General features: G+C 41.2%; 4 protein-coding genes and 1 long non-coding RNA gene across 10 annotated transcripts; 4 read left to right on the forward strand and 1 right to left on the reverse strand.

Moving 5' to 3' along the window:
• Positions 1-3,918: 3,918 nt before the first annotated feature.
• Positions 3,919-17,654, forward strand: FGF3 (fibroblast growth factor 3). The gene is made up of 3 exons (XM_006111464.4): positions 3,919-4,555; positions 7,459-7,562; positions 12,887-17,654. Exons 1-3 carry the CDS (start codon positions 4,285-4,287, stop codon positions 13,217-13,219), a joined length of 708 nt encoding a protein of 235 aa, XP_006111526.1. The 5' UTR covers positions 3,919-4,284; the 3' UTR covers positions 13,220-17,654.
• On the reverse strand, positions 4,399-98,497 carry LOC142829170 (uncharacterized). 6 transcript variants are annotated; one of them, XR_012903553.1, is made up of 10 exons: positions 48,834-49,331; positions 38,406-38,490; positions 27,916-27,990; positions 22,847-23,207; positions 22,432-22,527; positions 20,834-20,904; positions 18,422-18,468; positions 17,654-17,756; positions 5,932-6,054; positions 4,399-4,533 (listed from the first exon to the last, which is right to left on the reverse strand). It is a non-coding gene; the product is annotated as an uncharacterized LOC142829170 (long non-coding RNA). The 6 variants fall into 6 exon arrangements; XR_012903552.1 differs by having other exon boundaries at positions 17,654-17,759; XR_012903555.1 differs by lacking the exon at positions 48,834-49,331 and adding an exon at positions 98,189-98,497 and having other exon boundaries at positions 17,654-18,468.
• Positions 62,546-68,804, forward strand: FGF4 (fibroblast growth factor 4). Its single transcript, XM_006111466.4, has 3 exons — positions 62,546-63,235; positions 64,691-64,794; positions 66,284-68,804. The coding sequence occupies exons 1-3, from the start codon at positions 62,938-62,940 to the stop codon at positions 66,458-66,460; spliced, it is 579 nt and encodes a 192-aa protein (XP_006111528.1). The 5' UTR covers positions 62,546-62,937; the 3' UTR covers positions 66,461-68,804.
• A 12,305-nt stretch (positions 98,498-110,802) lies between the features above and the next one.
• On the forward strand, positions 110,803-116,350 carry FGF19 (fibroblast growth factor 19). Its single transcript, XM_006111467.4, has 3 exons — positions 110,803-111,226; positions 111,676-111,779; positions 116,018-116,350. The coding sequence occupies exons 1-3, from the start codon at positions 110,992-110,994 to the stop codon at positions 116,348-116,350; spliced, it is 672 nt and encodes a 223-aa protein (XP_006111529.1). The 5' UTR covers positions 110,803-110,991.
• Positions 116,351-129,878: 13,528 nt separating this feature from the next.
• On the forward strand, positions 129,879-142,052 carry LTO1 (LTO1 maturation factor of ABCE1). The gene is made up of 5 exons (XM_006111468.4): positions 129,879-130,188; positions 131,150-131,255; positions 133,663-133,733; positions 139,757-139,874; positions 140,252-142,052. Exons 1-5 carry the CDS (start codon positions 129,905-129,907, stop codon positions 140,318-140,320), a joined length of 648 nt encoding a protein of 215 aa, XP_006111530.1. The 5' UTR covers positions 129,879-129,904; the 3' UTR covers positions 140,321-142,052.
• Positions 142,053-144,179: the final 2,127 nt, after the last annotated feature.

A 144,179-nucleotide genomic window follows, 5' to 3' on the forward strand; every position in this document is an offset into this window, starting at 1 on the left:
AGGGAAATTTTATTATCTATATTTAATCAATGCATGATTAACTAACGCTTACATTATGCATCTGAAAATGTATACTAAACTTTAAAAAATACACCTCACAAGAAACTGTATGTCCAACACTTCATAAGTAACTATATTTAACATATAAACAATATTACTTACATGTATGGGACAGAGTAATGTGATGCTATTTTGTTTGGAAAGCATTGTAAGCAGTTATATTGATCACAAAGAACATAACTTCCCCACTAGAGAAACCACAAAGAAACTAAAACTAGTTGAGTAAAATAGAATAGAATTGAATAAGCTCTGTACAACAGCAGCAGGTGTGATCTAGCTGGATCTTAGGGAAAAATAATATATAGAGTAAGATTATTAACTGAGATGCAAACAAACACCTAATAATCACTTTGAATATGTTTTCTTTGAGAACTTCCCACGGTCCATGTTTGAACTAGTAATGGATTTTTAATTGGGGGAGGAAAGGCAATTTTTCTACTGGGGGCTCCGCCTACCGCTTTGGTATTTATTGCTCTACAAATTGTAACTTCCTTCTTGCATTAGACTAACAGCTTCAGTTGTAAATCACTGATGTATGTTAAAAGAAACATAATGTGTACCCTGGAGAATAGATGAATCAGACCAGTAATAGAACCAAACTGCAGATCATTCAGTATTAAAACAGTATCACTACATCTGTGAAAAATGGGTATTTGTAGAATTTATTACCATCTATCACAGTATTTTAGGACCAATTTATTTGCTCTTAGATTTGTTTAATACGTATATGTATGTATTTAAACAGAATTAATAATATAAGGCAGTGTTAGTCATAATATATTATATATCTGCACATATACATATTCATATATATATATATGAATATGATATATATACATATTCATATGATATATATATCAGTAATTCTGTGGTTGCAAATTGGAAATATATATCAGAAATTTATTATTAAATTGAAGCACACCGCTAATAAAATAATCTGCCTCAAATACTTAACATAGTGATTTGGTAGGAGAATTATTCTCTGAATGACATTTACATATAAGAACATTTAGAAACATTTAGCTAACAAGATCAGTATAAAAAGTAACCGCATTTAATGTGGTCCACTTAAAATTACACATTCCAAGTGAATTAATAGGTCATTATAGGTTGTAATTCTAATTTAGGTGCATGCTGTCTAGAACTTTTTCTCCCTTTTACATTAAATAACAGACTCAAACTGCTCCCTGATTATTACTTTGAGACTACAAGAAGCTTTGGGGCATAATTAAAAATATTTCTAGAAAGAATCGGTAGACCACATCTGACGTCCCACCCTCTGTTAGAATTAGACCACATCAAAAGGACCTTTTTTGTTTTCAGAAATGGTCACCAGACAACTTACAATGTACAAGAGTAGGCTTATGTTTTATTGTATAGATGTCTGACTAGGGCAAAACGACTTAAGGTTGCTTGCTATTCAATGTTGCACCAAGTGAGACAAGGTAGCTATATAACCCTTTGATATTTCACTGGAGGTCGTATTCATTTCATTTGAAAGGGAACCATTAATGACAGACTTATAAGTGTTCTTTTCCCTAATAAGTAGAATACACATCGTTTGGGAACCATGTCTGTGTTAGATGCCCAAGGCAGAAAGATTTGTAGATGATGGTGCTAATTATGAAAATGGTAACCATAATGTGATCAAGATGGAAGCAATTTGAGCAAAAGTCATTAATGTGTTACTCTTCTACCCACTAGCCTTTTTGGTTTACTATTGTAGGAGGGAAGAAGTATCTTGTGGGATTTTTTTCCGGAGTACTAATGAAAAACTGTCCAGAAATCTAAAGCTGTAGATTGTCAATTTCACATCTTTAGGGGGATCCGACAATCTTAGTGATAACCCTGACTTTATCTATGAAAGGGCTTACATCATATTTATACATAACAATTATATTTCTTGTCCTTTTATAATAGCTATCTGTTTATATAGCCTCAAAGTATTTTCCACATCATCTTAGTACCTAGGTGCTATTTTGTGCAGTAGTTTGTGGGTGGTAAAGAATACATAAAACCCAAAGTACGATTATTGTCCTTCAGAAAAAGTTTGTTTCAGGGAGGACTTTTGTTTGAGTGTTAGCTGAAGGATTTGGCCGTTATGTAATGCTCCTGGGCATTTTTGTTCGATTGTTTGTTTTTTAAGTTTAGTGCCTTCTGTGTTTATAGGTTCGTTTTTTCATGAGCTATTATATTTTATCATATTTGAATACCTTTAAAATATTGTAAATACGTTTTCAAGTACACTGTGCCTGCATAATTGCATGTGTGTACCCTTGCACAAAACAACACTAAAGAATTACTTATCCAAACATTCATCAGTTCTAACATCAACTCTCCTCGTGAGGCTGGGACAAAACTTGTGGAAAGAAGAGGCAGGATTCCTGGTACTGGTGGGAAGAGTCGCGCCTGGTTCCTTCATGTATTTGCTTTTCTTCCAGACACCTACAGGGTGAGAAGCCTTTTAGCGTTGGAGGGCTACTAAGTTTTAAGACCATCTAAAAGGGAATCGCTTTCTAGATCATGTTGTGCGCCTGCCATTCCTTTTAGAAAAAGATCGCTCCTCTTCGGTTGTTTTTCCGTCCAGGAGAAGCTTATTTTCTTCTGCGTTGCTTTCAAATGTAAGAAGCTCTTCTTAGCCTCCGAAGGAAAGCCTTATTTTATCTATTTTCTTATAACCGACAGTAAATAAAACATCCTATTGGTCAAGGTCAAATGCTCCATTTTTGACACGGCTCCCTTCCAAGCCGCATTTGAGTGGCCTTCAGACACTAATTTTCTCTCAAACACGTCTATGAAATTTGTAATTATTGACTTGCTTTAGATGCAAATGTAATAAATTAGCTTCTTTCGAGTTACATACCTGGGCAGTACATATCTATATTTGACGTTGGATACCCTTTTGCGATCCTTTTTAATTATAGGTAACTCCCCTAGAAGGGGGAAGGGAGTTGATGTAGTTGTGTGAAGCTACATACTAGCAACTGGAGAAGTCCTAGCGAAACCTAACTGTTTTGCCTGATGTAATTTACCAGTGAACAACAATGATAAGTTAAGGAAAAAAGATTAACACGAATGTCTTGCAAATATATGCAAGAACACACACACACACACACACACACACACACACACACACACACACACACACACACTTTCTCTCTCACTGGGAGTAGTTTGCATCATTAATTAATTTAGAAATGCGTCCGTCTTAAAAGACACATCCAAATATTGCTTACTAGCAACCGTGAATTGATTGATTTACTAATAACTGTTTTCCTTCAGCATTCAGGACAAAGGGAAGAAAGAAGTTGAAGTCACTAAAGACTGACAGTGAAATCCTTTAATACGTATTTTCCTTTTAGCCTGTGTGTGAACCCCTTTTATTATGCTCCCCTTTTAAAATGTGCATTTGTAAAAGCTACTTCCCCACGTTGTTTTATTTGGACGTCAGTCATCCCAGTTGTCATGTATTGTCATCTGCGATGCGGAGTAGCCAGGGCGAAGTGACAGACCCCACAGAGGAGCGCCTCGCAGTATAATTTTCAGATGCATAATTGTTTTATTTTGGATCTTTCAAAGCAGGGCAAGCCAAGGCAGTAACAGTGCTGCGCCCCTCAGATGTGCTGTGGCTGGCTGCTACTGCCCCCCCTGCCTTCTCCCCCATGCGGTTACCCGCAAGAAGCCACCGTGTGTGCCTCGCTCTGTGTGTGTGATGCTGTGTAATTTTATCCAGGCTGCACTCTGGGAGTTCACACAAGACTGATACCTTTGCCTCCCTGCTTTGTATCAATTGGTCGCAGATCAGGCTATTGTTGCAGGAAGCGTCTTTTATTTCTATGCTCCGTCGATCAACGAATCCCCCCCCCCCCCCCCCCCCGTCTTTTCCTGAAATTCAGTGGCGCTCTCTCTTTCTCTCTCTCATGCATTCAGTCTGTCTAGCTGGAGACCCAAGGAGAACTCTGATCACTGCAGCTCCATCTAATCCAAACAGCTGGGACTCCTCGGTGGCCCCGGCCCGTGTCTATTGATTTAAGTAGCGCTAAGACAGATAAAAGGGACAGATCGAGGCAGATACAATCTTGCCAATGCGTCACGAGTTGAGCCAGTGTGCGCTTTGCAACTGTGGAGGGCTGCTAGCAAGACTTCTTTGATGGGACCCCTGGTGTCATCTGCTCCAAGCCTTGCTCTCCCCAGCAGACTAAGCGCTGCGGCCATCATGCCACGATGGTTATAATCTGGATCTTGCTGCTGCTGAGTTTGTTGCGGGAATCTTGGTCCCAAGGGCTGGCCGCGGAGGTGCTCAAGGTACCTTCTTGTGCCAAAGGCCAGGCGTGTGACCTAAGGCTACGCAGAGATGCTGGGGGGCGCGGCGGGGTCTATGAGCATCTCGGGGGAGCGCCCAGGCTCAGGAAGCTCTACTGTGCCACTAAGTATCACCTCCAGATCCACCCCAATGGGAAAATCAACGGCAGCCTGGAGAAAAACAGCGTCTTCAGTAAGTACCATGCGTGCTTCTCCCCTGCCCATTTCCTCCTCTATTAGCTTTGCAGGGGGCTTCCAATTACCAGCTGAATTGTCCTTCAGGTCTAACCTTAGAAACCAAAGCGATGAACAAGCCTGGGGATATTTAGAGTGAAGTGACAGTGAAACAGACACACGGGGGGTGGGGGTGGGGGCAGATTTGGACACCTTTGCTCTCAGCAGTGCCTTGCTCCAGCGTCAATCCTAACTAAGGTGCTACTAGTGGGGGAGGAGGGGGCAGGGTTAAGGGAGCAGAATATGCCCCGTTATTATTAGGATGTTTGTATTCAGATTCAGCCGGATTTTGCCCTGGGTTTCTTTGCAGCCCCCATGTGCCCCTCCAGAAAGCAAGGAGTTCCGAAGTTGCTGAGAGCCGTTAGAGGAACAGCGCTTCTGCCCCGGAGTGTGGGTTTTGTTTGATCACACTGGGTCCATCTCTTTCCTCCCCCCTGCCCTTTTCGTACACAGTATTAGCCCGACTCCTTTCCCCACGGGCAAGGCACAGACGGGAGAAATCCAGATGGGGACCCAGAGCAGAATTATGGCTGAGATGAACCGGGGGCAGGTTCGGGTCCTCGGTTTTCTCCAGAATCGGTGCCCCTATTAAATGACTAGTTCAAGTTAAACCAACTTCCAGGATCCCCCTCAGGGAATTGCCCCCAGCTCGGACAGAAAGCAGCCGGGGCAATGGGCAATAAATCCACCCCCACCTCCGCTTTCTAAAAAAGTCAAACCAGCGTTGTTTCCCTCCCGTTGCCTCTGGTTTGGAGACAGGAGGGGGCCTATAGACCCAATCTCTCCCTCTCCCTCTTCTCTTGCAGCTCAGGTGTAAGATGCACCAACTTACGCCCCGAGCCCCCTTTTCTTTGGGCATCTTCTTTGCCTCCCCCCGCCCTCCGCTGAGTCCCTCAGGTCGCAGGAAGCAGCTTGTCGGGGGGAACGCACTCGCGGGGATCGAGCGGCTGCCTGCCCCCAGCTGTCACTCCGATCCGCCGCAGGCATCGCTCCTCACCTTCCCTTGCAAGGCTCCCGGCCACCCCGCCAGGACCAGGGCCAATGTCTGAGGAGCCTTTGGGCAGCCAATGGCTTTCAGATGAGCTCTCCCGCGTCCGGCTGTGGGCTGCCTCCCGGCCCCCACCCCCGGCTGTTGGGTTGTCTCCTCCTAGGGGGATGCGAGGTGGGAGAGGCTTTTACCCCGGAGGACCCTGCTGGCAACCAGCCGGAATTAAGCCGAAACGGGGTGTGCCAGGAGCAAAGGGCGCTGTGCCCACGACACGACGGGATTTTAGAACACCAGGCTGCACAGGCCAGCGCCCGGCGGTGCGAAGCAGCGGTTCGAACAGGACTTACCCGACTGGGTGGAGATTGAGGGCAGAGCAAGCGGTTAACTCAGCACAATAGGAAACAGCGCCTCCTCTAATGGGCAGGAGACAGGCCTGGCTTGAAACGCCAGGGATCTTACCATTTCGGCTTCTGTGGAGTTACAGAGAGCTTATGTAACCCGCACACTAGTGTGGTTCCCACTGGCTGTGTGGGTTACACTTGTAAACCAGAAGTGCCGAAGTGGGAGCTTCAGAAAGGAGACACACATTTGCAGGGGTATCACAACTCCCCCTTCAGCATCTTCCCTCACACAGTTCTGTCATGATTTGCCTCTTAGCATCTTTTGGCTGGGTGTAACCGCTTTGGGGGGCTGGGTTTCCCTCCCCCCCCCCCACACACACACTCTCTTGTTTAGTGCATTAGACCTGATCTTCTGTGGGCTGAAATATCTTCTTTTATTGTCATAGGGCAGGTCTACACAGCAGGGCTAAAGCTGAAATAAGCTATGCAACCTGAGCTACATTAATTACCAGGCTCATACGCACAAATTACTTTGGATGCCTGCATGCTTTTTTGGTAAATGTGGACTGCAAGGGTGTGAATGCACCCTCATGGTTCCCCAAGTAAGCAGAGAAATCAGCCCCAATCTTTGGCTGGCCAGAGCATAAGGGAGGGAGGCTTGGGCAGCATACTGCTCCTGCCCTCCCCCAACCATCCAGAGCATGCTTACTTGGGAGATCATGGGGAGTACATTCACACATCGCCCCTCCCCCATACAGTTCTGATTGTGTAGCTTAAGTCGAAATAGCTTAGTTTGGCTTTTGGCACTGTCTACACAGCAGGAAGTCTGAGGTGGAGAACTGTTCCTCTAACTTCCCTTACGCCTCATAAAATGAAGATTACAGGAGTCGGAGTAAGAAGTCCTCCAGCTCCACATTATGTTGAAATAACTGCTCATAGTGTAGACACAGACATATGTTATTTTGGAATAAAGTTAGTTATTTCAAATAACACTGCTGTGTAGATGTGCTCATACAGTCCTTGTTTCAAGCACTCCATCAACTTTCTGGATGACAAGTTCCTTTCATGACTCTGTATACATCTCTAAGAATCAGCCATCTTACTCCACTTTATGCTGGATACCTCAGAAAGAGCATTGTCCTGAAATGGGTACCTTTGTGACCAGTTTCAATAAGTCAAGTGCTCTGGTGTCCCAAGAAAAGCATTAAAGGGGATTTGAACTTTTTTATATATACATATAGGATTAGGTGAACCTGTAGTTCAACGTTTGGTCTTTCCTTCTCAAAATAATTAAATTTCAATCAAACAAGTAGGGATTTGCTGTCAGCTTCAAACACTTTCCTTCTAGTTATTTTATTTTTATTGTCTGATTTTGTTAGAGTCCTGTTTTGTGTACATGATTGCAGTATCTCTTCTTGCATGTGTTAGTGTAAGTGTGAACTCGTATTCTGGAGGTAAGTGGCTATTCAGATGTATTTCAGAAAGTTACATATGAAGGGGAACAGCCCATTTCTCTTCTGTTTCTTTTTCTAGGTATTCTAGAGATAACTGCAGTTGATGTTGGAGTTGTTGCCATCAAAGGTTTGTTCTCTGGCAGCTACCTGGCAATGAACAAAAGGGGCAGACTTTATGCTTCAGTAAGTTTCTCTTTGAGACTGGGGTACCTTAACTATTGTATTTAAATGTTCTATACGGGACAAGGGAGAGAGGAAGCACTGTTATCCTGAGTGGACAGGGTTTATCTACTATGCATAAACAGAAAAAAGATTAAATGCCATACCAGCTTTATCTTTGAGTTTGTTCTAGGAAATCAGTTACAGTTTGCAAAATGATTTAAGAGCCACAGAGGACTGGTGTTATAAAAGTGCTGCATATTCTAACTTTTCTGGATACCTCTACATCCAATGAGACAAAAATATTTTTTCTGGAAAAGGCTAATATTATCTTGTCAAGTTTTTGGGTTATATAGAATTAAGCATGAAAAATACATCAGAAGCGAGCCTCTGAAATATATCAATATCTATTCACAATGGCCCAAATTGTACATTTGACACCAGAAGTAGGGCAAAGTGTAAGATGGAACTTGAAAATTAGAAAATCCTTCACTGATGTCAATGGGAGTTTCTCTTTACAGAGTACAAAATTGGGCTCCATGCAAATGTAAGAAAACTAAAGCTGTTGCCAGAAAACAGAGCTATAGGGGGAAAAGCAACTACAAAAAGTCATAAGAAGGTGTAAATAGCACCTCAATCCATTAATTTACGTTTACTCTTTCTTCCAGACTTTTAGGGTGAAATCCAGGCTCCTGTCAAGTCAATAGGAGTTTGCCATTGACTTCAGTTTGGCCAGAATATCACTTCTGGTGTGTAAAATACCTCAGCTTAGTCACCTTTACATTCCCTTAGGTACCAGAAACTATTTACCAACATGTAACTTACACCACTTTATTATCCATCAACTTTGAATTTGGTCCAATGTCTTTGATTGTTCTCTGGCAACCTTGGCATTAAACTGTTATTATGTAGCAATGATACTGTACAAATTCTCAGGAATCCTGAAACATGAAAGCAGATTTTAAAAGAAAAAAAATGCAGGGTAAAATATAGTTACCTGAAACTTGCTTCCCACACCTAGTTATTATATGTAATTCTATTGATTGAGCAATATGATACCTTCTCAAGCTAGGAGAGGTTTTCCATGCACATATGGCATGCATAACTCAATCTTAAAAAGTGAGTTCTCAGCTAACCTAATATATTTATGTATTTCTATCACCTCCAAAGTATTTTCTGTTTGTTTTATAGGAATCTTTCTGTAGTGTCAAGAGGGACTTGAAAAAGGGGTGGTACATACAGATGATGGTCCTTTGTTTGAATAGTGGACTTCTGTCAAAAGTAGCTTCACCAAAGGAACACTGCTGAAGTGGAATGTACCTTTTGTTGGCTCTGTTATGTGGCACCAGAGACAGGGGCTATCCCTGTGCTCCCAACTAGACCTATTGACTGAGCATCCCTTTTCCAGAATGGTGTTCTTCCACCAGCTCAGAAAAGTAGTCCATCCCAAATGAACGATGGAGGTTAAAGTAAATTCTTACTTTACCTTGTTCAGATTAGATATTTTCCCCCAGGTCATTTAGGCTGAATTTAAATGCTGGTAACAGACTCCTAAGAAAAAAGGTTCACCTCTCATGAGGGAGAGAAGCAAGAGATGGGCCTAAGGCTATGTCTACACAGCAGCATTATTTCAGAATAACTGACATTATTCTGAAAGAACATAGTCTGCATCTACACAGCAAGTAGTTATTTCAACTTAATGTCAAAATAATGTCAAGCAGGAGGACTTCTGACACCTGTAACCCTCATTATATGAGGTATAAGGGAATTCAGAGGAAGTGACTTCCTGCTGTGTAGACAGCACCAAAAGCCGAAATAAGTTATTTCAACTTAAGTTACACAACTGGCATAGCTCAAGTTGCGTAGCTTATTTTGGCTTTAGCCCTGCTGTATAGACATCCCTTGAAAGACCTTCCCTCCTGGAACTCTCCCTTCAGTGCAAGAAAGAGGTTCAGGCCACTTTGTGGCTGCAGAAATTGGTCTCAGCTTCAGTTGGAGAGGAATCAGCTGCAAAAGGGTCCTTTGAATTATGAAAAATTGTCTTTGCTACTCCTGCTAATGTTCAAAACTTCTCCTCTGGAGGGGAAGGGACCAGAGTGGGAAAAGCTGTTCTGTTCTCAATTCTTTTGCATGGGGAAAATAACAGGCAACAATTCACACCAGGAGAGAATATACCATGGACTTGTTATACATGAGGAAATGTATTAGATTGAGTCACCGCCTCTGGACTATACACAAGTCTAGAGCCAGTCACTTGGGTGTGCACCATTAGTGTACTGAACCCCAAGGGTTCACACAGGCCCACAGTAGCAGGCCCATGTTTTCTGACTCCAACACCGGGCTTTCAGGTGTCAATGATTCCTGTCTCTTTCTGACTCCCAGCAGCAGGGGGCTGTTAGGGGTATTGTACTGTGCCCCTTCAGGCAGGGCACAATGCTCTCAGTTAGTATTTGCCATGACGGCAGGCAGCCTGTACCAAAACAGCATTCCAATTTATTAGTCAGTTGGCACACAGAATCTGAAAGTCCTTAGGCTACCAAAGAGAGACAAACCCTAAAATACAGGCATTCCCGATCAAGCCAATACAATCAGCCAGCTAAGCTGTTATGGACTTCCTTGCTGGTTCTGCCTCACTCCCTTTGCCCTTAGTCCCAGGTAAGAACTGTCAAGTCTCTCCATAAACCAACCCATATCCCCATTGTTCTATTATGCAATAACTATTCCACTAAAGCGGGGGGGGGGGGAATCTAAGGCCCAGGGGCTGGATGCAGCCCTTGACTTGCCTGGATCCAGCCCCCAAGCTCCCCTCCCCCAGTATTGGGGAGTCTGTGGTGGTGCTCCAGCCCTCCCACCATCACCCCCAGAAGCTGGAGCACACAAGGCTTTGGTATGTGAGGGGAATGTGGGGAGTGTCGTTCTGCTTCTCAGATGGGGACCACATCAGTGAGTGATTCTTTTTCTTTTCACATGTGTGAGGCCCCCAACTGGTTTTTCTATGGGTCAGCAGCCCTCAAACCCCCCCCCCCCCCCCAAATTCCCCACCCCTGAATTAGAGCTATTCTGGAATAACTCCCACTGTGGACACCCTAGTCAAAATAAAAGTGACTTTATTCTGAAGTAATAACTCTGTAAGGCCTGGTCTACACTACATGGGAAGGTCAAAGTAAGATATGCAACTCCAGCTACGTAAATTACGATCAACGTATCTGGAGTCGACATATCTTACATTGCGTTTCTGCACCATCCCATAGCAGGAGGCCGATGGGAGCAAATGCAGAAGTGCAGAAGGAAAACTGCCTATGCCTCCCATCAAGATGGTATCTGATAACCACATATATTTGTCTTTTACAACATTCCTGTGAGATAGGGCAGCGATAACAGTCCCATTTTACAGATGGGGAATAGATGCACAGAGAAACGTACAGCCAGATTTTTAAAGGCAGTTAGCTGTCTAAAGATGCAGCTGTCTAGTGGGATATTCAAAATGTCTAATGGGCACATATCTTCATCTTCAGGCACATAAATGCCTTTAAAAATGGCCTTTAATGACTTGTCCGAGGTCACATAAGAAGCCAGTGCAGGGGCAAGATACTGAACTCATTGCCTCATGTGGGAGTTCTCAAACCTCATTTTCATCCGAGGGACAAAACTGGGTGTCTCACATGAAAAGTGAGCATACATTAAAGTGAGCAGCAAGTATGGGGTTTGATGAAAATGAATTTGTCATGGTTATAGGAGGGGAATGGCATAAAGGAGCATGTTTGTCCCACGAAGGATGTGTGTGGGGAACAAGGTAGTGGAGACACCTTACTTAATCCCTCCCACTGATTAGGTTTTCTACCCCTATATTTATACTCAACTTGGTCATTCTAGTAATATCTACTGATCAATTATGTTTTGCATAAGATACTTATTATGCCAATATCTAGGATACATTTTGCTATGCCAAAATATTGCAAAAGCACGTAATAGTTTTTCATCTGTCTCTGGTATTTTTCTCTTATAAAAAATGGGATGTACTAGTTAGTACCAGGTTGTTTCTGGTCTTCTTGGCCTGGTCTTGCTGTCCTTTACAAGTTATGCATAATTGAGCAAGCACTTCTGACTCTCCCCCACCCTTTTTGGCTTTGCCTGCGTGCACCAGACTTGAGTCAGGCCTAGGGTTTGCTTTGTTAGCGATCCATACTTTGGACAAGGCCTAGTAATGCAGACATTGTTGTTCTGGTCAAGGGAGGGCCATCCAGGCTCCCCTACAAGAGATCATTCAGGATGAAGTTTATGCCCACCTTTTTAACCTCCAACCAGATATTGAGGAAGTTTAAAGGCAACCATTACTTAGGACTTAGATCACTGTAATAGTCCATAGGTGAATTGCATCTATCTATTAATATGCAGTTCATCGTCAAGATACACAATTTTGCCTCCTTAATGGTTTCAAAATGGTCATAGTAGGTAGACACCCAGGAAATTGAAATTATATTTTCAGTGTGCAGACATACAGTTATAGGTCTGTAAATGCAAGCACACTAATATTTTCCTCTTGGTTGGACAAACTGTAATGATACTCCTGAGTACTTATTCACCACTTTCCATCTTCAATGTGATTTTTCAGACATTAATTAATAAATCCTCATATCGCTATAGTTCCCATTTTCCAGATGGGAAATTGAACTCAAGAGATTAGGCAATTTGCCCAAATTAACACAGTGATTTAGTAACAATGCTGGGGCTAGAATTTAGAAAGTCTGTGTTCCCAGTTCCATGTTCAAGCCAATGTAAGGTTTTTCTTATTAATTTGCATTGCGGTAACACTTTGAAGTCAGTGATCAGGCCTGTGTCAGTGATCAGGCTCCACTGTGATGGAGTCATATACACATGCACAAAGGAACAGAGCATGTGATCCAAGTACCAGAAAAGAGAAAACAGGTGGATACAACAAACAGATCTAGGGGAGTACAAAGTAATAGTGAGGTGGTTTTGATTAGTGGTAAGTCAATAAAGATCATCTACAGAGGGAAATATCCATAGACACATATAGCAATTTTAAAAGTAACAGTTTGGATTACTGTCCCTTTATTTCAGATTAGTTTGTGAATTGTTAACAATTCTGATACTGTGGGACCTTGTTAATAGATGGAAAGGTAGATAGAGGCTGTTAGTCTTCTCTGAATCCCTTTTATACCACCTTTCTTTCATTCTAATCTTAGGTTGCTTCTTCTATATGATGCAGTCCTTAGTTTAATAACCAATGAAGCCCTCTGTACATCCTGTCCCTGCACTAGTCAGGATGCTGAACTATTGTCTGTGCTGTCTTTCTGGAGCTGATGGCTGTTGTATTTGCTTTACAGGAAACTTACAATGCAGAGTGTGAGTTCGTGGAAAGGATCCATGAGCTAGGGTACAACACTTATGCATCTCGCCTGCACCGGACAGTGCCCAATGGAGCCAACCCCAAACGCAAAGCCAGTGCCGAGAGACTATGGTACGTCTCCATCAATGGGAAAGGCCGACCAAGAAGGGGTTTTAAAACCCGCAGGACACAGAAATCCTCTCTCTTTCTGCCCAGGGTTCTGGATAACAAAGATCATGAAATGGTCCGCGTATTTCACACAAATGTTAAATCCAGAGAGAGTCTACTGAAACCTCCAAGTAAGAATCAGAGAAGAAGGAGAGGACACTAGTGGATTCTTTGGGGAGGCTGGGATGGGGACTGAAAGCAAACAAGAGTTTTTGAAGTGTGCCTAGAAAACAAACAGCAGTGATTGTATGATATAGAAACAGGGACATTTTTGATACACTGTGTATATCTATATATATATATTTGATGTCACATTAAACCTATTTACTTTTAGATATTTTAGAATTATTACTGTGGCAAAAACAAGGGACATAAATTGAGGCACATTCAAATGTAAATTAGATGGATGTAATAATTTTGTCAATGGCCTTTAACATTTTTCTTTTCCTTAATTTTATTTTTTTTAAACTTACTTTAAGATGTTCTCTTATTGGTGTATTCTCCCAGTGAACCATTCTCCACTCGGAACATTTTACACCTATCACCTGTTTCTTGAAAGAAAGCATAGCACTTTTTTAATCCTTTCAGCGGTTTTCCAGTACAGGATTACATTCAAGTTATAATGGAGTACAGAAATATCAGAACTGGTTTATTTTGTAATTTACCTGTATTTATTTTTACCTTTGTTTTGACAAAGTCAATATCATTCTTTTTATCTCCCTTGAAACTAACTTAACCTGAAATTGTAAGGTTACTTTGAATTTAAACATTTCAACAGTGCTCTATGTTGCTAAGGTGTTCTAGAATTTTTTTAAATTAAAACATGAGGTCATCTCATCTAGTTATTTAATGGATTTCTGTGACGCTTGATAAAGCATTAAGCTTTATTAATATAAAGTACTGGAAGATCACATAAACCAGTTTATTAAACATTGATCACTTGCCCACCGACACTTGATTACTTGTCCTGTTCTTTCCCTCTGGAGCACCTGGCATAGGCTACTATCAGAAGACAGGATAGTGGGCTAGATCAGGGGAGGGAAATAATTTTTGATGTGGGGTCCACTCCAAGATTTTGGTAAGTGGTCAAGGGCTGCACTTTCCTATGGAGGGTATTTGAGTCTGGGACAGAGGTTGGGTGCAGAAAGGAGCTCAGAGTAGCAGATTGGGGTGTAGGAGAGCATGTGGGATCTGAGAGCAAGTTTGGGTGAAGGAGGGGGTTCACAATGTGCAAAGCTTTTCCTCCTCCCCCAACACAGAGAGGCAGATGGAACAGCCAACTGCTCTGAGCCCTGGGGCTGCTCCCTGCCTGTGGATCCAGTGGGATGAGCTGTGGGTCAGATTGAAAGGTTTGGTGGGCCGGATCCAGCCCCTGGGCCATTTCTTGCCTGCCCCCCTGCGCTAGATGGATCTTTAGTCTGAGCCAGTGTGGCCATTCTTATGAATCTTATTCATTGCTTTAAGACTAAAATATTAGGAAATAGGAACTCAGGGTCTGCCACTGCTATCCCAATCTCCTACTTGAAGTCAATAACTCAACTGGAAGTTGTATCTTGGGAAAATTAGCCTTCAGGAGAGGACCCTTGATCAAACATTCTCTTTGGGTTGTGTTTTATATATATATATATAAAAAATCTTAGTTCTGGGACTTAATACATTTTAACCTACAGAGAAAAGAAAAAAAAAGATTTGGTTATGATAAAACAGATTCAAGATGGTTTTTTCTATTATTAATTATTATTATTTTAAATGCTTGCTTTTAAATAGAGAGAGAACCAAGTTGCAAAGTTCAAATCCAGATCTGGATCAGTGAGCTTAGACTTTTTTGGTTCAATGCCTTATAGAAATGGGGTCAGTTGCAATTTTTTATTTGAATCCAGAAGCAAACTTTTGCTAAGTTAAGAGTGTGTGTGTGTGTGTCATCCTATTCTGAATGTGTATCTAGTTTTGAAAAGTGGAACTTAACATTCAGTTTATGTGATCATATTAACAGAGCAATATCTGATTTAGAAGTGGTATACATAGACACTCATCATATCAATCAGTATGTTAGTATGAGAGTCAAGGTGATCAGCACCTTGGCAAATCAAGTCCACATATAGCACAGCTAAGTGCAAAAGAGGCTGCAATGGATGCAGGACAGGCAGTAAAGCAGATTCAGCTATGATGTGTGCTTTCAAGGGCTCCTCTCTATGGTCATGTCTCACTGCCTCCCCCCTAACGTAGTGGGCACATGCTTTCTCGTGCTCTGGCTGCCCTTGAATTTGTTGTAATTATCTCTTTGGAATCAAATTCTACTCTTAATTACATCTGTGCAATCCTGAGTGAAGTCAGCAGACAGAAAACACATTTAAAGAATATGCCCCATTTATGTGGCAATTCAATTCACCACCATAAACATCAGTGTATCAACTATAATTTCTTTGTGCCCATATAACTCCTGAGGGCAATGAGGGCTTTTCCCTTATTTCCAATTGGAATTGGATTGTTCCCTTTGAGAATAGTCTTGCAGCAATGTTCTAGAGTGATGACGCACAGTTCAGGGGACAATGGGGATTTCAAAAAAATGGATGCAATAGGGAGTAAAGGAGGGTACCAGAGTAAAATTGTTAATTTTCTACCATTATCAAGGCCTGTAGGCTTTTGGATATTGGGCCAGTGGTGTTGCTATCAATTTCCATGTGTCACTAGATCAGAACCTTGCCTATAACTTTGAGGACATTCTAGTCAAGCTCATTCCTTGCAGCCGGGCAAAGCAAAAAGGCAAGCAGAGAGAATTAGACAACAGATATACTGACTCCTTAGAGAAATGTGTACTCATGAAATTTTGCTGTGCCACAAGACTATGAGCATAACACAACTGAAGAGCTTTAGTAAGGCTGCAATTTCTTCTTTAATGCTACATATTTACTTCCTTTTCTATTATGGAGGGTTTGTATTCTTCTTTTCCGTATTTTCACTGGCAAAATGCTTTCCATATGAAAAAAAAAGTACTGAACTCAGACCTTTATTTTAAGCTATTTTAAATAGGCCTTTGAAGCTTTCAGCAGAGCTCAAGTTCAGATGTCTCCAGTTTCCTTTCAGAAGGTTTGAAGGATTTGGGAAGGTGAACAAGCAGATCTATAATTAAAGAACAGTTGATGGTAACTGTCCCGCTTTGTTAGCATTCTCAAGCCACCTCCAAATTTAGATAGTTAAAGAAAACTCTGTCCCGTTTTAGTTCTGCAATAGTTCAGATGCCACCGTTGCATAGCAGAAGAGGAGCCTTTCTGAAACCCAAAGAATATCCCCTTTCTGGATGCAGACCACAAAAAGAAATGCAGTGATATTCATAATCTTCCCTTTATAAAAATACTTCTGTACTAATCCCAAACACATCACTATTACTGTTGTAATCTGTACTTTTTTGGGAACAAGGGTTTGTTTGTGGAATTCCCACAGCGGGAAGCGGGGAAGGTAGTTACACAAATCTTGATGCTGCGTGTAGAGGTAAACAGCGAACTGCAATATACTTTGCAAATCATATCAAACATATAGAATTGGATGGAAAAAATAAATGTTCTGGACAAGAAGTTATCGATCATTTAGAGCAAGGAAAAAATGATCATGTGTGTGCTCGGAAGAGTTAAGTTCCCTAGTTTACACCATACTGATCAGTCACTGGTCAGGAAAAGGGAAATTAGAGACGTGCCTAATACTGTATTTCAAAGGGGAATAAATGTGAATACAGGGAATAGACTTTCTAAATCTATGTTTTAATGCTCAATTATTTAATGCAATTGTAAGTAGAGAACACTCAGGCCAGCAACCCAGCTAAATCTCTTAATCTGAAATGTGTAGAGGGTAATTATGTGATGCTGGATGAATTCAAAGAAACTTTGAGATAGATCTTTTTAAAAGCAGCAGCCACCAGAGAGATGAATGCATTGCCCTGCCTTTCAATAGAGGACTCCGGAGGGCTGTACGTATAGTGCATACAAACTGGAACAGACCCCCTTCAAAGCATTGGGCCACGGGGATTGTATACACCTCAGAGAATCAGACTATAAAAGGTCCTCATGCGGTAGCTTTTTCTTTAAAAAAAAAGCCACTGCCAACCACATGTCAGGCCAAGACCCTGATCTATTATCCTGCATTTTACTGCCATTAGTCCCTATGTTAAAATTGTTATTACAAAAACATCAGTATCATGCAATAAATGAGAAACAGGGATACAAACAGGAGAGGTATCATGTAGCCCTCATGCTTCTACTCTCTTCTCTGTCACAGAGAGATGCTAGTGATAGCATGCCAAAGGTCTGAAAAACATAGCTAATTAGAGAAATTTTGGCAGGGCCATATGCAGTTCCAACAAAACTGAAATTCTTCCCTCAAATCAGGCTGATTTTGTCAGAATTTCATAGGAAGAAAACTAGGGAGACTGGCAACATCAACATGTCCTGCTTCCATATTTCTGGAATAAAATGTTTCAAGTTGGTTTTGAAATGACTGTTTTGGTTGAGAATGGTTTTCAATTTGCATTACACTATAATGTAAAATTATAAGTGTTTACATTAATTTTAAAAATTTAAACTAGCATTGAAACATTTTGATCTACCTGCAGAGAAAACCTGGAGTTTTTCTTGATGGAGAATTTCAATTTTTTCAGTTTTCATTGCCATTCAAAATCTTGAAATTCTTCATAAAAATTCCTCAGAGCTCTACTGGAAAAAACATCGAAAATAGGTAAGAGCTCTTCTTTCCCTTTTAAGTTCCTGCTGAAAAATGGCAATGGCATATTACTTTCTGAAGTCAGATATGAGCTAGAAGGAAAGAATTCTGCTAGGGTTCTCAGAGATGGTTATGCTATATAGGTGGTATATATATTACTTAGTGCAGCATAGTGAGAATACAGTAATGTATACATGGCTTACATTACTCAGTCCATGGTGTACAGCAAGCATGTGCTACTCAGACAATGGAAGCAATCTGAAAATTATTCTTGAATTTTTAGACATTTCTTAATGGCAATGCAGTTCTAAAACTCCAGCAGTAGAAACAGAGTTTATTTGCGTCCCGCAGTCTGTCTGCTTAGTGAGTCTGATATCCATATTCAGTAGTACACATGCAGGCAGGGCAGCAAAGGAAACCCTCTGGATCAAATTAACCAATTCCTTTTCCCTCTAATGAAAAACATATTGTTTCCATAGCTGTATGGTGAATGGCTTCAAAATAATTATTAGGGGAATATAGTGGCACTAAGATCCTCACGGGAGGGTCCAGCAAGGCAACACAGTGTTCCTAGGAATGGATTAATGTCTTTATGCCCCATGAGTCCTTGAACAAAGGAAATTTCCTCACTTAGTCCAGTTGTTCTAAACAGTACCTTTGAGGCCAGATCCTGCTCCTCTAGATGTGAAGAGGAAAAGCTCCCTATGACATAAATGAGAAAGGATCAGGCCATGTGTCATTATTTTTGACTTATTACTTAAATTGGAGGTACAAATTAGGTGTTAGTCTGAGAATATAGTGCACATTCAAATAAACATGCACCACAAAAAAGCACCACGTGAAAATCCTTCAGTTATTACTACATATAGACCTGATCTCTTTCTGCTGCTCTTTCCCATTCTCTGCTTATTTACAACCTTTCATGACCCTCTTCTGTGCTGCTGTAAGAGTCTTCTCCGCAGATTTTGTTATTTTGAACAGACTTTGTCCCTCTTGCTGCTACATTAGCTTTCCATGTGGGTATAGAACACTCCTGAAAAAAACTTTTTTCCTCTTTCACCTGTGACTCATTTCTCTCCTCAGCCCTTATTTTGCATTATCTTTTAAATTGTGTTACTAAATCTTAGAGAGAATTTCTAACATACAAACTAAAAAATAATTCACTGACTCTTTTGGAAGTGACAGACCATATCTAAAGATTGACTGCTAGAAAATGCCATGCTTTAGCCATTAAAAATTTTAGGAATACATTTCTATGGCAAAATTCCAATTATTGAATTTTTTAACTCTGTTTAGACATAGTGCACAATCCTCTAAATTTACACACAAGTCTGCCTTTCCAGGGATATTGCTTTGAAATTTCTTTTTTTGTAAGATCTGACAAGCTATGAATGCAGCAGAATTTGGACCTTATTATAACCTCTACTTCTCATATATTTGCAGCTCACTGGCCAGGAAAGGAACCTGCATAAGTAGATGAAATTGAAGTTTCTATGTAGTAGGCATTCTATTTACTGAAAAGCACCGCTTTAAGAGCCAAATATAAAAACAACAGGGCTTCCCTCAGTCAAAGTAATAGTATAAGGTAGAGCTTATTTCAGCCAAAGCAAAGGTATCAAGTATAGTTTACAGCAACCACATATTTGACCCTCCTCCCACCTTATTCCCTGACTCAATCCCCCAGGTCTTTCTAGCACATTTCTCTTATAGAGTAGGGTGTGGGGTGGGGAGGAGGGTTAATTAATTCCCCACAGCTGTCCCAGCCATGCTACCCTGCAAATCCCTGCACTCAAGAAAAGCAGCTGTGGTCTTTCCTCTAGCTACAAATTAACCCCTTCCTTGGTTGCTTCCTTGCTAATCTCTGAATAGGGTTCAATCAAATTTGATTCTGAACTTCATATCTCTAAAACGAGTCAAATGAAACCCAAGATCCAAACACTTCTCAATGTAGAAGTTTGAAATCAAATCTGAATTTTCCCAAATTTCAAGAAACTCAGTGTTGTAACTTGGGAAACTGAGATCTGAATTTAGATCCCAGTTTTTGGTTAAGAGCCTTCTCTGTTTATCAATATGATTATGCTACAACAATTAAATTACCTGAGTAGGAATTTGGCCAAAATACCAGATTTAATTATCCTAAATAGTCAGGGCCATAGAGTTTCATGTTTCATTCACACTAAAAGTGTGCTTTGGAACGAGACAGGAGCCCAGGAGAAACAGTTTAGCCTGGAGGCTGATACAATTCAATTGTATCTGAATACAATTCAGATTGCATACACGACCCACTGAGGTACAACTCAAATTTATGTTAATAGGGACTGGCCGAGGGTGCTCCTTTTAAACACTAAAGCTGCATCTAGACTGACATGATTTTGCGAAAATACTTTTAACAGAAAAGTTTTTCAGTTAAAAGTATTTGCGCAAGAGAGCGTCTATACTGGCATGTGCCTTTTGCGCAAAAGCATCTGTGCCAGTGTAGACGCTCTCTTGCGGAAGAAAGCTCCGATGGCCATTTTAGCCATCGGGCTTTCTTGCGCAAGAAATTAACTTGTCTGTCTACACTGGCCGTCATGCGCAAGAATACTTGCGCAAGAGGGCTTATCCCTGAGCGGGCATGTCGGAGTATTTGCGCAAGAACCACTGATTTTGTACAGTACAAAGTCAGTGTTCTTGCGCAAATACTCGCAGCCAGTCTAGACAGGCGGCAAGATTTTGCCAGTCTAGATACAGCCTAAGACATTGTTGATACCATCCCAATTATTAAGAATAATAGAGCATCCTCAATAAAAAGTATGTGTCAGGATGCTTGTGAAATGTATACGGTCATTGTTTTGCCTGGGATAGTTACCGATAAACATTGAATGTAACTTTAGTCTCGCTCTGTAAAAGGAAATAGATGTGAGAAATCCCATATTGGAACAGCAGCACCTACGCATAATTTCACCATTACTGCTTTGGAGGAGGCAAAAATCTCTGTAGCACTGGTCCAAAGTGAAGGAATAACTCTTGCTGCAGCATTATTGTATGGGGAACCCTTCAAGGGGTGAAAGTAACTTAAAGGACTTACCAGTATGTAGGGCAACTGGGGTCCTGGACAAGGAGGGTGCGGTGGCTCTAGGCCCCTGGAAGGAACAGGACCTTGGGAGGAAGAATTGAAGGTTAAACTCCCCTCATTGACCCTTCAGTACTATCATGGTGATGGCAGCTGGGAGCCACAGGGCTCTGGCAGCAATTTGAGGGGCCCAGGGCTCTGACTGTCACTGCCACACTAGTGGCAGGAGCTGGGGCAGCAGCTTCTTCCTCCCCTTCCTCCTTCAGCGGCCCTACTGGTAAGGTCCTTGAAGCACTGCTGCAGCAGCACTTTAATGTCGGCTGTGTATGGGGCAGTACTGTCAGCCATTTCTCACCCACTTTCACCTCAGGGCCCTACCAAATTCACAACCATGAAAAATGCATCATGGACCATGAAATCTGATCTCTCCTCTCCATGAAATTGCATCTTTTGCATGCTTTTCCCCTATACCAATTTCAGGAGGGAGACCAGATTTTCTCAAATTGGGGTTCTTGACCCAAAAGGGAGTTGCAGGGGGAGGTGAGGTTGTAAGACTATTTGCAGGGGATCATGGTATTGCAACCCTTACTTCTGTTCTTACTTGAGAGCTGGGTGGCCAGAGAGTAGTGGCACAGCCTTGAAGGCCTTACCTTGCCAGCAGCAGCTCAGAATCAAGGGTGACAGAACCATACCATGTCATCCTTCCTTCTGTGATTCTGGCTGCAGCACTTCCTTCAGAGCTGGGCTCCCAGCCAGCAGCTACCCAGCTCTGAAGGCAACATCACTGTTTGCAGCAGCACAGGAGTAAGATAACATTACTGCAACCCTCCCCAACAATAACTTTGCTACCCCCCCCAACTCCTTTTTGAGTCAGGACCCTACAATTATGACACATGACATTTTGGATTTAAATACTAAAATAATGAAATTTACTATTTAAAAAATCCTATGACACTGAAATTTACCAAAATAGACTGTGAGCTTCATAGGGTTCTATATAAATGTGATGTTCCAACTTTAAAGAGAAATTGGAAAGAAGGAATAATTTTGATTTCAACTTGAATTTTGGAGCAAATCTGTTTTGGGGTTTTTTTGTGAAGGAAAGGGGCAAAGGAAGACATTTTCTGGAAAAGCAATGAAGCATTTGAAACAATCAGAAAATGAATTGTTGAAAGGGTTGCAGGACAGCTGTGAAACCATGTGCTGCTTTTCTTAACAGCAGTGATAGTACATAAGAACGTCCATACTGGGTCTGAGCAAAGGTCCATCTAGCCCAGTATCCTGTCTGCCAACAGTGGCCAATGTCAGATGCCCCAGAGGGAGGAAACACAACAGGTAATCATCACAGTACCTCTCACGTGGAGAGGGATCATATCATAACTTCTATGATAGTAAAGCAGACTAAAACAAATCCTAGAAGGTGAATATGGGGATAAGCTTTTTAAAAATCTTTGCAAGATAAACAATAAGAAAAATGTCTGAGTTGGAAATTTGACATGAATCTCAACTTTTTATACAGCACAGAAATTATGTGAGTTTTTGGTATGGCACTAGTCCACTACATAAAATCCCCTAACAAAACAAATCAGGGGAAAGAGATAGAAAATACAAACCAGTGATGGTGGTGATGGCTGGCACCAGTCTTGTTAGTCCAAGATAGCAAAGTAAACAAATCCCTTCTTCTTGATTAGCCATCAGTAATTCTGGAGCTGATTACAAAATGTCAATGAAAACAATTTCAATGAAAAACAACAAAAATGCATTTTTGAAAATTTCCACACTCCCCTTCCCCAGTTCCCATACATTATTTTCTGATCAGATCTAAATTAGTTCTTTTGTGCATGTATGTGTGTCTTTTACCCCTCCTCCCAGCTCTTCACCATGTGATTATATTCTATAAACCTACCCCTCCCCCAACACACAAATCTCCCTCTCTCCACTTTTCTTCTGCCATAACATGAAGCATGGATAATCACAGTAGTTTTCGCTAAGCATGGAAAATCACAATAGTTTCATGGACACACATACACTTCATTCAGCAGAGTCTCTGGCTTCTCTGAACCCCAATCAAGGTGACAGAGTTAATTGCAAACATGTTAATACTTCACTAGATTGGATGATGTCTGTAAAATCCTTTCCACTGTACAGACAGTTCTGTTAGTTTCTGCGATCCATATCAGCTGACATTTCCCTAGGGTCTTGGCCACTCAGAACAGTCCTGGAGCAAGCAGAAGCCTCGGTGCCATGTGGTTTGCAGTGGGGTATGGTAGGGGCATTTTCTTGGGTTCTGTCCTTCTTTCAGTCAAAATCTAATCCAGTGTGTAAAGGAACCGATGAGTCTGCATTCTTCTCTGCCCTATGAACTGTAAGGAGCCAGTCTGTATTTTCACTGAAATAAGAAAGCAGTCAGTATACTTTCAATAAATTCTTTATTTAAAATAGCACACAAAAAATAAGAGCTCTTTGTCATCTTGCTATTCTCCTTTCTTCTCCCTTTGTTTACCAGATTCCTTCTAGGGTTCTTTGATATGTAATGCATTGTACTAGTGGTAGCTCCATTCATCCCTGCCCATCCCCATCCCCCACACAGAGCTGGGATCTCTACTAGGCATCTTATCTAACCAAACTCCAGTCATCTGAAGAAGTCAAAACTCTAGTCATCTGAAGAAGTGGACTGTGCCCACGAAAGCTCATGATACCATCTACATGTTTTGCTAGTCTAAAAAGTGCTACCAGACCATTTGTTGTTTCTTTCTCCTGAATTATGGCAGACATTAATTCATTATCTTCAAATCATGTCTGATGCTTAAGTTGTCACCAAATAAGTTCAAACTGAAGCCTATTCCAACAAGTCCTTTAATCCTCGTAGAATGAGGTTTACTAGAACGTTGGAATAGCAAGCCCGTTATTTCGAAATAATGGGCTTGTTGCTAAGATGTGGAAAACACTAGTTCAGGATACCGGACATATCCCAAAATAACGCCACTGTCTAGACATGCCCATACAGGCCCTCCATTTCAAGGCAGCCCCTGACCACCACAAAAAAAAAAAAAATCTTGAGTGGCACTGAAACCCACATGCGTAAAATCACAGTCATTCACTCAAATATGGACCAGCTGGTTCTCCATCAGGGAATGGTGGCTGGGCCAAATCTGTGTGATGAGGGGCCATATGAGAGTGGGGTAGACAATGGGAGTGAGGAAAACTGAGCGGGAGGAATTGGAAGGAGTTGGCCTACCTTGGGATGAGAGCAAGAAGGTGAGAGGAGCACTGGTGAGTGACCAAGAAGTTCCCAGGAACAGTGAGTGAGGAGCTGAGGTTGAGTTGTTGATGGGGAGTATTTGGGTGTATGGCGAGAATGGGGGTAATGCAGAGAATGGGAGTAGTGGGATTGGGGGTTGTGGCCAATGAGGCTGAGATGTTGTGGGATGTATGTCAGGGCTGTTGGGATATGTGTTGGAGCTGTGAGGATAAATGGGGTCTGGTAAAGGGATCTTGGGGGTATATGTGAGCCTTCAGGGTTCTGTGTGGTATTTGGAGAGAGGGGTATTTGTGGCTGTGTGTGGAATTGGGTATGTGTGGAGCAGAGGTGCTCTAAATGAAGGGGATAATTTCCATAGTGCAGAAGCACCCAAAATTCTTTAATTTAGACCTACCTAAGTAGGAGAAACTATAGGGCTCAGGTATGTAAACATTTCTATCAGGTTGCTCCTTGCTTACCATGAAACACACAATCGGTGCCATCCATTAGCATAGAGCGGATTGCACTCCCAACTTTGTGCTGGTCCCATTTTTTGGCCAGTGTGTGAGGTAGAGAAGAGCCTGTGACAGAAGTCCTACAAATAGGGATGTGAATACCCTACTCCTTTTTGTGTTGCTCTCCTAGTGGAGCAGGGTTGAACAATTGCTGCTCAGAGGATATGGACTGCTATTACAGGGGGCAGCTGCTGATGGCTGAGTTGTAGGGGCAAGAAGAGAAGCAAGCACAAGCACAGCTGAAAAAAGAACTCTACCACTGTCGTAACCCTGTGTCCATATAATGCCTAGAAAGAAATAATTATAATGAAGGAGGAAGGTGAAATACATAAAGCAATTGAATAGTTTACTTGAAGAGCGATGCCCCACACAAGCTTATTTGCCAAGGAAAAGCTCATTTCATTCATCAGTGGGAGATGCAGGTATTTTGATTTCTCTAATGAAAACTAAAATTAGGATGACATTTTCTGATACTATTAAGTTACTTAAAACCACAAATATTTAGTGACAACACTCCTGAAAATCAAAAAAGACATGCAGACACTGTCAAAAGGAAAGCTGATACTTTGAAAGAAAAAACAGAACAAAACACCCCTTCCAAAATGGGGGTTGTACATTTAAGGGTATTTTCATGTTTAAAACCCACCACTAAGTAATCACTTTTTGTGGACGAGATAGCATAAGGCATATAAATCAACTAAAACTTTTTCCAGAACTCTGATTTTCATAGATGATGTTGATGCATCATCCTGAGCTGGATAGTATAATGATGAAGGGAGGGATTTTCAAAGGGACCTGAATGTCAGAGGGAACTAGGCACATAATTCCCTTCTTTGAAAATCCCATTTTAAATATACTACCTCATAAATTCCAGGAATTTGTGAAATGTGGTATCCAATTAACCTTGCTGTTTTAGTAAAAATTTAAGGTAAAGTAACAAGTGCTTCCCATTTATTATAGACCTATAGGCTTTGTGTACACTGCAGGGTTTTTGTGCAAGAAGATTTTTGTGGAAGAGATCTTCCACAAAAACTTATTGCACAGAAGCATGTCCACACCTCAAAAGCACATTGCAAAAGCAATGTGCTTTTGCACAAGAGAGCATCCACACTGCATGGATGCTCTTGTGCAAGAAAGCTCTGATGGACATTGACAGAATGGCCATCAGAGCACCTGTGCTTTTTCTGCACAAGAAATCCCTGCGGAGCGCCTACACATGCTTTTTTGCACAAGAGCTGTAGCACAAAAAGGAATTATTCCTTGTGAGGAGAGGAATAACTCTACTGGCAAAAGCCTTCTGTCCTGTCGATTGACTGTATTTTTTTTTTGCTCAAAAATGCACTTGAGGTATTGACGCTCTGCCAGTTTTTGTGCAAAAACCTTGTAGTGTAGATATAGCCATTATGACTACTTCATTGTTGTTGCTGCTTTAATTTTGGGAATACATATTACATGCAAACTCAATCATCCAAACATTACAGGGACATTGATTAAGTCCGAATAATTAAGATTTGGAGTATCTGAGGGACTTTTCAATGTAAATAATAGATGTCAGACAATATTACTCAGATTACAGGGAAGATGACTGAGGTTTGGATAATCAAGATTTTACTCAGTTTAAAGTGTTCATCCGGGGGGAATCAATTCCTACAGGTCTAAAGGAGTAAAGAACATATGCAAACTGCTATGACCTAGTCAGCAACTTCAAGGTCAACATTAGGAGAACTCAACTTTGCGGGTGGGGGTGGAATTGCACATGGGTTGTTAAAATTTATTGCAATGTTTGCAAAGGGACACCTGCTAACTGTCAGAGGATTCTGCAGCATGTTTTCCTAAGCTAAAACTACAGGTTTTACACAATTTCCAGAAATGCTTGTCAAACTGCTGCAGACCCCATGAACAGTACAAAGCTTTAAAACAGAAATATATGTTTGAAAAATATTCAGAAGAAGATTCACCAAAGCTCTTCTCTTGGCAGTCTATTTATGTGTCTCCAAAAAGATGTGACACTGATTAAATGAGACTGCTGTCTCATAAATACTCAACATGAAGGACCAGAACTCTAGTTTGTATAAATCGGCATTGCTGCATTAACTTCATTGGAGCTATGGTACATCACACTAACTCTGATCTATTCTAGAGACTACTCTGCATGAAAACAAGCTAGTCTAGGGTACTGTAAAGCCACTATGAGAAAAGCTGACTCACATAAGTGAAGATTGCAGGACCTAGCCCTTTATGTCTAAATATATACAGCAGGATTCCAGCAAAACCCTTCCATTGTTAATAGTGAGCCATATTTGAACATCAAGATGATTCAAATCAGTTTTGTGCTGAATTTTTCTGTGTGTTTCAGTCTCTTGTGCTGAAATATTACTCCCCTACACGCTATTTTCAGCTCTGTGATTTTTCTTTGCTTTGAGCAATAAAACACTGTCTGCTCTTCAACACTAATATATAGTCCCTGAGTGAAGGCAAGGCTGCAATTCAAATCAAGACTTCTGTTGACACTATAATCCTTCGGAGCACAACTGGAGCATTTCATGAACAGTAGCAGAGAGCTTTCATTGATTTACTGCTTCGGTATTTAATCAAGAGCCCATGTTCTGCATTAACTGTAACATACCAAAAAAATAAAAATAAAAAAATCCCACACCATGACTTCTAATTGAGGAATTTAACTTGTTGCCTGTCTTGTAAGAAAACATTTGTCAAATATGTGATATGAGGCAGCTTTTAAGAATTCTCCCCTATTTTTAAATTGGAAGGGCTCCAGACGTGTAAGAGGGTCCTCCAGATTTTAAATGAGATGTACACCAAAGAGACTGCCCCTCACAAACTAAGATTAGAAGGAGGTGGGGTTATAGCAATTGTACGTTTCCCTTCCTACTGCATCTCTCACTCCCAATGCCCCAGTCTGTAAGAATATTGTACTCAGCTGGGGATAATGGGGGATGTGTTCTGTCCTCAGCTACTTAAAACTGCTATTGACAAAGTTGCCCTACTCCTGAGTTTGTGTTTTGGAAGGCAAGTAACCTCTTCTACTATTGCAACAGTATTCTCCAAATGAAGTGCTTAACAACAGGAGTCAGACTGCACCTTCCTTGTCTTATCCTCATTCCCAATGACTGGGAGCATGTTGCCATCCCCCACTAACCGGAAGACAAGAGTTCCCTAGATTGTTTCCAGTTACGGAGCCAATAGTATTTCCAGTATTTTGGGGTTGTGATTCACAAGAAAGGCATGAGGCCCTGTTAAGGGCTTGTTCAAAGCCCCTATTTGAAGAAATGCTTTGTTTTGCTTGTTTATTGCATGGCTGCAGCTGTAACGATAACACTCACATATAATTTTCTCGCTCGGTCAATCCATTGTCCATGCAGCAGTCATAGTGCAGGATTCACCCTCTGCAGCAGCAGCTACAAGACGTAAGAACAGTGAGCTTAGAATCTGACAGCATTCCCTTTTTATCAACCTCCATCAATACTAATAGGGAGCCCTTCTATTCTTTCTTAGGTTCATCTCCCACACCCATGAATAGGGCTACACAAACGTAAATTATTCCTTACAAAACCTATGTGAAACAGCTACGGATGTTTATAATTATCTCCTTTGTAGTAGCATGGAACCTGAAGCTGAGAGGTTAAGGTGTTTGCCCAAGACCACAGAAGGAGTCAGTGTCAGAGCTTGGATTAGCATTCAAGAGTTTGAACAACTATACTGCACATTTATTTCCAAATAAGCTCTTCCAGAATAGTTATTCCAAAATAGCTTATTTTGAAATAGCACGTTTATACTGCAGGGTTCCCTAATGTAATCCAAGGCAGTCTTCCCTAATTAGTCCAAGGCAGTCTTCCCTAATGTAGACATGCTATCTCAATTTAGAGCCCCAGGAGGCACTGGGGAGGAATAACTTAGAATGGCCTTCTGAGGGGCTATTTTGAAATAGCATCAGTGGAGTGTCTACACACGCCATCTTTCAAAATAGCTATTTTGGAATAGGCATTATTCCTCATAGAATGAGGCTTACAGATTTCAGAATAAGCCGTCTGTTATTTTGAAATTATTTCAAAATAACGGAATGGCTGTGTAAAGGCTCACGTTGTTATTTCGAAATAACGCTAGTTATCTCGAAATAATGGTGTAGGGTAGAAGCACCATGAGTGAAGAATAGAGGTGGTTTCTAGAGGGATGTTAGCATTAGGTTTGTCTAAATTAAAATCAACCAGCAGGAAATATGATAACTGTTCACATATTTTTGAATAGTATGACCCAAGAGTGGGACATAATTGTACAAAGTAGCAAAATTATGTGTAAAGGGAGGGAAAGGAAAAAGAATAAAGTAGGAAAAGCATAAGAGAAAACTAATGGAAAGATTGTTTTTAGACTATTAAATAGTCTCCCAGGGAAAAGGTAGAAGCCCCAGCACTTGACAGTTAAAACTAATTTGGATAAAGCACTGGAAAATATTTTGTAGGGGATTATCTACACTTCGCTATTAGGGAGATGTGACCTAATAGGTCTTTTTAAATCTCTAACTTCTATGTTGAGCTGCTGTCCCTGAGACCCAATCCTAATAGTCTCTCCAGTTTTCCAGATGAACTGTCTTCTCATATTTGGCCAGATCCTCAGCTCATGTAAATGGGAAGCTACACTGAGATGAATTTAGTGCCAGGAAGAAAATGGGCCAAATCCTCAGCCAGTGTAAGTGAACAAAGAAGACAGCAAACCTTTGTTCACTAAGGGTACACCTACACAGCATGCTATTTCAAAATAAGCTATTTCTGATTTTTTTTAAATAGCTTATTTCAAAATAGCACATCTACACTACAGGGGAGCCTCAGAATTAGTCCGAGGCAGGCTTCCCTTATGTGAACATGTTACCTGGATTTAGAGCCCCAGGAGGCACTGGGGAGTAATTACTTTGAATGGCCCTGGGGAGGAGCTCTTTCAAAATAGCAGCAGTGGAGCATCCATACTACTGCTATTCCAAACTAACTATTTTGGAATAAGTGTTATTCCTCATGGAATGAGGTTTGCTGATTTCAAAATAAGCCATCCATGATTTTGAAATTATTTCAAAATAATAGAATTGCTGTATAAATGCTTGCATTGTTATTTTGAAATAACACTGCTGTGTAGACGCACCTCTAGATGGCACTACCACAGCAATGTCTACTGTGGGTTAGATTATTCTAACGAGTCGGTGTCCATGTTAAGCTTCATTTTTATAACTGTGCATGGTAATCTACATGATCAATCTTTCAACTTTTGAAAGATTAGAAATCACCTCTCAAGAAAGAAGCCATTAGCAATCCAGCCACTGAGCAATTTGTTTATAAGGCAGAACCCCATTTGGCCATATACCTTCTTCACACTTGCACAGATGGGAAATGTTTCCTAGTGGGTAGAGCACTACCCTGGGACTCAGGCAATTGGGGTTCTATTCTCAGCTCTGTTCTAACGTGCCCAGAGTCACCCAGCAAGCCATGTCACTTCTGTGCCTCTGTAACATGAGAATTTTGACCTTCTTTACTTATCAGTATAGTGCCTAGCCCAATGGGGCCTTAAATGTAAAGGTCTGTGCACCAACTATTCATTATTATTTCTTGTTTTGAGAATTTTATATGGAAGATATTCTCCAAGAGTTGTCTGTGTAATTTATACAAAACATTCACCAGTGCATGCCTTTATTGGCAAGAAAGAGAAAGATTATTGCAGTCTCTTTCTTTCAGAATATGCAATGAGACTTTCTAACCCATGTGCTGTTAAGGATGAAAGCGCACCCTTCCAGAAATGAAAGAATAATGAGGAGATACTGCTTCATGGATACATTGTCTTCATGGATATTATTGCCATTTTAAAAACAACATTTTCTTATATTCTTGTCAAGCAAGTTAAATATTCCAATAAACTATTTGCTCTTGGGTTTCTGATATATTAATTAGAGCTCTAATCTGCTGCAGTGAAAGTCACCCCACTGACTTCAGTCATACAGGATCAGTCCCTCATAAAATAATGTAATATGAAATAATGAGAGGGTGAGATTCATTATCACTTATCTGGTGGGGCTGGAGTTATCCAATGGGAAGAAATACTACCAAAGTCCAATGAGATATGAGATACGGTTACCAGGCAGGAATCCCAGGGCATTCAATTACCATGCAGGAATCCCATGAGACAGTATTATCAAGTAGGAATCTGTAGCATTCGGTTTACCACAAGGCGGTAATATTAGATTTTTAGAATGAAATTCTGTGGTATCTTATTTTATAAGAGTTGGCATAGAATGAATAGAGTAAAAAGGCAATGGAAGAAAAACGTTTGCTTGAATCCTGAAACTGGAAAAGTTCCAATTGTTTATCCATATTTCTAGTAAAAATAAAATGTCACGGATTTTTCTGAAGATTCCCTGGAATTGTAACTAAAAGTTTCAGATACTTAGAGGTGAGAGAGGACCAGTTTGTGTTTATTATATTATAATGCATTAATATATAATGTACATGTAATATGCACTCAAATATAATTTATAAGGAGGCCTGATTTTATTGAAGTCACTTTTTTGATTGGAGGTGATAAGAAATCGTTGGCTTTGTGTTTGATTTATAGTGTTTTTCAATTTTTGGCAAAAAAGTACCAAAGCCATAGGGTAGGATAAAATTTTAGATATATTTATTATAGAATCATAGAGCTGGAAGAGGCCTCAGGAGGTCATCAAGTCCAGCTCCCTGCCCAAGGCAGGACCAACATTACCCAAGATTATAAGGTGTTTGGTGAACATGATGTCTTTTTACTTGCTGTTTGTACAATAAGTGTCCTCACTGGGACACTGAATTAACAATAACTGAAAATATTTTCATCTCAACTTCATTTTGTTGCAGCAGCAATAACATTAAAATTAGCAACAAGAAGTAAAAAGAAAATGGTTATACTTTAGATATGTCAAGAAGACTCTAGAGAAGTTTGTCTCTTAGGGTGTGTCTAGACTACATGCCTCCATCGACGGAGGCATGTAGATTAGCCAGATCGGCAGAGGGAAATGAAGCCGCGATTAAAATAATCGCGGCTTCATTTAAATTTAAATGGCTGCCCCGCACTGCCGATCAGCTGTTTGTCGGCAGATCGGGGCAGTCTGGACGCGCCGCGTCGACAAAGAAGCCTTTCTTGATCGGCACAGGTATGCCTCGTGAAACCAGGTTTACCTGTGCCAATCAAGAAAGGCTTCTTTGTCGACGCGGCGCGTCCAGACTGCCCCGATCTGCCGACAAACAGCTGATCGGCAGAGCGGGGCAGCCATTTAAATTTAAATGAAGCCGCGATTATTTTAATCGCGGCTTCATTTCCCTCTGCCGATCTGGCTAATCTACATGCCTCCGTCGACGGAGGCATGTAGTTTAGACGTACCCTTAGGGTATGGATAGGCTGCAGGGGGTTTTCGGGATACCAGAGGAATCCCGAAAAACTTCACCGCATCCAGGAGATGCATTTGCTCTTCCACTTTTTTTTGCAGAAGAGAAATGCACTCTTTTCTGTAGAAGCCACTGTATTCCTTGCTCTACGAGGAAGAAAGGGACTTTCGAAAGAGGGCTTTTCCCCAACATTTGGCCCAGTCTAGACAGGCCAAATATTGGAAAAGCCTCTTCTGACAAAAGTATTGGAAAAAGCTATGCAAATTGCAGAGCATATTTTGCATAGCTTTTTCCAACAAACAGATGTACTCTAGACATACCCTTAGAATCTAGACTTGCTAGAATGAGACTCCTAAGAAGATTCTTAAGTGTGTAGAATCGTCACAATATTTGTGAATAACCATTCCCTGCAAATCACACTCAAAGTTTTATCTGAAATCCTAATCCCATTGAAACAAATGCAACTTGTATTCATTTCAGCATAGGTCTGGACGTGGGTCACTTCGAGAACCTCCATGTGTTTGGATAACCAGAACTGTTTTTGATTGAAATTTTCCTAGGAAAACTTTCCTTACATAAGATGCCATTGAGGAAAATAACCAAATTGAATAAGAATATAGATGAGAAAAGAAAGTGAGATGAAAAGTATGATGGCAGTGCATCTTGGGAAATGCAAAGAGTAGAAATGAATCTAGAAAACAGGAAATCTGTGTACAATAGAATTGGGATTATAAAGACTTCATCCATAGGCTTTAGAGTAAATAGAAAGACTTCCACTGATTTCAGTGCCCTTTGGATTGGGCCCTAAATGAGGCATGTTAAAGCAGATTCCAAAAGAATCTCATCGTCTCCTTGTTATATCGGTGACAAAGGTGTTAATGTGATAGCTGCAGGAATAAGAATTTCACAAGGCTGCGGAAGAACCTGTCTGCATTATTCAAATGCAGTTGTACAGAATGGGACTTGTGACATTTCCGGTGTAGAAAAAGAAGGGGCTGTTGCAGGAAGGAGTGTAAAACTGAAGAGACATTATCCTGCTCACTCTGTTTGCAAAAATGTTTGCTTGAATGCTTCTGAACAAGAAAGCAGGTACAGCTGAATGGTAGGCTTAAGGAAAGCTAGCGTAGCTTCAGAAAACGGGTTTGGATGCACTGATCATATCTAAATTCTGAAAGACATGATCAAACAGTATTGTGATCATGGGAGAGATCCGGATGTGTTAAGTGGACTTTGAGCAAATATATCCCCTATTGTAGTGGGAAAAGTGTCATGGAGATACTAGAAAGATTACTAAACTGATACAGGTAATGACTAATAAACAAATTACTGAACTCACGTACTGAAGAAATGCCAATTGTGACTGTTGTGATTTTATGATAAGGATCTCAGCTCACAAGCAAATGTTTTGAGACCATTAGCTCACATACCGTGAGTCATCAAATAGCCATCAGATGGCAATGACTTTCAGTCACTAGTGGTATCTTGACAGGACTGTGTTCTCTGGGGTCTCTGTGCCATTTCAAAATGTCCCTAATATCTAGATACACCATTTAGTGCTTATTGGGTGGAATTGACCCCTGTACAGCCAGCCAGCAGAAAGTCCTAAAAATATAGCTTAAATGGGACATTAGTTGTGCACGGGCCTCTAGACAAAATTTAATTCCTTATTCACAGTAACTAATTTTCATACACTGTAACAAGACAGAATGAAAACAAATCAAATGAACAGAGCTCCTCCGAGTGATTAACAATGATTCACATTACTGTTCCACTTGTTCAGAAAGCAGCAGCCACTCTTAAATTACAGGACTGCAAAAAGCATCTAAACCTGTGTAAAACACCTTGGATCAGACACTCAGTTGCTGTAAATAAACAAAGCTTCATTGAAGTTAATGAACCTTTGGTAGTTTACAACAGTGGAGGATCTGGCCTCTTTCTTCTCCCACGTGAAAGGCGATTATTTAAAAAAACTAATAGTTTAAAAAAATCCACATACAACAAGACCCCATGTAAGTCTTTACAGGAACATGCAGGCTCAGTGTTGAAGAAAGGGTTACAGAGGTCTGCTTCACAGAAGTGGGCATATGCACCTGTCATTATCAACATTGTACACTCGTACTGGTTAAGTGTATGTTCAAATGCCTTCATCCGTTGCACAGGACCAGTTTTCCCTACTTTATCCACCAAGCCCTGCCATCTAGTTAACTTTTCCTTCATACAAACTCTTTAGGCAGTGACAACCCAATATTTAATCTTTACAGTACCTAAGTATGGGCCCAGCTGTGACCAACTCCTGCACCGGTGCACAAAAGAGGAAGAGTTGCAAGAAGCCTGCTCCTTTTTCCCCTTTATATTCCCTGTGCAGAAAGCAAGCCTTCTGGATCTCTTTGAGCTGAGGGAGTTTGTGCTACTGTTAAGGTGAGCTTTGTCAAATAGGGCAAGGAAGGATGGGAAGGCCTTTGCTCCACCTCCCCTCATCTCATTGAGGAGAGAAGCCAGTGGCAGTATTCTGCAGGAGAAGCATGATGCCTTGCAGAGCACCCTGATTAGGTGCCACATCTAGCCCTCTGTAGCAGAATAAATATATCAGGGATAAAACCAGCATCTTCTTTCTTTTCATCATCACAAGGTGTACAGCCATGTCTCCTGAGTGCCCTGGGCTGCAGGCAGTATGGGATTCCCCCAGTCTCATACCTAGCCATGTTAACAATGCTATTTCTTTTTTCACTTTGTCCACACTCTTCTTGTCCGTGGGCTCTAGTCCAACCATTTCACTTCAGTGCATGAGATCAGGCCATTTAATTAAGTGGTATGTTTAGCTTGGGCTTACTTTCAGGTTTCTGTTTATTTAATTAACTGTTGCACTGCTCTGAAAGCAACAGGGTCAGGCCTAGTTTTATAGAGGTGGGAAAGAAAAACTGTCAAACTGGGCACTTCCCAGCATATTGTTTTTGAAGTTTCCTTTTCAATGGCATTTCACATTTCATGAAGTCTCTCTCTTTTGCTGGGAGTTCTCCAATTGCTGTGCTCCCATTGGCCATTAGCATTCACTGACATCAGTGAGAAGTTAGCATATGCATGGTAATTCCAGAAGCACACCGAGCGCATTCTATCCGAACATGAGACTATCCAGTAGCCAACACATGATTGTGCATCTGCCTTGTCAGCATCCAAGATCTGCAAATTCCTGGGTTTGGCAGCAAAAGGGACTCATATGGCTTGTTCCTGCTGCCACTGAAATCAAGAGGCCTTATGCAGATAGACTCATATATTGTAGATTATATTTAACAATAGGCTGGAGAGGAATCTATTACTTTAAAAAGAACAAACTATAGCATTATCTGGCCTCAACCTCATACTACCCAAGTGCCGAGAGAGATTCCAACAGCTGAACAGAGAAGAAATGTAGTTCTAATGAAAATAAAGGAGTTTTATTTATGTAAGACTTCTGGACATAGGCCTTGTGCTTTTCTGTGGCACTCTAGCTGTAAGCTAACACACCATGTGCTGCCTTATGTCACCACAAGGGATCTGCCTATATTTTGGCATGCACTACACTGTCAAGGAATAAAGATCCTGACTGCATTACAACATCAACTCAGCTGCCAGGCCAATGCTTTCACTGGTATGCACTTTGCTCTTACCTCACTGAAACATTTATCTCACACTGTTGATAAGTGATTTAGTTTAGCACCGTTAATCAGCCACTGAAATGCTTTTCTTTGTTTTTAGATTCCTCTGGACACAAGAACAAAAATAATCCCCTTTTTGCAAATGGAAGCAGATAGAAGAGATCACAGGGAGATGATATTTCACTAGCTCTAACTTCCAGCTCCAGAGTTCCTAGGAATGAGGAGAATGAAGATTGATCTCAGCAGCAGAGTAGGACTGAGCTGTTTAGCGAGCCATGCCAGAAGCAAGTAAGCACACGGCTGAGATTTTGAGTGCTGTGCAATACAGAGCTCAAAGATGACCATTACTATTGCACAGGGGTTACCAAGATAAAATATAAAGGCAGAATTTGGCCTACCTGTGAGACTGCATAAAGCCAAATTCCACCTTCAGTTACACATCTGCAACCCCAATTAAATCTGTGCAATTGCACCCATGTAATTGATGGGTAGAATTTGACACTTAATGCTTTTGGAAGCATTATATGTGTGTGATCCTGTTGGCTAGATCACTGTGCTGGGACTCTGGTGAATGGTTTCAGTTCTCCGCTCTGCCTATGGCCTGTTGAGAAAATTTGGATAGCTCAATTCACCTCTCTGCCCCTTGGTTTCCCCATCTGTAGAATGTGAATAATGATAGTGGCCTCCTTTGTAAAAGGCTTTGTGACCTACTGAGGAAAAGTACTCTAGGAGATAGGAAGTATTATTATAAAATGTAGGCATATCTGAATAGTGGTGAGAGACAGACAGACTTGGGATGAACGGGATTTTTTTTTTACCTCAAAAGAGCACATGAGTAAAAGGTTTTGTTCTTAGTGTAAATGATGTCTTGAAACATCTAGAGTACATTGCAGAAACAGTGTCCAGCAACTCTTAAATCAGACAAGCCCCTAAAATTTTCATCACCAGGGTCTGGTCTGCCTCCCAGTGAAGTCAAGAGCAAAGTTTCCTTTTACATCAACAGCAGATGACCTGGACCTGCAGTTTGTGATGTCTATTTTTAAACAAGGCTCCAGAGGTGATCCTGGCACTTGCAGGCTGGGAAGACTAACTTTGGTATCAGGCAAATTGGATGAAACTATACCAAAGAACAGAATTATCAGACACAAACATGAGCATGATAAATTAGGGAAAAGCCAACACAGGTTTTGCAAAGGCAAATTATTCCTCACAAATCTATTAATTCTTTGAGGGGATCAACAAATATGAGGATCAGGGTGAGCCAATGGATATAGTGTACTTGGATTTTCAGAAAGCTTTGACAAGGTCCTTCACCTGAAGCTCTTAAGGATAAGGTGCCATGGGACAAGAGGGAAGGCCCTCTCAAGTACAGGTTGCACCTCCCAAAACCAAAATTTTCTGATCCAGCAAAACACCCCGGCAGTGCAGGATTGGGCAGAGAGGACTGTGGCCAGAACCCTGGGCATCCCGTGGAAGTGGGGCCAGAACCTGAGAGCTGCCACCGGGCAGGAGCTTGTGCTCTCAGCAGCCCATGCGAGTGGATCCAGGGCTGGCGGTAGCCCCAGCAATACACAACAGCCCTGGACAGCCTGTGGAAATGGATCCAGAGCCCACAGGCTGGGACCGGATCCTTAGCACTCAGAAGCCCAACCAGGGCCAGAACCAGAGCCAGCCCCAGCAACCCATGGTAACACAGGTTGCTGGAGCCCAGCAGGCAGTCTAGTCTGGCTGGGGCAGCAGCAGGGAGGACAGCAACCTAGCAGGCAACATGGTAAGGGCTGGAGGCAGGGGCAGATGACCATTTTGCGGGGCCCAGGGCAGCACAATTTCGCGGGGCCCCCCTTTGCCACGGCGCATGCGTGGTGGCGCCACGGTGCATGCGCGGGGCTTCTTGAAGCACGGGGCCCTGGGCAGCCGCCCCGCTCGCCCTGCCCTATATCCGCCCCTGGATGGAGGCAGTCCCCTTATCTCCTCTCCTCCTCTCCAGAGCTGTCAGAATTGGGGACTGTGGCAGGCAACCTTCTTTGGTCCAACAAATTCCCTGGTTTGGGACCAGTCAGATCCTGAGGGTGCTAGATAAGAGATGTCCAACCTGTCCAATCTGGGTAAAAGATTGGAACCAAAAGATAGAAATAAACAATGTTTTTCACCAGAGGTAAAAATAGCAGTGTCCCTCAGGGATCCATACTGGGATCAGTGTCAGTCAACATACAAACGATCTGGAGAAAGGGGTAAACAGCAAGGTGGCAAAGTTTTTAAATGATGAAGTCATTCATGATAATGAAGTCCAAAGCTGATGGTGAAGAGTTATATGGGGATCCAACAAAAGTGGGTGAATGTGCAGCAAAATGGCAAATGAAATTCAGTATTGATTAATGCAAAGCAATGAATATTAGAAAACAAGCTCTTAACTATGGCTACGTCTATACTGCATCCTTCTTCTGCAAAAGCATATGCGAATGAAGTGCAGAGTAGCATATTGCCACGCTTCATTTGCCTAATTAATTAACACCTATTTTTGCACAAGAGGCTTTTGCGGAAAAAGGAGCTGTGAAGACAAAAAATGAGGAAGAATGGCTCTTGCGCAAGAGGGGGGTTTGCCCAAAAAGGAGCCGTCTACCCAGCTCCTTTTTGCACAAAAGCCTCTTGCACAAAAATGGCTGCTAATTAATTATGCAAATGAAGCATGGCGATATTCTACTCCACACTTCATTTGCATAAGCTTTTGCGGAAGAAGGCTGCAGTATAGACGTAGCCTAGATGATAGAGTCTAAATGATGGAGTGTAACTTACCTGTTACCATTCAAGAAAAATCTTGGAGTCCTTGTGAGAAGTTCTCTGACAACTTCTGCTCAATGTGGAGCAGCAGTCATAAAACCTAACAGAATATAAGGTGCCATTAGGAAAAAGAAAATACAAGAGCAAATATCATAATGCCAGTATTGAAAATCATGTTATGCCCATACCAGACAGTTCTGGTCACCCCCTCTTGAAAACAGATAATTAGAAATGGAAAATATATAGAAAAGGGCCACAAAAATGATAAAAGTTGTGGAACAGCCTCCAAATGAAGACTGAAACTGTTTGTCTTAGAAAATAGATGAATATGTGGGGAAATAACTGAGTTCTATAAAACCATGACTAGCATGGAGAAAGTGAACAAGGAAGTGTTAATTATCCCTCCATATAACACCAGAACCAGGAGTCACCCTGTGAAATTACTGGGTAACCGGGTTAAAACAAACAAAAGGAAATAGTTTTTCACCCAATGCACAGTCAACTTACAGAACTCATTCCCAGGGATGCTATGAAAGCCTGGGTTCAAAAAGAATTAGAGAAGTTCATGGAGGATGGGCCCATAAGTCTTTATGATTCAAATTGGTCAGGGAAAGCTCTGTGTGTCCCTAAGCCTAAAACTGCCAGATGATGGGATTGGGAGACTGATCACTTGATGATTGCCCTATTCCAGTGGTCACCAACCAGTAGATCGGGATCTACTGGTATATCTTGGAACCTCTGACAGGTGATCCTGACAGGTTTGGCCAGGAGACTATTATGTTTTGGCACTTCATCTGCCCTTCTCAGAACTGCTGTGCTGCTCCTGCCCTCTGCCTAGGAAGTACCCCTGGGAGCCTCCTGATTACTGTGCAGTGCACAGGAAGAAGAGGAGGGGGGTGCTGATGTCAGGGTGCCCCATCCCTCACCCTGTACCCCATCTCCAAAGAGCAGAGGTGGGGCAGGGATGGAGAGAGTTTGCTGGCTGCGTTTGGGAGTGGTGCAGGGCCAGAGCAGGGATAAGCCTGCCTTAGCTCCCTGTACCACCACCCAGAAATCAACTGTGGTAAGCGGTACCCAGCTGGAGCCTGCATTCCAAACCCTAGCCCCAGTTCTGAACCCCTCCTTCACCTTAAACCCCTGCCCTAGCCCTGAGTCTCCCTGTACCCAAACTCCCTCCCAGAGCCTGCACCATGAACCCCCTCCTGCATCTCAACTCCTTGCTCTAGGCTCAGCTCAGAACCCCTCCCACAATCCAAATCCTTTAGTCCAAGATCAGTGTCTGCATCCCCCCCCCCCACACCCCAACCCTCTGCCCCCAGCCTGATAAAAGTGAGTGAGGATGGGGGAGGGGAGGGAGCAAGGGCACAGAGGAGAAGGGGCAGGAAGGAGGAGGGGAAAGGGTGTTTGAGTGTGAGGTAGATCCTGAATTGCACTTAAATTCAAAAAATGATCTCTCTCATGCTTAAAGAGGTTGGAGACCACTCCCCTGTTCTGTTCATTTCCTTTGAAACATCTGCCACTGTCTGAAGATGTGATACGAAGCTAGATGGACCATAAGGATGACCCAGTGTGGCTACTCTTATGTGTCCTCAGGCCTGTCAAGAAAAATGTGGGGACCCAGAACATCAAGTTTGCTGCGGACACATCCTTTCCCATTTTACTTTATTTACATCGATGTTACAGGTAGGGATGTTAAAATGCCTTTATTCTGTACTGGTAGCTTAATCAATCATAGAACAATGGCCTCAAATGAGTAGGGAATAAATGTAGTCCAATGTGAAAAACCCAGGAAATTCAGAAATAATGAGCAAATATTCTGACTACACTTTCTGATTTATGGTTGAGAACAAGAAAATAGTTTAGGACCTGAAATCAGACTCTTTTTTCTTCCAACCCATATACTCCATGGTCATTCCAGTGTATGTTTATGAGGAAAGATGTCTTCTCTTCCCAACACATTCACAGGTCAATCTGCTACTTTGTCTGACCAGGGATTGGAACCCTGGGCCCTCAGATTAAGAGTCTGATGTTTTATCATATAAACTAGCCAGGCTCACATAGCCATAGAAACAGGGATTTGGTATCTCGCTAGTATGGCTCCAGCTCTGACTTTTTTCCTGGTCTATTTTGATACAACTGATTTTTAGTCTTCACTTCCCTGCTCCTGCAGCCATCCTATGCTAAAAATAATGACAGGCCCCTCCTCAAAACCCCACCACCACCTCCACACCATATTATCAAATTTTCTGCACTCACATGAAGAATATTCTCCTCTTCAAAGCTATGTCTACACTGGCAGCTTCTTGCACAAGAACATCTTGCATAAGAAAACGTCCACACTGCCACGTGCGAACTGTGCTTTTGCACAAGAGCTCCCATGGCAGTGTAGATGCTCTCTTGCGCAAGAAATCTCTAATGGCCATTTTAGCCATAGGGCTTTCTTGCTCAAGAAATCCCTGCCGAGCGTCCACACTGCCCTCTTGCACAAGAGTTCCTGTACAAAAGGGCTAACACCTGATAAAAAAGAGCGTAACTCTTGCGCAAGGAGTCGTCTATTACCACACTGTTCTGTAAATTTCCTTGCGTAAGAGCAGGTGGGCAGTGTGGACGCTCTGCAGATTCTTGCACAAGAACAGCTGTACTTGCGCAAGAAGCTGCGAATGTAGACATAGTCCAAGTGTCCCACATATTATGGCATGTCTACACTACAGCGGTTTGTCGGAAAAGCAGCCGTTTTTCTGACAAAACTTGAGTTATATCCACACTACAATTATGTTCTTCTGCAAGAAAATCAAAAGAACAGAAGGGTTTTTCCAGCATTGGTAACCCTCATTCTACGAGAAAGAAGCCTTTACGTGAAAGAGCTCTTTTCCAAAAAGGCATGTGTGGACAGGGAAGAGGAAGTTCTTTCGGAAGAAGAGGAAAGAGGAAAAAGAGGTGCCCTGCTGGCCATTCCAACCATAGCAATCACAGCTTTCATGCGAAACAGCGTTCATTCAGTCTGGGCGCTCTCTTTCGAAAAGGCAGATCACTTTTTCGATGCACTTTTGCAGTGTGGATGCTCTCTTTCGGAGGAAGTTTTTTTGGAAAATCTCTTCTGAAAAAAGCTTCTTCTGAAAGAAGCCTATAGTCTAGACGTAGCCTTAGAGTGCCTAGTCTGAACAACATCATATTCTATTTACATTTGGATCCCACATCTGACTAAACAAAAATAAACTGTGTATAATAATGTAATTAAAGTTAGTACTACTAACCCGGGAAAATAATAGAAATTTGATTTACTCCCACCTTCAGGGCCCTTTGACAGAATGATGTAAAGAGGACTTACGGTAACTCAGATTCACGGCTTCCAACTTTTAATCAATTTCCCCATTTATTTGGGTAAATTCCATGTAGCCCTGTGCTGTTTGGATAAATAAGGTTTCTGCTGTATTCATTCAGTGGGGGGGGGGGGGGGGAGGAGTGCTAAACAGGTTATTATAAGACCAAGACTTTGGGTCTTGAAGGTTTTTTTCTGGCTATGTCTCTGACTGAGTGGAATATTTCGTGACTGTATATAGCATGTGGCAAATAGCATAGCAGTGACTGCACAATACTGTCTGAATTCTCTGGGCAGGGAGTTTTCACTTTGTTAGTTCATCATTCACAACTGGTTACAGTGATTGCAATAGCTCATAATTTTATCCTCCACTCATATCAATGCCAGTATCTCATTCATTAATATTCTTATAGAAATAAGTTTGACTTGGAAGCTAAGTAAATAAATCTCACAAGATGGGTGGTGTTTGACTCTTTTTGTAGGCTCAGCTTTGTACACTGACATTAATAGAAGGTGTCACTAGATCATACTTTAATAGTAAATCTGGGACAAATTCTGGCATTAAGTGCCAATAGAAAGAGCCAGGAAAATGAGAACAAAATTAAGCTCAGTGTCCTTGGTGCAGGCATTTGTTCATTGTTTCACAATGGCAAAACCAAGAAGAGAGCTTATGGCCACACATATCAATCCTTCTACTATGCACTGACTGTACAAAAGCCCGCTGACAGGGGGAGACAAAAGGGGGCAGTTGCTCCAGGGCCTAGCAATTTACAGGGGCCCAGGGCTTCCAGCTGCTGCTACTGCGGCAGCAGCCAGAGCTATGGGCCCTTTAAATCACTGCCGAAGTGCTGCGCCACGAACTCTACACGGCTCTGTGGGCTGGGGCTCTGGGAGGCGGAGCATGAGGTTGGCTGCCCAGGCCCGTCTCTTCCAGTGCTGCAGAACCGGCCCACACACCTTGCCCAGAGGGACTGCAGAAGCTGTCAGTCCTCCTGCCTTTACATATTAGATACTGAGTTTATTCCACCCCAGGATTAATGATAATTAGGACCCTACCAAATTCACAGCCATGAAAAATGTGTCACCATGCAATCTGGTGCTTTTTATGCTTTTACTCTATACCAGGGCTACTCAACTTGTGGCCCACAGCCCATTTGTTTGTGGCCCACAGTGCAGTTTGGGTTTACATGGAGCCTGTGGGTGGGAGCCAAAACAAAAAAGAAGTCACTATAATGGTCTTCTGTTGAGATGTGTTTCAGTAGTTACATTCCTGGACTGTCATTGCTCTTTAAAAGTGATGTCATATGGGTGGAAATTGGGTAAATATTGCATTGTATTAATATCAGCAGAACTGACTTAAATGGGGCCTGTGTGTTGTGTAGTCTTTTCTTAATCTTTGTACTCTTGCCCGTCAGTGTGAAAGAAGCTATTTGCATATATTTGCATAGATATACAACCACACTTAAGTCGCGGCCCTCGGCATGTGCTGTGAATATCATTGTGGTCCCCTGGGCTTCCAAAGTTGAGTAGCCCTGCTCTATACTATACAGATTTCACAGAGGAGACTAGTATTTCTTAACTTGGGGGTCTTGACCCAAAAGGAAGTTGCATAGGGGAGATGTCATAGTATTGCCACCCTTACTTCTGCACTGCCTTCTAAGCTGGGTGGCCAGAGAGCAATGGTTGTTGGTCAGGTGCCCATCTCTGAAGACAGTGCCCTGACACCATCAGCTGCCTGACTCTGAGGCTAAATCCACCACCACCAGCAGTGCAGAAGTAAGGGAAGTAGTACCACAGTCCCCCAACCCCACAACAAATTTGCAACACCCTCCTCCCCCTCAACACAGCTCCTATTTGGGTGAGGAACCCTACAATTACAACACTGAGAAATTTCAGATTTAAATAGCTGAAATCATGAAATTTATTATTTTAAAAATCCTATGACCATGAAATTGAACAAAATGGACCATGAATTTGTTAGGGCCTACCAATAATGCATTAAGAGCAAAGTCACATTCTTATCATAGTCTCACAAGTAACATATTCAGAGAACAGAAAGGACTGATTTGGCTCAATTTGAAGTGTGGTCCAATTAGAATAACTATCCAATATGCTGTCCCTGCTAAGAATCTCCTGGTATAAGGGTATAAAGATCAGCTTCTCACTTCAGGTCTGTATTTTACATCTCCATAAAGTCCCTTCATAAGGTCAGTAGAGAGAGATAATTTCTGTCTCTAAATTGTAGCAACTAGTAACCTGTTTCTATGGCCCACCTTAACATTATGCTGCCATCTAGGCCTCTGTCCATTAGCTGCTTTCTTAAGTCTCCAACATAATGAAAAGAAGAAAAGAATGAAGGACCACAGCCACTAGTATGTTCTATGCAGTCTGAGTGGCACCTTCCTCCAACATGATTTAGTGCCCCACCTGGTCCCACTTCATTCTGCAGAGGCAGGAGTGGGCCCATACTGAGAAATAACAGTATTGCTATGCAACCAAATGTTGAGCTCCTTTTGCTGTTGCTCCCACATTACTGAAAAATCCTGGGGAATAGTATAATAATCTGACATACCAGCTGAAAACTACAGAACAGAACTAAAGATCACAAGGTAAATAGTTCCGGAGCTCGAGTTTATATGGAAGAAAATATCCATTATATTCATTACCTCTGCTACCTATATATGCAGGACACGAAGCTCTTCTGAGCAGCCTTAAAGGACAATACCACATATATAGTCAAAAGAACCACAGGGTAAATGTCTTTCTGCAACAATGGAATAAAATATAGAACCATGGAGTAAGAGGGTCCAATCCTGCTAACACTTTTATATGCCTTTAAACTTTAAGTATGAGCAGCCCGATTGACGTCAACAGGGCTACTCACATGTTTGAGGTTAAGTACAAAACTTTTAGGCTTCTCTTACCAATTTCAACAACCTTACGGAAATTCTGATGGGAGTGGTATCTTATGTGAGCTATTAAGTACTGGTCAATCAGGAAGGGAAAAACGGACCAATTGAAAGCATCTCTAGTTACTCTTTTTTCTGTTTCTTCATCTGTTTCAACCATTCCTTTACAAAATTTGGCACTCAGCTTCAAAGTATCAATTTACATTTTAATTGATTAACTCATCAGAAAAAAATCAAAATGTTAAAACGTTGACAACTTTTTCCCACAAATATGGTCATAAAATAGTTTCCTTCATTTTCTGCTTGGATTTCAGCATTGGTCTCATGCTATTCCTTAGGCTCTGTTGTAACATTACAAGTAACATCAACATCTGCAGATGAGGTGGGAATAGAATTGGGCTGTAAATAGACTTGGATGATAGTGTATAATAATTTTATTATTGTTGTTGAAAGAACAAAGTTAACTTCACTGGCAGAGTGATGAAAATAGAAGGGAGATTCAATGAAAAAAATAACATCAGGAGGTGGCTGCCTGGAGTTGTGTAGAACCTTGAGGACAGAAACGTGAGGCAGTGTTATTGATTAACTGAAAACCTAAATAGCTCACAAACACAGCAGGCTTCTTCAGCTCAGAAGAGTGTTTCCTGTGTGTATATTCCTGTCGCTAATTGTACCCATGATATTTATTAATATCTTGTGTGGTCTGCTCTGTGGGGAGGTCTGATCATGCTCCCATTGTAATTTGCTATGGATAGGGTGACCAGATGTCCCGTTTTTAACAAACAGTCCCGTATTTAAGACCTCCTGCAGATAAGAACATAAGATGTCTCAACTTTTTCTTTAAAAAGGGCAAATTGTCCTCTATCTTCTGTCTGCTTCCTCCCTATCCGTACTGGTGGGTCTTGCTGCTGCTGGGTGTGCAAGGCTGGTGGCGAGGCATGATGCAGTGTATTGAGGGAGGAGGGCTGACTGTTCCACCTGCCAGTCCATCAGTGCAGCCCCTGCTGTGTGCTGGCTCTTGGTTATAGAGGGGGTAGGCTTCAGGTAGCAGCTGGTTACATGTCCCCTTCTGCGCTCCATTTTTTGCTGTCCTCTCACTGTTAAAAACAGTCCCCTTCCTCCCACCCCCATCGCCATCCCCACTGCTCCTCCACATCCGTGAGCAGGGCATCCTGCTCCTAGTGCTGTGTGGAGAAGCAGCCTCTCATTGGATCACTCAGCTTGTCAACAGCCTGGTCAGTGGGCTCCTTTCTTTCCACTGCCTCTGGCTGAGTCAGCTTCTGGGAAAGCTCAAGAATCCCTACCCCTGTGTACTGGCCAGGAGGAGCCACACTCTCCGTGTGCCAAAGTCCTACATAGCACTGTCGTGGGAAGCCTCTCTGCCCTTCAGCTAAACTCTGAAGTAGAGTGGGGGGAAAGCAATTTCCAGTCTGTTCATGCCCCAAACTTGCAGGCTCCACAACAGCTCTTGAGGCAGGAGCTTACTACCCTTTTCACCATCCCCCTGGGCAAGATAACACTTCCAGGCTGCTCCATTGCCTAGGCACCCTACTCTGCTGAGCCACCTCTCTGGCCATATCCTCTGATGCCCCTGCAGTCAGGTTCCTTGGGCGCTGATGCACAATGCATCTTACCCTTGCCGTAGCTTGGAGACAGGAAGTAGCTGGGTTGTGTCAGTGGCCAGCAGCAGCCTGGAAGTGTTATCTTGCCTTTCAGCCCTGTGTGGGCAGAAAGGGACAAGCTGCTTTCATCCACACTGCGTTAGATGATGGGAATGGGGTAAAGAGAAGGAGTTCTGAAAACACACAGGCCAAGTCATCCTATCTCCCCCACTCCTTCTCTACAGCTGGAAGTAGTTCCCATCCCTTCCTTCTTGCACAATGCCAAAAGGCTGCTGCAGGCCACATTCAGGAGTGGGTGGGCATGCAATACATTTACCTCAAGAAAATGCAGTGCCAGGTACCAGAAGAGGAAAGTCCATTCTGGTGGCCCAGCCAGGCTTAGAGGGCAAAAATGCCAGACAGGGAAGGTTGTGCCAGCCAGTCACCGCCCTGGTATGATAGAGGTATACAGGGATATGTCTACACTGCACCATTATTTTGAGATAACTAGCGTTATTTCGAAATAACAATGCGAGCATCTACACAGCCATTCCGTTATTTAAAAATAATAATGGATGGCTTATTCCAAAAATCTATAAATCTCATTCTACAAGGAATATTCCAAAAGAGCTATTTTGAAATAAGGTGTGTGTAGATGCGCCACTGCTCCTATTTCAAAATAACCCCTCACCAGGGCCATTCTAAGTTATTCCTCCCCAGTGCCTCCTGGGGCTCTAAATCAAGATAGCACGTCTACATTAGGGAAGCCTGCCTTGGACTAATTTTGAGGCTTCCCTGCAGTGTAGACATGCTATTTCAAAATAAGCTATTTTGGAATAACTATTCTGAAATATTTTATTTCAAAATAAGCGTGTAGTGTAGACGTAGCCCAAGGGTGTGACAGAGGGCAGGTGTGGATGTGTTACCTCTCCTTGTGAGAACCATTAAGCCTTAAAAATAAGATAAATAAAACCAATCCAACTACATAGTATTTCTTTTTAGCAGGAGCTTCATCAGTTTGATGTTAATTTGAACATTGTACAGTTACTGAATACAAGTAATTTTACCAATGTCCCATATTCAGTAAAGGGAAATATGGTCACGCTAGCTATTGACTTCAATGTGAGCAGTCAACAACTGTGCCAAAGTCTGAGACAACCCTTCCAGAAACCTCCAGTATCTGTACATTTGTCACCTTCTTCTACATATCTTCAGTATGTTCGTGTCCCACTAGTCTGGCTTTGTAGTTTCCCTTGCTCAAATTTTTTTTTTGGGGGGGGGAAGTGAGGGGGCGAAGCCATTCTGTCAAATTGCAACTAACATTTTCACATGCAAGATTTCTCTCAGCAATTCTTAAAACAAGAATGTGATTAGAATTTAAGAGGATTTTTATAAGCCTTAATATCATCACTATTCTTCACTTAAAATCAAACAGTATAGCCACACAATGCCCAAACCATAGTTTATTGATGAATAAGCAATCCTGCACTGTTCTAACAATCCTGAAGCCATTATTAGAAATAACATCAGTGAACACTTGGAAAGTAAGCCACACACCAATTTGGTCTCAAGCTTTTAAACTGTATCATGCACTGTGCATTTTTTATGTACTGTAATGAAGCACACTGAAGCTTATCTTCCAAAAGCTCATTCTGGATATGAAACAAGTCGTTTGCTAAGTGAAACCTTGAGAGCAGTGACACTTCTCTCAAATTCAAGTGTCCACATACCTATGGAACATATTTATACGCTGTCTCCAGGCTCATTTCTAGAGCCCTGCAAATCCACAGATATCTACTTTACATCTGCATCTGCAGATATCCATGGCTCATTTTTGCAGATACAGATGGGGATATAAATTTTGTATCTGCACAGGCCTCTACTCATTTCATTAAGAATGACATGGTACCAGCTTGATGCATCCTTGTGCAGGTGTTAAACTATGGGAGGGCAATGGACTATGTTAATCTTTGGTAGTACAGTGTCAATATGTTGTTTGCATTACCCTTTTGTACATCATGGAGCGTGAAAAGTAAATGCAAGCTAAAGTTTTGGCCATAGTCAATACTTTAATAGTTTATATTAGAGAAGAAAAATGCTACTTTGGTTATATCTTTAAGTAGGCTTCAGGAAATATGGATTCTAATCCCCTCCGTGCTACAGTCTCACCATTCCAGTGCACAGATTCACTACTGCAGTGCACAAGTTTATTCCACTGTAACTCCATTGAGTTTGGTGCAATTACACCAGTGTAAATCTGATGTAATACAGAGGAGATTCAGGCCTTAGCTAAATATAAACCGGGAATGATGATAATGCTTTCCTACCTCACGGGCTGTTCTGAAGATATATCTGATAATTTTTGTGAGGTGCCCAAATGTTATGGTGATGAACACTGTAGCAAGGCTTAGGATTAAATAAAGAAAATAGACTCTAATTTGCTTCACAGTTTTGACACTAAAGGTCAACTGGAAAAAGCACTCCATGCACTTCTGAGGGAGGATGAGTTATTCAGTTATCTGTATATATGTTCCGACAGATTGTGCGTTGTGCTTTTCCGGACAAATTTTAAAATTCACCAATACACATCATTTGCTTACAACAGCCAGCTTACCTCACAGCAGCCATCAATAGAAGGGTGATTCATTCAAGGGAGGCCGCCACATGTTGAGCAGACCCATTTATAGCACTTATGCTGCCTTTTAAGGTCAACTAAAAAAAATTCTCACACAAAAAAAAAAGTTAACTGAGGGTGCTGTTTCCCACAATAATAAAAGTTAAGCTTAACAAACAATTATCCTGATTCCCAAAACCCATTTTAGATTATGTTTCCTTTTACTGATTTTCTTTGGCATGTAGTCATATAGCGTATCAGCAAAAGTGTGTATTCCATAATTGGGCAAAAGGGAAAAAGTACTAGTAACTTCAATACTTAAAAACAGTGCAAGGAATAACAGAACAAGAAATGCAGAAGTGTCAGTAATTAATCCAATGCTATGAATACAATGCACTATTCCCAGGGAAACATCTTTTATTAAAGAAGGTCCACTTAACACATTCTCTTAGACCAACAACAAGCAACCCAGGCTGATGAGCGGGCTACATAATTGGCCCTCCTTCATCTCAGTGGGCTGAAAGGCTGTCATAATCAAGACAATCTCCTGGGATAGAATAGTTTCACTAATCTAGAATTTGTGTGGCAGGCCTAGTGAGCCATAGCAGCACTTTGATTGGAGGCAGAAGGAGCGCATGGCTCTCACAATGTTGTGTGAAATCAGTACCCACCTCACTTCATATTCCCTTGCTTTACACAGGTCTCACCTTTGTAATACCAGTAGGAAAAAAAACCTGAACAAAACCAGTGGAATCTGGAAACCCTGCACATGGGCAACGGTGAAGAAAAGGTCTCATGAGCCACACATTCTGATGAGCTGCAGTAGCCCACCACTGTGTTAGATGGTCTCTGTATAGTACTGTGCTGAATACAGTGGCATCCCTATCTGGTTGACCTTCTAGTTTATACTAAAATATAATTAAACTATGCAGCAATAATTGCTATAGAGATTCTTCTGCACAGGGAAGCTATAGTCACAAGAATGGTGATATAGGAATTTAAAATTTTCAGCCATGTAGCCTTAGGTCCCCTGCCTGCTACGAAGACCATTTGGACCACTGGCCTGACAAGCTGGGTCATCTGATCTAGATCATGATTCAGAAGTGCTCTGCTCATACATAGTTAGTCTCTATTAATGGTTTTTTTTAATGCCCTGTGGTTTAAATCAGGGTATGTCTACACTACCCCGCTAGTTCGAACTAGCGGGGTAATGTAGGCATACCGCACTTGCAAATGAAGCCCGGGATTTGAATTTCCCGGGCTTCATTTGCATAAGCGGGGAGCCGCCATTTTTAAATCCCCGCTGGTTCGAATGAAGCCCGGGAAATTCAAATCCCGGGCTTCATTTGCAAGTGCGGTATGCCTACATTACCCTCCTAGTTCGAACTAGGAGGGTAGTGTAGACATACCCTCAGTGATTCTTAGCCTTTTTCCAGCCATTACCTGTAAATATTCTTGTTTCTTGCCATGACCCATGCAAATCCCATAATTCTCTGCAACTATGTGGTGCTGGGTCAAGAAACTGGCTGTGTTTTGCTACTGAATTGAAAGTACTGGGGTTTGCAAGTGTTAGGAGGGCTGTTTTTCAGAGGGGTGAAGTGTGCAGGTTAGGTAGGGTTACTGAAAGATACTGGAGACGTGCTGCAGCAGTTGGGTCCCACTGTGTTTTGTTGTGTGGGTATGAGAGGCTGGCTGTAGGACTGGGGAGAATGCTTCCCCCTTTCTCTCCAGAAGATCATTCATCTTGTCTCGCTGTCCAATAATCTCTCTATTATACATCTGGGTGAATTTACACACCTCGTGCCTGGCATTTTTTCCTGGAATAACCAATAGCAGCAGAACTATGGACTCTCCTCCCCACTCAGCACAGCTGCATATTACACCATATTTACCTTACTTAGAGGAACAATACACTGATGCTGAGTCCAGTCCAGTTTTGCCTTCATTAGTAATTCAAAACTTAGTGCTGAGGATTGCTCTGGCTATACTTAGCTAAAAGGAATAAAATACAAAACCACTGCCAAGGTAAACCTGAGAATAATGGGGATCATTTTAAGGGCAGTGAGGATCTTGGTATGTATGAACAGAATACTGTATTATCACCATGAACTAGAGATTTCTGCAGAGAAGACATTCTTACATAGACTGCCATCACAAGACAATCTCCATGTGGCACCTCAACTAGGGATTGCATGATCCACCCCCTTTTTTTTTATTTGCCTTGGAGGAAAAGTGCAGATAAAATTGCAAATGCTCAGGACTCACAGACATGTTGCTTCATAAAAGCATCCCTGGATGGGCCCTGCTTTTGGGCCCAGGATAAATCTTTCCACCCCTAAAAGTTGAAAGAAAGGCTAACGAGACGTTGCCCTAAAAAGGAGTGACTCATTGCCAGCTCACTTGAAAGCTGGACATTGTCTGGTCAGCAATTGTTACCTCTCGCATTACTAGATTTCCCCCACCATTTTTTGAAAAATAAATAATCCACAAGCTTTGAGGAATCCATCTGTTTAGGAGAAAAAAAATTAGCAACAAATGGAAAAGCATAAAAGAATGGGCATGGTCCTGATTCATTAAAATGCAATGAAGTCCCCTATGTGTTTCCCTGAGATCAAAAGCCAAATATATTCCTGAAGGTCACTTATTGTACCTGCCCTCCAAGAAAACACAGTATTAGGACATCCCTAAGCCTATCAGAGATACTACATGTTCTTGTAGCTCCCTGGTAGAGTCTCTTATTGACCTTAGGTATAAGCCCCTAAAACTTGCAGGTGTGAAGGTGAGAGATATGCAGCTAGGCTACGTCTACACTGGCATGAATTTCCGAAAATGCTTTTAACGGAAAAGTTTTCCGTTAAAAGCATTTTTGGAAAAGCACGTCTAGATTGGCAGGATGCTTTTCCGCAAAAGCACTTTTTGCGGAAAAGCGTCAGTGGCCAAACTAGACGCGGTTTTCTGCAAAAAAAGCCCCGATCGCCATTTTCGCAATCGGGGCTTTTTTGCGGAAAACACTACCGTGCTGTCTACACTGGCCCTTTCAGGCAAAAGTATTTTGGAAAAAGATTTTTGCCCAAACGCGAGCAGCATAGTTTTTCCGGAAAAACACTGATGATTTTACATTAGATCGTCAGTGCTTTTCCGGAAATTCAAGCGGCCAGTGTAGACAGATGGCAAGTTTTCCCGGAAAATCAGATGATTTTCCGGAAAAACCTTGCCAGTGTAGACACAGCCCTATTGTATTGCAGGCATTATAGGACAAATTCTCAGATCACCACCATCATACCACCAGATTGAGAGTCATGCTGCTTAACTATGGCTTAGAGGTCAGTTCCAAATGTTATGTGTTAGAAAGACACTGTACCCACAACCAAACTGGGGGGGGAGGATAAAAGAAAATTGATATCACTGATTATCCCTCAGACCGTATATGGCTCTGGCCTGTAACCTTCACACAAGGGCCCTCTAGAAATGCACCCAAAAAATTATGCTTCCCAACACGTACAACCGTAGTTGCAATTTTAGGAAAAGTTGCCATTCATATCACAAATGTAGTCCAACAAAGGTCTTTCAGAATCCCTCCCATAATTCCTTAATGAGTTTTCATCTCAGCTGTGATTCACTCATATTGGTGAAGGGAGTCAATACCTGCCTTTGCTTTTGTGCTACCATGGCAGAAGGTGCAACCCTACCAGTATTCCTTACCTGCAATTCCTGTAGCTTTAATTTAACAGCTTCCATGCTTCAGGGCAGGACTTCTCCAAGCTTCCAAGCACACAAAGCCCTGCTCTGTTCCTTTAAGAAGGTTTATTTTCTTAAAAATAACAAGTTAGCAAGCAGACAAATAGTCTTAACTCACTGCTTTGTCTTAGGCTTCAGGGTTTTCCTGGCAGCTTCAGAGTTTTGGTGAGCTCTGTTCTGAAGTAGTAGGCTCCAGGACTTTTTCCTGGGTATCTGGTCCCTTCCTCCAAGGACTCAACAGTAAAGTTATCTCTGCTCTGCTCACTGTGGTTCTCCTTCCCCAGGTATAGCTTGTCTCAATCACTCTCTCCTCTATCTCTCATTTCCTGCCCTTTGTAGTCTGAGGTAAAACTCAGTACCTTTTAACTGGACTCACCTGCTCTGACATAGGGTCTCCAGGCTCAGCTGTGCTCACAGGGACCAGGGACCCCATAACACCACCCCCAACTTTTTAGGGAGGAAATGTCCTTTTACAGTGACATTGATAATCATAACACTCCTGGACCTCAGTATTGACCCAGAACAACCCTTTTGTCTTTTAAGGTTTCACAAACACCTCATACAGTATTTCTCATAAATTATGCAGGATCACAGAATATTCTTCAATCCCAGGGACCCTCCAGCAAAACCCCCCAGGGCCAATTACCCTGAGTCATACACTGAGAGTTCAGAGTCACATCCCCAGGCTCACCAGCCACACCCAATATATGTAGTCTTATTCTCTTCCTGGACTTCAAAGTCCCTGCATGCACAGATCTTTCGGTTTCTGCACAGAGTTTCTACCTCAGCTTCAGGGTCACAAACAATGAGGAATAAACATCCTTTTTCCTTAATGAACAGAAGAACGGTCATAAATTGTTTTTTCTTGATCTTGAAGTTCTGTAATTCATGTTCTGCTGCTTCCAGTTGCTCTTTGAGTTCCCCAGAACAAATAACTCCTGTCTTCTTGTCTATACCAGAGCCCTGTTTCCATTCCTGGCCAGTCACCTCGGCCTTTGTTAGTGTGACCCCATTTGAATCCCCATGCTAGCTTGTTTAATGGGAAGTCCAAATCTGGGTCCCCACAATTCCTTGTTGTATCCAGCCACGCCTGAGACTCTGTCTGCGTCTCCATATACCTTGCTGAGTCTAGAATTCTGCACACTCCTTGTGGAATTGGTTCTACGCAAAACCAGTGTCTGTATGGCTCAGGAGTCAGCCCTAATGGCAACCTACACTACCAGAGATAAGTTTGCCTGGCCATTGCTTACCACTGTGTAAGCTGCCTGTGCCTCCCGTATCAGGAGCAGTGTTCCATGGACTGCCCCTGTTGAATCCTTACAGACTATTGCCTTCTCTACCCTCTCAAATGTTCAAAGGAAGGCCTTATGGTTGTCTTCTGGTCCAGGCGTAACCAGATCTGGAGCCAGCTGACATAGGGTCCCCTCACTGATTGTGTTTCCTGGTGATCCTTGGCTCTCTCCTACAGCTACTCTTGCTGTTGGAAATAAACTGCTTTCCACCTCTGTTGTGCAGCAAACTGGGCCTCCAATTATTTCTGACAGATCTCCATCAGCTTCATGGCAATCCTGAGTCTGGTTATTGCTCTTGTTGTTGCTGTATTGTAGCCATCTCCTGCTGATGGATTCTAGTCACTAGCAGGCCAGTTACCTCCTTCATCACTCCCTGCACCCCAAACTAAATGGGGTCAACCCGAATTTCCTCTTCACTTCTTGCTAGCAGGGTCATTTAAGGTTTCCATATTCTCCAGCATACGTCATGGTGCAGAGCTTCACCCAGCTTCCAAGTGCATGCTGCCCATGGCCAGTTCCTTTAAGAAGGTTTGCTTTCTTAAAATAACAGTCGTTTAACTTGCTTCTTTGTCTCAGGCTTCAGAGTCTCTGGCCTTCCTGGCCCCTTCCAAGTTTTAGTCAGTTCTGCTCCCTTCCTGGAGCAGTAGACCTAGGGACTGCTTCCCTGGGCATCTTGGTCCAGGAATCCACCATGGGAGTTAGCTCCACTCTGTTGTGACTTCCCATCCCCAGGCACAGCCTGTCTCAATAACTTTTTCCTCCACCTCTCATTCCCTGCCATTTATAGGGGGGATGTTCAGCCCAGACCACTTTAATTGGCTGGATTGGACTCACATGCTCTGAAATAGGAAAACTGGGCTCAGTTTTATTCACAGGCTGTGACACTCTGTGGGGAAGGCTGCTTGTTTCTGTAATTCTGTCATCTTGCTTAGCTCAGTATCCATTAAGGTCATGGAGGCAGCAAGGCCTCCGTTTTTCCCATGGGCAGTTGAAATTTACAAACATTCTGTTATCTCAGAAAAGGTCCTTAACAGGGGCTCACAATGTCCCAAATCCAGAGTGGCTGTAAAGAGGAAATAATCAAAATAGTAGTTCTGTGAACCCATCCTTAGCTCAGCCAAGTTGGAAGAAGCGGCGGGGTGGGAGGAGAGGGGAGAACTGGAGAAAAATCTGTTTGGGCATGGAGTCATAAATTACTGGAAGAAAACAAGGTGCTGGGTGGTGCTGAGATTGGCCTTATTGGTGTGCCCTTTTAAAGGACTCTTCAATAAATAGGAATTGGAACAGCCTGCTGGAAAACTGGCAGGAGGGAAAGAGAAGATGATATTCCACCAGCTGGAAAACCAACTCTTCTGTAGCTGGACCCTGTCTTGGTCAGATCCTAGTGTCAGTGAGGGGCTGGAGCAAAGAGAGACTTTGTCTAATTTGCCTAACTTAGAGCAGAGGTAGTCATAATAGCATATGTGTGGGTCATGTGGTTAAGACCATCTCAGCTCTAAGAAACAGCGTCAGAAGCTTCTCGGCCCATAGCAGACACAGCCATGGCAACGGCCTGACCCGATGAAACTTGTAGGACCAAACATCATCCTTGTGTAAGAGTGAAGTGAGCTGGGAGACTGGAATGCAGAGCTCAAGAGGAGTGGGCAGGGATATAAGGGGGCTGTAGAAAGGAATCAAACCAGGCAAGAGTAGTGGGTGAGGAGAAGAGTAGGAAGGAGGATGAGGCAACCAAAGAGGTGAAGCTGCCAATGGTGAGGGGGTATTCCAATAGTTGAGAACTTCTGCTAACGGAGAAGATGCTAATGAAGAATAGGAACTGCAGCAAAACTTTCTCCAGGTGAGAAGCAAGAGATTTAATAGCGTGGCCTGTGCAATTTCTTGTATATTAAGAGGACAGATCCCAGATCAGATAGGGACCAGTAGGGATTCTAAGTGCCATAACAATGCCATGGTTGGTTGGCTGACAGCATCTGCTGAATTCTGCATAGAGAGGTCAACAGTATTGCCCCTCAGCCACCCTAAATCTCTGAACTAGGAAGGCTGCATGGGAGTGCTAATCACAAGACTTGAAAAAACAATAAGTGAACAAACAAATAAAGCACTGACAAGCTGAAAGAAAAGGATGCAATGGAACTGAATGCAATGAATGGGGATTCAAACGTCTATAGTCTGAGGAGGAAACACTGAAACAGTTAAAACATCAGGTGACAGATCAAAATCACTACATCATGACCTCATTCTAAAGCAAGGGGGGAAATAGGGTATCCAGCAATAAGTATAGACAGCAACATCTGAGCCACTAGAAAAACAGACAAACCATGCAGATGCACACAATCAGGACCCTACAATAATGTTAATCTGTGCTTTTTAAAGAGGTATTTTTGTTCACAAATTCAGTTGTGCCTGAGACAAAGCAACAGACAGAGACAGTAGCTGTTGAAAAAGTCCATATGCATTACAAATAAAATGACACAGACTTCATTGAGCCCTTTGGATATCCAAACACGTTTGATCCATATTACTGCTGTCTTCGGTATTTGTCCAGTCCCTATTGTAGCTGGCTACTGCTATTCTCCGCTACACTTTTCCAGCTATGATACAACATCATGCCCCAAGATAACAAGGTTTTGATCAGGGCAAGATGTTTACAGCGGCAAGACTCCCAGACATACAGAGATCAAATAGACTGGCTGCAAGCAAAAAGGGGCGGGGGGAGCAGCAAACCATGGTTTGTGTGCACACTGCCAGCTAATGTGTGTGTGTATGCGTCTGAAACAAGACTAGATGGAGAGGGTCTCCCAGCGACACTCCAGCCATTCTGGGTTGGGCCCCTAGCTTTGCCCTGCATTCCAGCCCAACCTCCTCTCCCAGGACTACTGTCCCCTTTGATATAGAAAGTCAGCCAGACGTGAACGTGAGAAAGCTTTGTCAGGCAAGTCTCCTCAGCAGATCTTTGTGCAGTGTCCTCCAAAATAATAACAATTAAAAGGAGCATGTGCAAAAGAGAAGTGAAGAACAGACTTGCCTGTTTGCATTAATTTAGCTACTTACAAACATAGTGAAAGACTTTTTTTCCCCAACAATGTATTTTAAGAAGTGTGATACCAGTCCATTCCCTGTCCATCCAGATCAAAGAGTCTCAGCACAGTGTTTCTTCAGTAGCAGAGCTCAGGAGATCTATCTTTTGGGCTCAATTACATCTACTTAGTAGGGTTAATAAATAAATAACTTGGTTTTTAAAACTAGTTCAGTCTCTCTCCTTATCGATATACACACACAGAGTGAAATTCTGCTTACTGTTACACCAATGTAAACCCAGAATAACTTTAGTGAAGTAAGTGAAGTTATGCCAGATTTCTTCTTTGGTTATGTCCAGGGCTTATGAGAGGGGGAAGAAATGTGGGGCAATTATACTATGATCTCAAGCTCAGGTGGACCCCAAAACATCTGTAACATCTGTGTAAATAAAGTGAAATGGAAGGGAGAGCCCCAGCAAACATGATGCACCAGGGCCTCAAATTTCTTTTGACAGCCCTGCATTTGTCTACTGCAAGCACACGATGTGATTGCCATTTGTGTAGACAGACCTAAGCGGCCTTAATCTAGCTAGCTCAGATTCTGGAAAAGTGAAGCCTCAGCAGTGCATGCTAGCCATGTAAATAATTACCCTAAGCTCTGAGTTGGCTTGTACAGACTGCATTGATGTACACATTGGTGCAACTTCATGGCTCCAAGACCCTAGTTTGCTAGATTAAAGCTAGGTCACATAAGTCTACTGGAACTGCAATCATACCCTATGATTAAAGTACACACATAACCTACAATTCTTTCTTTCTTTCTTTCTTTCTTTCTTTCTTTCTTTCTTTCTTTCTTTCCAGAGTATATATTATATATGAGTATACAAACAGAAATCTCTGTTTAGACACAGTCTGTGAATTAGTGATATACCTAGCATGTTTTGAATCTGAATGGGAAGCACAAATGTGAATGCCCTCTAATATATAAGGCCTTGGGGAGTTTGGTGTCCAGAAGCTGATCTCAGTTGTGACATTCAGATGCATTTCTAAAAGACAGAACCAGAGACAGGGGATGAACAATTGAAAATCTGCCATTTTAAATTAAATATATCACTATAAATTACTGCATTACATAAGGCCCAATGTCAGAGATAAAGGACTTGATTTTGGAAGATGTTAAACTTCGATGCTCTAAACCCTCTCAGTTCCCATTCATCTGCAAGAAAGCTGAGGGCACTTGCAAACACCAGGGTTGTTCAGTACCTTGCAGGTGCCCATATGAAAGAAAGACAACATTGTTGGTAAGGCACAGAAAAGAGATATGAAATATAAATTCAGTCCCTGGTTTGTCCAGAGACTTCCTGGATGATTTTGGGCAAATCTCTTAATCTTGCTGCATCTCATTATCACATCTGTAAAATGGGGTAATACTTTTCTCTCTTTTACTGTCTCTTTGGGGCATGGATTATCTCCTACTTATGTGTATACACAGTATATATAATCTCAGTTGGGGACTTTAAGTGCTATTGTAATAAAAATTATAAGGGCAATTGTCTTTCCTTAGGGATAAATGAAGGCATCAGAAAATATGGTTGCTCAGGGGGAAAGGAGGAGGGAGAGAGAAAGTGAGAGGGCAATTACTCAGTTTAACACTGAGGGACTGACAGAAACACATTTTTCTTCTCAAGGATCTTGAATTTTACAGCTACATAAAAAGCTTCTTATAATGAAAAAAATTGCTTTCCATAACTTTTTCATGGGAATAAAAGATGGCTTGTTTTGGGGGCAGAAATTTGTATTTTGCTGTAAAAGAAATCCAACATGTGGGCCAGATCCTCCCTAGAGGTAAATTTACACAGTTCCATTGAAGTCAGTGGCACTACACTGATTAACATCTGGCTTTTTAAGAAATGCAATTTTTCACCTATCCATGTATTAGGTGGGGCTTTGAGGGAGGGTCTTGAGATATAGGGTATGTCTACACTGCATCGCTATTTCAGGATAGCTGCATCCTGGTAAACCTCGTTGCACAAGGGATAAGGCATGGTGCGAAATAGCTCATTATTTCAAAATTTGGCACTGTGTAGACGCACCAAATTTCAAAATAAGCTATTTCAAAATAGATTCAAGACGAGATATGCAATTTGCATAGCTCAAATTGCATAATTTATTTCCAGTTTAGGGTGCTGTGTAGACACACCCTAGGGCAGTGGTCCCCAACCTTTGGAGTTGCCGGGCGCCAGGGGGCGTGGCCGTTCGCCTGCCGGGCACCAGGGGGCGGGGCCCCCCCATATCTGCACGCCCAGGGCCGGGGCCACCTCCAAGGGCCGCACGCCCGGGGCCGGCGCCCCCCCCAAGCGCCGCGCGCCCGGGGCCGGCACCCCATACTCCAAGCGCCGCGCACTCAGGGCCAGCGCCTTTTCCAAGCGCCGCGCACCCAGAGCTCGGGCAGCCAATTCGCGGTGCTCCCGGGGACGGCGCTCACCGTGCGCCATGCGCCCGAGGCCGGCTCCGGCACTGTGCATGCGCCACGTGCCCAGGGCCAGGCCAGCCCTGAGCACTTGGCGGGCGCACACGAATGCCCCCGCGGGTGCCATGGCGCCCTCGGGCACCATGTTTGGGACCACTGCCCTAGGGAGTTTAATGAAAGTGAAATTGGATATATTTCTCCTTTGATTTATTGATGGTAAATTAAATTATTGTATTCTGTCACACTGCCCATGCATATTATAAATTGAATTATTAATTTCCATGACACCAAATGTTTAGGTAGAAGCATCTTTTCATTGTTGAAATACCACCTACATACATAAATAGCAAATAACAATCATGAATCTCAGCATGTCAACTTTGATTGGAATCTAGTCCTTTTTGCTACCAGACAGGACTTTAGTCAAAGCACTTTTGGAAATGAAGAAATTTTGAGTCAAATTTATGAATGAACCTGTCAAAACATCCTGTATTAATAAACTTGGTAATTCTATGGCAACTTGAATGTAATCATCTAAAAGTACTTTTCAATCTTTTAGGCCCTAATCCTGCAAACACATGCACATTCTTAACCTTAAGTTTCAATGGGTATCTCAAGTTAAGCATGTGCTTGCACGTTTTCAAGATGGAGCCCTGGCCTAGACTATAAACCAGTGGTTCCCAAACTTTTCAGCATTACGCCCCATTTTTGATTTTTGAGAAACCCTCACTCCCCCGCCCCTCCCCCCATAGCAGCAAAACTTGTTGAGAAAAAAAAAGTAACTGACCAGGGCCAAAAAACAAAATAGCAACTTGGGAGGGATTAATGGGGGGGGGGGGGCTGGGTTGCCTTGTGCCCCCCCCCTGCAATTTTTTCATGCCCCACAGGGGGGCATGCCCCCCAGTTTGGGAACCCATGCTATAAACTTTTCGGATTGAGGGCTGTCATTCACTCTGCTTCCAGAGTGCTTTACACTGGGGGATGCTGGCCTGGTTGAGGCATTTATCCATTACCATACTAAAATAACAAATATCAATAAGAAGAAAACAATACCAATAATTACCACTCTAGCATCTTCAACAATTTTTGCAAACATTAATAACATCTAATAAGTTAAGGATTTACACATTAATAAAAGTCAAAAAATACCCTTAGGTAACATTTTTTTGCAGATGGGTATATAAAGTGGGACATAGAGCATTTGGAACTAATGAAATAAATTCATGCCATGGGGAATACTATCCAGAAAGCTTGAGTTCTGCACACGCGCTCTAACCATTAAACTGTTCTGCCTGTTGCCAATGTCACCTGAACTGGTATAGCTCTGTTAGCAGAAATAACCCCTCCCCCACCATGTTAGCCTGAAGATGGGCCAGTTTCATCCACAGCTGCATTTAAAAAAGCAGCAGACACCTTCAAACTTTGAATCACTTTAGGGCCTTCCTTGTTTAAGGTCTTTCCTGTAGGTCTGTAGGACGATCTGGGCTATAGGAGAGAGTATTGCTGGCAACCAGATAGAGGAGCTGCCGTTTTCCTTTCAGGACCAAATGACACCCTTATTCGTGAAGTAGTTACTTTAGTTCTTTGGCTTCTGTGGGCTAGGAGGGCTCCTAGAATAGGGTGTTGTTCACTGGGAATAAGAGTATCAGGAAGAGCCCCAGAATTGTTTGACACGCTAACCACCGCGCTCCAACCAGTCTTCTAACTTTGGAGGACCAAGTTACCGCCATCCAAAAAGCCACACGCTCTTTCCTGTTTGCTGTGGAGCTGTAGCCTGGAGGTCCCAGGCTATGAGAGACACAAAGTGGGCGAGATAATATTTTTACGTCAGGCTCCTTGTCTCTCTAAAGACCTCTCCTGACCATAGCGAGGACCAAGGAGAGAGAAAGGACTTGGCTGAGGCATGCCACACACGCAATAATATGTGCGCACCTCACAAGAGGAAAAGTTTGCTTAGGTTTAGCGAAGGTCAGAGATTTTCGCACTTAGGTGAGCTGTCATCTGGCTCGGGGCAATTCTCTTTCCTCTCACAGCTCTTGCTGGAACAGCAGGAGTGCTTGCTGGCGTGAAAAAGACTAAACTGTCCTCGGGGCTATAAAAGAGCTGAGTCACAAACAATTCCCCCCCCCCCCCAGTGCATATTAATTCAGGACCATCCAAAACGGTTCTGACATCCTCCCACCTGAAGACCTCTCGAGAAAGACCTAGGATGAGTCTAAGGCAGGTAACAGAGCGTTTGTGGCTTGCCCTTATGAAAGCAGTTGCAGCGTTATGAAATCAAGCCTTCTGCTCTCAGTTTGAATATTGTATTAATAAGTATACGCCGGGAAATGATTCCAATGAGTGAAAACATCCCATTCAAACGTCTGAAATAACTGTATAATCGAAACAACATTTCAGTACTTAAGTGAATGTGTAACATACAGAGATTAGAAAACAGCTGCTCACTAAAATACCACTCAGTATTTGGAATTAGTTCTGAATCCTCTACATTGTCTTAAAGTCTGGAGTAATGCAATGTATCACGATTTCTTCAAGGAACACTTAGAAACCGAAAAGTTCATTTTACTTCTGAATTTTCCTTTGCCTCTTTGAATGTTTTCCTCTGTATTAAAGATTTCGCCCTTTGGTTTGATAAATGCTCCCCCCTCCCAAAAAAAGTTCTTTCATTTTTCATTTCTTAAACCTCCCATGCAACAACTATTTTGGCTTTTAATGAAGGGATTTTTTTTTCATCGAGCAAACTGTAAACCATGTCGCCTGGATACAGCAAAAGCCGAAATTCCACAGATTTCCACAAAGTCAGACATTGTGTTGAGGGGAAAGCGTGTTGGGCATTCTTTGATTTTTGTGTCCTGGGTTAGCATAGAAAGAAAGAAAGAAAGAAAGAAAGAAAGAAAGAAAGAAAGAAAGAAAGAAAGAAAGAAAGAAAGAAAGAAAGAAAGAAAGAAAGAAAGAAAGAAAGAAAGAAAGAAAGAAAGAAAGAAAGAAAGAAAGAAAGAAAGAAAGAAAGAAAGAAAAGAAAAGAAAAGAAAAGAAAAGAAAAGAAAAGAAAAGAAAAGCTGCATGTGATGAACACAAAATGTGACAATTTCTTTCTTAACATGTGCCCCTGCCTCTCCCCTCAAGACACGATACGGAGTTGTTTAGCATCTAGGGGTGATAATGTGACTTCTGTTAAACTGGAGTGAACGCAGCAGCAAGGAGCAGTAGGTGGTGATGTAATAGGTACCAGCGCACATGGATATATAAATATCGTGGCCAGGGCTAAAGCGCTATGGCTGAGCAGCTATAGAAGAAGATCAACACTTCAGACAAGACTTCTGGAGTTGAGATCAAGTTCAGAATAAGATTCAGCTGAGTCGATCCCCCTGCTTTCTCTCCCCTTGCTCACAGGATTTCTTCTCCATGCAGCCCGACCAGGGAAACCACAGCTCCTTTGGTGACTGAGCTCCTGGGATCCCTCCTTTGCTGCTACTTCTCCCTTTTTTTCTTTGATCTAAGTATAAAGTGGGAGCTCGGAGCCGAGTGTATTTTTAGAGCAATTGACTCCCTTCTAACCACGTGTGCTGCCCCTGTTGATCAGGATGACTCTCCCCTCGGCCTTCTTGCCAATCTTGCTCCTGGGACTGCTTTCGCCTTGGGTGGTGCGCTGCGTTCCTTTCTCTGCCCAGCACAACGACACCCTGGAGTGGCGCTGGGAGACTCTCTTCTCTCGTTCCATGGCCAGGCTCCCGGGGGAGAGGAAAGAGATCAGCCGGGACAGTGACTATCTGTTGGGCATCAAGAGGCTGCGACGTCTCTACTGCAACGTAGGCATCGGGTTTCACATCCAAGTCTTGCCAGACGGCAGAATCAACGGGATTCACAACGAAAATCGATACAGTAAGTGGCTGCTTTTTGTGTTTCCCCCACCTTGTCAATTTCAAGAGGGATTTATGACTGACGGGGCTTTGGCACGTCGAAGCGCGTCTCACCTGATAGCTGACAGCCTGAGCTGGTGACTTGCCTAAGCTCCCTTACAGGGACAAAACGAAGAGTTGTGGGGGTCTGTTGTTTTGGGGAAGTGTGTGTGGGGCAGGGGGAGCAAATCAGCGGAAGGGTAATGAGTTATAGGGGCATTTTCCTTCTTGAGGTCCTGTTTGGGAAATAGATTTGCGTTCCCAGCGAGTATTACGCTTTGTATATCAGAGCCTTCTGAGCAGAGAAACACCCGGGCCCCTTCAGAGGGAAAATTATTATTGCAGCTGGTTACCTAGGTATTGTGAGCGGCTTATGGAACGCTTTCCAAAGTCAGCTGAAAGTCGATCCTAAGAATGCATGGTCACACTCATGCTGCATCGATCGACTTCCCCCAGATCCGTTTTGAATCGGGTTATCAAGTCCCTCAAACCAGTGGCATTGATCCTGCTGAAGACACCGGGCTACTAAGTAAAAAAGTGCTTAGCCAGCAATCCCAGCGCCTTGGGTTTGAAAGTCCATATGTATATGCTTAAGTGGCATGAGCATTGGAAATCAATCAGGGGAAATCTTTTTGTTCAGGTCCTCCGTCCCCCCCTCAACCTCCCCCAGAACGTGTTTTAAAAATAATAGCACTGCAGGGCTCTGATTGCTTGCTTGAGAGCGATTTATGGAGGAGGCTACTGTGTATGGATAGAATTGCTTAAAGCAATATTTTTCCTGCTGTCCAAAAGAATCAGGTGTTCTTTCCATGTCAGCATCTGGATGCCCAGCACCACAGCATGGAGGGTGTTCCTCCCCCACCCACAGGTTTTCAAACAGTAAATTGGGATTCCTGAGTCAAAAGCCACTCGCAAACATTAGCACAGTCCAATAGAAAAGCATCTGTTAGTGACTTAACCCCATGGCCCCATGACTTTATCTGATACCCAACTGAAACAATAGGATTTGGGGTTATAGTCAGCATAAGGACACATGTTTGATTTCCTATAAATTTATTGTTATTTATTTTAACCTGGGCAATGAGTGAGACTCCTTCTTACCATTTAAAATATTACATTTTTAAGGGGCTGTTTTATTTGATGTTATCTAGCTGAATGAAAATGGGGTTCAGTCTTTAAATCACAGGGGGAAACCTGACACACACAATCATCTTTAAAAATTTTAGAACTATTTATTCAAGAAAGTAACTGAGAAGTCACATATAGAAGCATGTGGAGATGTTAGGCAAATAATCATGCTTTAGCCTTGATTGGGAGGGATAGGTTTGAAATGGTCACTGTTCTTGTTAAATGGACCCATATTAAGGTTATCACACATTTTTGAAATGCACTTGTATTTCCGTCTATTTTGTGTGACTCCATTCGTTTTTCACCATAGGTCTGCTTGAAATTTCTCCAGTGGAAAGAGGAGTGGTGAGCCTATTTGGTGTGAAAAGTGGGCTCTTTGTAGCCATGAATGGCAAAGGCAAGCTCTATGGATCTGTAAGTAGCTCATGAGATACTGAGTGACTGCCTGGCTAGATTTAAATTGCCCAATCCCGGGTCCTACATTGTGTTGCTCATCCAAGTCACAGCATTCTTGAAGCACTCTGTCTGACTGTGAATGGAAGGTGTACTGTGCAGAGATGCTGTTGGTGCAGTGCCCTTGATGTAAATTCCATCCTTTGCATTTCTAGCCTTTAGATGTTCTTACTATCCTCCCTAGTGTAAAAAAGTCATTCTGCCAGGGACCACCCATACTGTCAAGTTTGTCCACAAACACAGTGATCATTTGGTTGGGAAAGACCACAAGTTAGTCTGGATAAAAAGCAAGCGAACACACAAATAAAAGGAAGCTCTCCAAATAGGAACAGCTTCAGCTTGGCATATATACCTGCTTGGTTTCTCTGAGTAATTTCTGACCTGTCCCACCTAGTTTTTTGTAATCCTTTATGACACCACAAATCAATACTTAACAGTGATCACTCTTTGTTAATGCTGCAGAACTGACACGCTGCTCTGGTGATGGACAGACGGTCATCACATGGGCTGTGCCTCTTTTGAAAAACAAATTTGATCTGTTCAGCCAGAATGCAAGCATGTCTTGCATTTTACACTGGATTTTGGGAACAAACAGCAGACTGGGTTTCATTTTTTAAACCCACTTGGTGCTAAAAATAATAATACAAGTCTTGTTTCAGGTCACTTAGAACTTTCTCTCTGCTTGTTGCCTTCCCCTTTGTGTAAGTTGCTGTGGGCAGCGTCATTTCAGTCCTATGATCCTGTATGCAAAATTCTGCTTTCAGATTGACTTCTCTGTCAATGACTTCTCTGTTTCTTGTCTCTCCAAATTCATTTTGAAGGAGTTTTGGTTGCACAAGGGCCTGATCCTGCATCCTGTAACTCCACAAAGCTCTAAGTGAAGCAAATGGATGTTTTGCCTGACTGAGGATATGACTATACAAACTAACCAGCTTAGGGTCTGACCCTGCACTGGTGCAGTCAAGAGGCCATTTTGCCATTGACTCCAGTCAAACTAGTATCAGGCCTTCAGAGTACAACTGCTCCTCTGTCATTATCTCCAAGGGGCATCCAGCAGGAGTAGTGGCTGCATTTTGTGTCTTGGGTTTTCTGATCCCCAGTGTTTCTCTAGCGCAGCTCTCACTCTGGCAGGTTGAGACCTATTTTGCAAAAACTAGTGCTTAAAATTTATAATAGAGATAATCCCAGTAGTTAATTTAGTACCTATCAGTGGCAGTCCAATCCTGTGCTAGTATATGTATCCAGGTAAAGCACTGCCGTCCCTTAATCTTAATGAATCCATGCTTTCTGATGGACCATCTGGCATCTCAATGGGATGATCTATTTAAAAGATCGCTAGGGGAAAATCAGCTGTGTGTTTCCCTTCACCAGGCCTTCACCTGTTGGCAATGATATTTCCACCCCTGATATTTAATATTTCCTTCCCCTTTCCTCCTCCTTTGCATTTCAGACCCATTTCAACGATGAGTGTAAATTCAAAGAGATTCTTCTGCCGAACAACTACAATGCTTACGAGTCCAGGATTTACCCCGGCATGTACATAGCTCTGAGCAAAAATGGAAGAACAAAGAAAGGCAACAAAGTGTCTCCCACAATGACAGTGACACATTTTCTTCCTAGAATCTGAGACATCTTCCTTCAGACCTACCTCAGCACAGGGGGAGAGACAAGACACGCTTGGGGGAAAACGTGGTGCACTTTTATTAGAGAGTTTTATGCAAGACTAGGTGTAAGATATTTAAATTAATTATTTAAGTCTGTATATATTGCCACAAAATTATTTATAGTTCTGATTTTTTTTATTTCTAAAAACAAACAAACAAAAACCCTAACCCAAGGTATTTCATTTGATGGTGCAACTACAGAAGACTTCTGCTTTGTGGTTTATTTAACTTTTTTTAAATTTATCACAGGTGTGCTGCTATTATGTGTTTTAAAACAAGTGAAATTTGATTCCTGTATTACAATGTTTTGCACTGTTTGTGTGTTGTACAGTATTTGTTGGTGTACACGTACTTGTTTGTGGGTTTTTTTAAATCCTCCGTCACCAGATAAGGTCTTAGTCTTTGAAAATGAGTTGTGCAAACCTTTCTCAGTTCTGATGCTAGCTTACAGGAACATACAATGTCCAACCTCTTTTGTGCAGTGTTGCTATTTAATTGAAATGGTATCGGTTTACTTCTGGTACAGAAAGTGCAGTGTTGAAGTACTACCCCACAAATCTGTTTTTAGATCTGCCAGTGTTGAACTTTGAACTTTGCTGCAGTCAATCTTTGCAGAGCTACTAGGCAATACAGACCCTTAAACAACTATATAAACTCCATTTTTTTCTTTTCTGTTCAGATAAACAGAAGCATGATTTCTTTTGTGGAGCATTAGAAAAAGCTAATGTTACATATGATTGCTTTGCACATTAGGTCTAAAAAGTGTGTGTCATCCCCTCCCCTAACAAAACTGTGAAATATTCTATGAACTCATTGTGTTAATTTATTCAAATCAAAAATTCCTTTTTCAAATTTGAAGACTACATGTATTTCCCAAAGCCTATGAAACTCTAGTGCTCCCATAATTTTAAATATATAATCAAAATACATTTTCTGGTTCTTGAGAATCCCAGCCTCTATAGATAGAAATCAAACTGGTTTTAAGTGAGTGAAGCTGGTCTATATGATCTTTAAAATGCAGTCTTTGGAAGGAGAAATATGCTGCTCTTTTCTATGTCTCATTCCCTGACAAAATTAATTAATTTCTACCTCACTAATTCTTGAAGCCAGTCTCCTAACAAAATCTGCATAGAAAGTGCAAACTTTTGTCTTCAGTATTATAATTCCAGGAAGGGGGTGGGGTTTGGATATTTGCTATCCCAAATCTTTATTTTCCATATGTAGCCAGAAGTATTCAAGATAGAGTCAGTTGCATCCTATTTGAGCCTTGTCACGTTTGAGCTATCTTTACCCAGTGATTTACTTTTAGTAGGGATAATCATGGTGAAAATATTTGCAGACAGCTGTCAGGCTGTAGCGCTATATGGTCATCAAGTAACCCTATATTTTTCTTTCTATATTTTGCAAATGTAACCCATGTCTCTAAAGGAACGAAGGAAAAGGCAGGTTTGATCATGAGAGAAGGGAGAAAGGAGACTCTGAAAATGATGGTAAACTTTTCATTTTTTGATAAAAGTGAGATTCATGGTCTTAAGTTGAAAACAATCATGATCACAATGCTTGGTGAGTAAGTTTAATACTCCTACAGGATGTTTACAGATAGATCATCTTCCAAATTCAATTAGTGGTTTTTGGACACAGACAAGCCCCCAGGCTGCAGAAAATTTGAGTTCAGCAATTTTTCCTTTCTACATTCCTATATGAAAAGTTTTTGCTCTACTAGAGTTGCATATACTTGCATATATACTGTACTTACAAATGACCTTGAAAAGTAAAGCTACTCACCAAAGTTCACTGAGATCAGCATGTAGCAGGACCAGATTTTAAACCACCTACTGCTGCTGTTCAAAAATAAAACCAAATTAAAAAACAAAGCCAAACATAAGGAAGCACCTAGGGAAAATGGTGCTAAGGTTTTCTCAACAATTTGAGGGATTTCTGTATTTTCTTTGTTTTTTTTTTATATGTGAGTAATCATTAGTGTAACTTTCACCACTACCTCTGAAACCTCAAATTTTTTCCACATTTCAGAAAACAAAATAATATTGCAAAGCATTTGTCTGAAGAATGGTTCTTCTGTGTCATCTTTCACTCCATTGAAATCCATTACCTACAGCCTCACTCTAGATATATTCAGAGGTAATTGTTGTAACTTCCAAATATTGTGGTAAAACCTTTATATTGATGTTACATGGTATGAGCTTTCACCATTTACCAGAATCTGTCTGTAGTTTTATACAGGTGCTGTTCAATATTGTGGTGTATGTGCTGTGCACATTTAAATGCATAATAAATGATACATGTTTACATTAGAACTGATTGAAGTTATTTTGAGTGGACTTCATTCCTCCAATGAAAGACAAGACTTGATTCCTCTCTTTTAAACGCATGGGCACCTTTACATAATATTTACAAGAAATATTTATGCCAATGCTCCCAATACTCAAAACTTTCTCAGGCAAAACTCTCACTGACGGCACTGCGAATTTTGTCTGAGAAGGCCCAGGTTTTTATAGCTGTTTTATACATTAGCCCAGTTGCATGCAAGCCAAGCCAATAATAATAAATATAAACTATTAATGACAGTAACAACAGTAGTAGGGACTAGAGGCCCAAACTGAGACTGGAGTCTCATTTTGCTAGGCATTATACAGACTTATGGTAAAATATAAGTCCCTGCCTTTTAGTCTGTTTAGGAGTGATGCTTGATAGGTTTTCACCTGGCTTTAATAAATGCCATAGTCGTTCCTTGTTGCATGCTTCAATTAAATAATTGATTTAAGTGTCTCTGTCCTGTTTTCATTGCAACTGTTGCTTGTGCTGTTACAAACATTTATTGTAATGTCCATTGGGGGAACTATTAAATACAAGGTACACGGTAGTACTCATCTCTGGCAAGATTCCTTCTGGTCTAAATTTGAATCTCAGGTTTTCATCTATACTCAATTTCTCAGAAAAAAAGTGTGGGTGTGTATGTATGTGTGTGTATAAACGACAAAGGCAATATGTAAAATTGACCCTACGCCCACTGATTTCAGTGGGAGTTTGTCTAAGAATTGTGAAAAGCAGAGGCAACTCATCTACACTCAACCAACCTGGAATTAGCTGGTGAACCATTTTAAATAACTAATATATTTGCGAAGATCATGATCAGCCCAGAAATAGAAAAGGAGGCAAAATATAATGAGTATATATTTGCTATGGATTTTTTACCCATAAGAACATAAGAACAGACATACTGGGTCAGACCAAAGGCCCATCTATCCCAGTATCCTGTCTGCCGAGAGTAACCTATACCAGATGCCCCAGAGGAAGGGAACACAACAGATAATCATTATGTGATGTACTATTAACTGGTGAGGTATTTCTGCCAATTTCACCCAACTAATTAGAGCTCAGTGAATGAGATATTTAATTAATGTCAATTTCTTTTTCTGTTTGAAGAATGTCCATTAACAGATCTTGATTTTCTGTGATTTGTTAGTTATTTAATAATATTTTATGGATTTTTTGTGATGATTGCTTACGCCTCAGAATTTGAAATTTAGAATTTGAGTTGTGTTGGACTTGGTTAGTTGTGGTTAATCAACTAAGTCACATGGACTCCAATCCTGCACAGATTTGCTCAGATGTTTAACAAGCATGTGACTAGTCCCACTAATGTCAATGTGTAAAGAAAAGCATACGTACCAAGACTAGAGGCATTATTTCTGATTGTAAAAATGTTACTCTTATCATCAGGTTTCTGGTATGAATGTTCCCTGAAAAAAATTAAAATGTGTTTCCCATAAACATTCAAGAAGGCAACCTTCTAGTTCACTTCCTATAAGCATTTATCCTTGTAAAACCTTTTTGTACAAATGTTTGAAGAAAGTAAGTGCAGAACTTGTGGAGCAATATATTTAAAAATATAAATAAGTGTATACAATTTTTTCCCACCTCTATAAAAAAGATAGCAATAAATATATAAATAAGCTTATCTATTCCCAGGTAGAATGTTACTGAAAATAGCTCAGTTATGCTAGTAATTAACAAAAATGTATGATTAAATCTATTATTTAAATAAAAGACATATGCACATACACCTATCATGATTATGTCCTATAGTTGTTTAAATTACCAGTATGTCTGCGCTAGTCTCAATTAAGTTCTATCTGAGAATGAAAATATATAACAATCTCTATGTATGACTACTGAGCTCGAAACATAAATATCCATGTTAGAAACAACAAAATTCCTGTTTAACTACTTAAATGAAATTGTACCTAATGCTTAGAGATGATCACATTTTTTTTTTCAATGGAAAGATTTTCCATCAGAAAATGCTGATTCACCAATCTTATCAGAACAGAATTTTCAATATTTTGTTTCTAAACTTTCATTTCTAAATTATGTTTTATTCAATGTCATATTATAAATCATACTATAAATAACATTTTAAAAGTAAGCATTAAAATGCAGCTTTTCAGTTTTATCACAACAAAATTTTAATTGATCCAAAATAACAACAAATTTTGTTTTCCTGGAAATTTTGAAAGTCAGTATTGTATTCCAATACTGTATGAAATCAAATTTCAAAATCATACATATTTTTACAGCACTACTAATTCAAAATAGTTGAAGGGTTAATTACTACAAAACTGAAACAAACTAGTGTTCAAAAACTATCGCTTCAAAAGTAACTATGTAAACAACCGAGATGAGGACAGATAAGGTAGAGAATGTACATTTTTTTATTGGATGAATCATAGAACTGGAAGGGACCTCGAGAGGTCATCAAGTCCAGTCCCCTGCCCTCATTGCAGGACCAAATACTGTCTAGACCATCTCTGATAGACATTTCTCTAACCTACTCTTAAATATCTCCAGAGATGGGGATTCCACAATCTCCCTGGGCAATTGTTGACTACCCTGACAGTTAGGAACTTTTTCCTAATGTCCAATCTAAACCTCCCTTGCTGCCGTTTAAGCCCATTGCTTAAAGCAGATAAATGCTTAAGCAGATGAATGAAGAAAATAAGCTAAATCAAGTGACAGTCTCAAGCACAAATGTACTTTTCTCAGGAAAGATGCCTGGTCTCTGGGTTGCAAGGTCAATGGAACTGAAATTATATACTGCCATTTCATTTTTGCTGATTTTTGTTTGTGACATTTTTAAATCCCAGCTTCTAAATATGGTCAGTGTTTAACCTATAGTTCTATACTCAAGTGTTTCTTGGTCTAATAGGTTTTGTTCTGCCTGTTCAGTCTAGATGTACCTTCTTTATTGGACATAATTATCATGATTATGTTTATTATTTACATCTTACTGTAAATACATGTAGTGCTTTCCAATAAGTAAAATTATCAAATTAAAAGTCCCTACCTCAAAGTGATCACACTTTGAGTGCAGAAAGCAGATATAATCAGTAAACAGAAACACATGACTTTCCGAAGAATGTACTGAGGTTCTGTCTCATAGATGAGCACTTTCACCTTCCACTTTTTGGTGTCATCGTGCTTCAATGTGCCATTACAGGGAGGGTAATGCCTAGTTGTCAGAGCTGCAGTCAGAGGCTAGAACAGAACCAAAGGTTAGAGTTTGGGGCTGGGAATCAGAGCCAGGCAGAGACAGAATCAGCAACCAAACAGGAGAGCAGGGCAGGAGTAGACAGGAGGCTGTGAACTAAGCAGGAGCAGGGCTAGAGCAAAGCTAGGAGCAGGGTGGGCACAGAAGAGCTTGCTGTTATAGGCATGTGCACTGGGTAGCCAAATATCAGTTGTGACTGTTGGGCTTAATCAGGTGTAGCATGTAGGCATAGGCTGCCTGGGCACTGGGAAGGAACATCTGCAATTCTGATACGGTGGGGATTCTAACTAGTAGTGCCCTGCAAATCTGCAGATATCCACCTTATAAAAAGCTAGCCCCGGAGTTAAGTGAAGGACCAGCCAGCGGAGGAACCAGACATCTGTTCTGTGCCCCTGGACTGGGAGGCTAAGGACTGGCCTGGACCACCGTGCTTGCAGGAGCCTGATGACTGGCCTGGACCCCCCTGGGACTGCTACTGGAACTACTGATCCCCAATACCCCAGCGAACCGACCAGAGAACCAGGTATGCGTGGAGGGGGAGAACAGAAGTAGCCCAGGGAGAGCTGGCCACAGTTTGAGCCACAGCCGGGGTCAGGGTGTTGCGGTCTGGATCTCCCCTCACCCAACAGCAAACTGTTCAGCTGCTGTTAGGGCTCTAGGCTGGGATGCAGTGGAGTGGGTGGGTCTGCGTCCCCCCTGCCACCCAACCATCGCGTGGCAATCTCCCCACTCCACCACTTCAGGCTAATTACCTGAGATTGCTGGATCTCCGTCCGGACAAGGATACTCAACCATTTACTGTTAGCTTGCTGCCCCACCCTGAACCAGGGCCTGGGCCACTGAACTCTGATGGTTTGGTTGCTTTGCTGCCCTACCCTGACCAGGGCTCGGTCCTTACTATTCACTTGCCACCCGCCCTGAACCAGGGCTTGGGCTATGAACTATAACTGGTGACTGTTTGTGTTGCTGCCCCATCCCGAACCAGGACCAGAGCTATTGACTGGTTGTGGCCACCCCACCCTGAACCAGGACCTGGGCATCTGACTACTTGAACTGGCTTATTACCCATTGAACTGGGCTGATCATTGGCCCCAGACCTAGGATTAAAAGGGTTTCATGGACTGAGACAGAGTGGCTGCCCACTCACCCTGAAGGGGAAGAGCCCCTCCGTGAGCCCCGACCGGCTATGACACCTACTTTGAAATAAGCTAATGCTATTTGCATAGCTCAAATTGCATCGCTTATTTCGAAATAGCTTATTTTGAAATTTGGCGCTGTCTACACAGTGCTAATTTCAAAATAAATCACCATTCTGGTGTCTTCCTTAATCCTCATGTTTACATGAAGCCAGAATAAGAACCCCATTATTTTGAATGTGTTTCAAAATAATGGATGTGCTGTTAAGATGCGCAGAACACTATTTAGGGATAACGGACACTATCCCGAAATAGTGCCGCTGTGTAGCTGTACCCTTGGAGACGAACAAAAATGTAGATGGCATCATGAGCTGAAGAAGTGGATTGTGCCAACAAAAGCTCATGATATCATCTACATTTTTTGTTAGTCTCTGAAGGCTGCAGGACTATTCACTGGTTTTTAAGCTTTATACTGATATAACTATAAATTCATACTGTAGCTTATCCTAATATAACTGCTCCAAAAAACAAGCCCATTTCTGTAACACCAACTAGCCTGTCAACTGCAGAAACATTTGCAATGCATGTCCTTCCTATCAGTGCGTTCCCATCCTGGTGAAGGCTGGAGGTGTCCTGGAAGCACTGGATTAGCAGGATTAATGATAGAGGAGAGGAGGCACTGGAGCAGTACTGGGACTAGTTCCAAGCAGGCTCCTGTGGGGACAAAATAATTGGTCATGTAACTTAGCTACAAACCATTGTAATCCAGCCTATAGGCAAATTTCACCCTTCACTGGGATAAAGGCCCAGTTCAATAAGACAAACATCCAGTTCAAGGAGTCAGTTGGATGGAAGAGAGAAAAAGGGGGCTGCAAAATAAGTTTGTGGAACAAAATAACCAACCTGGGATGATGCACACACATAATTACTAATCTGCTGAGTCTCTGTCAGTTAGGGTATGTCTACAATGCACGCTTATTATGATATAAGCTATTCCGGAATAGTTATTCCAAAAATAGCTTATTTCAAAATAGCATGTCTACACTGCAGAGAAGCCTCAAAATTAGTCCAAGGCAGGCTTCCCTAATGTAGATGTGCTATCTCAATTTAGAGCCCCAGGAGGCACTGGGAAAGAATAACTTGCAATGGCCCTGCTGAGGGGCTATTTCAAAATAGCAGCATTGGAGCGTCTACACACGCCTTCTTTCAAAATAGCTATTTCAGAATAGGCATTATTCCTCGTAGAATGAGATTTACAGATTTTGGAATAAACCATCCATTATTTCGAAATTTATTATGAAATAACGGAATGGCTATGTAGATGTTCACATTGGGATACATAATACTAGTTATCTCGAAATAATGGTGCAGTGTAGGCACACTTGCATACCTCTATCATACTGGGGTGGTGACTGGCTGACACAGCCTTCTCTGTCTGGCATTCTCTGCCCTCCATGCCTGGCTGGACCACCAGAATGGACCTGCCTTTCCTGGTACCTGACACCATTTTCCTAAGGCAAAATGTATTGCATGCCCACCCACCCCTGAATGTGGCCTGCAGCAGCCTTTTGGCATTGTGCAGGAAGGGAAGGCATGGGAACTTATTTCAAAATAACGGAATGGTTGTATAGAGGCTTTCACTGTTATTTTGAAATAACGCTATTTATCTCGAAATAACAGTGCAGTGTAGACACATCCATAGAGCTGTGACAGGATACATTTTCTTCAGTGCCCTCATTCAAAAGCATTGATACAAGTTTCTTTTGGGATTTCAAACACCCAGATTCCCTATCTCTACTACATGGGGGACTCCGATTAAATATTCCCATTGGTGGTTCTAGAGCTCCTACGCTTTTAATGAGAGACAATAAAGGTCACGTGCATAACTGATATTAACAGCTGTATTGACCATTGGCTAACGTTCCCCAAAACATTTCTGGAAATCACTGGAAGCAAACAGATGTAGCTGTGGAGTTAATGCAAAAGGATGTAAACAGCAAGTCACCAGAAGCCAAAGCATTTTACCAAGTGGCTTTGACACTTTCCAAACACCTTTAAGCTGATGAAGAGTTGATTTGTACTTCAGAGGTAACTTGATTAACAACCAGTTTGAAACTGGAATATGTTAATTGGTACAAACATCACTAAATCACTTTCTTTAACCTCTATGAGGTAGTGTGAATGAGCGACAACAAAGGTCAATAAAGCATGGGGAGAGAGATAAAAAATTATGCTTGAATCACTTGTGCCAGGTACTGATGGTAGAACAGTAGATGATTACTAATATAAAGTAATGTTACATGCAAAAAAAAAAAAATTAAAGGGACACTGAGGTTGCAAAGCCCAGCACTCAACTGTGAGGAAATGCCAAAACGTATGTTGCCTGTGCAATCTAAATCTGCCTTCTTTGTGTGCATGAGGCAGTCTTTAATTACATGATTACATTTTTTCACAAGACCTCTTCCTAATCCAGTGCATGGGATAGACAGTGCTCACTAAGGGTATGTCTGCATAGCAGGGCTAAACTCAAAATAAGCTATGCAACTTGAGCTACGCTAATTATGTAGCTTAAATTGAAATAGCTTATTTCGAATTTGGGAGCATCTACACAGCACTTATTTTGAAACAGAGCACTCTTCCTCTGATTTCCCTTACTCCTTGTACAATGAGGATTACAGGAGTCAGTATAAGCAATCTTCCAGCTCAACATTATTTCAACATTATGTCAAAATAACTGCTTGTGTGAAGATGCAGACTGTGTTATTTTGGAATAACGCCATTATTCCGAAATAAAGGTGCCGTGTAGACATACCCTAAATGAACAGGTATTCCATATGTTATTTTGTCTTCATTGTTCTGTCAGTGGCCCTAGGCCTTACTCACAGCACACTATTCAAGCCTTGCTCTGAAGGTGGAATTATGAATTTCTTTATGAGCTATTTATGGTGCTCATCGCTATAATATCTGAGTGTTTCAAAAACACTAATGAATTTATTTTCACAGCATCCTTGTGAGGTAAAGGGGGGGGTCCATGTTCCACAGATGGGAAACAGAGGCATAGAAACATTCAAGACAGAAGTGTCCACTCATTATAGGCGCCCTGTTTGAGACACCAAGAATATGGCTTACATACATTCAAAGTACAGCCCTATTGACTTCAATTGTGAGTGCTCAGCACTTCTGCACATCATATCCCAGGGTTTCAAGTCAGGTATACAAAATCATAGAATCATAGAGCTGGAAGGGACCTCAATAGGTCATCAAGTCCAGTCCCCTGCGCTCATGGCAGGACCAAGCACCATCTAGACCATCCCTAACAGATATCTGTCTAACCTGCTCTTAAATATCTCCAGTGATGGAGATTCCACAACCTCCCTAGGCAATTTATTCCAGTGTTTAAACATCCCTGACAGATAGGAGGTTTTCCCTAATGTCCAACCTAAACCTCCCTTTCTGCAATTTAAGCCCAGAACATATGGAATACACAATTAGGGCATGTCTACACTAGGAAGTTACTTCAAAATAACTTATTTCAAAATAATAACTCCCAAAATAATTATTTCAAAATAGTATGTCCACACTACAAGGAAGCCTTGAAATTAATCCGAGGCAGGCTCCCTTAATGAAGACATGCTACCTCAACTTAGAGCCTCAAGAAGCACTGGAGAGTAATTACTTTGAATGACTCTGGGGAGTAGTTATTAAAAGCAGCAGCAGAGCATCCACACTATAGGCGGCCCCTGACTTATGATGCAATCGGTTCCTGGGGAAGCCTTGTAAGTTAGGAGCATCGTAACTCAACCCTCATTTACAATAGGCATCGTGCACCATCGTAAATACGGGCTGAAAGTGTAAGTCAGGAGTTTTCGGCCCCTTCTGCACTTAAAAAAATTATTCTAAGTGCGGGGGGAGTCACAACTCGGGGGTTTTCTGTAAAGCTATTTCAAAATAGGCATTATTCCTCATGGAAAGCAGGAGTTATTATTTCGAAACACCAACCCATTATTTCAAAATAATGGGCTTGTTGGTGTGGACATTCTGCTTGTTATTTCAAAATAAGGGGAGTTATTTCTTAACCCCCTAGTGTAGACCAGGGCTTAGTGACCACTTGTGAAAACTTGGGTACTTACCCATCATCACATAGGAAGTCTGTGGCAGAGTCAAGAATAGAATCCAACCCTCTAGTGCAGCCTTCATCTTCATTAACTATAACGTTTTTCTTCTCTTCCTGCCAAATACCCTGTCTTATTCACTGCACTTATTTCAGCTTCTGTACTAAATGAAATAGGGGTCCTGTGGACAAACAGTGCATCCCCAGCTATAGCTCCTAATCCCCATCTTGACTCCAGAATGTATTGTCTAGTCTCCTTGTCCAGCCAGTCCAGTCTTTCTTCCCACCTTTCTCAGGCTCCTCATATGATCTCAGTCTTTTCTACCTGCTCCCAGGCCCAGTTTCCCTCACTGTGCCTCATTGCAGTCTCCTTCTGGCTTCTCTCCCACTTCAAGTGCCAGTGCAATCCCAGTGCTCCTTGTCCCAGACTCCTTCCCTGGCCAGTCCCAGTCTCCCACTTCTTAGTTCCTCATCTCATGTCAGTCCTCCCCTGATGCTGGCTCCTGGTTCTTCTTACCAACTCCCACTCTCTCCCAATTAGTCCCAATCTCTCTGCTCCTACTACCTTCCCCACCCCCAGTCCCAGTCCCAATCTCTTTGCCCAGCCACTGTCCTTCCCTCAAATTCCTTTTCCCAGTCTATTCCTCCCACACCTCCTTCCAGTCCAACTCTTGTCCCCTCTGCATTTGTTTCCTCCTCCACTCTGCCTGGGGGCTAATACAGGGCACTGACAGGCTCCAAACTATTACTCCTCGAGCCATAGTGGCCTCCTGTATCTCAGAGACTTAGTTGCAGAAAAAGGCCTTCTCAGCCCCTGTAGCCCAGTACATATGGACTCTCCAGAGAATTTAGCTCCTGAGTCTCGACAGAGCATATCTGAACATTTAACCAGTCTCTACTGAGCATAGATCAAGTGAGCTTTTTTCAGAGAGTCATAATTTGGCTGTTTATGCAGATTTAAACAGGGATAGCAAAAACTACATCCCTGCCACCAGAGTCAACTTCCTGCCACATTTCATGTTCCTGCTCCAAAGTGCAGGCTCCAGAGCTTTTCAATGAAATGGTTGTAAGAATTTTTTCACCCCGGGTAAAACAATGTTTTTATCCTGCGAGCCTCACTCTCAGAAATGCCTGAACCATTTTACTTGAAACAAAACAAAACAAAAAATGAGGCCAACATCCAGTATGACACATTTCCACCCAAATCCAGGTAAAGTCATAAGCAACTGAAATCAGGAACTTTCAATGGGAAGTATCAGGCAACCTTTACTTTAGGTGGTGCTACCAGCCCCACCAATAATATACAGCAGAACATAGATCTAAAACCTTGACTTAATAGTAAAGCTAAGGTATTCCCAAGCATTGCACAATGTTAAATTACAGTACCTGGTTTAAGAGAACGGGGTAACAAGCAGGACTGCCAACTGGAGGGGGGGCAAGGAGGCAACTGCCCCACAGCCCACCCATTTAAAAGGACCCAGGACTCGTGGCTGCCACTGTCACTGCCTTGAGAATGGCAGCAGCCAGAGTCCTGTGCCCTTTAAATTGCCATCAGAGCCCAGGTGGCACACACCCTGTGACCCCAGGGGCACTGGAGAACTGGCTGGGAGAGGCTAGCCCCAGCCCGGCCCTTCCAAGGCACCCAGACAAAGCTTCCTCCAGAACCCAGCAAAGACTCTCCTCAGCCCTGATAACAAGAGACTGATCAAAATTCAACCCAAATATATCCTTTCCCAAGAGACTGACTGAACAGGGCCCTCAGAGACCATAAAACTGGCTGGACATGAAGACTGCATTTTGTATAGTGCAGGGTATCAATTTAAAATGTAAAGCTAAACACTTAACAGCAACTCAGTATTGTAATATCTGCCTTTCTGTTTAATCAGTGTCCAGGGTAACTGCTCACAATAGAATAAAGTTTCAGCCACAAATGACCTATTCTGCCTTAAAAATGTGTTCTTAATCGTTATCTGCACTTCACGTGTTTTATAAATAAGACTCATTCTTTGTGCCATATAAATGGGATACAATATTTAATGGAATTTCTTTTAACTTTCCCACTAAAGTGCTCAGTCAGCCCTAACAAAAGACCCCAACCCCTTAAAATGGCTCCTTTTATTGATGACTTGCGTGGTCAGTTAATACACAGTGGTAGATGTCAAGTGGCAGAGAGCTGATAGGTGAAGGAAATAAATTCTGAATGATGGCTATTTCTAAGCCTATGGCTAGTTATATACAGAGCAGGGCTTTGTGATGGTGATTTTTACAAGCACGGATTAGACACAGCCAATTTGTAAAATTTCACAGAGTCGTCACAGAATTTCTACTGCAGGCTTTTTAAAACCAGCAAGTCTGCAAAGGCCACTAGCCGTGCTTCAGTGCAAGCTCATGGTGGGAACCCAGAGTGCAGCTTTCTCAGCAGGTAGTGTATGGTATGGCTCAGAGCTGAACCCTCCGGGGGACCAGGTTAGGAAGAACCATCTTGCCCTTGTCCTATGAGACAGGGTTGGATCTCATCCGGTTAGGAAATTATTAATTTTCCTTTCCCAAAGAATTGGATGTGTCACAGAGGAGAAGAATCTATTTTCAAGAAAAGTTTTTATTTTCACTCCAGTCCAGAAAGTGTTGGTTAAATGGAGAATGAAGTGAATAATGGCCCAACTTATGACAAAGAAAAGTTCTGCAACACAACACCTCCACGAGGTTTTCAGTTAGGGTGAAATTCATTCCTGGGCAGAGGATCGGTGTAAAGCCAATGAATCACTTAATGGGATTTCAGTGGTGCGTAGACTTTGTGTTGGTCCTCTGTATCGGTGAATCTCACCTTTAATGCATGTGTTTTCACACTACAAAAGGCAGTGGCTGATAGGAAGGGAAAGGTAGCAGATGCAAATCTTAGCTTAGGGTTAAAGTCAATGCTGGAAAGACTGAGGAAGAGACAGCAATTCCTTAGAACTCTTTCTACACTTTAACATCTCAGGATGTCAGTTTGTGGTGGCAAAACATCTAATGTATTATGTTCTTAAAGTTGTGCAGTAATGCGTATAAGTGAAATACAGATACTGGGTACTACTAGGAACCTATAAGAAGTGCTTCTTTGAGTTGTCAGCTCCTGGAAGAATCTAGTATAAGGACTAACCCTGACTTAGATATGCAACTGCATAAAACGTCTCAATATTTACCAGCTTTATCCTGGCCCACAAGGCTTTTCTCCATTCTCCAGACTGTATTTTTCTTTTATTGCATTGGAGGATGCGAGGGTCATAAAGTTTACTTACATTAATTTATTTGTTTACAGCTTAAACCCCTAAGTAGTTACAAAAGAGGGGAAGAGTATGAAAGGCTACAAACACATACATTACTTGCATATATAATCTGTTATTGAGAAGCACCATACACAAGATATCTCTGGAGTCGCCAAAAACCCATAAAGACCCATATCTACATAGGTGTTCTATTGGTTTCAGAGGAAACCTAGATCAGTCAAGTGTCCACTCATACAGTTGCCTTTGAAGGATCAGGCCCTACATTAAGATAATGACATTCTCCTTACATATGAAAAGAAAGAATCAAGTAAATTGTCTTGTACAGGTAGTGGTAATGCACTAAGGAACATACCAATGACTAAATGACTGAATGAATGAACTGAAAGTCACAAATTCACATTTAATGTAGATTTTGCAAGGATAATCTTTGATTCAGTATCAAAAGATCATTTAAAATACAGTTAAAGTTTACATACATATATCATAGCTGCTAATGATAAGTAATTATGTTTCCCATAATGATTATTTTATTTACATTTAATAGTAAATTTATTACATCTCACTGGAAGGAGTATTTTAGAATTTTATTTCAAAATAATAATGCTTAAGGAAAATTCACTAAATCATTCCACTTTGGTTCTATTTTGCAGAGAATTTAGGTAGTAGATAAGGGCAATCTATGGAGGAGACTTTGGAAGTAACTTTTTATTATTTCAACTGAAAAATGTGGCAATTCTAGAATGTAATTTAATGGTACACAATTCAAGGAGTGAACAGGCATTTTCTATGATTTTCCCAGTTTCATATTTAAATCACTCAAATGATTTTCTCCAACTGTGATTCCCCTTGTAAAATAATGGGAGTAGTCAGAAAGGCTAAATAGGCTTCCGTGGATAATAACTGTGGTGCTGATGGTGATTACAAAACTTAGTGAACTTTACTTGTGTATTCTACAAACAACAGTTGGTCACAAAATATTCCCCTTTTTACTCACTAGAAAATTTCAGGAAAGTGTTCCGAATGCAGTTGTAAAATGAATGGATTCCTGCTAATTAAATTAGGGACATCAGTTGCATAGGCAAATACCAATCACAGCAGAGAAGAGATGCTGAGTTTCACACATAATGTGTTTCTTTGACTCTTTAGCAGTATCACCTCAGACATAAAATAGAAAACAAACACTTACTGCTTAGCTCTCCTACCCAGCGAATATTTCTGAGCATGCATGAGGAAAAGCAATCTTTGGCACAATGGTTTGTTTGCCTTCAGGACTAAAGATCTTATACGGAGACCTTAAAACTTAAGCAAAACAAGAATCTGGCAAACATTTGTAATTTGAAAGGATGCCAACATAGGACAAATAGCATATATACACATACAATTTTATATCACAGACTTGCTTGATTGAAGTGAATGGGGATATGTATATGGATTTTGATGGGTTTTAAGTCAGGTCTTAAATCAGTTATTGGCAAGGAAATGTTCCTGGCACATTATCCCCCCATGTGCTCTTCTCTATTCTAGCCCCAAGTAAGGACAAATTTGACCTTTGTTCTTATATGGGTGTATGATGTGCACATGTATGTATGTGGGCAGGAGTCTTTCACTCACTTGCATGCCTTATAAGGGCAGTAGTCATCTCTCTAGTCAGAGGAGGAAAGGGATTGTTTTCATAAGGTATCCCATGACAAAGGCATTAAAGAGGAGATGAACTTATGGTCCCATGATCCTCTTTGCATTAGCCAAAAAATAAGCAGGTGCACGAAGGAAAGGGGGAGGGCTATGCATTCCCTTTTGTGGTGAGGCAGTTCCCCACTCTTTGCATGGCTGCACTAAAATGCCACAATTTAGGCTACACTAATTCTACCAGGTGCTTGGTGATATTGATTAAATGTATTAAATGTCAACCAAACAAATAGCAGCCAAAAGAAGTAGGAAGACTGCTGTGTATGGTATGGGCTACTAACTGAAAAAGGTGAGCCAAAAAGAGCAAAACAAGCTCACAATGAGATTTCAGTTTAAGAAGGATCTACATGAGAAAAAGTCTAGAGAAGGCATCCATAATCAAGGGAGCTTACTTTCTCTGCTTGTCCACTGAACAGGGAAACAGATGGGCTTGGCTCCTGCGGGCATGACTCTTTTAGGCTCCACCTATTCAGTAAGTCCTTCCTTGCTGTTTGTAAAATATCCTTTGGAATCTACAGAACAAAGAGTAAGGGGAAGAAGAAGATTCTCCTATTTTGGTATGTTTTAAAAGGAAACTAAGTGAATGGACATTTATACAGATAATACGAATACCCAAAATTATTATAATAATCAATTGCGACACTGAAATCTTCTGTTTATGCATGAGGCAGGCACAGCATCACTGCCTGACCAATTTGCCTCCCCTCTCATCTGGAGGGATGGTAGCATCTTTGCAAGTGAGACAATAGCTCCAAGTCATTTTTTTGTTTTGTTTTGTTTTGTTTCCCATCAAAGTAATGGTGAACACTTTGATCAAGGTCATTCTGCCCTCATATAAATTGCACCAATCACAACACTTCTTTCATTCATCTCTTATCCTGGCCTTCCTTCTGAAAGTGCAGACATGCTTTTTCATAATAAAAATCTTATATTTGTGTAGGTCAGCTGAGTGGTCATTTCAGTTCCCATTGATACTATTCAACGAGAGCTGAAGTCCATCGATTATCAGTGAACCTAGCTGTATGCTTGATACATTGCATTTTACTGTACCTGCTTTCAACAACAACGTCCTGCACTCCATACTGCACTTCACTGGGGACTCGGTCAGATTGAAATTCCCACAATTCTTGTTTCCATTCGCTTCTCCAAGACAGACAGTTGTTTCTCTCAATCTTCATCAGCAGCCATGTTTCACTGACATACAACACTGTCAGCAGTACCGTTGCATTGAAGAAGTTGATGTGTGCTGCCTTCTTGATTTTTCCTCGGAAGGCATCCTTGATAGAATTGAATGCATGCTAACTAGCTTTCTTTCTTAGCAAGAGTTCGCCTTCCTGACCATGACACATGTTAATTTCAATAGAAGTATTGTTCAACTTCTTCTATTTGTTCTCCATTGACTATTGTTTGGGCTTTTGGCAAGGCATCAGACCGCATACATTTTGTTCTATACCCTCTGCTCCCTGTCTCCCACTCCTTCCTTCCCCCCTCCCCTTCTCTCCTATTTATTTTGGGTCTGCACATCCTAAGCTCAAAACTCCGGTCATCTGAAGAAGTGGGCTATGCCCAGGAAAGCTAATGATACCATCTGCATGTTTTGGTAGTCTATAAAGTGCTACCAGACCATTTGTTGTTTTTTTCTGTACAGACTAACTCAGCTACCCCATGAAGCTTCTGTTTTAGAACCGTTCATTTTCAATCCAACCTGGCTGCTTTTTGTGTCACGTTTTTGCAACATTTTCTGTAGTGTTTTCAGCAATCATCACACTGTCGTCCATGAATCTGAGGTGTTTAAATATTATCTCTTGATGCTAATTCCATCCTTCCAGATCATCGTCCATGTTATCAATTCAAGACAGGCTGTGAGGAGTTTTGGTAAAACCATGTCTCCTTGCTTCACAACTTTTTTTGACTGGGACACGAAAGAGAGTGGTGACTAGAGTTATATCCGGAGTGCATTCACCGTTTGCTTCCTTTAGTAGTTTGAATCGATGCCCTGCTCTGCAAGAGCTTTCAGCACTTCATTGATCTCTACACTGTTGAATGCTTTTTCATAGTCAATGAAGTCAATGCCCAAAGAGAATTTTTATTCCCCTGAGTGCTCCATTAGCTGGTTTATAGTGAAGATCTGGGTCCAATGTGATGAAACTACTTCAAAAACCTGCCTACTTTTTTGAATTCTGCTCATCCAGATACTGTGAAAGTCAGTTTGCTATTATTTTAGTGAATAGCTTGCAAGCATGTGAGAGCAGGCATAGTTCTTTAGATCTTCATGATCTCTCTTCTTGTTCAATAAAATGGAGTGAGACTCCCTCCAGCTGAATGGTATCGCCTGCTTCAAATAACAGGTAAACCTCTGAGCAAGGGTTTTCCAGAGGTCTTGGCCTCCAGCTCATATAAGTTTGGGCTGCTCCAAAATCCTACGTCAAAACCTCAGAAGAGGTAAATGGTGACCCTGGTTGTCTAACAGTGATGATAGTGGAATGTATCTCCAGGTTGTCCTACCATGCAGCTAAGGTGTTAGATTGTCAACCCAAGGAAGGAACAGTTGTCTTCTTCTTGAGGTTGAGTGCTAGCTAAGTTGAGGAGGTAAATATGCCACTGACAGCATAGCCAATGGGTGGCTGAAGAAATAGATTAAAAAACATGAATAAATGGGCCCCAGTTCCTTGCATGTCCCTTGATCCACTCTACCGCAGTGGTTCAGACTTTGATCAACAAGACGGCACTAAGAATCTCGGACCAGAAAAAGGATTGCCATTTCAGTGGGTACCTACAACTGCAGGACACTGATGAGGAATGACTCAATCAATCATATAAAGGAGGAGAAGGCAAGGATAGCCTCTCATGTTCTTGGTCTCTGCGAAACATGACAAAGAAAGGATATAAATGTGAAGTGGAGAGATGGAAGCACCATCATATTGGAAAAAGAAGAAGGCATGAGAAGCATTGGAGGAATTGGTTTTATCATCAACAATGAACAGTCCCCCAAAATCATCTGGGAGCTCATGTCATCAATAGGTATACCTCCAACTGAGCAAAAATAGCACTCCATTATTATTTATGCTTCCACAAGCAGAAGTGAAGATGGAATTTGAGAAAACCCTTACTCAAAAATCCACAATTGTGATGAGACACTTCAATGCCAAAGTCAGAAGAGGGAAAGAAGGCAAAAATTCATTGGAAGGTATGGCACTGGGGACTAGAATTTATGGGGAGAGCAAATGGCAACTCTGGTAGAGATAACAGAAATATTCAGTGGTAACACCTGGTTTAAGAAAAAAATAAAAAGAAAGTGGACATGGCGTGATAGATTGGGTTAGGCTCAAAGACCCTTGATGGAGACCTCAGGGCTCTTCCACACCCATCCCAGGAAATTAGCAATGCAGAGGTCTGCCGAGCAGGCTAGAATGGCAGCTGGAGAAGCAGAAATAAAGACCACAGACACACCAGGACACTCATGAACGGTGGGTGCCAACCCTGTTATATATGGATCACATCCAATGCAAAGACCAAGAACAAGATTGACTATAATCTGATTGCTAAGTGGTGCATCATATAAGACATCTCAGTAGTGCCATCATTCAACACCAGTAGTAACCATTGCTTGCTCAAGCTACATCTAGACTACAGGCTTCTTTAGGAAGAAGCTTTTTTTGGAAGAGATCTTCTGGAAAAACTTCTTCCGAAGGAGAGTGTTCACACTGCAAAAATGCATCGAAAAAGTGATCTGCTTTTTCAAAAGAGCGTCCACACTCATGTTTCTTAAATTGTGTTCTGCGGCACATCCATGTTCCGCGAGGCAGTCAGAGGTGTGCCACTGAGAACAACAGAATTCAAAATGGCCACCCGTAAAGGGGCAGGCGACTTATTTTTTCCTCAATAACTTTCCCCTGACCCTTTTTCCAAAACTTTTCTTTTTTTGCGCTCAACCAAAAATCCTTGGTGTTTCTCATAAAAAAATATTGTTTAGTGTTCCTTGGGCTTAAAAAGTTTACAAAACACTGGTCCACCCTGAATGGACGCTTTCTCGCATGTAAGCTGTGATTGCTATGGTTGGAATGGCCACCAGGGCACCTGTGCTTTTTCCTCTTTCCTCTTCTTCTGAAAAAGTTCCCTCTTCCCCGTCCACACACTTTTTTGGTGAAAGAAGTCTTTTGCAAAAAGGCTTCTTCCTCATACAATGAGGATTATCAATGCCAGACAAACCCCTCTGTTCTTTCAATTTTCTTGTGGAAGAACACAATTGCAGTGTGGATGTTCCTCAAGTTTTGTCAGAAAAATAGCCAGTTTTCCAACAAAACTCTGTAGTGTAGACATACCCTCGGAGAGAAACTCAACATCAACGTAAAGGTGAAGAGGAAAGTGCTACATATGACAAAGCAGAGACAGTGGCGGAAAAATATTTGATGAGGCAATCCTGAAAGTGAACATTTCCAAGAAAGACAGTAGTCATATAGATAATTGCAATGCAGTGATAAGGACTATAAAAATTTTGCTGATAAGTTTAGTCAGTGCATGACATTAGCCCAGAAAGAAAGACTGAAAAGAGCGAAGGAAAGAATCTTTGCAGAAATGAGGAATTTCCTAGAGAAGCAGAGGAATATGAAGCAAAATGATGGTGCCAAACTTGAGTACACCCTTCTCTCCATGCTGAAAAGAACAAAACTATAAGAGGACTTTAAGAAGTACTGGAAAGGCTCATAAAGACAGATGAAGATTGCAGAAACCTCAGAAAATGCAAATGAGAATTGATGCTGTACAGGTCGATGATAACAATGCTGAAGAAGAAGGATGGAAAAGCAGTAACTGCCTGAAGAGAGATGGACGTGGTCTGTAATTATTTCTACACTGAACTGTTCACGTATCAAATAAATGTCCCACTATCAACACTTCAAAAGGCCAATGAGCTTGTACTTCTGGCTATTACAGCAAAATTTGACATCCAGTTTACCAAATGAAAGAAGGAAAATCTCCAGGAAAAAATGGACTGACAACTCTTTTAAAGGGGACACCTGTGTACTGTTAAGTGGAGTGAGACCATCAACATATTTCACATAGACCACAGAACAAACTATTAAATGGAAATTCAGTTTGTTCCTAACTGCATGGACCTAATTACCAGTGACCTATATGTGGAAAACAGTGTGATGGCAGATTAAGTTAACAGCTGACAAATGTAAGATAGTTGAAGTCAGTGTGACTAACTACATGCGTAAAGTAAAAAGATGAAGTATTTTGCCAGGTGGTGGCATAAGTGACCAATTAATCCTTAGAATGTGCTTTGAGATATTGGACAAATAGTGCAATACAGCCGCTCTCCGAGTTACAAACAAGTTACGTACCAACACTTGGTCCGTAACGCGAACTGTTCGTAACTCGGACCCCATTGAGTTACACGCAACCGCGCTGTTCATAAGTCGTAACTTGGGGACCACCTTTACGACTGCTCCAAGGGAGCTTTGGCCTCTGAAATGATCCCTATGCCAGGACAGGGATTTTGGTGCAGTCCTTGGAAGAAAACCTAATGGGCATCTTCCATAGTGTCTGACAGAGGAATTATCCCCCTGCATGAGCCAGAGCCCCCTTATGCCACTCTGCCCTTTTAGCTTTGTAAAGGGACAGAAGACAGAAAAGGATCTCACCCCCTTTGATTTTTCATTTCTAAGGTACATTCATTTTTGTAATTGAATCCCACCATGAGCTACTTAGCACCTCCTGTGAGGGGCTTGATGCCCTGAATTCCTTCTGATCTCTGGGGAAATTGAGGATGCTCATCATAATATAGGAAAGAGTTGGCATCTAGAAGGATGTAGGACTTCATTATCCTGAGCTAAAGTCCATTGAGTCAATGGGTGTCTTCAGTGGGCTTTGGATCCAGTACTGTAAAAATGAAGGTCATGACCAAGCTCTGATTTTAATCCAGAGATAATGAGTCAAGCTGTCTAGGGATAAATTACTTCTTCCCTAAAGCTGAGCTAAGTAAATGAATAAAATAATTACCAAAGCAAGTAACAAATTAACATATAATTTCAAGCAAGCTAAAGGAAAAGTCAAGCGTGCTTTTGTAAGTGACATGTCCTGCTGATTTTTTGTAGATCCAGCTGTGAACTGTAGCGGTGCAGTCTTCCAGATATATAAGTGTAAATCTTACAGACATCAAATGGTTTGGAATTCAAATCCATTTACTAGAATATTTCCTATATGTATTTCAAAGATAAAATCAATTTAACTTTTCCTGTAAAGATTAACTTGCAGCATGCCTTTAATAGACCACGGGGGAACAATTGAAATGAAACAGCTACTATAGGCATGTTCAAGAAATGAAATAACTAATAATGAGAGTGTTGGATCATTTTATGTTTTTTTCCTCATTGAGATCTTCCATGTCTCTGTAGAGAAAAATTTTCAAGTTTCACACTTGGTGCTGCTACTATTCTTGTTGAGGATTGTATAGAACTGCATGGCATCATCAGGCTATATATGATAATACAGCAAAGCTATGGAGAGAGGTCTAGAGAATGATAAATGAAAATTGTGGTAATAATTGGAACTAATAGGATATGTCCTTTTTTCCAGCAGCACATTTTGAAACAAACCTCTTGCAGCTGTATTTCCTCCTTTAGATATGTGAAACTGTGTTCTTTTCTTTGGTCTTCACATATCAAGGAATTTCACTAGAAATGGACAAACTATTTACTTTGAACATGGTAAATGTATCCTTTTTTCCTGTTTGTGAATTATCCATAAACAGATCATGACTTTTATTAATAGGTTTGTGATTCATAATTGTTCATTGGATTGCTTAACAAACAAATCAGCCTCTCATCATTTGTAAAATATTTGCAAGGATTATTTGATTAGTCAATGGTTGGAATTTTCTGTGCAAATTGTGAGATTGGTTCCTTAAATCATTTGATGTAAAAAAAATTAGAAAAACAAGTGTCCTGTAGCACTTTAGAGACTAACTATATATATTATATTTATATATATACACACACACACATTATATATATATAGGGCTCGCCAAACCACGGCGAGCCCTGCTTGCTAGCTGCACTGTCTGGCAATCTGCGTATGCGCAGATCATTCTGCACATGCGCAGATCACCCAAACCTGGCTCTTCCAGGTTGCAGTCTACTCACCATGGGCGAGTAGATTGCATTATTTGTCGAGCCCTGTATATATACAGGGCTCGACAAACCGCTGATTCTACTTGCCCATGGGCAAATAGATTTCAGCCAGTCGCTCCATGCGCCTCATTCACCGGCACTGCACACATGCGCAGTGCCAGTCTGGCTCATGCGCGGTACGAGGCTGGCGAGTAGCTCTCACCGCGGTTTGTCAAGCCCTGTATATATATATATATATATATATATATATATATATATATATATATACACACACACACACATTATCATGAGCTTTCATGGATACAACCCACTTCTTCAGGTGATGATACTTTATATTTATTTATTGTTAGTTTCTAAGGTGTTACAGGACCACTAATTTTTTAAATATTTTTTAAGTTACAGACTAACACAGTTGCCCCTCTGTCACCTGATATTGTTTCAATACTGTGGTTGAATGACCTCATCTTTTAAAACTATTTCCATTTATGGTTCCAAAAAAAAAATTATTCAACAAATCTTAAGGAGGGAAATTTGCTTTCCACTGAAGATAGCACAAACTGAGGCAAGTGAGACTTTGATCAGATACTATAATATCTTTCTGATTATAAGGTAGTTAAATTCTGGAACAAGTTTCCAAAGAAGGTTGTGGAATCCCCATCATTGAAGGTCTTTAGCCACAAGTTGGACAAATACCTGTCAGGGATGATCTAGGTTTCTTTGGTTCTGCATCAGTGCATGGGGCTGGACTTGATGATGTCTCAAGTGCCCTTCAGCATGTCTATGAGTCTGTGTTTGTATATAAAGAAAACCAAGAGCTGCTTAAAGGGAAAATTGAGAACTACTTCATTCACATCCCTGTAGGATGAAGTTCTCTATTTGACCACTGAGCAACTACAAGGCAATCTTCCTCAACCCGAAGGTACTGCAACCTCTATGCAATAAATCCTTGGCTATTCAGATGAAACAGTCAATAGCGTTAAAGCCAATTTATTGTTGCTTATGCTGCTATTTATTAATGGAAACCACAAATGAATTCAAACATTTTTAGCAAAGGTGTGACCCATTGATTAGCTACTGTTATACTGTTTATATAAAACAAAATTGCACCTATGTACAAAGATTTGCTTTGAAATACATATTGAGAATTGTTGGTGAGAGATATGGCCCAGATTTAGATCTTAATTATACTGGCTTAAATACTGGTAATAATTAAACAATTAAATAATTTTCAATAATTTTCATGGAGTTACTCTGGATTTTTGTCATAAAATTGACCCCAAAATCTGAACCTTGGAGACATGTATGAACTGCAAAACTGAGATTTTATCTGCATAAAGATTTTGAACGCTTCAAAGGCTAATGATATTCAGACCCAGGGTTTTGAGTGGTCCCATTATAAAGACAGAGATAATTTTGCAAAATTGGGAACTGGAGCCAAGTTTGCAGATCCTTAAGGCTCACACAATGTTTGGTTCTGGGGGTTTGTTCCATCCCTAGTTGAAACACGTGAAAAGCCACTACAGTAGTTACTTCAGACACATTTAGTGAAAATGTTGGAAGCAGAAAATAATTTGTTCTACACAAGCAGTCACTGGTTATTTAGCAAGCTTATTGTAGTCTGTTTAAAGAATGCAAGTGTTACTGTGAATAATGTGTCTTTTTTTTTTAAAGAAAAAGGAAGTATTGAGGAACCAATTGTAATACACACAGCAGGAAAAATAAACACATTAGCTGGCTTTAGAGCAGACAGAAATGGATGGTTAAGGGAGAAATTCTATTTCAGAAAGGTCATTTATTCGCTTCTGCATTCCATCACCACATTTACATGCCTGCCAACTGTATTCATCAAAGGTCTTTATTATTCTTTTTTTGGCACACATAAAACAATCACTTTAATAAATAATGACATAAGCACTCAAACCAGACAAAAGAAAAAATGGAAATTATTTACTTCAAATGTTAGCATTTAGCAGCATCCAAGAAAAGAAGCTAAAAGTACTTGTACAATGTATTAAAAATTGTATCTGGTAGCACCTGTCATGGTATAGTCCAATGAATAAAGGCGATGGGGGCTGGATTCTCTTTTAAGATGATTGTCTATGCTGCTCTAACTCTCACAGGCTCCTATGGATTGTAGGAAGCAGAGAATAGCCAGAGCAAAGCCAAAATACTGATAATGCTCTTGCTCTAGTCTGCCCCCAGAATATCCTGTATGGGTTGAGAGGCAGGTAGCTCAAATAGTCACTCTAGAGTCTAGAAGCTCATCACAGGGTAGAGTACCTCACCATACTGCTGGTAGTCCAAAAGGGTCTGTTTCTGCCTCTTTTTTTATGATATTTTTACATTGTCAGGGCAGTACAAAAGAATTGAAATGCAACAAGGAAACAGGCTGAAACTCTGCAAATTAAATACATAATTGGGATGATTCATTTCTAAACTTACTAGCATCTGAGAAACAAAGCCTTCTCCAACAAAAAGAACTTTATGCAGACTTTTTCCATGTTTATTTTGAAAAAGCTCATGATGTAATCAGAGTCAGCAAATGTCACATTTAGCAAATGACTCATGTAGCCTGGCCTCACATGTTTAAAAAAAAAAACAGCTTCAAATGTTGCCCATATTTTGGGCCTTAATAATACAGAGTCAAATTTACAACTAGATTGATCTGAGAAACAGAATATTGGCTACTGGGACATGCATTTCTCTGATCCTCGATACACTTTCCCCCTGGAGGGATTGATGGTACTCCTGACTCTAAAATCTCTGAAAGTATGGAAGATGTGTCCTATATTACTTCAGACCTGCCTGACTACAGGTCCATATTTCTGTTGCTTGATCACTATTCATAAACACCCATAGCCATACAAACACCATGTAAAGCCTAGATACATCCTATTATATTCATATTAATATACTTCACAGCAGCATCCTTGTAGAGAAAAATCCAGCTCATTTCTTAATTACTAATCAGTTTACATTGTATGTAAAACAAAGGACTTAAGCCCCAGTAGGATCATATGTGTCTGACCCACGAATAATTGTTTAACTTCAGAAGGTTTATTATCTCCTAACAGGAAGGAGAGGCCTATTTCTTAATGGGGGCTCTACCCTGGGCAGTGCAAGCCTCCCTTCCTTTGAAGAAGATCTCTATGGTAATTGATGTTAATGAGCAGCAAGCCATGGAGAAGCTCTGGGTCACCAGGTAGGGAGCCCCCCAAGAGATAATCTAATTACTCTCCAAAACAAATTACTTTCAACCAAAACAAATTACTTTCAATCACTCTGCAGCAGATAAGATCAGGGGAGAGAGCTCAAAGCTGATGACAGCTGGAGACTGAGGCTCCACGAGTTTATGGATTGATCGCTTTTCTCTTTGGTCCATTTTGTTGAATGACGAATGGAGTGACAGAAAAGCTGGAGCCAAGAACTGTGCTTCTCTCTCATTTCATTCAGATAAGTGCAGAGGATTTCCCCAAACCAGTACTATCTACAGAGAAGTCCACTGCTCTGAGTGGGGAAAATGACATTACTTAAGTCACAGACACATATGCTCATGTACGTAGTACATGAGAAAAGACTTCTCATTTTAAATGTAAATGGACTAGTGTGGCATAAATTATAACCTTTATAGTTGTGTGATTTTACTGAGAAAGCATAAAATGCAAAATATTACACTCTTTTTTTCCTTTGTGCTTGTTCAGTGCCTAGCAGAATGGAGCCATACCTGGCATAATGCTTCTAGCTGCTAGATAATATATATGTTAAATAATAATAATTAATTAAAAAGCAGTGCCTCACCCCCCTCCCTTTAAAGTAAATGGCATTACTTCCATAGCAGACTGATGGCAGAATGTGGCCCATCTGTCAGGAAACCCACCAAGGAGTAACAACAGTCTATTATCCGTCAACAGGTGCTCTGTTGTTGATAGAGACAAGTATAACAGAGATCAATGGTTGTTCTGCCATAGGTCAAGGAGAGCTCCATTTTCTATCATTGGAGACCTCCAATAAAGATAAAGAGTAATACACCGCTTTCAGTGAGCCCTCACTATAGAATGATATCCTGATCCTGGCAAAGACAACCACCTGGACATATCCTTGTACCTGTGCAGATGCCCACTGAAGTTAATGAGGTACTGCTGTCTGAGCCCATGGCTCTTTTCTTGCAGATCTCTTTGGAAGATCAGTGCCTGAGTCAGTTTTCTCCATAATACAGACTGTAAGAGTCAGAGAACACAACCCTGTAACTAGCCCCCCAAGAGTGTAGGAAGAATGTACATGCTGCACTATCTTTTCCATAGCCAACTTGGGTCATGCTCTGTAATGGAATCCATAATTCACCTCAACCCTATTGGGTTGATCTGTTCACACAAGGGTCCATTGAATACCCCTGTCCTTCAAACTGGGTATGCAAGAGGTTGAAGGGATGGGTTCTTTGCACTGTCCCTCACATCCCTACTTGTTCGTGAAGGGCCAGGGACAATCTGGCTGTAAAACTCTTAGCTCAGTTTAGTGGAATTTTATTTCTTTGTATAGGGTTATTTAAAAAAAATAAATTACAATGTCTCTGCGTTCACATAAATAGACAAAATGGGAGAACTCAGATTTCTCTGTCTCTTAGGTCAGACCAAGGTGTATCATGTGAGCAATAGCCAGGCAGTGGGTGATCTTACATTCCATTCCACATGTGCTGAAATACTTAGGTTGACAAATGGAGGGAGGCCGCAGTCCTAACTCTTAATTTCCTTGTTTTGCCTTTTTAACTAAGGCCTTTTATCTTACTTTTAAACATTAGTTGGCTTTTTTTATCTATTTAGTTACACAGGTCAGATGATTCATTTGAATGACTTTCAAACAGAATAAGACACTTACTTCTCTTTGGTTTTCTCACTACTCAAAAGTGTAACTTCAATACACTTCAATTACCTTTTTAAAGCCAACCATTTTTTTCCATGTCAATTTGTTATCTGTTCTGCTCTTCTTACTTTCAAATGGCCTTTTAATTGACCATTTAAACTAGGAAATTATGGCTGATTAGGATCAATCCAAATGCAATGCTCAGATGGACTGGCTATTTCAGTCCCATTGTTTTAGTTACTTCTGCTTTGTCAAATAAAGGTCAACTCTAGCTGCCATTGGCAGGATGCTTCAGTAACCTTTGCCCTTCAATTCTTGACCTCGACTGTCCCTGAGCCATGACTCATGGTGGCAAACCCCCAATGTGTCTAGTTAAGAAACTGCACTGGGGAATATCAGAGTGAGTTTCTTATCATAAATTCAGTTTCCTGATTACTAGGAATTATGCAATTATTCCACAATTGAAGTGTACCTTTCCACTAAGAAGAAAATTATCTCAAAAGACCTTCTAGTAAAAGGACAGTTTATAGCAACCTTTGTCCCTCTCCTTTTCAATCTAAACTCTCTCCAAAATCTCTATGTAGTTTAATGCCAATTATAATCAGGACTAAGAGCAACTGTCTTGGCAAGTGGCAGACAAGAGATCACCATATTATAAAATCTAGCTGAAGTAGAATCTCGCTTAATTTACTGAACACATTCTGCAGGATTTGTACTCAAATATTTTACTTCTGCTTTCCAACATATCTCTCCTTGGCTTTCAGACCAGGTCCTCAGCTGGTATAAACTGGGAAAGATCCACTGACTTAAATCGAATCATTCAGATTTCCATCCATTGTGGATTTGGCTGTATAATACATGTTAATCAGTATAAATCCTAAATGACATGAAAATCCTAAATAACATTGTTGGCTAATTTGAAATCACAATACCCCTTTTAAGCTTATTCAGGACTTTTTCATAAAGACTTGCTCACTTCAGATATGTAGAGTCTTTTTTGTAATATCATAAAAACCAAAAGTGATGTCAGTAAATGAATAACCATTATACAAACCTCCCACTTCTGCACTACATACACATTCTTGACACAATCGCTTTTACTAGCATTCACTAATCATTTACAGCTCTCTAACCCATTTGCAAATGCTGTCTTGTCCCTGCAATTGATTATGACATAACATAAATGATAAGGAACAATGTGTAATACTAATAATATGCAAGAAGTATGGATCTAAGTTAATTTTATGACTTCCTTTATACCATTTTGAGGTAAGGCAGCCTGATCTCATGCATTAAACATAGGACTGAAACCCAGGAATTCCTGAATTCTAATCTCAGCTTTTTTGGACAAGCCACCCTATTTCACTGCATCTTAATTTCTCCTACTAAGGGAGGCTCTGGAATCTCTATCATTGGAGGTTTTTAAGAACAGGTTGGACAAACTCCTGTCAAAGAGGGTCTAAGTCAGTGTTTCTTAAACTGTGTTCCACAACACACCGGTGTGCCGCAGAGAACAACAGAATTCAAAATGGCCGCCCCAAATGGGCAGGCAACTTTTTTTTTCTCAGTAACTTTCCCCCAACCTTTTTTTTTCCCCCCTCAACAAAAAATCCTTGGTGTTCCTCATAAAAAACATTATTATTTGGTGTTCCTCAGGCTTAAAAAGTTTAAGAAATACTGGTTTAAGTACACTTGGTTCTGCACCTGCACAGGGGACTAGACTAAATGGCCTTTAAGATCCCTTTCAACCATGCATGTCTATGATTCTTCATTTGAAAAAGAGAAAATAATATTCCCCTCTCTGAGGGTGTTGTGAGCAGAGAGGCCGACAGACTTGCCAAGGCCCTTGGGCAAAGTGAGGGGATACAGCCACTGGAGGAAGGGGCAGAGCTAGGGCAGTTAGCCCTCAGCACTGCCTGGAGTGTATTGTGCTGGTCTCCTCACCCCAGCCATCCTTCAGAGCTGGTTGAAACATGCCGCCCAGGAGAGGGTTCCAGGCTGGGGCAGAGAGTGGGGTTGTATAAGGGTATGTCTACACTACCCTTCTAATTCGAATTAGGAGGGTAATGTAGGCATACCGCACTTGCAAATGAAGCCCGGGATTTGAATTTCCCGGGCTTCATTTGCATGAAGCCAGCCGGCGCCATTTTTAAATGCCGGCAGTTCGAACCCCGTGCCGCGCGGCTACACGCGGCACGGAGTAGCTAGTTCGGATTAGGCTTCCTAATCTGAACTAGCTGTACTCCTCATTCCATGAGGGAATGAGGGCTTTGGAGGATGTTTGGTGCAGGGAGCTGGGGTGTGGGAGGGTATATGTGTTCTGAGGGAGTCTAGATGCAGGAGGGGCCTCAGGGTTGGGGCGGGGGAGGGAGTGGTTCAGGATGCAGACTCTGGGAAGTGCTCACCCCATCTGGCTCCCAGGGGCAGCCATGGGACTCTCCACACTGCTTTCATCCAGAGTCACCACTCTTGCAGCTCCAACTGAGCAATGGGAGCTGCAGAGCTGGTGCTCAGAGCAAGGTCAGAGTGTGGAGTTCCCTGGCCATCCCAACTTCCAGAAGCTGCATAGAGCCAGGGCAGGCCATGAGTCTGCCTTAGCCCACTGTACCACCAACCAGACTTTTAGTGGCCCGGTCAGTGGTGCTGACCAGAGCCATCAGGGTCCCACTTTGACTGGGTGTTCCAGTCATAAACTGGATGCCTGGTAACTCTCACTGCAGCATCCCCAAGTCCAGCACCAATGGAATACTCTGGCCTCCTGATTATGGGCATATTATACAGTTAGAACTTCTGAACCAGGTTCAACCCCTTTTTATTTCAGGATGGCATACTGACAATACATTATGCTTGTACATGTTGTTTTCTTTCTCTGAGGCATGTGACAAATCAGGGAATCATAGATTCATAGTTCTGAAGGCCAGAAGGGCATTTAGTCTGACCTTTTGCATAACACAGGACTTAGAATTTCACCCAATATTTCCTATATCAAGTCAATGCCATGTGGTTGAAACCGAGTGTAGAAGGATATGAGCCTAATAAATGAAATGAGACATATTTCATTTCTCAAAAAATTACAACCATATTAACAAAAACAACAAAGTGTAATATTACAACAAATCAGAAGTGTCTCATACATGTCTTCACATTTTGGAGGGAACACTTGTCTTTTAGCTGGGTGATAACTGAATCATATTCCCCTAGAAATACCCCCATTATGATTTTAAGAGGTGGTTTTAGTTGACACCTCTTTCCCCACAGAAAAGGGGTTTTTAAGTGCCTCATCACACAGTGAATCACAACTAAATCCCCTCGGTCCTTCCCTTCTCTTTCCTGATATCTTCAAATCACCACTTGGCAGTCCCTACATTAGTCTTCTGATAAAAGAGTAAAGTTATTTTTAAATCTCCAGCATCAAGAAGTTAAAGATAGTGGACAAGCTTGGCTCATGTATAAATCCATTGGTGTCAGTGGAGTTACCTCAGGGATACATTCGGCCTATGAATTACAACACAGGGCCTGATACTGAAGTCCTTCCACACTGCTGTGTCATAAGCACACCCTGCCTCTTGTGTGGGAGGTTACATGGGGCATGGACACCACCTAGTCAGCTATTGAATCTTCAGCAGTCTCTTTCATGGTCTGTGAACACGAACCCTTGCTCCAAACTAGTACAGCCTAGTAGTTAGAGTCAATTTGAGGTAGTCCTCTAACTCAAAGCAGCCTGCTCTAGTAGCCAAAGTCAATATGGGATGGCCCTTTAAACTCAGGACAGCACAGCTTGGTAGCCAAAGTCAATAAGTTGGGAGGGTTGGGGCCAGTCACCCAGGTAGGGGGACACAGGACTTCACCAGGTACTGACCCAGGGCCCTGTGAGCAGCAGAGTGGTCTGCCATTCCCTCAGCGGGGAATCTGGCCAAAACATGCCAAGTTTACCTGGGTGGGAGAGGCTGCTCCTACACCCTGCCTGGGTCACTTCCTACCAGTGCTGGTGGGACAGCATCTCATGACGTGGCTGGGTCTTCTGGTTCCCTGGAAGCTGCTTCTTCCAGGGGTTGCTCTGGGGCTGTGTGGCTGTGGTCACCTGGGGCTCTGTCTCCTGCTGTCTGGGTTGCTGGCTGGTGAAGCTCTGGAGCTCCAGTTGAGGGTCCTTCTCCTTCAGTGGCCAGCCCAGACTGAACTGCTCTGCTGCCTTTTATGCTGCCCCAGCATTTGAAGCATGCTCAGTCTGGGTGAAGGGATGGAACTTCCTCCACCCACAGGGTTTTAATCCCACTGGCTTCAGTGCGGATATGCACACCCCATCACACACACGTAAAACTATCAATGAAATCTTCAGAAATGACCTCATAGCAGTTACCATGGCATCAAACTGAATAAAGCAGAGTACATTGGCACTGTATCCCAAAATTGTGGCTACATTTGGATCAGCATGAAGTAACAGCTCTAACTTTGTGACTCCTGTCCCTCTCTACTAACTTGTCTAACATGTTCCCCTATTTTTTAATGTTAGTGTTTCTGAGCAAGTCACCAAAAGGAATCAAAATGCATAAGATGTAAATAGTATAACAGCTTCTTTTAGAGTCCTATCCAATGCTCCCTCTGTTTTTCCATCCATGTGCACCAAGGCGTGTGTAGATGTGCACCACCAGGACAAACACATCTGTGTGGGCATTGTGAGTGCTCTGCAAATCAGCTGGGCAGCATTTGAATCACTCCTGGGTGGCTGCCCAAGCATTCATCTTACAGGGAACACTGATCCTATCCCATCTCCTGTTGAAGTAAATGGGAGTTTTCCTATTGGAAAGAGGGACAGGCCTTAAAAGCAACATTGTTTAGCCATGACACTGTGACAAAATGAGAGTCCATAGAATGTGCTACAGAATAATGCCTTTGACTTAGCAGACAGCAATGTGCAGTTCCTTCCCTCTCAACAGTTAGAATATTGCTGCATGTTTTTCCACAAAGATGTTGGGTAAATAGTGTCTGGGGTCATTAATCCCTAGTTCAGGCTAGAAGAGCACGTGTAACCCAAAGCTCACTGACAAGGAAATTTACCAACAAAATCCAGTTGTCAAATACCTAAAGCAAACAACCTGGGAACAGAACACAAAAGGGAGGAGACTATTTCCTTGAAAAAGCAGAGTTCAAGTTTTAGTCTATTCTAGCATGCCGAGGTTTTTTTTATGTTTTTTTTTTTTTTAATTTACCAGAATTTCTGCATCTGAATATATCAGTGATAAGCACAACTCGCAACATGTGGATGACAAACATTACAAAATTTGGAGAGCGGCCCAACCTGGGCCAGTGACAACTTTTTTATATTACGCTATCTGAATTTATTATCCAAATCCCCCTCCCCTACCTCCCAGGACTACAAACAGGAGCTTCATGCTATTGGAAGGGAAAACTCCATTGGTACTATTCCATGAGGGGCCTGAGATAACTAACTTAAAGCATGACTTTTACAGCATAAAAATGCTATTTCAGGTCACATTTAGAGATGTTTTATTTTTTCTCTCCTCCCTCACTCCAAGTCACCAAAGCAGTAGAAGGATAAAAATAAAATGAGTGCTGGGAATCTTCCCTAATATTGTTTTAAAGCTTGTGTTCATAACCATGTAGGGTCACAAGATCTTGGACTTCAGCAGCATAACATTTTATTACCCTTTGACATGTGGATATGTCTACACTGCAAGCGTTACAGCAGCAGCAGCTCTACTGTTGTAGTGTAGACAATTGCTACAGTGATGGCAGCAGCCAAGTTGACAGTCTGTGCCAACAGCGGGGGTAGGTCAACCTAACTACATCTCAGAGGACATGAAATTTTTCACAGCCCTGAGCAATGTAGCTAAGTTCACCTGTGTCTTAGATATACACCAGGCCTACATGTCTACAGAAGAATATCTTTTGGGATGAAAAACGCAGCATTTAGAAGAAAACATTTTGTGCTGGATTGTTGTTTTTTTAATGGAGTTTATTTGAAGCTGCTCAAGAAGTTGGGAGACAGGTGAGTGAACAGAGAAAAAGTGAAGACAATGATGATATCCAGATTTGCACTGGTGTGCAGTCAGAGTCTAGCTGTACGAGCTTACTGAAAATAGTGATTATCACAAGATCAGACTCTTAACTGGTGTAAATACTCATAATTCAGCAGAACTATAATAATTTAACCAACTGAGGATCTGGCCCACTGAGTTATCCTGTTTTATCTGTTTATTGGATAGTTTAAAACAAACAATACTGCAAAGAGTTTCAATACATATAATTCATGAAAATTATGGTGGCCACTGGTATAATAATTTGGTCATATTACCCATATATGTATTAAAGTATAAATATCTCAAACACATAATATAAAATAATGTATTCATAACATGTGATTTAATTACAATAACGTCAAATGCCAGAGCTTAAAATTACTAGATTCCTATGCTTCTAAGTAGGCAAATATAATGTTGAATCAATGTTCTGGAAAGAACTATAAAATCAGATGTATTGGTTACATTAAAACTTACCAACTTTTGTATACATAGAAATTGACCCTCAAGAGAAAAAGAAAAGAATTGGATGGAATGAGATGGGTTTAAATTTTCTGAAAAATATGTCTTTGCTGAAAATTACTCCTTTAATTTTTACCACTTTGATATGTATAATAAAAGAAAATTTCCCCCTTGACCTTTTGAGGAAATAAATGGCAAAAACAAAAAATGGCATTACTAGTGATCCTGCAAGGAAATAGTTGGATTTTGAGATACAATTCCCAGGCAATATTCCCTTTATATTTTTCTACCTATTTTCAGAATAAATTTTGTTACATACACCAAGGCATGTGTGAATGTGCACCCAGTAGAAACACATGCTGCCTGATATAGGCACTATGGTGCTCTGTTAATCGGCTGAGTGGCATTTGAGCCTCTCCTGGGAAGAAGCTTACAGGGAACACTGCTCCCAGGGCATTATAAATCCACAAGGAATAAAGGATTCAGCTTTAACAAAACAGGGAATAATTATCATCCTTATAAAAAATGGCAGACAGTATTTGATCACAGAAATATCAAGTCAATCATAAGGGAAGTAATTCCCTTAGGAATGTGTTCACTGCCTGTGATGATTAAGAATTCATTATGTAACAGAATTGCAAAAGATGCTTGAAATATGTTCTATAATTATATTGATTTTTAAAAAGCTATAGCAACAAATTGCAATGCCATCTCCTTCTCTAATTAATTGGTCTACTTTTAGTATACTCATTTTATAACAGAGGGACTAAAGATGTATAATATTTGAGGAGGCTGATCATATTTTGCCTAGGGACTCATGCTATTTGATTTATTTTTATATTGCTGTTTTGTGATTTCCATTCAGCAGTAATCTCACACTGTGTTATCTTTGAAGAGTTTATATGAGGACAGTTGTTTCTCCTATTAGGGTTCCATCATCTGGAACATGAAGCAAGCAAAATCCCTGGAATCTAATTCTGAGCTTTTCCACCAGCCAGAAGGAATTTATGACACCTTTGTGCCTCCTGGATTCAGGAGGCAGCTGGGGATTAGAGTAGTCCCCAGAACAAGGTAAAATCATTGTAGGCGATTCTAACTCTTTCTGGGCTGCTATGGTTCTTTATAAAGACATCCAGCATCCAAAATAGCAGTACAGTACTGTGTACTACAGCTTCACTTCTATCCTTCCCTCATTTTCATCATGACTTTCTGTGACCTTGGTAACATCTACCTTATCCTGTTCCCCCTGAAAATAATGACAGACTTCCTTCTGTGGAAGATCAGATGCATTGGACTACCTGTTTGGCAGAAATGAATCCTTGACTTAGCTTATTGGAAAGGAGCAAAAGGAGATATAGCTTTTTTTTTAAAAAAGTTCCTGTAACCTTTTTTTTAATTTCCATTAGTGAATTATAAATCCCAGATTACTAGATATAATTCTCCTTTTGAGCTTTTCTAAAGTTGTTCCACCACTGAGCATGATACAGGCTTTTAATAATTTCTTGCATGACCTTCTCATAAACAAACTAGGGAAATACAACATAAATCAGGAGTCTCAAACTCACAGCCAATGGGCTAGCTACAGGTTGGAGTATATTCACAATCCAGCCCAGCAGATCTGGTGGCCTGGTAAGGCATAGCCGAACCTGTCCTTATTTAACTAGCTGAACACTCACTTTATAGTAATTTAATGTAGACAACATTTCACTAGTTTGCTTATGAGAATATCATGTAGGACTATGTCCAAAGTCTTACTAAAACCAAGATAGAGTAAGTCTACAACTTCCCTCCATCCACTAGACCAGTACTCTGTCAAAGAAGGAAATTATATTGTATTGGCATGATTTTTCTTGCCAAATCCATGCTGGATATTCTTTATAATCCTATTAGCTCACAGGTGCTTTTATATTGATTGCTTAATATTTTGTTCCAGTATATTTCCAGGTATCAAAGATAAGCTGACTGATCTATAATTCTCTGCATCCTTTTAGTTTCCTTTTTATATGATAGGTACTATGTTTGTCCTTCTGCAGTAATCTGAGACTTCACCCAACCTCCAGGGTTCTCCTAGGTAATTGCTAACAGTTCTAAGGTTGCTTCAGCTAGCTCTTTAAATACCCTTTGATACAATTAATCGAGGCCAGTTGACTTGAATATATCTAACTTGCCTTTAACCTGTTCTTTCCCTATTTTGGCCTGCATTTCCCCCCCTTGTTAAAATTAATTGTGTGGAGTATGTGGTTACCATTAATTTTTGTATTGAAGTCTGAAGCAAAATGCACATTAAAACCCTTAGGTTTCTTGATATCCATACTAAGAAAAAGACCTACACTTCCTTCTGTCTTTCTCTTACTCATAATGTATTTCAAGAACTTTTTTTTTTGCCTTTTATGTCTTGCTAGAGTAACTCATTTGGTGCCTTAGCCTTCCTATTTTTTTCTTATGTGCTTGTGTGATTCTTTTATACTTCCCCTTAGCACTTTGTCCACATTTCTACATTTTGTAGGATTACTTTTTGATCTTCAGATCATTAAACAACTCATGATGGCGTCAGATTGGCCAGTATTATCATTGGCATTTCCAAACAGCTTAAGGGAGTCAAATGCCCCACCTCCCATTGGAACAGAATTTCAATGGGTGTTGGATAGTTACGTTCTAATATTAGTAATAGTAATAATAATAGCAATTAATACATTTCATACAGGCCTTTTAACAGCTGTTGAATGGTTTTTAGTCAGGTGTAACAGTGACTTGAAATGTGACTTTGGGCAAATCTTTTACTTCCCTGTGCCTCATGGAATCATAGAACACTAGAACTGGAAGGGACCTTGAGAGCTCAAGTCCAGTCCCCTGCCCTCATGGCAGGACCAAGTAACATCTAGATCCACCCTGATAGATGTCTGTCTAACCTGCTTTTAAATAATCTCCAGTGATGGAGATTTCACAACCTCCCTAGGCAATTTATTCTAGTGTTTCACCACCCTGACAGTTAGGAAGTTTTTCCTATGTCCAACCTATACCTCCCTTGCTGCAATTTAAGCCCATTGCGTCTTATCCTATCCTCAGAGGCCATGAACAATTTCTCCCACTCTTCCCTGTGACACCCTTTTAGATACTTGAAAACTGCTATCATGTGCCCCCTTAGTCTTCTCTTTTCCAAACTAAACAAGCCCAGTTCCTTCAACCTTCCCTCATAGCTCACGTTTTCTAGACCTTTAATCGTTTTTGTTGCTCTACTCTGGACCTTCTCCAATTTTTCCACATTTTTCTTGAAATGGGTATGCCCGAGCAGGACACAATACTCCAATTGAGGCCTTATCAGCACAGAGAAGAGTGGAAGAATGACATCTCATGTCTTGCTCACAACACTCTTGTTAATGTAGCCCAGAATGATGTGTGGTTTTTTTGCAACAGTGTCACACTGTTGACTCATATTTAGCTTGTGGTCCACTATGACCCCTAGATTCCTTTCTGCAGTACTGCTTCCTAGACAATCTGTATGCTTGAAATGGATTGTTCCTTCCTAAGTGGAGCACTTTGCATTTGTCCTTATTAAACTTCATCCTATTTACCTCACCCCATTTCTCCAGTTTGTCCAGATCATTTTGAACTATGATCCTATCCTCCAAAGCAGTTGCTACCCTTTCCAGTTTGGTATCATCTGCAAACTTAATAAGTATACTCTCTAGTGCATCATCTAAATCATTGATGAAGATATTGAATAGAACCAGTCCCAAAACAGACCCCAGCAGAATGCCACTTGTTATGCCCTTCCAGCATCGTCTGACCCATTAATAACTACTCTCTGAGTACGGTTATAATATAATAAAATTTAATATCCCTGTGGTAGGAAAAACACCTCAGCAGATACTGTGGCATTTAATTTCAGAAAGGGGAACTATACAAATATGAGGAAATTAGTTAAACAGAAATTAAAAGGTATGGTGACAAAAGTAAAATCTCTGCAAGCTGCATGGAAACTTTTTAAAGACATCATAATAGAGGCCCAACTTAAATGTATACCCCAAATTAAAAATCATAGTAAGAGAATCAAAAAAGTGCCACCATGGCTGAACAACCAGGTAGAAGAATCAGTGACAGATAAAAAGATATCTTTTAAAAAGTGGAAGTCAAATCCTAGTGAGGAAAATAGAAAGGACAGTAAACTTTGTCAAATTAAGTGTAAAAATATAATAAGAAAAGCCAAAAAGGAGTTTGAAGAACAGCTAGCCAAAACCTCAAAGAGTAATAGTAAAATGTTTTTTAAATACATCAGAAGCAGAAAGCCAGCTAAACAATCAGTGGGGCCCTTGGATGATAGAGATACTAAAGGAGCACTCAAAGATGATAAAATCATAGCGGAGAAGCTAAATGAATTCTTTGCTTCAGTCTTCATGGCTGAGGATATTGGGGAGATTCCCAAACCTGAGCCATTCTTTTTAGGTGACAAATCTGAGGAACTATCCCAGACTGAGGTGTCATTAGAGGAAGTTTTGGAACAAATTGATAAACTTAGCAAATTGATAAACTCAAGCCACTGTGACCAGATGACATTCACCCAAGCGTTCTGAAAGAGCTGAAATGGGAAATCAAGGAACTATTAACTGTGGTTTGTAACTTATCCTTTAAATCGGCTTTCGTACCTAATGATTGGAAGATAGCTAACATGACACCAATATTTAAAAAGGACTCTAGAAGTGATCCTAGCAATTATAGACCGGTAAGTCTAATGTCAGTACCAGACAAATTAGTTGAAATTATATAAAGAATAAAATTGCCAGACACATGGATGAAAATAATTTGTTGGGGGAAAGTCAACATGGTTTCCGTAAAGGGAAATTGTGCCTTATTGATCTGTAAGAGTTCTTTCAGGGAGTCAACAAACGTGTGGACAAGGGGGATCCAATGGATATAGTATACTTAGATTTCCAGAAAGCATTTGATAAGGTCCCTCATCAATGGCTCTTAAAGTCATGGGATAATAGGAAAAGTCCTTTTGTGGACTGATGACTGGTTAAAAGACAGGAAACAAAGGGTAGGAATAAATGGTAAGTTTTCCAAGTGGTGACAGGTAACTAGTATCCCTCAAGGGTATGTCCTGGGACCCATCCTATTCAACTTATTTATAAATTATCTAGAGAAAGGGGTAAACAGTGAGGTGGCAAAATTTGCAGATAATACCAACCTGCTCAAGATAGTTAAGACCAAAGCAGACTGTGAAGAGCATCAAAAAGTTCTCACCAAAATAAGTAATTGGGCAACAAAATGGCAAATGAAATGTAATGTTGATAAGTGTAAAGTAATGCACATTGGAAAAAATAATCTCAACTATATATACAATATGATGGGGAATGACTTGGCCACAAGGACTCAAGAGAAAGATTTTGGAGTTATTGTGGATAGTTCTCTGAAAATATCCACTCAGTGTGCAGCAGCAGTCAAAAAAGCAAATAGAATGTTAGGAGTCATATAAAAGGGATAGAGAATAAGAGATAAAACCATGGTACGCCCACATATTGAATACTGCGTACAGTTGTGGTCGCCTCATCTCAAAAAAGATATTTTGGCATTGGAAAAAGTTACGAAAAGGGCAACAAAAATGATTAGGGATTTGGAATGGGTCCCATATGAAGAGAGATTAAAAAGACTCAGACTTTTCAGCTTAGAAAAGAGGAAATTAAGGGGGAATATGATAAAGGTCTATAAAATCATGACTGGTATGGAAAAAGTGAATAAAGAAAAGTTATGTATTTATTCCCACAATGAAAGAGCTAGGGGTCACCAAATGAAATTAATAGGCAGCAGGTTTAAAACAAACTAAAGGAAGTTTTTCTTCACTCAGTGCACAGTCAACCTGTGGAACTCCTTAACAGAGGACATGGTGAAGGCTAGAACTTTAACAGGGTTCAAAAAAGAGCTAGATAGAGTCATGGAGGTTAGGACCATCAATGGCTATTAGCCAAGATGAGTAAGAATGGTGTTCCTAGCCTCTGTTTCTCTGGAGATGGGTGACTGGGGAGGGATCACATGTGGATTACCTGTTGTGATCCCTCCCTCTGGGGCATCTGGCATTGGCCACTGTTTTCAGACAGGATACTGGGCTAGATGGACCTTTGGTCTGACCCAGTATGGCAGTTCTTATGTTCTTATGGTTATATAGCCAGTTATGCAGCCACCTTACAGTACCCCATCTGAGTTGTATTTGCCTAGTTTATTGATAAGAAGGTAATGTGAGACTATATCAAATGCCTTACTAAAGTCCATGTATACCACATCCACCACTTCTCCCTTATCCACAAGACTTGTTATCTTATCAAAGAAAGCTATCAGATTGGTTTGACATGATTTGTTCTTTACAAATCCATGCTGGCTGTTACCTATTACCTTATTTTCTTCCAGAAGTTTGTAGATGAATTCCTTAATTACCTGCTCCATCATCTTTCCTTGCACATAAGTTTTCTTCTATTTAAATGGTGATATGAATACTTACCAAATTCATAGGTGAGTTCTGAGCATTGATTCATTAATGTTTGAAAAGCATTTTGAGCTTCTCAGATGAAAAATACCATAGTATTAGTATTAGTCCATTCTAGTTTATTGAAATGCATACCAAATAGCTGAAAACCCCTCTCCAATTCACTTTAGTGTGTACCCAATTTATGTGATAAGTGCTCTCTAGTGTTTGAAGTATGCACACGTAACTGGAGTGAGTAACATGCACAACTGCTCTGGGGCCAGGGTTACTGAGCAGTGACCTGCCGTTGTGGCAGCAGTGCAATAGTGTTGCAGAATTTGTAGAGAAGAAAATGAGGCTTTCATACTTCTTTTTACTATTTATTTTATCCAAAGTGCTGTAACATAGTAAAGTGCTTTACAGGCCAATATTTTCAAAAGAGACTAGTGATTTGGGATGTCTTGAGTTTTTGAGTGCCCAAACAGAGATACCTTGCAAGAGTGATTGATTTTCAGACACCACTGAGTATCCATGCAGTCAAAATCCAGCTTCTTTTGATGTTTCAAGTTAAGCACCTAGAAATTGAGGCACATATCACTGGTCACTTTTGAAAATCTGGGATAAATATAAGGACACAAAATTCATGCTCTGCCAACCATGCAGTCTAAGGCCCAGGTGATTCAAACACATATGCAATTTTACTTCTGCAACTATTCACTGTAGTAAAACTAAAACATGTGAATTAGTGTTTGCAGCTTGGAAGAATAAGGGTATGATCCTGCAAAACTATATTCGTGTGAATAATTTTATGCACATGAATAGTTTAATTGAACTAAATAAGACTTCTGAGTAAAGTTATTCAGATAAGTAAGGGTTTCTAATGGCGCTGGAAATGTACAGTCAGAGAGATGAAGGTAGGAAAGTAACAAAAGATATACATAATGCATTATTTGACTTAGCATACACTGTGTAGTTTCATAGGGAATTGTCTATCTTTTATATGTATTTGTATATTTAAATATATCTTATGCTTGCGAAAAGATGTTTTATTAGTTAGGATTATAAAGTCCTATGGGTACCAGTCTTTCATTGTAGGCAATCCTTATAAAATTAGTAAGAAGTGCAATCAACATAAACAAAAGAAAATTAACAGACACCACAAAGTTTAGCAAAAAGCCCCAAACCTCAAATAAACAGCAAAACACAGATAAAATAAAAATTCAGCATCACCCCTACCGAGTGATAAGTTTTTTCCATATACAAAGAGCAGTCATATTCTTTCAGGTTAACTAAACAAGAAAACACAAACTAAAGACACTAAAACACTTCAGAAAATGGAAATTGGTTTCTAAAGATGCCTAGACATTAAATAGGCAGAACATAGAAGGCACAATAATAACAGCAACCCAATTGCTTGTGCCACAGTTAGCAGTGAATCTCAGGCTGAAATAAGTGATTTTTTTAGGAAGGACTCAAGGATGGAGAATGAGATGGCATTTGGTATAGAGAAAGAAGGAAGATGTTTTAAGAACGGGTATAGAGATTTGAATGGCAGGGCATAGAATTCCTCCAGGGATGATCAAGGCCCAGAGATGGGGAATAATACAGTTTTACTACATATATTTTAAAATTTTCTTTTGCTAACCTTATAACCAGAATAAAAAACTCTGTTTTAGCTCAGTAACATAACATCATATTTTAAATCTATGGGGAAAATGGCAAAACTCCCTTTTGACTTCAATGTAGCCAAGATTTCATCCTCAGATTTACCCAACAGGCAAGAAGTGTGCTGGAGAAAAACTGAGATGTAAGGTTTAAAGCTCCATCTAATGGCCAAACTTAGAACGACATACAGATACTAAAGTCCAACGCACCGTGATTTGTATATTGCTTAATTATGGACCATAAATAGATCAGAAACTGGCTTCCTGTCCGGCACAATCGCTCTCCATTAAATGTTGCATTTTCTGGCCATTTCCCGTGCAAAGAATGGGGACTAAAGCCCCCTGTTCAACAGTCACCAGCTGCAATGCTGCTGGCGATCCCCCAGTGACTCATCCTGGTTCTACTTGATTGGGAGAGAGTGCGAAATGAATTTCTTGCACGCTTGACGTTATCAATTGTTAACGTTGTTGTTATGCACCAGATCGTCTATGGGCGCCACATTCTTATGGGGGGAAAGCAGGTGAGGAGTTCACCTCTTCGTTGGTGTTTCTCCTCCAGGGGAAAAAGCTTATAGAATTGTTCCCTTGGTCCCGTTTGCTTTGGTTTCCTTTTGCTTTGTGCGTGGGCTCCAGAACTGGGCTAGTGATGGGAATATTAGCGGTTACATTCTTATCATTTCCCTCCTCTGCAACACCTACCTGCTGGTCAAACCTAACGGGGGTAGGAAGATTGGAGGTGCTGATAAACTCTAGGTGATCCCGGCTGGGAGGCTGATGAACTGTAGAGTTGACCCTTGCTTTGCAGATTTTTTTATTACTCAATTCCGGATGTTTTGCATACTCTGCCTTCTGCGCCTGGGCTTGACTAGTCTCTGGAACAAAAGGTGAATCGTTGTAAAGGTGGGTACTAACCGAGGTAACATTAGGTCACATCCTCCTCGGTCACGGCTGACAGGTCATTTTTCTGCTCTTCTGCAGTATCTTGAGCCGCTTGGTACTGAATAGGAAGAGCTGGGGAAGCGGTACTTTTATTTGTAGATAATCCAAGCACGATGCACAGAATCTCCTTTTCTTTCGCCCGTGTGCGATGCAAGTTTTTAAACGTGAGCTTTAATAAGGAAGTTTAAAAATGAGCACGGGGAGGTGTTTTAAAGTGTCCGAAACTAAAGGGAGCTTTCTTCAGATGTAATGTTGTGCTATGTTGTGCTTAGTAGCAACATATTTAAACTGGAAACAATCGGGACATTAGCTTTCTTTTTGAAAGGGAAATGGAAAAGGGGCATCATGTCCCTTCCAAACAGCGGATTGGTTCTAACCGAGAATTTGAGCTTCCAGGCGTAAATCAGGGCACTGTGATCTTTAATCACATCTGTTCTTTCTTTCTTTCTTTCTTTCTTTCTTTCTTTCTTTCTTTCTTTCTTTCTTTCTTTCTTTCTTATCGTGTATAAATGACTTCTGCCTTTGATCACAAACGCTATCGCTAGGGTGGCCGTCATTTATGTATGATTGAATGATATTTGATTTATTCAGTGATCTGTCCCCCTATCCCAACTCTAAAACGTTTTGAAGGTGTCCCGCAAAGGCTGAAAACCGTCTTTCTTGGTTTTCCGCTTCAGCTTCAGTACTGAAATTGTCACTGCGGATCCCACGTTGCATAGGTTTGCACCGGTACAGAAGCCTCAGACTATGTTTACACGTGAACGCACATTTCTGCCCTGCTAGGCATAGGAAAGGCTGGAGTCCAACGAAGAGAAGGATGCCTGGGTAAAGCTTTTAAGGAAGAGAGCGGGGGGAGGAGAAAACAACACCCTAGGGTGTCCCCTGTGAAATGATGTCATCCAATCAATACTTCGGGGGGCGGGGGAGTTGTGACTGATCTAACTCCTTCTATGAAATAGTCTCTATATTGGAATTGGAATTAGCGTATCGATTGGGCTGATAACAGAGACCTATAAAAAGGCAGGGGGATTGGCTTGGCATTTACTACATCCCTGAAGCATTTCGCTCAAAAAGCACCCAGCCACTGCCTATTTGAGTGGCACTTGCGCCTCCGTGTGCGCGTGGCGGTGTGTGTGTGTTTGCCTGGAGTCATCTTGCCATTTAAATAACCTGGGAAACATGTGGAGGAGCCTGTGCAAATCTCACACGTCTCTGGCTCTGCTGGGACTCTGCTTTGCGGTGGTCGTGAGATCTCTGCCTTTCTCGGATGCAGGGCCACATGTGAACTATGGCTGGGGGGAGCCTATTCGATTAAGGCACCTATACACCGCCAGCAGACACGGGCTGTTCAATTACTTCCTGAGGATCAGCAGTGATGGCAAAGTGGATGGCACCAGCATTCAGAGTCCTCACAGTAAGTACAGCGGACAGCTGCGCGCTTGCTGATGGACAGGCTCTGGGCTAAAGGCATGGAGCTCCGCTCCGTGACTTCACTTAGCGAGGTTAGGAGGATGCACTGCGAATAGGCGAGCGTGCGCTTCAGTGCCTGACAGCTAGGGCTCTCGTGGGAAGGGAGCAGGAAGCGTTTCCCCTCGGATTACCTGGGAAACGGAGCCCGGAGCGACGGTGGGGGGAACGCGGGTGCTTACGGCTTGCAAAAGGCGAGGCGCCCCCTCCCCGCTTGAGTTAACGCTGTCCCTCCGGCTTGAGTTAACGCTGCCCCCCCGTCCCCCCGCTTGAGTTAACGCTGCCCCCGTCCCCCGCTTGAGTTAACGCTGCCCCCCCCCGTCCCCCCGCTTGAGTTAACGCTCCCCCCCCCGTCCCCCCGCTTGAGTTAACGCTGTGTTTGATTTTACTGCATAGGTCTGCTGGAAATCAGGGCTGTGGCAGTTCGCACGGTGGCGATCAAGGGCGTCCACAGTTCCCGGTACCTCTGCATGGAAGAAGACGGGAAGCTGCATGGACTTGTAAGTTATAGGCGACTGAACTGGGTCCCGTCCCCTCCCTCCCTCTCCGGGCACTGACTCAGCATGGGAAAGCCAATATGCAAATGGGGGGAAGGTTTGCATGCCCTCGCGGGGCTGGTGATGCTTTTATCAGAAGGCTTGAGCCGACCGCATCTTTGTTCTCCCATCAGACAGCATATTCAGGGTCTGACTTCCGCGCCCGAGAAAGGACATCAAAATGTATAATGAGGCAGGGTATGGATGTGTCTCTCGGCAAAGTACATACATAGATACATACTGCACGTTTATTCTAAGCTCTCCCTGAGAGAAAATAATGTGCAGGATGAAATGGTTCGGTTCTTTGATTAAAATGTCGACAGAACTATGAGATGTTTCCTTTTTCTCCTTAGTCACTAATTACTTTTTGTCACTAGTTGTGTCTAATGAAACTGTAACGTTTATTAGTGGAAATGTAAGCGTTTAGTGTCAAATGAAAAAATCCACTTTCCAAAATTTCGAATGCAACTAAAAATAAGGAGGACATCTAACATTTTCATTCTTTATTGCATCTTTCCCTTAACAATTTTCTATCTGGCTAGGTCTACACTGTGCTTCTTGCACAATAAGCCTTTTGTGCAAGAGTTTTTGCCCAAAAAATTCTTGCGCAAGAGCACGTCCACACCTCAAAGCACATCGCAAAAGCAATCTGCTTTTGCGCAAGAGAGCGTCCACACTACATGGACGCTCTTGCGTAAGAAAGCTCTGATGGCCATTCACAGAATGGCCATCAGAGCACCTGTACTTTTTCCCATAGGGGTTTCTTGCACAAGAACCCCCTCTGGAATGTCCATACTTGCCTTTTTGTGCAAGAACTCTCATGCAAAAGGGAGCTATGCCCCATAAAAGGAGGTTTACCTATGGCCCTCTGTTCTGTCATTTTACTCTTGATTTCCTTGCACAAAAGTGCATTTGAGGTGTGGACACTCCATGGTTTTTTTGCGCAAAAGCCTTGCAGTGTAGACGTAGTCTCTATGTTTGGTTAAAACAGAAAATAGGACCAAATAATGTTTACTATACACAGCTTATTTGATATGTGGAACTGGCAATTAAATGATACGGGTATATTTGTAATTATTTTCTTGCTATTCAGTGTAGGTATTCCGCAGAAGATTGTTCTTTCGAAGAAGGGATACGCCCAGATGGCTACCATACATATAGATCAAAGAAATATGGGGTTGCTATCTCTTTAAGTCATGCCAAACAGAAACAAGAATTCAAAGGAAAGGACTCTCTCCCACTCTCTCACTTCTTACTGGTGATCAACAAATCACCTGTAGGCTCATGGGAACCTAAGGACTATAGCAATTCTCTGACATGGTGTTAACACGTGCTTTTTTTGCCTAGCTATTCCAGCATATCTGATAGTTATATCAGAAATACAGTCCTGCTCTCATGAGACACCTGCAATACCTACTCAAAGGCATGATCAAAAGTTTCAGTGGGGTAGCTGTGTTAGTTTGTCACTGGAAAAACTTCAAAAACCACAAATAGTCTTGCAGCACCATAGAGACTAACAAAAAATGTAGATGGTATCATGAGCTTTCATGGGCACAACCCACTTCTTCAGATGTGCCCATGAAAGCTCATGATACCATCTACATTTTTTGTTAGTCTCTAAGGTGCTGCTAGACTATTTGTTGTTCTTTACATTTTTCAAAGGCATGAGTTAAGGAGAAAGGTCTAATTCATTGCCATGTAACTCCATTGAAGCTTCCTGAGTTGCATAGGTGGAAGGTGTGTTTTCCCCAGAGTGCCAGATAAGGCTCTATTTTACCTTTCTTAGCGAAACTCCTGCTGATTTCAACAGGAGAGGTGGGCCCAATAGCAAAATGTCCATTTGCTGGAGAGCAGGATCAGGCCCAGTTGAATTTTCATTTGAATATCTAGGACAGAATTTGCCTTTCAAGTCTGAATCTTCTTGCTTTTATTGTCTAAAGTCAGACCCTCAATAAATTGAAAAAGTGAGGGAGGTAATCTGGTTTTAGGCTTAGACACCCATGAAAGGAAAGTGCCAGTTTGAAGTTTTTATTGTATGTCCAATCTGAAATATTCATAGATTGATAACTATAGATTGGATATTGCTTCCACTGAAGTCAGTGGGAGATTTCTCATTGATTTCCCTGGAAGTAGGCTCTTAATAGTTGTACTGTGCATTATTTTAATAATCTTGGATGAAGAGGGAGAGAACCTCCCTTAATTTGTGACTGTTGAACTATAGCAATAATTCATTATGTGAATTAATATTCTGAATAGATACGTGTTTAACAGTTATTAGCATACAGCCATGCAGACACCTTTATATGTACTGAGTCGAATCTTGTATGTCTTCTTACTCTATGAGAAGTCCCATTGACTTCAGCATTAATCCATACAAGTGAGGTGAGCAAAATTTGGCCCACAGAGAAAATGTGTCTCTAGAGTTGCATGCACTATCCTTTCCCTGCTTCCACTCTGTTCCATATGCCTTGTGTGTATGTGTATATTAAGGGATAGAGGAGGAAGTCAAGTACTACTGGCCTATGCTAACAGCTAATTATGATACCCCTACAGTGGCTAAAATGTGCTGTCTGCTTCTCACACACTCGCTTTGGAGTGACACAGGGAAACAAGTGATGCACAATATTTGCTGACTCCTGCACCTTGACCCACTACCCTAGTAGTTTGTTCAGGGCTCAATGGGAAATTTGTTCTCTTCACCTTCCTCATTTTTATTAGTATCTTACTCTGAAGATAATTCCATTGAAGGGAATGGAGAAATGTACTACTCAGTAAGGATTGGGAGGTAGTGTGGTGGGAAGGTACAATGACTGGGAGGTAAATAAGTAGGATCTAACACATTACTCCATCAGCAATTTCATTAACTTCAGTGAGACTTTCTGTGTGAATAATCTGGCCACCTGTAGAAGTAAAGTGTTTCACAATCTGGCCCTAGAATACATTCATTCAAAACAAATAATGTCCAAATTAATAAATATTGCAAATCTCAATCAGTGAGGAATAGCAATTTTTTTTGTTTTGCTTTTTCCCTTTAACATAAAAAGTACTTTTAAAAGGTGACGCTAGCATACACTCCATTGTTGATGGTATTTGACAAAGCTAGATTTTTTTTTTACAACTGAAAAAGAAAGTCAAATGTGCTTGAGGTTATATTTTGACAGTCAGAGAGTTCATTTGAGAACACTCTTTTTTTTTAATCAAAGACCTAGACATAGCCAGCAATTTTCCTCATTGGCCCAGAGTTCATTCACCTTAAATGACTGAACCAGAAATAGCACCAGAATAATTACTTAAAAGATCTGGAAAAGTCTGGGATGATAACATAGAATCTCAATGTACTATATCTATGTTATAAACAATGTCTAAGATGAATTCTACGAATTGCTAGGGAGGTTATAAAATATATTATCCTATATAGAATCTTTATTGCTGTCTCAGTAGAACTGTTTGATAAGTTTAATGCCTGATGACAAAGAGACACTGTTCTAATACATTTTTAGACAAGTTAATAAAATGATTAGGAGAAAACACTTGGTTTGCCCTTTTTATTGTTTTTTATTTATTAATTTTCTTTAGTTTAATACAGCCTATTATAAAATAAATTTCTTTCTGCAGTTCTGATCCTTGCAGACCTTACATAGGAAAATCTCCTTTGGGATTCATATTGAGTTTTATATGCAATAGACTGCTGGATTGATGGGTTCCTTAGCTATCTTGTGGTTATAATTAAAACATCAGCATTCATCCACACTTATTAAATGGAGGTCCCTACCAGAGGTTACCACAGTTTTCCCTAAAGTCAGAATGGAGCAGTCTAGAGCAGCTGTGTGGTAATACATGGAATAAAGACCATTGAGGATAATGGAATTACTCCCAGTGACTTCAAAGGGGTGTGAAATCTGGCCTTTTGTGACTCCTACTGCCTTTTTAAATGACTGTTTGAATTGTTAGATTGTTAGAATTCTATGAATATTATGGAGAGCATTAATCACTCTCTCATCAAGGAGAGTAATAGGATCAAGCACATAAAAGATTTATATCATATCTGATAAGTATCATATAAGATTTGATCTGAGGAAGTGGGTCTGGCCCACAAAAGCTCATCATCTAATAAACCATCTTGTTAGTCTTTAAAGTGCTACATAGTCCTGTATTTTGTTTCATATACATACCAGTAATTGTCTTCACTCCTTACTGTTCAGCTCAGGTATTCTACAGAAGATTGCTCCTTTGAAGAGGAGATACGCCCAGATGGCTACAATGTATATAAATCAAAGAAATATGGAATCTCTGTGTCCTTAAGTAGTGCCAAACAAAGACAACAATTCAAAGGAAAAGACTTTCTTCCATTGTCTCACTTCTTGCCTATGATCAATACAGTACCTGTGGAGTCAATGGATTTTGGAGAATATGGTGATTATAGTCATACTTTTGAATCAGATCTATTCTCTTCACCTCTCGAAACTGACAGCATGGATCCCTTTGGAATCACCTCTAAAATATCTCCAGTGAAGAGCCCCAGCTTTCAGAAATAACTAATGCTCCTGTCTTTAAATATGATTTTGAAGAAATATTGCCAGGACCAAGATATTATTTGGCTTTTACAGTAGTAATATGTAGAATATGTAAATATTTAAGGTACGGTGCTAGTATTATTCTTGCAATATACTAAACTTGTAAGATATTAACACCTTTCTAAGGCTACACTCTAAAAAGCACCTATTTATGTTTTCATATCACATTTAGAAAAAATAATCTAAACAACAACTGCTTAACTGGTTCACCTCTGATAAAAATACACAACGTGCAGAAATTCCTTCTGTTTGGTGATGGCTGGGGTGATAAGATCACTAACATTTTTCTTCACCACTTTATTACTACTTATGCTTACCTGAGATTCCTGCTGATAGGAGCAAATGCAGCAAAAGATTTATATTCACAGGGAGGTTAATGACCTCTTCGTAGCCTTTCAAAGACAAATATTTGAAATAAAACATGATTGCAAAATCTAACAAACATTATCCTGTGAACTAAGGTTAAATCTGTCTCTTCAAAAAAACTGCTGCTGATGCTCTGGGACAACTTTCCATTTTAAACATTACAGTGAAAAACAATGCATAATGTAAAAGAAGAATTTTCTTCTCTTTTTTGATTATTAAATCTAAGGGCTCAGGATGGAAAACTGGATCTTTGATTCTTAATGGGCTCACCTGTGTTTGTTGGTAAATTCTTTGGGACCTGTATTATCCTTGTCCTGAGATAGAATTCCCACTAACATTAATGATAATTCTATTTATGGACTGAAAATTGTACAGAATCCATAATTATGTTCATCTGGTAGGGAACAAGAAGTAGAAACAGATTAACGTTCAGGTCATAAAAGTCCTGTGATATGTAAATATTCATAGCAATTGAAGGAAGAGACAGAAAATAAATGTTGTATAGGTCAAATTACTTTAAAATATGCTTTTATATTTTTCCTTAAAGCATCAGCAGACCTTTCAAGACACAAAGGGGCTGATCCTTCATCCATTGACTTTAACGTTTCAGAATTTTGATATGCAGTGAAGTGATTCTTGATGGTATATGATCCATAATGTATATATGATGTTTTCAATCCTGTTCTCCTATGTTAGCATTCCACCAAGAGAATAACAAATGGAATGTGAAATAACGAGTCCAGGAAAATTATCCTTTTCCAAGACTTCATTTATAATAGGTATTTCTATACAGAAAACTGTACTGGAAATGTTAGTATTTTCTTGACCTAGCACTTCATTACCAATGCAATATTTATAATTAATTTATTTGAAAACCTACATCTGTTTATTTTGTTACTGTTATTTATACTCAAAATTCTATTTATGTACTCATGAAGGTTTTTTTAGTTTTCACAAATTTTGTGAAGTTTTGTAATCATGAAATTACAATGAAAATAAAATTTGTTAATTTTCTGTGATTATGTCAGTAGTTTAGTGTATAAATTTGTAATAAAAATAATCCTCTCCAGCATAAAATCTGACTTTGCTTTAATAATTATGTGACATTTCCTCAGACTTAAAAGAGCTTTATAGACATTATTAAGTTCCATTATGCTTTTGGAAGGCAGGTAAGTGTTGTTATCCCCATTTTGTAAATGGGGAAACTGAGGCAGAGAAAAACAAAGAAACTTCACTCAACTCATGCAGTTAGTGACAGCTAAAAATAGAATATATACAAGCAGGACTTACAGTACATCTACACTGTGGACTAAAGTCAAGTTAAAATACGCAGCTTCAGCTAGGTTAATAGCGTAGCTGAAGTCAAAGTACGTTAACTCGGCTTTTGGTCTACACAGCAGGAAGTCAAAGGAAGAACACTCTTCCTTCAACTTCCCTTACTCTTTGTGAAATGAGGGTTACAGAAGTCAGCATAACATGCCCGTTATTTCAAAAATCATTTCAAAATAATGGGCTTGCTGTGTGGACACGCACTCTGTTATTTTAAAATAACATGAGTTACTTCTAAATAAGCATTCAGTGTAGACATAGCCTTCTTAGAGTATAGTTTTCAGGATATCAACAGTCTTTCTGTGGCAAATTAAACACAATCTGATTAGCACTGCTTATGGAAACCAGGCGGGCCAGATACAATTTTAAAGCAAGGAGGGGAGAGGCTGTACTTGTTGTGGAAAACGTCCAGAAGATGATTCACTAAATGTCTGAACTTAGAGTATAGTGAGCTCTCATCCATCTACATCATTCCCATTGACTTCAGTGGCTAGGCCCCAAAATCTGGTTCTCTGACATAACTTAATGAAGCTCTAGTTTAAACTCTGCTTTTCCTTTTATGAGAAAAAGAAAGAAAAATGCCCATGATCATGGATTCAGGACAGTTAATAAAGCTCTGCCCGGGTTAATTTTGCAGTAATGTCCTTCAAACATTTCTAAATTATTGAAAAGTGTGCAGTAGTTTTTCAGAAATAATTTAGGGACTTATGTACACTGGTAATTTACCGTTCTTCCAGCAGCCACATACTGGAGCATTTGTCTTACTGGAAATTCCTAGTTTAAACAAGCAAAGCAGGTAAAAGCTGTGATTTGCACCATTTGGTTTAAAACAGGGATAAACTGCAAAGATAAAAATAGCAGGTATGCACAAAAGAGTTGAATAGCTGCCTTGATGGCTGATCACTGATGACTGTAATTAGGCAAAACTCCCAGCATAGAAAGGTGATTCCAGTTTGAGTGCACTATTGTACCTGAACCTTAAGAGACATGAAATAAAGTGAATAAAATGTGTAGTGATTTTCATCCAAAGACCTCCAAACCATTCTACAAACTTTACAAGCAGATTTATCTATTAACAAATAAAGATCACTTAATCCACTTGTGAAATGCAGTCACCTCTGGAGAGGAGTGTTCTGTCTTTTAGGAAAAAAACCTATAACATTAACCAGCAGAAAACGCGGGGGAGGGCATTAGAGAAATGTTTAATTTTTCAGCAAGAAATTAAAAACTGAACATTTCTTTTGGAAAAGCTGCCACAGTGACTCATGGGAATTGTAGTTCAGATTCCTCAGGTCCCTTCTCTCCTCTATGAACTGGGATTCTGGAGTGGATTAGTACTCTATGGCGCACCATGGTCTCCTCTCTTGTTGTGAGTCCTCAGGCCATCGTGCATCATAGGAGATATTATCCAGTTTTACCTGCTTAATTTAGCACAAAACTTCCCAAAAAATGGTTTAGTCAAAAACCTAATTTTCCATCAAAAAATATTTTGATGGAAAAATTTTGACCAGCCCTACACAACAGTTTGGGACAGGTGTTATAGCTTCTAGAAAGGTGATGTTAATTGTCAAGAAACATAGTGACTCTTCAGAGAGTGGTTTAAAAAAATGGATCATAGAGCACATTTAATATGAGAAAAGAGCTCATGAGCTACACTGTGAATAAAAGAAGGTCTGATTAGGACCATACCTTTAAGAATAAATATATAGGTGATAGGGTCAGATAGCTAAATCCTTGGCTGCCAGAAGTGAGGACACAAACACTTGAGATGTGCCTGCATTAGATACACTATTTAATTAAAACTGGGATTTCAAGTAAATAGAATGTAACTATGCATCATGTTTGTCTAGAGCACAGAGGTTAATATCCTTACATTTTTTAAAAGTATCCTGAGATTACTGACCCGTGTACTGACAGCTTTGATATTACATCTCAGACCACCAGTACAACATCTCTAATTGTAATGGCATGGTAAGGTACTGGGTCAACGTTTACTCAGAGAGAAAAATCCCAAGAACTGATTTACCAACACCGTTTCCTGTAGCACTTACGTTTCCATTGGAGGTTTCCCATCCAAGAATTGTCTAGACTTGAATGCTTGCAGCCTAAGGTGGAATGGTTCCAGGAAAATATTTTTCTTACTATTAGACATCTGATTAGATCAGGAACTTTGCATACAAAACATCTAAACAGTATTGTACTGAGATGATTTTTAGGAATAATTTAGTTGGGTGTTGGACTCAATGGTCTCCTCACGTCTCTTCCAACCCTATGATTCTATAAACAACACAATCATCATAAATTACACAGTATAAACCAATGGGTAACCATAATTTGCTAAATGCTGTAAATTGTTGGCACTCTCTCTTTAGATTTTTAATTACATTTTACAGCCTTAAAACGTTTTAAAGGATCGGTGCCTGATGTCTGAGTGTGAATTTCCAGTTACAAGCTACAATCATTGTTCAAACTATGAATAGACAGTAAAAGTGGAGATGGCGGACGTTTCTGTCTGGTGTCCTTGGAAAGCATGGAGGATTATGAATAATTCCTTTCAAGCAAATACCATAATACTAGAGTGATGGATGTTTGGGTACGTTTACACTGCCATGCTTATTTTGAAATAAGCTATTTCAGAAAAAATACTCCAAAATAGCTTATTTCGAAATAGCATGTGTACACTAGAGCGAATCCTCAAAATTAGTCCGAGGCAGGCTCTCCTAATGTATGGATGTGCTACCTTGATTTAGAGCCCCAGGAGGCACTAGGGAGTAATGACTTTGAATGGCCCTGGGGAGGAGCTATTTCGAAATAGCAGCAGTGGAACATCCATACCACTGCTATTCTAAAATAGCTCTTTCAGAATAGGTGTTATTCCCCATGGAATGAAATTTACAGAAGTTGGAATAAGCCATCCACTATTTTGAATTTTTTTTCAAAATAACGGAATTGCTGTGTAGACACTCGCATTGTTATTTTGCAATAATGGCTGTTATTCCTAAATAACGTTGCTGTGTAGACACGCTCTTTGAGATAGAAGTACCAAGACCACATATTTGCCAAGTCTTTTGAGATACTGTATAGTTTGCCATAAGTGCTCTGTGCATCTAAGGAAGAGGCATTGTGGGAAGGTCTAAATCAATTTTTTCATCAAAAATGCTTTCACTGTGGGCAATTGCAGGCCTGATGAAAACAAATGCACTTCCCTTTAAGTCAACATGAGTGTAAAGTCAATAGGAGTTGCACTTATTTCCATTCAGAATACATTTTATCTTTTGTGTATGTTTTTTTTTTAACCCCATCAGATGGGGACCTCTCCTTGAATCTAAGGAATAGTGTGCTAAATCTGATAATAATGTATAGTCTTAAAGTGTACAGAAACTATTCCAAAATTTTGGTGTATAGGACACATATAATGACTCCTGAAATCAGAGGAAATGTTGTCACTTTACTTCCAGGCGAGAAAAATTAAGCCAAGACTAGAATGATTTAAATTAATTACATAGACTGAGATTTTCAAAGATGCCTAAGATTTCTGGATCTTAAATTCCATTTGGGAACAGAGCACCCAAATTCCTTAAGCATCTTTAAAAATCTCTGCTATATGTTTATTTGTTTCTGACAACCATAAATGAAGCTAAGCCACTTGATAGCTTTTAGAGAATCATTCAGAAATGCTTTAATATTCTCCCAACCCCACAAAAAAAATAATTCCAGTGCTAGATGCCAAATAATCTTGTGAAATTAAAATATGAAAGGACTGTAAATTTTATTGGAAATATTGAGAATTATCACAACATTTCCAGTCAGAAAATGTCTGTAAGTCTTGTAAAATTTCATAAAACAATCAGGCTTTGGTGATTTACCTATGAAAAACTATTGATGAACATTTATTCACATTGTTTGATTCCATTGTATTTATTTTGGCTGTGTATGTATAACATTTCTTTTGTTCACATAAATCTAAGAAAGATCTTAGATTTCTATGGATCTGCATAGATACTTTTGAAAGTGCTATCAGTTTCTTTAGGATTAGTCAGGATTTTCCAACAATGAAATGATATTCCATGTATTCATGACAAGAGTAGGTTGATCTCCTACATCTTTAACTACAGGTTGAACCTCCCAAATCCAGGACTCTCTGGTCTGGCAACATCCATTGTCTGGCAGAGCCATGAATATTGCTGGACCAAAGTGCCCCAGAGGCTTGAGCGGGAGCTAACTGAGAGAATATGGAGACTGGGGAGATCCAGCTAGGTCAGCTGGGCCACGTGGCATTTGGAGAGTCCAGTCGGGGAACCCCAGGAACCAGGGTGAACAGGCAGCCCCGGCTGGGGAACCTCCCAGCTGAAGCAGGTCTAGTGGAGGTGGCAACCCTGGCTGGGGAACCCTAGAATCTCCAGTGGGAAGTGGGGACGGTCCTAGTAGTGGGGTGGGATGTCCGGGAACCCCCAGCAGCAGTAAGGCCAGTGTCAGCCCGGTGGTGGCCCCAGCAGGGAACCCCAGATAACACCCTCCAGCAGCAGGGCTAGCAGCAGCCAAGACGTGGTCCCTGAGGGATCCTGGGGCAGTGTACGGGCAGCAGGGTGAGGAGCCATGCCAGGCCAGGGTTAGCAGGGCCAGTGGCAGGGCAGGGAGCCCCAGGGAGAAGGCCCCAGAAGCAGGGAAGCCTGCAGGGGAGCACTGACCTCCTCTGGTCTGGCAGATTCCCTGGTTCGGGACAGCTTGGGTCCCAAGGGTGCTGGATCAGGGAAAAGCGTCTGAGGCCAATCTAGACGCACTTTTCCGCAAAAAAGCCCCAATCGCCATTTTCGCCATCGGGGCTTTTTTGCGGAAAACAAATCTCTGCTGTCTACACTGGCCCTTTTGCGTCAAAGTTTTTCAGAAAAAGACTTTTGCCCGAACGGGAGCAGCATAGTATTTCCGCAAAAGCACTGACAATCTAACATGAGATGGTCAGTGCTTTTGCGGAAATTCAAGTGGCCAGTGTAGACAGCTGGCAAGTTTTTCAGGAAAAGCAGCTGCTTTTCCGGAAAAAGTGGTCAGTCTAGACACAGCCTACTAGATTTAAAGTTTGAGATCGAGACAGAGTGCGGGTGGGCAAAGTCCTGCAAATCCATGGATATCTGTATCTGCAGATTTGGATAGTCATCTCATTTTTGAGGCTATGGATATGGATATAAACGTGTATCTAGAACCCTGCAAATTTTCTGATATCTACTTTATATCCATAGGTATCTGTATTCATGGATGTCAGTGCGGATATCTTCAGTTAATTTTTGCAGATACAGATGTGGATATGGATACAAATTTTGTATTTATTCAGAGGTCTATGAATGGGACCTTGCAGGAAGGGATGAAGTGGGGGCAAGGGCCTGGAGCAGAGGGGGATCAAGCAACCTCTAGGACTACAGGAAATTGGTGCCAATGCTCATAGGGACTCTAGTAATACAAATAGTAAATAAACAAAAGAAATAAATAAGTACCCAGTGCATGATGCATCAATAGGAAGTCAACTTTCTTCATCATCCCTAAGCTTTGTGAAAGCTGGTGTTATTCTTTTCTCTATATATAAAGAGTAACTCTAGGCTTTCAGTTCTAATGACTTTATTTTAGATATAAAGTAAATTCCAAAACAAGAAAGAACAAAAAAATAGTCTATATGAGAAAATGTGAATTATGTCTCTTCTGTACCAGACTGCATCTGAGCTGAACAGAAATGTAAAAAACAATGCCGCCTTAGGACAATTAATGTTGCAGGCTCAAGAAAACAAAATTATAATCCATAATGCATACTGACATATCTGCAAACATTAATCCCAACTCATCCAAAAAATAGGCCAGAACTTTAGCTGAGAATGTGGACTGATGGCTTAGAGAAAGCTTATTACTTATTTTGATCTATAGGAGGTGAGCAGACAACTCTTGGGAAATTGTCTCTGGTATGCATGTGACTTATATCAGAAAGTTTCATGACCTCTACAAAAAGCAGTAGTTTGTAATTCAGTTGTAAACTATTAAATTAATTGCTTTTATCTAAGTGTGCTGAAGTCTGTTTCATTTATAATCAATATAAAGACAACCAGCTATGACTCAGCTACTCACATAGAAATATAGATCACACTGGAACAGACTCGTCCACTTAGTTCAGCCTCACGTGATTTAAGGTAGAAACTTCAAAGGAAGGTGCAATGCTGCCTCATGGCTCTTGACAATCATGCAATACTATACTATGGAGAAAATACCTTCCTGACTCTATGAAATACTGTACCAAAGGGGAAATTTCTTTCTGACCTTATGCAATCCTGGAGCATGGGAAATATTTCTTCTGGATTTTGTGCAATATTGAGGCTTTGTCTATACCACACAGTTTTTAGCGACACGGTTGTGTCAAATCAGGTAGTATAAATGCTGTTTGTTTGCACGTTTTCCAACAAAATACTTCTACCCCCTACCATCAGGGTTTGCTTTGTTGATAAGTGAACGCTCCTAGGCTGTGTCTAGACTGCATCCCTTTTTCGTAAAAGGGATGCAAATTAGACATATCGCAATTGCAAATTAAGCGGGGATTTAAATCCCCCTGCTTCATTAGCATAAAAATGGCTGCCGCTTTTTTTCGGCATGGAGTTTTGCCGGAAAAAAGCACTAGTCTAGTCGTGGAACTTTCAGAAAATAAAGTCTTTTCTGAAAGATCCCTTATCCCTCATTTTAAGAGGGATAGACAAACATATTCAACCTCATTTTAAGAAGGATAAGGGATCTTTCGGAAAAGGCTTTATTTTCCGAAAGATCTGAGTCTAGACTGGCGCTTTTTTCCGGCAAAGCTCCATGCCGAAAAAAAGTGTCAGACATTTTTATGCTAATGAAGCGGGGGAGATTTAAATCCTCCGCTTCATTTGCAATTGCGATATGTCTAATTTGCATCCCTTTTACGGAAAAGGAATGCAGTCTAGACACAGCCCTGGGGTATGTCTAGACTACATGGCTCCGTCGAGGGAGTCATGTAGATTTGTTTATTGGGCAAAGAGAAATGAAGCGGTGATTTAAATAATCGCCACTTCATTTACATTTAAATGGCTGCCGCGCTGAGCCAACAAACAGCTGATCAGCTGTTTGTTGGCTCAGCGCGCTAGTCTGGACACTACACGGTCGACATCAAAGCCCTTTGTTGACCTCCCCGGTAAACCTCATCCCACGAGGAATAACGGGGTGGTCGACAAAGGGCTTTGATATCGACCGCGGAGCGTCCAGACTAGCGCGCTGAGCCGACAAACAGCTGATCAGCTGTTTGTCAGCTCAGCGCGGTAGCCCTTTAAATTTAAATGAAGCGGCGATTATTTAAATCACCGCTTCATTTCCCTTTGCCTACAACCCTAATCTACACGGCTCTGTCGATGGAGCCATGTAGTCTAGACACAGCCCTGCTGACCAAGCTTTGTTTACCCTGCCACAGCAAAACTTTTGTCTTGGGGGGAGGGGCAGCGTTAAACCTCTGTGAACAACAAAAGTTTTGTGATTCAATTGGCATTGTAGACAAACCCTAAGAAAGGCTTACCTCTCTTTAATGAGTGCAGCATAGGCCACATGATATTCAACTAGATGGACCAGTCTGCTCCAGAGCAGAGATCCTAAATTCCTATATGTTTATGAGTTACGAGTACTATTTTTCTTTGCCCTTGTTTATTCCTTTCAGCATGAAGATTGCCAGACCTTCCAAATTTCATCCAGGGTAGAGTAACAAAACTGCTTTTCTATTCTTTAAATAGTTTAACTCACAACCATTGAGGAGGTTTAGTTATTGCCTCTGACAGTAAGTTGTACAATTGTTGTTGTTTAAAACATTATTACCTTTTATCCTTTTAACATGTATTATCTTTCCCGGAGTGGCTTCTTGTCATATGGGGAAAGATAAACAGCAGCACTTGACTGAGCTCCTTTACTCATAGTTGTGTATACCTTTATAATGTCTTTGCTATGCTTCTCTTTTCATGAGCGGGAGTCAGACTGGCTGATTTATGTACAGGCTTGTGCAGGAGGAAGAGCTGTGATGCTTCACCCCTGGTAGACCTCAGAGAGCTTGAGCTCCAGACATTGTGCATCCTTTCCTTTGAATGGTGCAATGTATTTGTTCACGGATCCTGTTCAGCCGACTGGTAGGGTGGTGCCATTGCTGCAGCTCTTTCCTGCTCACTTTGGGATGGTATACGTGCCTGGTGACATACAGAGAGAGGTGCTCCAGAATGAAGGGACAGCAATTGTCCTTTGTCTTTCAAAGAAAAGCATGACAAAATGAGGGTTTTTTTTAGTTCTTCCCTTTTCTGACCTCAAACATTTGCTTAGGGCTGAGGATTATTTAGCTCTAAATATACCTATCTTTTAAATTTCAGAATGTACAAGACTCCTCTGAATGCTTCCATGGCTCTAATCATGCCAGATGCTACCTCAAAAGAGAATGCACTTCACTTCATCTGTCCTTGCTTAACTGCGTATTACTTTAGAAATACTAAAGAAAACCTACATGGACAGGAACCAGCAGAATCTGGCAACCGTGCATGTGGGCAATGGCAAACAAAATATCTTGTGGGCCACACACTGAACCCTTATGGGGTATGACTATCTGCCAGAGTAACTCTGCTGAAGGAGTGATATGAACGCTACTCCCTTCATCCCAGGTAGCTAAAGGGCAGAGAAAAACGGAGCCTTATTAATAGAAACTTTAAAATAATACCACGTAGAGCCTGTAAGAAGAAATCCAATGTTTGCAAAGTATTAGGGAACAGGTTACAGAACAGAAATAGGTGAAATCAGAGCGATATGAAGTGGAAGAAAGTAATTCCAAGATAGAGGAGATGTAAATGCTATTTTGGACTCCAATAAGAGCAACTTGCCTATGAAGATTTCTGATAACAGATGTGAGATTCTACCAGTTTCAGGCAAGGAGATGAATTTCAGCTTTCATACTTCTGACAAACCAAATTCTAGAAAGTTCTAAAGGAGGAGGTACAGAAGTCAAGCTGAAATGAGATGAAACCTGTAGTCTGTGGCTATGTCTACACTCGCGGCTTCTTGCGCAAATATGGCCGTTCTTGCGCAAGAACCCAGAGAACATCCACACTGCCCGACCGCTCTTGCGCAAGGAAATTTACAGTACAGCGTGGTAAGAGAGGGCTTCTTGCACAAGAGCTACACTCTTTTTTAACAGGTGTAAGCCCTCTTGTGCAGGAGCTCTTGCTCAACGAGGCAGTGTGGATGCTCGGCAGGGATTTGTTGTGCAAGAAAGCCCTATAGCTAAAATGGCCATCAGAGCTTTCTTGTGCAAGAGAGCATCTATACTGCCATAGGTGCTCCTGCACAAAAGCACAGCTTGCACATGGTAGTATGGATGTTTTCTTGCACAAGACTTCTTGAACAAGAACCCTTGCGCAGGATGTTCTTGTGCAAGAAGCCGCCAGTGTAGACATAGCCTGAGAGTTTGTTATAAAGAATATTATATTCCTGGTACATCTTTGTCTAACTTTATACATACAATAAAAAAATAGTATCTTTGTGTAAAAAATGAGACAGCACAAACCTGTATGTAGTCATATAAAAGAAAAGTGGCATGATTCAACACAGCATTATAACAGTGTAAAAAAGCCAACAGTATAAGATGAAATGTAAGCATACAAGGATGCTAAAGTGAGCTTTCCTCCGGGGGGGGGGGGGGTAGCTTTCACCTGTGGCATAACTAATTAACTGCCTCCCAGATTCAGGGGGCAGCACTAAGGCAAATAAGATGATAATATAATGAACTTCCAAGAGGGATGAGAGAACTCAGTCTGAGAGTAGAACCAAAGAGATTAGGTAGGTTTTGTTGGAAGATCCTGAGACTAGTATGTCAGAGGAATCAACTTAGGGTGACTGTCAAAATATTTCACAAAGGAACTGGGAACAAGGCCAGAAGATGGGTCGAAGAGAAGCCCTTAAAGGGCAGAATAACTTTATTTATTGGGATTTTTTAGGCAGTCTCTTGCTATCTTAAAAAAGGATTGTCATTTTTGGCACAGAGCAATCTGTGGAGAGCTAAGTAGTTCCACCTTGGGGAAAGAAACTGAGGCAGGGAGTTGCAGCACTGCAATACCTTATTAACAGAGGGTACTATTGGGCAGTAATGCTCCCCCCATCAGGTCCAATCCTGCAAATTTATCTATGTGGAAGATGGTGTCACAGTCAAAGATTTGCCCAGCTGAATCTGACTGCACTGAATGAAGACTTGGTTTGTACAGGTTCAAATAAATCTTTTATTGGAGGAATGGTTGTTGTCAGTTGAGTACATACAAGACTAACAGAAATTATAAATCAACCCATGTACACTCAGAAATACTGTCAATTTCATGTTAGAACACATATGTAGATGTCCTCATATTGCCACAACTTTTCCTTCCTAATTAAAAAAAAAAAAACACCAACAAAAAACCCAACAACATTCATGGTCATTTTGATCTGATTTTTCCATTGGAGTGGCAATTTCCCTAATCAGCTCAAAGTTGTAATCAAAATATTGCCTATTGATGCAGATACCAAAGTTATCGTTTAAAAAACATGCAGTAAAACACCAAATGCTAACCTAAATCATTCTGCATTAAATTGCCGATTGTAATGACTGGTTTGAAGTTTCATTACAAAAACGTGTCACTATTAGAAATCTGATTTTCTGGGGTTGTTTTTTAATTTCTGGATGCAGTTACACACACACACAGGCTAACTGCCTATGAGACATGAATACATGTCCCCTTTTATAATCTGAATGTCAAAACCTATTTTTTTCCTTTTAATCTTGTTTTTTCACTAGCTATTGCTTTATATATTTATAAATGGAAATCACCCATGCACCCTCTAGTGGTTAGTGAAAGAACTGATTTAACAGAAAAATGTGTAGATGCAGATCTTTTTTATTGTGCCACCCACAGTCCACTGATTGCTTTCACAGGTGAATTTCTTCAATTGTCATTCATTCACTTCCTCCTTTTCCCAATCTTTTCTCTTATCAAGTTAGCCACATTTTCCTGTTTTTGAAGCAACTGGAGTTCCATTTGTCAGAGTGAGTAGAGGTAGTTATTTTTTAAATTTCAGAAATTGAGTAACAGTAGTCTGCAGTAAACCACTGAAGTAACAATAGCTAAATAAAACCGTGCAGTGACAGCCAAATTCAAACAAGCGCATGTCAGTATACAAGAAAAACAGATACAAGACAAGACGACTATGTTCCAACTCTAGGACAATTACAATTAATATTAGTCACTCTGTGCTCTGACTACCAAGGATCATTGCACTCGCCATTCATTTGAATTTTAAATGGCAAATACAATCAAGACTGAGGCAGTAGCGATGGGGATTGACAGCATCCTGGTCAGCTGGCCATTTCTGCACTGGCCACAGGGGATGGGCTCTGTGGCACGCCATGGGATAACGGTCCCCGAGAGGCTCTCTAGTCATCAAATGTCAATGGCCAGAACAGTGTTTCCTGGCCACCCCACTCTCCCCGTGCAGCCAGCGCTGTGCGCTAACGGGGCCGAGGGAACAGGATGCATCACACGCCGCTGGCATGAGCGCTCGCTGGCTGTGTCCGCGGTGCCCAAGCACCGAGCGAGACGCTCCCCGCTCGGCCAGCGCGACTCGCCGGCCAGCAAGGCGCAGGGAGGGAAGGGGGCTCGGGCGGAAGCATCCAGGCCTCTCGAGGCAGGGGAAGGGAAGCGCGCGGCCCGCCCGCGAGCACACCGGGAGCACAGACCCCTAAGACCCAGCCCTGGGCTCGAACCACGAACCCAGGCAGAGCAGTGAATGTGGCCGGGCGGCGGCCCTCAGGCAACACAGCAGGGCGGGGCTGGTGCAGAGAGAGGGAGCCGCTCTCGCCAGCGTCAGCAGCACAGGGACGCTCCCCCTTTGTCCGCCCCCTCGAGCCTGCGCACTAGAAGCACCTCGGCGCTGACTCCTCCGGCTCGCCGTTCCTTCCCAGCATGCCGTGCGGTGCACGGGCCCCGGGCCCTCGGGGAGATTCGTCGCGCTATGGAGGCGGCTGCCAGCGCTTCGGATTTGTTCGACGCTATCGTGATGGCGGAGGACAGGTGGGGCCGGCAGAGAAGAGCCCTGCCCGGGTGTCCCTCTTGGGGCTTCGCCCGGTGTCTCCCCTGCTGGGGGGGGGGAGTAGGGGACGAGCAGCCTTTCCTGCCCAGGAGGGGAACGAACTTATTTCGCTGTGGCTACAGGCGGGGCGCTCTACCACCCCCGCCCCTCTTTGCCGGGCGCGAGCCCGTGCGCGTGACAAGGCCGCAGTACGTTGCGCCCCAGCGTGACGGGAAACTGCCATCAGGTGGCCGGAAGTTCCTTCTGTGGCCTTATGGGAACGTTCTGCCCCGTAGTCTGGGCCCTTGGGGGCCGCCTCCTTCGCTCAGCTCCGGCGGCGGGTGAACAGCAGGCCAGGAACGGCTGCTCCTTGCAGATTTCCCAGCGCGCGCCGCGCCGGGAAGGTGCTGCAAGAAAGACGCTGGGCTGGCTGGGCTGCCCTCTCGCGTGCGAGCTGAAGGGGGGAAACGGCAGGGGGAAATGCTAAAAACTCAACTGCAGTAAAAGTTGTCTCGTCCTCTCCTACCTTCAGGGCCGGACCGAGCCAGTCTGGCGCCCCGGGCAGACAGTTTAATCGCGCCCCAGGGCGCGCGGAGCTGGCGACAACATGCTTTTCAGCCAGAGCTGAATAATCGAATATAATGTTTTTCATCTTTAAATTGTGTGATTTTTTTTTATGATCCAGTAAATGAAATTAGCTCACCCGTGTCTCTCTAATACTAGCAGAAATTAGCTCACCCGTGTCTCTCTAATGTAGCAGATAGTGATGTGTTACTCCACTTTGTCTCATGAGTAGGCAGTCTGAAATTACTTAAATTACTTTGAAATCTGTTAGCATTGTAAAGGCAATATTTTAGTAAAAGTAATAAAATATTCAGTATTTTTGTGGCCTAGTATTTCTGTATTATGCCTTAGGTGATATTTAATTAGGATTAATTTTTATATTTATTTCTCCCTTTACAGATTTCATGGGGAAGGATATCAAGAAGGTTATGTTGAAGGAAGTCATGTTGGTGTTATTGAGGGAAGAAGATATGGAGCTCTACATGGTGCCAGGATTGGGTCTGAGGTAAATGCTGAAACTTTTTAAGAATCAATGTGTTGCTGAGATTAGATGGTGTTGTACTGAAGTAGTGTCTGAGCAGAGTATGATGGGTTATGTATAGGGATGTGAATGAGTAGTTGACTACTTGATCGCTCACCCCCACCCTGTTGCTGCTCTGCACTCTTAAAGGAACAGAGGAGCTGGCACGCAAAGACACTGGCTCAGTCTCTGGTCCCCTGCCAGGTCTCAGGACAAACACCTCTCCTCCCCTCCCCTCCCCCCTCCCCCCTCCCCCCGTTGCTACTCTGCATTCTGAAAGGGACAGAGCAGCCATCCTGCGGGGTTCAGCACAAGTCCTTCTTCCTTCTCCCCAATACCACTCTGCATTCTTAAAGGGACAGAGCAGCTGGTCTACAGGTCTCAGTACAAGCTCCCTTCAAGCTCCCCACTGCCACTTTGCATTCTGAAAGGGACAGAGAAGTGGCAGCCCATCCTGCGGGTCTCTCTCCGCACATGTTGTCCCCCATTGCTGCTAAAAGTGAGAGACCCCCCCCCCAGGATGGGCTGCCGCTTCTCTGTCCCTTTAAGAATTCAGATAGGCAGCAGAGGGGAGGTAGCGTAGGGGCTTGTTCTGAGACCCCCCCCCCACGGGACCAGCCGCTGCTGCTCTGTCCCTTTCAGAATGCATAGTGGCAGCAGGGAGGGAGGGGGGTTGTCCTGAGATCTGGTGGGGGACCAGAGACTGAGCCAGTGTCTTTGCGCACCAGCTCCACTCTGTCCCTTTTAAGAGTGCAGAGCGGCAATGATGGAACTGGGAGGTCTTGTGCTGAGACCCAGAAATGAGTACTGTACCTGCCGTTCTTAATGACTAGTTGAGTAGTTGATGGAAATTCCATCAACTATTCAACTAGCAAATTAATCTCTATTTAACATCCCAAGTAATAAAACAATAAATGGTCTGGTAGCACTTTATAGAATAACAAAACATGTAGATGGTATCATGAGCTTTCATGAGTACAGTCCACTTTTTCAGATGGGCATCATAGTTTATGCATCTTAATAGAGAACAGAAGAGAAACCCACTCCAGTGCATCCCAGGCTCTAGGTTCCCAACTGAATGTCTTAAGTTGACAGGGTTGTTCAGATGTTTTGGTTTTTGTTACTCACTTTTATTACACTTCTTACTGTAATGCTAACTTCACTGGACTACCCTACAGCCTACCTTGTCTCGGTATCTTAAGGTCCCAATCTGCTTGCACCCCAGTTTTCAGCTTTCTCCCTGTGACTTTGTCAAGTGTAGTATGTTTATAGTAATTAAAGGTGAACTATGTATTTTCCCCAGTTTCATAATTAAAAGAAAGCCTTAACCATTTTTGTTCAAATTCACTTTCAGGAATTAATTCAGCTCCAAAGATCAGGGTTTCAGAAAACGGAGTGACAGAAAACTGGCCATTAGAAAGAAGACTGTTGTGTAACTGAAAATGGCAGCCATCTCTTTCAATACAATAAACAATTAACTAGGCTAAGAATCTGATCTTTCAGTGTTGGCTGCAGAACTTTCTGATTTCATGTTATTGGTCTGCCTTAGAGGGCCGTTGAAGACTGAAAAGGACTAGCAAAGGAGTGATAGTCAAGACAATTGTGTCCATACGAAACCTTTCAGAATTTGCTCCCTTATTTCAAAAAATGGTAGGTAAAGATTAGGGATGTTAACTGGTTTCCCAGTACTTGGGGAGCAGCCCCCGGCCAGCCTTGGGTGGAAGACTGCTCCAGGCCTACGTGGGACTGCCTCTTCTAGTCGTGCGTGGGGCTGCTGACTCTGCCTGCCCCCTCCGGGGGTGGAAGAAGCCAGACTAAAGCAGCCCACCCGCCCCCATCTAACCAGTTTACTGGTTAAACTAAACATTTAACCAGTTAACTAATTAAACAGGATTTTACATCCATAGTACAGATATCCTGCCAAATTGCTTTCTTGGATGTATTTATAGGGAATAACATTTTCAAACTCCTGTGTGGCTTAGTCACTTAGGAGCTTAAGTCTCATTGAAAGCCGGTTGGACCTACGCTCCTTTTTTCCCCTACCCATCATACAGCTGGATTTGTGATTATGAAGCAGAAGTGTAGTGATCGAGGCACAAACGTTTAAGGGATCAAAGCAGATGACTTGTGGTGGGATATTTTGCAAAACTGTACTTTATATCACAACTTAAATTGAAGAGGTTCCGCACACTCTGATATTTTAGAAATAGCATAACAAAATGTTTTGATTTTCCTTTGCCACCTCTCCCCAGGATTTCCTTTTAGTAAATGAAGAATCTGGTGAGGTCTATGATTTGACTCTTAATGATGAGCTAGAATGTATTTTTTTTAACTTACTGTTTATATTACAGCTAAAAATGACATTTTAAATTAAATTCTTATAAATTCACAGATTGGATACTATTTTGGATTTGCATTGACATGGCAGCATCTGCTTCACAGATCTGAAGAAGAAAAGCCCAGGTATGATTTTAAAAAAATAGTATGATGTGTTGTTAATATTGCCCTCAATTTCATAGTTTCTTGTCTCTAAGAAGAAATTTTTATAGAAATTTTATAATTTTTATAAGGTCTCTGGTAATGCCTGTTATGTATTTAAAAATGTACAAGAGGGACAATTGGTAGGTTTTTTTTCCCCTTTGCTTTGAAAGACTCAAACTGGTCAAATACACTGTCATGAGTTCTATTTAATTTTATTTCAAAAGAACTCCTCCTGTAATACATGCAAGAATGCCCTCTTAGCAGCTATGATGCAGAGAAAATTATACATTGTTACAATTGTAGATATTTTTTCAGTGAAACTACTAGTTGAACGTGTACTGAGTTCTCACTGCTAAAGATTGGCGGTCAGAATCTATGCAGCATCTCTGAGGTCTGTTTCCTTCAGACATGGTGTACTCCATATGCTAAGGCTGTGATGGGATCTGAATAGGATGTCTTTTTTTCCCTGCTGCATCATGCTTGCACTGGGGAATTCTCTGCCTAGTTGTGGGACTATATGCAACTGCCATGAACTGTGTGGGGTAGGGCAGTAAAATCCTGGTTAATAAGGTAGTTGGTTAAACCTTAGTTTAACCAATTCAGTGGGATCCTGCATCCCCCTCCCCCATAGGGCTCGAGGCAGCAGGAGCCAGCAGCCTCACCCATAGGGGGTGTCTTCTGCTCTTCCCTTCCCCCCCTGGTGTGCAAGGCTCCCAGCTGCTGCTGCCAGCTCCCATGGGTGGGAAGGCTAGCAGCAGGAGCCATGTCCACAGGGAAGGGGCTTGCTTCTGCTCCCTGCTGCCGCACGCAAGAGGCTCCCAACTGCCACTGCCAGCACCTATGCACGGGGCAGTCAGCTCCTGTCTCTGGCCTCCTCCTGTGTGCAGGGCATTTGACTCCCAACCCTCGGGAGGGGCTGTTCCTGGGTACTGGTTAACTGGTACCCAATAAGCATCACCTAGGAAATCAGGGGTGGGGAACCTTTTTCGGATCAGGGGCCACACACACGTGACAACTGAGGAGAAAGAAACTCCCCACATTCCTCTTTCCCATGAGAGCCTGGGGAGGAGAGGGGACAGCCTCATAGATTTTATGTGCTGCAGTCCTGTGGTGAAGCAGCAAGAGGGCTGGAGCACCAGTGTAGTCTCCCCAATGCCAGTGGGACTCTCAAAGCCTCAGGAGCCGGATCCAGGAAGCCTGGGGCCACATCCGGCCCCCAGGCCTGAGGTTCACCACCCCTGTAGTCAAGTTACCTGTTCACATCAGTGTGAGGCCACAGGAGAGTGGTAGAATTCCTTTGTGCCTGCTTCCTCTATTTGCTTGCTCTGCAGCATTAAGTTCAGTGGCAGGAGGCATGCAGAGCTGCAATCTTGATTCTAAGGAAAGGAGTCTGTTTCTTCTTCCCTCCCTCCCCAAGGATTTCTTTTTAGTAAATGACAAATCTGGTGAGGTCCATGGTTTGAATCTATTAATCGTGCCATCCTTTACCCTGAGTGGATTAGGTTCCATGCATCCAGGTATATTTAGCTAGCAGTCTTAGATAATTCAGGTCCTTTTTACATGACAGGACTGACTGGTTTGCTAGATACTTTAAAATTTCCATTTATATAGCATCTTTCATTCCAAGTCTTCTAGACTATATATAATTTTATTCATATAATACTTGTCTAACAAAGTATTACAGATATTGTGCAATATAACAACTAAAATTAAATACTATAAATATACAAGATATAAACAAAACCTATATAAAATCATAAATTAAAATCTACGTTGCTTGAAAAGCTTTCTGAAAGGTAAAGGTATTTAAACTTGCTTTTAAAATAAGCCACTTCTGTTGTCGTCTTGTCATAAAGCATGTGTGATGGGAAGGAATATTCCAAAATACAGACAAGTTTCATATTCCAGAAAACCTGTGCTTCATACCAAAGAAAGTGGGTGTAAAAGGATATTTAGGAATCCCTCAATGAAGACCTGCGGGCTCTATCTACTTTTAAAATGCTAGCGTAGACATTCATTACAGTGACTGGAAAGGCATTCTCCATCTCACTTGGAGAGGCAGGAGCTAAGTAGATAGAACAATTATTTTAATATAGCATTGTGATTAGGAATGTAAGTGAGTAGTCAAATACTCGACTACCTGATAAAGCTAAGCTTATGGGGTAGTCGATTCTAGAACTCGACTACTTGCTCCCCCCCTTGTTGCCTCTGTGTGAGAAGCAGCAAGGTGGTGGGGAAGAAGCCAGTACTGGGGGAAGCCAGCTTAAAAGCTGGTTCCCCCCAGCCTCAACTCTGTGGTGCTGCCTTCCCCCTCAACTCCCCATCAGAGGTGGGAGGGGAGTAGGGGAAATCTGTTGCGAAGCAGCACCTGTCTGCAGCCAGCCCCGGCTGCTGCAGATGGGGGCTGCTGATGGAGCAGCCTCTATTTGTGGTGGCCAGCCTGGGCTGCCGCGAACGGGGGCTTCTGGACCTGGCGTGAGCCGGGACTGAGCAGTCTTGTCTTGTGTTGGTCCAGGACCGCTGCACCTCTGCATTTTAAATGTAGTAAGAGCCTGGCTCTTAAAATGCAGAGCTGTAGCAGTCCTGGAGCCTGACTCTGGGAGCTACCCTCATTGCAGCTCTGCAGATTCGTCCCCCTTATCAGTTAATTGTGTAGTTGATATAAATTGTAACAACTACATGATTAGCCAAATAACCGCCCTTTAACTTTTTTAATAGTCTATGTCTCTCAGGTATTTGGATTTTTCACAACCCTGACAGATGTAGCTGCACTGTTGTAAGTTTTTGGAGTAGACCAGCTCTTAGAGAGAATTTTAAATTCAGTTCACATTCACCTAATCAGCTAAGAAAGCAAATACAACAGGAATATGGATTTTCCACTGTCCATTTAGCTCATTAAGCTGTAAACATTCAGCATTTATTCAAATACTATGTATAATTCTTGATCTGGGCTGACTTTAAATGAGGTACCAGCTGTAATTCATAACTGATTTTTATTTAAGTGTTTGTGAGGGGAATAATTTATATAGAAATACAGATCTTATATAGACCTTAAAAATGTAATGTTTATGAAGAGGACGCTCACTTGAAACTTCTCTGTCAAGATGAAGATTCCAGAAAATAGTTGTTTGAACTATATACCAATTTCAGAAGAGGAAAGTATTATAATTGTCTTCTTGAAGAATGCAGGTGTTGAAAGTGATCAGACGTTCATACTTATATGTAATTTTGCTAAATGTTTGTTAAACTGGCTGTTTTCAAGGGTGCTGTTTTTACAGAATTTTTATATTGAACTTTTTGTAAACTGGTGACATAATGTCATCTGAAGATCTAGCTCTCAGAAGACCATGCTAGATTCCTCAAAAGTGAAAAGTGGTCCCATGTATTTGAATTGCTTGTTTGTTTGTGGGAGGATGCTGAGAATGGTCACAGACATAGCCTCTCTGTATAATGCAAAACATATACTCTTTTTTAAATTGCTGGTTTGAGTGGGAGTTTCCCAAAGTGATGCTTGCTAAGGGTGACCTGATTGGACTAAGTTTCGTGGTTCTAAGTTAAATCTTGCACCTGATTTATCTCAACACATTGGAGGAAGGCATTGCAAGGCAGAACAAAGCAAACTTTCCTAACCAATAAAATCAAATGGAAGTCTCCAGAAACTTTCAGGTCAACAAACCATCTGTGGAAAAGCTGACCTTCCAGAATATCCCAGACTGATCATCTCGGGGAGATGAGGTCACAACATTAATTACCAGGCTGCTCCAGTCTTTGGTCTTTTGCAGCACTGGAAGAAGACTCTGTAGAGAAGTGGTCTCCAATTTTTTTTATGTCCAAGATCACTTTCTGAATTTAAGGGCAATCCAAGGTCTACCCAACCCTTACCTAAACCCTGCACCACTCACTCCATCTCCTGTCTCTCAGTCACTCATTCCCTCCCACTTTCACTCACTTTCACCAGGATGGGGCAGGAGGCTGGGGTTCAAGAGAGGGTGCCAACTCGGGGCTGGATCAGAGAGATTTGCAGTGTGGGATGGTGTACTGGGCTGAGACTGGGGCAGCTAGTTGAGGTGTGGAGAGTGATGGGTGAAAGCTGTAGGAGAGAGTTTGGGTATAGGAGGAAGCTGCAGGCTGGGGCAGAGTATTGGGGTGCAGGAGAGGATGCTGACTCAAAGAGGGGGGTCAAGGCTAGGGCAACAGATTTAGGGTTAGGGGGGTATATGAGATGCTGGCTTTGAGAGGGAGTTCAGGGCAGGGACTTGGGGTGCAAAAGGGAATATGAGATGCTGGCTCTGGGAGGGGACCCAGGATGAGGCAAAGGGTTAGGGTGCTGGCTTTGGGAGGGGGCTCAGGGCTGAGGCTTTGGTTGCAGGTAGCAGTATGAGGCGCTGGCTATAGGAGAGGGCAGGGTGTTGGTGTGCATATTTTCTGTGGGCAGCTCCCCATTGGTGGTGCAGTGAAGCTGAGGCAGGCTCCCTGTCTGCTCCAGGCCCACTCTGCTCCCAGAAAGGGCTAACGTGGGGTAAGGGGGCACGAGCATATAGCTATGTCTAGACTACAGGGTGGTTTTTTTGTGTGTCCTTTTTTCGAAAAAACGTCACCTGCGTCTAAACTGCCACTATGTTCTTTCAAAATTAAATTGAAAGAACATGATGGCTTTTTTGATAGCAGTAAACTTCATTTTATGATGAAGAATGCCTTTTTTTGAAAATTCTTTTGAAAAAAGGCGTTCTTGACTGCAAACAGGGCTTTTTCAGAAGAGAGCATTCAGATTGTCTAGACAGCCACAACTTTTTTGAAAAAGCAATCTGCTTTTTCAAAAGAGAGCACCCAGGCAATCTCTTTTGAAAGAAACATGTAGTCTAGATGTACTGTAAGTGTGCTGCCATTTTCAGCTGGCATTGCACCCTCAGATCTCTGTTGGCCACAGTTCCCTGTTCACCAACCTCACTAATCGCATTGGCTGGGCTTAGAGGCAGGAATAGCACGCCAAGACTCCTCTGCCGGGGCCAAGCTGAATGTTTCTGGGAATGGGCTGGCGGTATAGGGCCAGAGCAGGCAGGTAGCCTGCTGATTGTGATCAACTGGAAGATTCTCCAGGATCAACCAGTGAGTCACTGCTCTAGTATGAACCCTCATTAAAGAGTGTTTTCTGTCTAAAGTCCTGAGAGACTTGAGGGTGTCATCTATAATTTTTAGTAAATAAGAGTTGTTAAACTTCTGCCAAACAAAAGTATTCTGTTAAGTCTGTATTATTAGATTCTTGGTGGGGGAAATGAAGGTGAAGAGAGGAGGTAAGAGATACCACATAAAAATTGAAACTTGAGAAGGAAACTTTATAAGTTGCTCTGAGGTCCAGACATTAAATGATGGATAGGTTTTAGTTTTTAGTATTAATGAAATTAAATAATTACAGTGATTTTATGTGTAATTTGTTTTCTTGACTTGATAGTGTAGTTCAGTACTAATAGCTTAACTTTCGTGAGTATTTTAATACAGTTTAAGAGAAGATACTGACCTGGATACAGTGCAGTCTACCTCTAAAACCTTGGCCAGTTTCCCCTAATTAGTTCTGCACAGATGTCTAATTGCAGCTGTCTTTATTCACTTGATGCACACAGTGCATGTTAGTCTAAAGTGAATGCCACAATTATATAGCTCTTTGAGTATTTTGGAATTTGCTCTCAGTAATAACTATAACTATAGATTCCCATTTTCTTTTTAAATGTGATCTGTAGTTGACCGGAATTATTTTCTCAAGCCAGTGAGATGTAAGGGCATCAGTACTATTTCCAGAAGTAGTACCAGAGTGCTTGCAATTTCTGCTTGCCCTATCTGGAGAATGGCTTAATTACTTCAATTTTTTCCTTACTGCAACATAAGTATGTCTTGCAGAATCTTCTTGATGCCAAGAATTTGATTTTCTTAGTGCGTGCCCTGCCAAGTGGACTCTTATTTCTGCTGAATAGAAACACTAAAAGAAAATCTGTATTTTCTTTTTTTTGCAGTAAAAAAATAAAGGCTCTGGAATCATTGATAGGACTGATTCAGAAATACCCTTATGAAGACCCCACGTACGACAAACTTCATGAAGATCTGGAAAAAATCAGAGGAAAATTTAAACAGGTGTAGTATTTAGTTGTCATTTTAGCACAGAAGTAGTACAGTTTCTGAAAATACTGCAGTCTAAAATGACAGTAATATAAAGCTACATTTATATAGTTCTGAGTAATTATTTAGTAATCTTTCTAAGCTACTTGTATCCAGTTACAATTGTAATGTTTGTTCTACGCAGAGGTAAAATAAGGTGCAGTTCTCCAGTCCATGGCAAATGCAATAAACTTCATTCTAAAAGAAAAAAAGGCTAAAAATCCATATAATTCTGATTTGAGAGACTGCAATGGAAGGGAGAGGAGAAAAGAGAAGAAATGGGAAGGGTATCTTGTTACAAATTTACCTGAAATTAATATACACTTTAAAACACCTATGTGTTCTTTTTTTAGGTTTGCTCATTGCTAAATATTCAATCTGATTTTAAAATCAGTACTGAAAGATCTGCACTTACTTTTTGAGTATAACAGATGAAGATAAACATATATGAACAAGGAAGAAGCTTTAAGGAACGGATATCGAGAGAAGTGATTAACTATAAGAAATAATAAAGGCAGATAAAGTCAGAGTATAAACAGGTTTTTATTTTCCATAAGAGAGGGTAGAAGAGTAATGCAGTAGTGGAAAGGTATCCCTTTAATGTTTGCTGTGTCCCAATCTTACACGATCATTGTAACACAAGTGCATGTCCTGTTGAAAACAAAAATGAAAAATCTCCACATTCATGGAACACTTAATTCTATATTCATCATCTGTTTTTAATTTCAATGGGGAAAATAAATTGCTTCTGTAATGTTTTGTTTTATGATGCTCCCATGTTTATTATCTAAAGGATACATATTTCAAAACATTTATTGATCACTATGAATTACACATTTTGGGTAAATGTGCACAAAAAAGATAAGTTATTTTCCTTACCCGGAGGCACTTACAATAAAGAGCTATCTTATTTTTGATGGTGAAAAGGTGAAGCAGAGGTGGGATAAAAGAGGAGGTGTATTAAACATGATTCTCAAAGCAGCTACAGCTCAAAACATAGACTATTGATACTTTGTTGTTGATTTTTCTGTATTATTTTCATGAGCTGTGACCACTGATATCTGATCCAGTGCAGAAAAAATACATTTGCACCTGAAAAAAGATTGAGATATACCAGTACAACTTAAAATAACTAATTAATGGTGAGGAGTGTGAGGTAATGTCTTTTACAGATCACTTCACCTACTTTGTCTCTGTCACATCAGGGAACAAAATGGCTACAAAAATACTGCAATATTTAAGTGATAAATTGTTTCCAAGATGGGAAATTTAAGTTTTCAATTTCATTCAGAAAATGGATGCTGTTGGAATATGTAAGTGAATATTCAACTATGTTAGTTTAAAATAAACGCATTATTTTGTTAAAAAGATTTTCTGTATTTGGTGCTAGATACATGTGTAATTTTTCACAAATAGAATTTAATGGCATTTCTAGATGACATTTCACTACAATGTAGTGTATGTATATCTGTGGAGCTGCTTCATTTATGTGTCCGGGAATAACATTCCCATATATATGAGATGAATTTGGATATATTGGATTTTAGAATGAGAATATATATATATATATATATATATATATATATATATATATATATATAATATAGTATGATGAATTTTGATTTTAGAATATCTATATCTATAAAATATCTATCTATAGATTTGATTTTGATCTATCAAAATTCATCATACTACTCAAAGTAGAGGGGTACAGCATTCCTTTTAAAATGTGTCTTCATCCTGCTTTCATATTTGAGATATGAAATGGGGATATTGCATTACCATTTTAGAAGATAAATTCTAAACTGGGATATATGCCAAATCTTTAAATTTTTGTTTGACATATATGCCAATGAACAGAGGTTAATTTTAATAGCCATGATGTTTTGACTTTTTTAATATCTGTTTACATGGTAAAGCATTTCAACACATCAGATATACAGAGTAATTTAGAGCCACCTACTGGAAGATGATATTATATCAACTCAAATATAAGATCTCTAAAAAGCAAAAATTGCAAGCAGTTACAAATATATCTTCTTACTGCTAAAATTGAGATGATCGAAAATGTATACACAACTAATTTTTAAATATGTTTATTATGGTGTAAAAATTTACATTCTTTTGAAATAAAGTATTAAGTTTATACTGCTATAGTTTGTATTGATTTTAATTAAGCCATAAAGAAAACAGAAAACATTCTAAAACAGAGAATTATAATGCATCGGAAAGAATTGTATGTCTAAGAATCCTGTTTATGAATATAAGTAAATGTATAAAAACAAAGTTTCTTCAGATAAATAGAAAACATAAGGGTTGTTAATCTTCAGTTACATTCAGTCAATATCAGTAAAAGTGGTTTCCACATTGAACACGTGCAGTAATAACATTAGTAAAAGTGTTTTTCATGGGAATTTTGAGGGTTTCCCTGCAGTAACTTTCACTGACAAATTTTAGAAGCAAAATAACATCCTAGAATGGTTTGTGCCAAAAAAGAGTGTGATGATGTGACTATTCCACACAGGCTCTGAATGGGTAAAAATAGTTGATTTACCCTGTGACAGGCTGCTGGAGGAGAGCCAGGGTTTGATAAAGACTAGCAGATGATAAAGCCCAGATGGGCAGAAGAAGGTTAATGTTGTATAAAGCCAGCAAGGAGAGAGCAGGAGAGTGTGATAGGAAGGAATTCTGCAGTCATTCCCTAGAGAAGGGGGTAGTTGGTAAGAGACAGGCTACACCTAGACTGCAGAGTCTACACAGCACCAAATTTCAAAAAAACCTGTTCTTTCGACACATACCTTATGTCTCATTGAACATTCTGTTGAAGCAAACGCCTCACTCAGTTTACGCGGCTAAACAGACAGTTTTATTGGCCAATAAAAGCAAAGTGAGCCAAACGTGGTCCCAGCAAAGCTGGGTCCAGTAAGGCTGCTTAATACAATTAATTCTAGTATTTTATACCCTTAACCAAACAAGTCTGACGTCAGGGCAAGAAATCAAAGAGAACTTTAAAGAGGAATTATTATTAGCATAGAAAGAAACAGGTTAAAAGGGAGTTCGAGCTTCAGCTCAAAATAGTTTATTAACACATTTTAACAGCGCATCCTTTTGGTCTCTCCCCACCTCGGTGAAGGCTAGTTCACTCCCTCGTGCAGACACAAAAAACTAAAATGGCTTTTTATTATACAAAATGGCTTTTAGCTAAATATAAAATAGCTTTTACAATTCCTTGGACGTGGCATTACTTTTCTGGGATACCAAGGAGGAGGAGTTTGAGTTTGGGACAAAGTATAACTTGACTCCAGAAAAATGGAGAGAGACCAAGATGCTAGAAGCAAAAGAAAGGAAGTCAGACTAGTTGAGAGCAAATCCCTTGATAAGCCACAAGGAGGTGTGTCAGTTATGAGTAGTAAACCGTGTGACAAGCAATTTGAGGGCATCCCTCCATTATTTAGTTTCTAACTGAGCCCTTTGGCAGTCACCCCGAGCCGTCACCTGTAAACTCATGAAAAATGCTTAATTTTAATTTTCTATTTATTCAAATTTAATATATATTAGAAACAAAATAAATTAGCAGAAATTAACGATTAAAGAAAATATCACTCAAAACCGGAAAATGAATCTAAACTTTATACATACTTGAATGAGACCTGCAACATCAGTAAGTATATACCATTTTAAACTACAATTGTGCACCAGTTTTCTTTGATATCAAATTAAAGGGTTTGTTACATGTTGACTTCACCAAGGATGAAATGATGCAAACCATTTGCTGCCTGTGACTAATTTTGACTACTGTAAAATGTGGTTGATTGCAATCTCTGTATTATGTTCACCATGAAAATTCCAGAAACCAGTGAGGGGTTTTTTTTGGTGGTATGAAGAAAAAAAATGAAAGTCAACTCACTGTTCCTGTGCAACTTGGTATTGGCAGAGATAAATAGCAGGAGATACTGGACATCTGCGATGGATGTTCTCAAGATTTGGCTTACTATTGGCTCTTTACCTTGGATCTACAAAGGAGATTTTGGTTAGAAAATCACAGGAACCATACTGAGATCCACAAAGCCTTAGTGAAGCATCTAGAATACCTCTATAGCAAATGGAGTAGATAGGTACCTTAGGCCTTATTTTTATTAACTGCTGTAGCATCAATCCACCATGTGATCCACTGGCATTTGATTTATCATGTCTGCTTAAATGTGATAATCAATCTCCGAGCACTCTACCATTAACTCTGGTAGCTCATCAGAACGAGAAGAGAAGCTGGAGTCGATGGAA

The sequence above is a fragment of the Pelodiscus sinensis genome, chromosome 4, assembly GCF_049634645.1.
Source record: "Pelodiscus sinensis isolate JC-2024 chromosome 4, ASM4963464v1, whole genome shotgun sequence".
Lineage (NCBI taxonomy): Eukaryota > Metazoa > Chordata > Testudines > Trionychidae > Pelodiscus > Pelodiscus sinensis.

Bases quoted from the DNA above. Each gene is read 5' to 3' on its own strand.
- FGF3 (XM_006111464.4), top strand. From the start codon at position 4,285: ATGGTTATAATCTGGATCTTGCTGCTGCTGAGTTTGTTGCGGGAATCT. The intron at 4,556-7,458 runs GTAAGTACCATG...TTCTTTTTCTAG, and splicing joins GGAGAAAAACAGCGTCTTCA to GTATTCTAGAGATAACTGCA. The intron at 7,563-12,886 runs GTAAGTTTCTCT...TTTGCTTTACAG, and splicing joins GGGGCAGACTTTATGCTTCA to GAAACTTACAATGCAGAGTG.
- FGF4 (XM_006111466.4), top strand. From the start codon at position 62,938: ATGACTCTCCCCTCGGCCTTCTTGCCAATCTTGCTCCTGGGACTGCTT. The intron at 63,236-64,690 runs GTAAGTGGCTGC...TTTTCACCATAG, and splicing joins TCACAACGAAAATCGATACA to GTCTGCTTGAAATTTCTCCA. The intron at 64,795-66,283 runs GTAAGTAGCTCA...TTTGCATTTCAG, and splicing joins AAGGCAAGCTCTATGGATCT to ACCCATTTCAACGATGAGTG.
- FGF19 (XM_006111467.4), top strand. From the start codon at position 110,992: ATGTGGAGGAGCCTGTGCAAATCTCACACGTCTCTGGCTCTGCTGGGA. The intron at 111,227-111,675 runs GTAAGTACAGCG...TTTACTGCATAG, and splicing joins CAGCATTCAGAGTCCTCACA to GTCTGCTGGAAATCAGGGCT. The intron at 111,780-116,017 runs GTAAGTTATAGG...CTTACTGTTCAG, and splicing joins ACGGGAAGCTGCATGGACTT to CTCAGGTATTCTACAGAAGA.
- LTO1 (XM_006111468.4), top strand. From the start codon at position 129,905: ATGTGGCCGGGCGGCGGCCCTCAGGCAACACAGCAGGGCGGGGCTGGT. The intron at 133,734-139,756 runs GTATGATTTTAA...TTTTTTTTGCAG, and splicing joins TCTGAAGAAGAAAAGCCCAG to TAAAAAAATAAAGGCTCTGG. The intron at 139,875-140,251 runs GTGTAGTATTTA...TTCTTTTTTTAG, and splicing joins TCAGAGGAAAATTTAAACAG to GTTTGCTCATTGCTAAATAT.